The 120,515-nt window shown below is 41.3% G+C and overlaps 6 protein-coding genes across 10 annotated transcripts; 5 read left to right on the top strand and 1 right to left on the bottom strand.

The window, feature by feature from the left end:
• The first annotated feature begins 20,963 nt into the window (after positions 1-20,963).
• Positions 20,964-28,322, top strand: LOC122862417 (delta-like protein 4). Its single transcript, XM_044167900.1, has 11 exons — positions 20,964-21,425; positions 21,525-21,776; positions 22,210-22,267; positions 22,771-23,034; positions 23,888-23,948; positions 24,379-24,509; positions 24,619-24,788; positions 25,052-25,271; positions 25,380-26,121; positions 26,622-26,730; positions 26,880-28,322. The coding sequence occupies exons 1-11, from the start codon at positions 21,372-21,374 to the stop codon at positions 26,883-26,885; spliced, it is 2,067 nt and encodes a 688-aa protein (XP_044023835.1). The 5' UTR covers positions 20,964-21,371; the 3' UTR covers positions 26,886-28,322.
• Positions 28,323-29,324: 1,002 nt separating this feature from the next.
• On the top strand, positions 29,325-31,423 carry LOC122862421 (glutathione-specific gamma-glutamylcyclotransferase 1-like). The gene is made up of 3 exons (XM_044167908.1): positions 29,325-29,757; positions 29,961-29,996; positions 30,537-31,423. The coding sequence occupies exons 1-3, from the start codon at positions 29,491-29,493 to the stop codon at positions 30,954-30,956; spliced, it is 723 nt and encodes a 240-aa protein (XP_044023843.1). The 5' UTR covers positions 29,325-29,490; the 3' UTR covers positions 30,957-31,423.
• A 13,859-nt stretch (positions 31,424-45,282) lies between these two features.
• Positions 45,283-46,565, top strand: LOC122862420 (rho-related GTP-binding protein RhoV-like). The gene is made up of 3 exons (XM_044167907.1): positions 45,283-45,592; positions 45,671-45,729; positions 45,811-46,565. Exons 1-3 carry the CDS (start codon positions 45,427-45,429, stop codon positions 46,258-46,260), a joined length of 675 nt encoding a protein of 224 aa, XP_044023842.1. The 5' UTR covers positions 45,283-45,426; the 3' UTR covers positions 46,261-46,565.
• Positions 46,566-47,588: 1,023 nt separating this feature from the next.
• Positions 47,589-57,589, top strand: LOC122862416 (zinc finger FYVE domain-containing protein 1-like). Its single transcript, XM_044167898.1, has 11 exons — positions 47,589-49,055; positions 49,180-49,684; positions 50,765-50,979; positions 51,264-51,370; positions 51,484-51,592; positions 51,725-51,822; positions 52,024-52,141; positions 52,286-52,456; positions 52,649-52,829; positions 52,943-53,056; positions 55,302-57,589. Exons 1-11 carry the CDS (start codon positions 48,546-48,548, stop codon positions 55,532-55,534), a joined length of 2,361 nt encoding a protein of 786 aa, XP_044023833.1. The 5' UTR covers positions 47,589-48,545; the 3' UTR covers positions 55,535-57,589.
• A 472-nt stretch (positions 57,590-58,061) lies between these two features.
• On the top strand, positions 58,062-75,149 carry LOC122862419 (zinc finger protein DPF3-like). 2 transcript variants are annotated; one of them, XM_044167906.1, is made up of 11 exons: positions 58,062-58,210; positions 64,007-64,167; positions 64,900-65,007; positions 67,155-67,282; positions 67,885-67,980; positions 68,256-68,316; positions 69,063-69,104; positions 69,659-69,799; positions 71,285-71,398; positions 71,552-72,336; positions 73,143-75,149. In XM_044167906.1, exons 1-10 carry the CDS (start codon positions 58,179-58,181, stop codon positions 71,725-71,727), a joined length of 1,059 nt encoding a protein of 352 aa, XP_044023841.1. In that variant the 5' UTR covers positions 58,062-58,178; the 3' UTR covers positions 71,728-72,336; positions 73,143-75,149. The 2 variants fall into 2 exon arrangements, with proteins under 2 accessions (XP_044023841.1, XP_044023840.1); XM_044167905.1 differs by having other exon boundaries at positions 64,007-64,197.
• Positions 75,150-76,510: 1,361 nt separating this feature from the next.
• LOC122862418 (regulator of G-protein signaling 6-like) lies at positions 76,511-118,737 on the bottom strand. Of its 4 annotated transcripts, XM_044167901.1 has the most exons (18): positions 93,963-94,252; positions 91,968-92,051; positions 90,260-90,397; positions 90,013-90,112; positions 89,271-89,321; positions 89,053-89,159; positions 87,697-87,748; positions 87,164-87,228; positions 85,515-85,591; positions 84,627-84,708; positions 84,192-84,266; positions 83,258-83,359; positions 82,942-83,114; positions 82,530-82,655; positions 81,379-81,565; positions 80,506-80,595; positions 78,989-79,048; positions 76,511-78,697 (listed from the first exon to the last, which is right to left on the bottom strand). In XM_044167901.1, exons 1-18 carry the CDS (start codon positions 94,128-94,130, stop codon positions 78,647-78,649), a joined length of 1,788 nt encoding a protein of 595 aa, XP_044023836.1. In that variant the 5' UTR covers positions 94,131-94,252; the 3' UTR covers positions 76,511-78,646. The 4 variants fall into 4 exon arrangements, with proteins under 4 accessions (XP_044023836.1, XP_044023839.1, XP_044023837.1 ...); XM_044167904.1 differs by lacking the exons at positions 90,260-90,397; positions 91,968-92,051; positions 93,963-94,252 and adding exons at positions 115,719-115,814; positions 118,401-118,737; XM_044167902.1 differs by lacking the exon at positions 90,260-90,397 and having other exon boundaries at positions 93,963-94,250.
• Between the last annotated feature and the right edge of the window lie 1,778 nt (positions 118,738-120,515).

Here is a 120,515-nt window from a genome sequence, read left to right as displayed (position 1 = left end):
ATAATTAATAGGCTTCTGTTAATTATTAAGAATGGAGGGATAATTTACCAAAACCACTCCCTTTAAATGGCCTCTTGTTAGAATTGTCATGTTAGCTGTTTTGCACTTCTAAGCACGTCATTAAAATTCAATGTTGAGTTTGCTGACTAAGTGCACATTCAGATCACGGTGCATTTCTCAGTTAATGCTGAACACAGCTTGCACCTGTCTGTAATTAGATTGTTTGTGAGCTTTTTAAATTTGTACTCATGATTGAGTCCCACCACATAGACATTTTATATAGCTGATTACTAGCCTCATTTAATCTGGGAGTTGTTTTAGCCTTAGGTGGCAGACTTGGCCAGAGGCGACTTATTCGATTGGCTTGTTGAAAAAACAAGCCATCTGTTGGTCTTACCTATGTAATGCAGTACAAAGAAACATATTGATTGGCAGTATTCAGCAGTTCACAACTGTGGCACAACAAATTAGACATGTCAACAAAATAATCTCAATTTCATTATTCATGTAACCACATGTAATCCCTTTGTATTCATGGGCTGGGAGGAGTTTTAGGAGTATTATCAGATATCAGGTTCCACTATGACACTGAACTATATTCCAGCAGCCAACCTTCCATCTGTTAGGAAAAACCTATTGTTGAATCCTGCTCAACCCCCCTCCACCATCACCACCACCTCTCCCTCTTTCTTCCTCTCACATTACAAAATGACCCTCTTTTGCTCTCCCCTGGTCATATTCAACGGGAGAATGAATATTTAACGTGAGAAAGGCTGACCTGTCTAGATGGCCTCTCAAGTACACAGCAAAAATGAGAACAAAACACAACATCAATATTTCAGCCAGCCTTACTAACGGTATGTATGTATCCCTGCCGTCAGGAACCCCAACTCAGGAAGACCCCTCAATATACACACGTTCATTCAAACACCTGCATGCACAGATGCAGGCACACAATATGCATCTTTATGAACTGCTGCGCCATGTTTACTCAGGCAGCATGGAGCATCGGGACCTTAAGGGCCTCTCCAAAGGAACCAGCCATATTGTGACCTTCAGCTGGGACAGAAGAGCTCAGACAGAGGATGAGTGACAGATGAGGGTGCAGATGAGAATGTGTTTGATGCAGAGAAAGTGGGCCTGAGGAATGTCAGTCCTCAGCTGGTCTGAGTGCATGCATAAGTACACTAATGAACACTTGCTTTTTAGCCATGCCAGCAGCTTAGCTCTATGGATGGCAATGTTGGTTGGTTGGTTGACCCACCACTTTGATCCAGACTAAAATATTTCAACAACCATTCGATGGGTTGCCATGAAATTTTATACAGACATTCATGTTCCCCAGAGGATGAATCCTAAAGACTATGGTGATCCCTTGACTTTTCCTCTAGAGCCATCATTTGCCCAATAGTTTGGTTTTTAACAAGATACCCGCAAAACTACGACATTCCCTTCAGCCTCAGCTGTACTTTGTATTTAGTGCTAATTAGCAAATGTTAGCATACTAACACACTAAACTAAGATGGTGAACCGGGTAAATATTACCTGCTAAATGTCAGCATGGTAGCATTGTCAGTGTGAGCATGTTAGCATGCTGATGTTAGCATTTAGCTCAAAGCACTGCTGTGCCTAAGTACAGCCTCACAAAGCTGCTAGCATAGCTGTAGACTCTTATTCTTAAGTGCATGTCTGAGAAAGGGCAGAAAAAAATAGATGTGGTATAGTAGTTTTACATCTTTAAATATAGAGTGTAACAGCGAGAGATGCCCTTCAGATCCCCCCACCCCCTTTGACCCTACGTTTTAACCATCAGTACGACAGAAGATTTCTATGTTTTGCAGAAGAAGAATCTTGCATATTTATTTCTTGCAACAAATAAGAATGTAACTTTGACAGTGACCAGAAGTGATACTAAATGAAGAGCCGTTTGGGAGCTGAAAGAACTGGCTCTCGGAAAGGAGCGGAACCATAACATTCAGCTCCCTTCATAGAGAAGTAATTCCCATCACTAGTATGGATAGGCAAAAGCATGAGAGCAGAAAGATTGTGTGAAACCTATTCTGAAACTCGCAGGAAACTTTGTCATATGATAGTCCATTCCCTCTCCTGTTAATATGTACAGTAAGGCTAGAAAAGACCTGGAAGGAGGGAGAGAAATTTGGATGGCATGCAAAAAAAGGTCCAATGCTGAATTCGAAAAAGTTTGTCCTTCAACCATAAGCTTAGCTCAGGGGGAGAGGCCTGTTGCACAGCAGGATTTAACCACAGAAAGTCTTCATCACATCAGAAGAGCAGCTGAATGCTTCTGAGCAATTTGGCCGTCACTTAACCAACCACAGAGTAACTGGCCGGGCCACAGTCCCCGGGGCTCAGTGACTGCACTCATTCACAGGAGATAATGACAAAACAAGCGGGATGTTAACGATTTGTGCAACGCACATGGACATGTGTCAGTGGCAAGCATGCAAATTAATGATGCAAGCCCTCCATCAAGGTTGTAATGTTCAGAAATAATGCTTTTTTATTTTGATAAAATGAGGGTATGTACAATTGTTACAACTCTGGACAAAAAGTTTCCATGTAGCTGTGTCTAATCTAATAATCTAATGCAACAGCATCAAGCAAAAACTGTCCTCGAGATCTTGTTGCATTGTTGGCTTTGGGAGATTTTCAGGCTTTGTTTGACTGAGAAAGGCCACTGTGTGTCAAAGGAAAAGGTGTTTATTCACCAGAAATTCTGGTGATTCGTTATTATAATATTGGCAACCCCCTCAGCTACAAATGTCTTTGATTAAAAAGATAGGAGATTAGCTTTTGGCAAGTTTGTCATAATTAAAGCCTGCATTGTTTAAGGAGTGTGTGCGTGCACGCACAGATGAGGGGGTAGTTGTAGCCACAGGGAGGGCCTGGAAGAAGAAGGGGTGGAGGGGGATCCCTGTGGCTGGCTGAATTAGTGCCCGCTGGTTTGGCCTGGCAGCTGCTCTCTGAGCCTGGCACGCTGACAGCCTGGCACTGTGACACTGTGTTGTCAGGGCCAACCAGCAGACAGTTAGGGAGGCGGTAACGCCAGGCCCACCAAACACAAACTCCTTCACCATAGCAGGCTTTGTCTGCCAACCAGCTTGCCAGCTTGATATTGCTATAACAAGTAACGCAAGTATATGTTACTTGTTATAGCAATATCATTGGATTAGTATGAGATTAAGTTGGGTAATTAAAAAGGGTGAATTACATTCACGTCATCAGGGAAAATGTAAATGCCATCCTGAGCCTGTTATGACATTTAGCCATAATGAAAAACGTGACTATGGTTTTTTTAAGCAGCGTTTGGTTCCAAAACAGTCAGGTGTCACATTCACTGTGCTGTGCCTTGTCGCGTGATTGGCTGAAGTTAAGACCATGTCTGTGTGATTCACTTAAGTGAAATTAAATTAAATTTAAACTGCTTTGTCAAGAGTGCTCCACAAAAGCCCTAAATGGTAAATTAAATGTGATATACAAAGCAATGCCATCTGTTTTTACACCTACTTGTTACTGCAGCAAGATAAAAACCACCTTGTCAACAATGTACATTTCATAGATTTACAGAACTCTAAGCCTGATATGATGATGGAGGAAATTCTTTGATGCCTTTTCAATCACAAAACGAAAATTCATGTGAAACATAATTTAATATGAATACTGTGCTTTCATAGGAACGCAAACTCGACTTTTGGCACATTTTACTGTGTATTGTATAACTATCTTAAATCTAAGGCGGCATGATTGTGAAAACAGAGATAATTAAATAACTAGCCATTTCAGACAGTCATTTTTAGTGCCATATATCCAGCTATTTCATCACCATTGTAGTGACATAATGAAACTGTCATTGTGTATCTGCTGCAGGCTGCTAAAGGTGTTTATTGTGTCTTTGACCACCCTTGTGTAGAGGGTGTCACTGGTGGGATTTGGGGAGATTCTGGGCCTGGGTGGGCCTGCCAGGGCCGGCTGTGCCTGTCTTGGCCCAGATGCAGCGGCTTCTGTCCAGGCATGGCACTGGGATATCTGTGGGGCCCAAGCACACCAGCTGCTATCTCCGTGTCACAGACAGCTGTATGTGAATATTCATACAAAGTGCAGATTAATGTGTGCTTGTTTGGCCCCACATGGTGGGCTGTCGAACAGGCCAAAGTGTGAAACTGCCCAAAGAAGTCATAGGTGTAAAAGCACTACATCTACTGCAGCGTGAATGGAAAACTCCCACAATCCCTGAATCTCTGCCTGAGACAGAGGGACAGGATAGAGGGGAGCAACGTGCAGTGAGTCCCATAAAAAACATGGATCAGGGATAAACTTAACAATGAGTTGTTTACCAAAAATAGATTTTAGCTGTTGTGGTATGCTGCCTCATTAACTGTGTTTATATTTTGGCCCTTTCATGTCTGGCTGTGGGAGGACCGGAGAGCAGCTGCCCAACTTTTCTGCCAGTGGCTACTCCTGTGGCTGAAATGCCTCAGGTCGCACTCCTTTGGTTGATGCCATTCATCTCACGCCAGTAGGAGACGAACAGAAAAGACTCACACTTTCACATTCAAAGCAATGGCTACCTTCCACAGCCGTGGCTTGATCAACCTTGGCCTTCTTTGAGATGTGTTTTGCAGGGAGTTTTGGTGGGTGTTTGGTCAAATAATCTGCTGGCGACGGCAATAGAATCTGTGAATGTGTATTAGTGTGTTTTGAGACTGAAATTCTATAAAATGAGCAGATGGTCTTTACTTCCCTGCCTGAATAAGTGGAGTGAACCAGTGGGCACACAGAGGGAGATTTGTGGGTAAACTGTTTTACCTCCCCTTTCTTTGTGTTGTAATGGGGAAGGCAAAATGGTTGCTAACTGATGACGGACAATGGCTCAGCCCTAATGAGAGCAAAGTGTTTTTGTGCTGCTGGTATAATGAGGATGAAGTGGGGCAGCTAATTATTGCAACCGTCTGAAGATATCAGAGCCAGACAAGCCTATATTTTATTTCCACGATAATACGATACAATTGGTGTCATTGTCCAGTATTTTCTAATTGACCAAAATTGTGCATTCAAATGATGTTGAAAATGTGTTTTTGAATCAGAACACCAGATGTAAGATTTTTGAACCACATGTGTGAGGGCAGATGTGCTTGTTAAACAAACTACAGTGAGCAGTCTACTGTATGTTAATCCATCACAGGATAGTAAAACCATAAGGTGACAGGGTGTATAGTTTATTTGTTCAGGCAGGTGTGCTACAGCCTTTATCTGCTGCCCAGCCTCTCGCTGACCCTGAGAACCTGTTAGTCCGACACAATACCACAATACCTTACTGGTAAGGATCTTCTCGGAAGCCATATTTGTCTGATGGGTGTCTTGGTAATTTATGGAGGAAATGGTGTGTGGGTGTTCCTTTCACATTCTACCCAGTGTTCTCCACTTCCCTATCTGTCAAGTGTCTTAAATTCTTAGTACACTCAATTAACAAACATGCTTTCAAATAAACCACCATTTTACTTTGCCAAAGATCTCTGCCAGTCATAGATCATTTCAATGCGTTGTCCAGAAAAACTTTATTTTGTTTTCAATCTGTGATGTATTACATCATTCCACTGTAATCGCTCTGTAATGATCTCTGCTAACGAGCTGGGTTTTGCTTCCAGGACATTGACTATTGGTTGATTATAGAGTGGGTTATATCCTTGGATAAACAGTATGCGCTCCCCTCATCAACAACAAGCTAGCAGTGATTGCTGTACCAATGCCCAGGCAGAATCCAACTGAATGGTAGTGATTGACCTTGCAGAGTGGGTGCAACACATAAACAGCTCAATTATAAACAAAAGGGGCCATCTAACTGAGCTTGTTGGAGATTCTAACACATGTAGAGTCATGTGAGACACTGACTTTGTATGACAACAAAGCAAAATAACATTTTATACAGCATGATAATCTTGAATTTATTTTTACTAACTTTAATGACTACAAATACTTACAGTGTGTCTGCACATGATGAACCTGCAAAAACTGTCACCTCCCCATTGAAATGTGCCAGTAGATGTGTCATTTTTCACTGTGTGAAAACAGCCTTCTATGACGTTGGTGTAAGAGCATGGGACAATTTAGCAGGGCGGTGAAAATTTAAATTATAGGACAAGTTAACTTCCTCCATGAGAAGTTAGGGCTTTCTAGACTCTAGAGGTCACTTTTTTCATTCTCCCTTACACAGAAAAAAACTTTATATTGTGTAAATAAAGATAAGAGCCACATGCTATTTCATCTTTTGAAATTTATGGTTGCAGAATGTGGGTGTAACAGAGCTCACAGAGCCCTAAAAGGAGACATTTTTGCAGAGGCTTACAGTTTCCCATCAAGTCTGTGCCTTTGCTCTCTGTGGCAGCAGGGCCAGAGCACTTTTCCGTCATTATGAGGGCTCCAGAGGAAAAAGAGAAGCAAAATGGTTTCCAGGTTTTACTTTAATCTGAAGAGGGAGGGGTGACAGGAGGTGGGGGCTCGGTCGCAGGTAGAGACACAGGACTGTGGGAAACCAGCACACAGTAGTTGTGGGTCACAGTGACATGACATGATATATAAAAACAAGCTTTTCCCTGCACATATACACACAGCAATCACACAAGCACACATTTACTGTATTTTGGACTCACTGAACATATTTCATTACTAAGATTATCAGTCGTACATCAGTCTATAAAGCATTATTCTCAGGTTGTCAACCACAGGCAGCCATTAGAACAATGAGCATTGTGATGTCTGACAGTAACAAACCCCTGCAATTCTATGAGTTACACCGGGGGATGACACCCATGTGGGGGGGGAAGTGGGTGTAGATTAGGAAGGGAAATGACACAATTTCCAACTTTAATTGTGTAACAGACAAAACGACAGCAGGGGTCCTGAGTTTCAATAAGTTTCATGTCAGCTGGTTTTAATGGAAACGTGACATCATTCAATTTGTTGTTTCCAAAGTGCTTTTTTCTTTTCTCAGGTCTTTAACTTTTCGGTGTTTTCGTGCTAACCAATAAAGATAAATGTATGTCACAGATGTCCCATAGTTAAGATAATGATCACATCAAATGAAGCAGGTTTGTATTTAACAATCTACGTAGAAACTTCAATTCAGCATACTCAGCAGGCAAGGTGGGTCCAGCAGGATTCCCACATTATCCGCTGTCCAGAGGAGAGCCTTATTGTCTGAGGAGGAGCCACAATGTCTACAGAGGGTCCCATTCTCCTTTGTGCCCTGATAGGTTTACCAGCAGCACCATGGGATAAGGAGTCACTCTCTCCCATATAGGACAAACAGGAACCTGCCTGAATGTGGCCCAGATGCTTATCTGTTTCTCCCACGACTACTGTCTGTGCTTTGGAAATTAAATGCCACTAATGCTATTTTGACAGTCCTTTTAGTCAGACTCTTTAACTCAAAGGGGAAACACCTAGCCTGGCTCTTTTCAAAGGTATCAAAATCTGGCTAACAGCACCTCTCAGCTCACTAATTAACACATTATATATCTCGCTCGTTTAAACCCTACAAAGATTACAGACCCAGGCCAGCTGTTTCCCCGTTTCCAATCTTTGTGCTAAGCTAAGCGGCTGCTGGCTCTAGCTATTTATTTACCATAGACATGAGAGTGATATCAATCTCCTTATCTAACTCAGCAAGAAAGCAAAACTCTAATCTTTGTAGTGTTTAAACAAACACCATATAACGTATTGATTGGTGAATGTTAGAGGTGCTTGTAGGCAAATTCTGTTACCTTATAATATACAGCTAGAGCCAACAGCCGGTTAGCTTAGCTTAGCACAAAGACTGAAAATGGGGAAACGGCTAGCCTGCTGGCTCTGCACTTAAATTGTTTTATGGGTTAAACAAAGATGATATAACATGTTGGTTATAGTTAGTGAGCTTCAGAGGTGCTGGAAGGGGGATTTGGTTACCTTTGGACAGAGCTAGGCTAACTGTTTCCTACTGGTTCCAGTCTTTGTGATAAGTTAAGCTAACAGGTTGCTGGCTGTAACGTTAGCTTCATACTTACCGTACAGGCATGAGAGTTGTATCGATCTCATTTAACTCTTTGCAAGAAAGCGTATAAGCGTATTTCCCAAAATGTTGAGCTATTGTTTTAAATTGAGAACAATCAAAATGTCAATGCTTCACCCTGTTCACTGCTCTGTGCTCGGTGTGTGTGAGTAGCTCAGACCCGACCGATCGCCACACTTCGTTTTAGCGCTGTACCAGCGCTGGAGATACATGCATAACACAGACAGAGAGCAGAGGAGAGAGATGGAGACAGCGATGCAACCTGCTTGCTACGTTTTTATAGAGTCCCGACCTCACAGCCTGCGCGCTGATATTGGCTGGGGTACACACCACTGCCCAGAAACATCCCAAACACAGCATTAAGAAACTATGAAAATTCAGGCAGATTGCCGGGTCTCTGCAGGTACAGACACCGCCACACACTTCTAGTGGGTCATAAGTGATGATTGAGAGGGATTATTTTTGTGTGAGTCTATACATTGTTTTTTTTTACGAAAATCTTACTTAATCTGCCTTTAATATATATTTAATATTATGTTCTCTATCTAGATTTTAGGTTTCGCCTGCAGTACTTCTGATATCTGGCCAGATCTGAGGCTTACAAAACATCCACCTCACACACTTGGGATGTCCAAAGAGCTCTGAGCCAAACTAGCAGTCCTGTTCCATTTGAGTCTCTCCAACAGACACACCTGCAGCAAAAGAGTGAAAGAGACCCAACAAATGTTCTTTGGGCTTCCAGTGTTATCCAGCATCACACAAAACATCACCAGCTTTAATGTTGTCATCCTGCCATGAATCTTCCCTTGCTGAATACTTGGTGCCATGGTAACAGTTTTTTAAGGAGATTGATGATGGGACAAAATAGGCCTAGCAGGAGGGAACAGAGGGTGACCATCTTCTGCCATCAAAACCAACAAGGGACATTCCAGCTTTAACAGTAAGAGTTGGGTTTGTCTGGACTATCCCCGTACACTATGGAGAAAAATATGGGGACTTAGCCAACTTGCAGACCAATATCACCCTTTTTGGTTATTGTTTTATGGCATTTTTTGCTTTTACTTGACAGAAGAGAGTTGAGGTTAGATGGTATGTGTTGACCACTAGCCAAACAGAACAAGCCTCTCCAAGATTTAATAAAATTAAGAGAAGTTACAAATAAATGCTGCCAAGAAAAATAACATTGAAGCTGAAGTAGATTAGAAAAGAGCTCTGGATCCAAAATACAGTGTGTCAATTGTTCTGGTGATGAGCTTCAATTTGTGTTTTTCATGTCCCTAAGGATTCATTTTTGCTGATAAGGAAATCCATAGATGCAGAGCTAAACAAATGCACAGTCATTCCAAATGAGGCATGCAATATTTGTTCCTGTACTAAATTGGAAGCACTCCTGTGATACATTGTGACATAATTTAAAGCAAACATGCTTAGCTTTGCATAAACAATCAAAGCCAGAGAACAATCCACTCTCCTATAAGGGAGGAACTTCCTTCTGATTTCCCCCACACTTGCAGGAATATTGTTATTTTACGGTGGGGGAAGTTGTTTTCGTACTGAATCGCAGTCATTTTTCACACTCCTGATGACTGCCAGGGTCCCTTTTCCCTTGCCTTGCAACATTTCCTTATCAAAGCAATTTTGTAAAATGGTTACTTATTTGGCTTTATATCAAAAGCTGTGCGAGGTTCTGCACTGTATCTCAAGGTTGTGTGCTTAACTTAGTTGGTTCCCAGCATAGTTCAGCCTGGCATGAGGTAGCAGGGAGCAAACCCAGCTGCAAACAGGGCCTCATGTGTGACCTGCCCCCGCTGTGGTGGGGGTTTCCCATGTCACAGCTAAGGGCATGCTGATGTTGTAGGCATACTTTACAGCATGTTTTTATTCTTGCTCCTCTGACAAGCTTCTTGACTCTTCAGAGACCTTTAATTCCTGGTCCCACTCTGCTCACTGTCAATCTCTGCCTCCCCGGGGGTCATTCCTATCCATGGGAACATTGGTTGTGACAGTAGGATTCCCGGAGGGGATGGTACAGAGTAGATCTTGACAGAAATTGACGGCGAGGCCAGAAAGGCATAGTTTCGTAGTTCAAAAATTCTCTGCTGCAGCCAAACTGAGGCGGTTTGAGGTTACAGGGTGGCATTTCGCCTGTGACTCCCTGTATGGACAGGCCACGTGCTCTTTCCTGGAGACCGAGGGAGTAGAAGGATGTCTTACCTCTCCCTGGAATAGGTCACTGCTGTGGGATCTTGATGATATAGGTGAGAGCATGAAGACTGATTAAGGGCCAGGATGTGCGTGAGACATCCTCTGATGTTCAGGAATTCCCTCATTAAAGAGGGTCACGTTGATGGTCAATGGGAATCAGCTTGCAGAATAAACAGGGGTGGTTCCTCCAGCAATTTCAAATAAACACACTACACACCATTGAGTCAACATGGAAGTGGTCGTCAGAAATATGAACATTTCTTAAATGTAGCATTTCCTTTGTAATAGGCATAAGGTAAAAATGTGCGTAGTTCTCTTCACATTACAGGGTAAAATACCAATTTGTCCATTTGCTTGAAGTAAATGTATAATGTTAGTCCATATACTGTAGTCCATCCATACATATAACAACTTCTCAATGCAGCTTATAAAGCATATAAAGTGATAAATATGGAAATGCCATGGACCTGAAATAGCATCAAGCCTTCTGAATAAAGTGTAAAATTAGAAAATGTCTTCCAGTTAGCCGATAGTTAAGCGTTCTGGATAATGTGTTTTTTTAAATCGACTGAATTGCAGCAATTAGAGAGACCAATAACATATCTGTTCAGTGTATGGTTCAGTGCTGTGGCCACATCACAGCCCTGATCTGATTTTGTTGTTGTTTTTTTCACTTTACTGCTAATGCCCCCCCGTCTCATGTCTGACAAATCGTTTCTAGCTAATTTACGATGGTCAAACTTTGGGAGAACAATACCCTGTGGACGTAAAACGGCGCAAGCTCTACCACATGTTCCAGAGAGGAGCGAGGTGCTCGCAGGAAACACTTGCTGAGATAACAAGATAGTAAGGAAAGCACGGCCACTGAAAGGCCATGCAGAGGACTGACGAGAGGAGGAGGACGGACTGACTATGGGGGAAAATGTCCATCGAGAGGTGTTCGCTTTAGGCTGACCACTTAAACTGAGCATCACGTGCAAATATTGTATACATGTACTCAATCTGTTCTGCATGTATCTTTTATTTATAAGAATGTTCTGTTGTTATAGCCTGTTAAGCTTTGGTAGAACACATTGCTTTACTGAGTCATAACTCAGCTGATTGAGACATGAAATGATGAATATTGTCCTTGCTTCAATGACTCACTTGGCTGACCATCAAAGTCTGTGACGTCAGACCAGCCAAAGCCTTGCCAGGACAAATAGATCTCCACCAACATGATGGGGTAACTAGGGTACGACCCCTGCAACCAAGCAGGGAGCCACTGCCAAATGGGTGCATGTATACACACTCTCTGTCTCTGTCTCCCACGCACACACACACACAATGCTCAGCCCTGCCTCCTGGTGAGAATAAACATTTGATAAAACAGTTTAGATGTTCATCTGCAGAGGTTGATTATATGTATTTATCCCAGATAATCATTTCTGGATCTCATGTGCACTATAATTACAGACAGCACCTGTGCCTGGCCCACCTGCAGTCATTACCACGCATGCCAAGCAGCAATTTCGCCATAATTATATCAACAGGGGGGAAAAAGGAAACATTCAACAGCAGTACAACTCAATAACTTTACTATTAAAAATGCTGCTGCGTTTTCATCATGAGAGGAAAAGTACTGTCTCAATAGGATTTCTGGAATAATGAACTACCAGAAAACAGAACTACCCTGCATGAAAACATTTAAAAACCCTGACCCCCCCCCCCCCAAGGCAGATCAGTGTTTAAATCTTGCCAGCTGGGTTAGGGTTGAGCAATACAGGTGACATGGAGGACAGCAGGATCAAGGTTATCAGTCAGGCTAATTGATGAGCCTACTTGTTTCCACTGAGCCCAAGTATAGGCATGAGGAGGAAAAGGAAAGCAGTCTTCAAGGCTGCCATGTTTGTGTTGTGAGGACAGAGGCGAGAGGTCGAGCAGAGCTTAGAATTTTTAGCTTATTAAACAGATCCCTCTGTTTGCAAGTGAGCTCCAGGGTGGTGAAGGGTATGTTTCTCCTCTATACAGTCATTCTGGTGGGAAAGAAGAAACAGGGAAGTGGCAAGCCCTCTTAAGATCAATGAATGTGGTGGAAAAAGGAGTGGCCCAGGGCAGCCAATAGTGGCTGGGCCACAGGGAGCTGTAGGGAGATAACGTAAACAAGGAAACCACCTGATGTGAGCGGGGTCAGATAAATGCTCAGCCCTCCGCACAGGCAGGTGCTTCCTGAGTCCTGCTCTCCCAATCAGTTGAGGCTCGCTGCCCTCCTCACTTGCTTTCCTCATTCTTTTTCTGTTTTCTCAATCTGCTGCAAAAGGTTTTCCTAAAAGTATAATTCATAGCATGATAGCAAGGTTTAAGATCAACCCACAATCACTGCCTGTTTTCTTCACACTATAGTCAAAAGCAAACATTTGGGGACAGTTAAAAGCAGAGTGTATCGAGATTCACTGAAGTGATGATTATCATACAGGCAGTAAAGATAAGACTTGCTGTTTGTCACTAGGAGAGTAGACAGTACGTAATGGTGAGCATGTTTTGCAGGGGTCTGTGTCTGCAGATAAAGGACCTCCACCTTTGAAAGGGACAGTCAGGTGAATACTGGAGATTGCAGAGACAATCTCTGTGTTTCCAGCTATAGATACACAACCTGCATGGACTGAGAATACCTCAAATCCAACCTCACCTCTCCTACTGCTCTTTTTCCTTCTCTTTCTTTCTTTTTCGCTTTGCTGGTTGGTCTGGGATTGTTTTGTGCTGTCCAATGAGGAAGGAAGTCGGTGTGAGAAAGTGCCTGTTTTTTTGGGACCAACAGGAATTGGCCTCATCACAAGCGGTTCCTTTTTTTGCCGCTGGAACAATGCACTGGCGTCACACCCCTCGATTGGACCTCGGCATTTCACATGGAAAAATGTTCCCAGAATTCCGCTCCCAGGCTCGGGGTAAGGCCGAGGATGGGGTGAGGGTGAGAGGGCGGGAGGTGGAGGGCGGAGGGTAACGGCTGTTAGCGCAGCGCTTGACACAAAGTGACCAGTGGACACTTGTCACTACCACAAGCAGGGAAAGTAAAGTACCACTTCCTAAATTTGGCATATCAACAAAAGCAAATAAAAATCTTCAAATCTTTATACTTTCAATGCAAGCCTTGAAAGTAGCAGAGTCATTACTGAAGGCCTCATATAACAAACTCTTCATGGTCCATCACGCACACTGCAGTATCAAATTCTAGCTTTAGCTTCTCAGGCTTTAGCTTCTCAAGCTTTAGCATTGAGCCAGCGTCTGACCACACAGATGAAAGGTTCAGTATGGTGTGACAGGTCAGCTGAATGCTCCACAAAATTAGACCAAAAATGAACAAACAATTTTTTGCTAGTGATACTTTTGCAAGTTCGATACGTACTGGGTCTGCACGGGTATGTATGCCTCCAGGAAATAGCCATATGTCCATACTATGCATATCTGACATGATAAAATCTCTAGCCTTCAGCCTACTCAGCTTTTATATGTTGCCAAACTATCTGCCAGCCATACACAACCTTAGATAGTGTTACAAACTCAATCGAGCAACTATTCCGGTTGCGTGTGGACTCGCTGCTGCAGTTTGGTTGATAGTTAGACAACTCTTAGTGAATAATTGTTTTGCATATTGATTAAAATACTTATTGTCTCCAGGAACATACATAGGAGTTGGTAGACTTTTGTTTATTTACTGCAAACATAATACACACGTAGCATCAACACAATTATCACGGTAAGTAAAGTAAAACACTTCCATGAAGATGATCAAAAAGATGTTAACATGAAATATGTTATCATCTTTTTGTAGCCTACAACTTTTGGGAGGATAATGAAACATATTACTTTACTTCGACACAATACCTGCATATCATGTTAGTGTGCCCTGCACTCTGTGACCTGACAGGTCAAACCCCGAAATACTCAATACACTTAGTGGTCCAGACCCGGGTATAGTGAGGCAACATAACACTCAAACCTTCTGGCAGCGTTTGTAATTACCATGAGAGGGTACACACTGCTGCTCCCTCAGAGCCTTATCAGCTCCAACATATTATACAGAGTTTGAGCATGTTATGGCATAAAAAATATCTTTTACATTGTGGAAAATAATGTCAAATTTATGTAAATTACGTAAAGTTACGGTAAAATGTTATTTGGGAGAAGAGGCTTAAATTAATTAATTTCTGAAAATATGTTCATTTATATTACCTCCCACAACAATTAATTAATAATTAGAGTAGCATCAACTTGGAAGTCACTGCTGAGACTGATACATCTGGATTCAATTTTTAGGTTAAGTCATATTTTTAAATAAGCTGTAATATTGTCCAATGTCCAATTGTTACCCAATTATTAACCATTTTCCCCTGTAGATGGAAAAATTAACAATATGAAACATTTTTGTTATTGTAAAACATTACTTTGAATTGACGTATCCATGTATAGACTTAAAAACACGCACAATATAAGATGGTGTGCATCACAGTATTGCACTGCACTGATTTTTTTTGCTCTGGTCCTACAGCATAGGGCTGCAAGATAAACAAATTACCCCTGCAAAAATGTGCAAGGTCTGCACTTGTAATATCAATGGCATTCATCACCCTGGCTAATAAATCATCATGGAGTGTATGAGAACACAAACTCTGAGCAGAAAGATTAATTTGCATGGTACAGTTAACTTTTCCTAAATCCATTAGAAGGACTCCAGCTTTGAGAGAAAACATCAGAAATCCATATGTGTCCATCTAGGAGCGGCATAAAGGGCATCGCTATGTCAGTATGCCATTAGATGGCGATGAGGAATCACTCCTGTTACACATTCGTTTTCCACAGTTTTTTCCTCATAAGGAAGAAATTGACTGTTTAAAAATGTATGCATTTTTGAAATGAGGGGATATTAAAAGTATGACATCTATCCTATGAGTATGGTCTGGAGAGCACAGAGTTCTTGAGAGATGTCAAATATTGGACAGAGAAATGAAAATTGCCTATGAGAGCCAAGTCAGTGGGGTAAGAACTGGAGCAGCTTGGGACTCACAGGGTCAAGTTGGAACAACACTCCACGGCCATTAGGCCTGGCAGCGAGGGAGCTCCTCCTGGGCTACAGGGCCGACTTCAGAAATTAGGCTGTATTCATCACTGTAAACATGAAGCCCTTCTACACAATCTCATCAGTGAAGATCCAACCTCAATGGGCCTTTACTAGACAAACAGGCTGCACCCAGACTCCTCACCAACAGGCTCCCACTGAGAGAATTAATCAAACAACATCCAGTCAGCTCCTGTTGTCTCAGTGCGAGGCTGGGTACAGAGGCCTTAATGATGTCAAACATGGCGTGAAGCCCACTCGCTAGTTGGCCACAGGAACACCAACTGGCCGTGGAAAAGTATACATCTTCCATCTCTGCGGTACACCGTTGTTAATATCACGGCCAGGCCTTAAGTTGACTTGGACAACAATCACTCTACACAAAAGGATTTGCATCTGCTGTTTGTCCTACAGAGTGGAGATGGGTTTGTGTGTATGTACACAGTTAGCAGTTATGAGGTCAACTACAGTTCAGCTAGCTAAATGGAATCCAAACAAAAGGTCACATTTCACTCTCACGACTGCAGAAAGCTCCTGATGACTCTTGGAAGGACAAAGAAAAGGCCTCACACGGGCACAGAAAATGACACAAGTGGGTTTCTTGAGAGCCTGCGCACTCTCTTAGCCTCTCACCTTCAAAGACACACATCCTCATTCATTACCCTAAAACATAACACTCCCACGAACAACACCGGCAGAACAAATTCCCAAGATTCTCTGTTCGTGAAATCGGAAGCAAAGGTAGGAAACTGCTCGTGCATAGACCAAATGGGAAAAGGACAAAATAGGAATTTCAAATCGTCAAAGGAAAAAACATCGGACCCACCAAAAATACTTCTAGATCCGTCTATATAAATAAACAATAATATAGTACAGTGTACTGTAGAGGTCATGGGCCCCTGGTCAGGAAGTGGAGGAAGAGAAGCAGATTAGAGATCATTAAGTCTCTGGATAATTAAACCAGAATCACAGGCTCTTATCACACCACATCATAGCATCTAACAGCGTGGCATGCCAAGGTGAAATTACTAGATGCTAATCATGCTGATGGTGTTCAGTGATTACGCTGAATTTCCCCTATGGTGACATTGAGGCCAAAATCCTTGCAACTTTGAAGCTTAATATTGGCTATTACTTTGATGAAAATTTCCCCTAATTCACAAAGCCAGGCAACTTCAATAAAAGACAATTAATAGGAGCTATTTAAAAGTCTGCCTGTGGCGCATCTGTGATGCCAAAACCACTCGAGGACACAGAGACCCCACTGTGCAGCACATAAAGGGAATGCACCTGTTCACACCTCATACTAACAGGTAGATTAGTGTGTGAATTGCGGGGCAGCGAGGGCCTGAGGGTTCATAGTCTCTGGCTGGTCGACCTGATTGGCTAACTGGTGCGGTTTTAACAGCCCTCTTCACACCAGCACGCTCTTCCCTCTCCTCCATTTATCTCTTTCCTTTTCCTGCTGTGAGGTTTTTTCTTGCGTAAAGCAGTGATGCTTTGACTCTGGCGAGGGAGGATTTCCTCAAGGCTACAGTAGCTTCTTCCACTCACACACACAATTAGCTTTGCACTGGTAATCACTCAAGAACTGCTTGGACACAAAAACATGTTTGGCTTTCATGTGCTATGCGCCTGGGAGTGTCCTTCACATATTTACTTTCTGTTCAAGTGCAGCACAAACAGCAACAAGAGGGGGACAATGACAGAAAGACACTATAAAACTGAAATGCTTCTGCTAAAATGTAGCAGGATGTGACATCATTCGGTTAGAGTGAATGATGTCATGACGCTACCATCCTACAGACGTCTTTTCAAAAGCTTTACTCAGATCTATTGACACCTATTTGCATCACAACATGGTGTCAGTGACCAAAGTGTGTTGCTGGTTGCATTGTGAGGGTAGAGGAGTGCTGACGTGGCTGTGTTTTGTCAACAGCATAGCAAGAGGGCAGCTGGAAAGTTCCACAACAGAGCAGGGCTCTTATTTGACAGGCAACCATTAACGTCAGGATCTCCAAATTCAAGTCTAATGTCAGCTGAAGGTTTGATGGTTTAAACTGAGTGGAAACAGACATCCATAAGAGTTTTTACACTAGGTAATTTATGACATGTGTTTAAAAGCTTGCAAACGCAGACGTCGATCAGAAATCACTTTTAGGTCCGAAAGTGACACATTTAATAATATTAATTTAATATTATTATATGCCTCATATCCTATATTTCAGAACACAGAAATCCTTGTGATTCTAATCAGAGGGCTATTTCAAAGCTGACAACAGACATAAAGTCATGTTTTCTACTTAACTGCAGGAAATTCAACACTTAATTCTTGGCTTAAGCACATCAATGTTTTTCTAGAAATTCTCTTTACACCCTGAACCCCCACACCCACACACATATTTCAACAATTTGGGAATTTGCTGAAACAAATATCCCCCCCAAAAAACTATGTAGAGACAGCACTATATGTGTATCTGAAGTGTTAATAGCATGCTTCTGTGAGAGAAGGAAACCACCCTTTGCCTTTCTAATTGCAGCAGCAGGTGATTTCTTCTCGAGGGCGACATGCTTAGATGCCTCAGATCCATTGGCAGCAAAAGCCCCATTGATTGGCTGGACAGATTGGGGCATAGAGATCAAATGTGCTGTAAAGAAGTGTTAAAGTGCTGTGCATTAAACAGGGTGGATTTCTGGACTAAAATGAGCCATCTGTTAGCACTGTAGCTAATTTCCTATTGCACTTGCCCAGATTGTTGGTGCCATTGGAACTGTGGCCAGAGCAGGTCCATGCAGCCCAGTGAAGCTAGGGAGCAGATAAAGAGGAGAAAGTGGTCTTCTCAGTCTGAGTGCATCTAAGGAGACGCACTATATATATAAAAAAAATGCTAACTCATAATCACACAGCACAATGTTTTCATACATAGGACTGTATGTCTCTGTCAGGTGACTTTTCACTCATGTCATCAGGTTCACTGTTTTAATCACTGTCCAGTGCAAATGCCACGAGTACAATGTAATTTAAGAAGGTCTTTGATCCCTGCCATATTGATGAGGGACACAATAATCTTCATATGTTTTGGAAATAAATAGTATAAAAGTAAAGTATCAACAGTATGTTGGTGTGACTGTTAGCCACTTTGTTGAGTTAATGTGTTTTGAGTCAATCGCTTACATTTGAAAAAGCCCAAAGTCAGGGATTGAAAAGAGCTGAAATAGTACATCTCTGATTAGATTAAATTATTAGTATTTCAAGTAATGACATTTCAAACATCTTGTTCAAATCTATAACTTATGAACAATGTTGAGAAGGCGAACTTCCCTCAGAACAAACATTAGTCTGCCAAAGAACCAAACAATTACATCAGTCAGTTTCTCATAAAGAGCAACTTGCCTAATAAGTCCGAGTCCAGAGCTACTTTCATACCTCTTCTTGATCAAAATGTTATTTTTAGGGTTTGGATGGCAGCTGAAAAGCCGTAGAACAATCAGAAGTCAGCTTTACAAAACACTGTCACAAAGAAAAATGATGTCCTAGACAAGGCTGAGATGGAACTGTGGTGGGCCGATGTCTGTTTCCAAGACTTTGTTTATTCTAGAGCAACACAGCAGAAAAGTGCCTGCTAGATTGTAGTTTGCATTGGCCAAGAATAAATATCCCATACAGCTAAAATGTCCTATTATTCCAGGCCAGGCTTTCTATCTATTTATATACATGAAAATAAAATAAAAAGATAAAATCAGAAGATTAATAGATAAATATTAAGAAAGCCTGGTGGGTGCATCACCAGAAAGGCACTTCTCCATATCTGATCCAAGCCCATGTTTTCCTTCATGGTGCACCAAGAAGGTCCAATCCAAGCATCACTGCTTGTTTAGCACAGTCCAAAGCTTTACACAGAATTGTAACCTGAGCTACAGTTGGGAAACCTTAACCATGGTCCATCAAATATTAAAGTGAATGGATGTTTTGACATGTATGAAGGGAGGGCAGGAACACCATTACACTGTATACTTCTCTCTACAAAAGTGATTGATTGGGCTCTAGAGTCCATGGCAGCCATATAAACTAGTGAGATGCCTCATAGATAAGTGAATTAAAGTCATTTTTTCTACACAAAACAGAACAGGACGACAGGATTAAAGCACTGTACAGGACTGCATTGATCCTCCACAGGATCTGTGTGATTCAGTCAATGGTGGGAACGCCAAATGCTTCAATACAGCAGAGCTGTGAGATGTCCGGGCCTCTTAGTCACACTGCTCCAGACTCAATAGTCCATTGTCTCTGCCCTAAAGTGGAACCTCAAACCTATAAGTCAAAGGTGGGGGCTTAGAGATGAAGTCATCTCGGTAGGAGCGCTGTTCTGTCAGACACCTTCATGGCCAGGGAACAGTTCCTAAATCCTGTTCCCTCACTGTAAATCCTCCCAGACACGTTGAACTGCTGCAGGGGTGATAAAGGTAACAATGCCTGTGCCCAGCATGAGTTTACACGAGATAAAAATGCATATGGCATTTGAATTTATTTGTTTAGCAACCTTTATATACTGTTTTGAGTTCATTTTTCTTTTCCGTCTTGGAACAATCATACAAACACTTGAAAGCAGCAGAAAGTTTTTTCATCTGGCTCTAGTGGATGTTAGTTCAACAAACATTGTTATGCTACATGCAGGATACAATCTCGACTTTCATTTATACAAATTTGCTTTCAATTGAGGGCATTATGAGTTATGATGTTAAATAAAGTGCCTGAGCAGCTGGGTGCTTTGCACTTGTTATGGTCTTTGCACTTGTTATGGTCTTTTTTATTAAACATAATAAACAAAAACTTAAGTAATATGTATGGTCTCTCTTCCTTTCCTTCTATATGCAATATGTGTCTGTCTCTCTATCGTCAAATAAGCTTTCCAAATGATACCTATCCAATTAAAAAAACAAAACAATAAAGTCTGTTTAGGGCATGTGGAACCGATATGTAAATATTTCCCAATACACACAATTACATTAATATTCATTTCAAACCTGTACAGTAAGTCGTGGGCGTCAGATTTTTGTAAAACGCGACTGATTTATGAGTGAGACAATGTGTTTGCAATAAGAATCCATTATCATACAGCTGTGGAGTTATCTCCCGCTCCCTCCTCTCTATCTCAAATAAACACAAGAAACAAGAGAGAAGGCTGCGAGGTCACAAGCGTAAAAGGCGCCCGGGGCGTCCAGGCGCATAAAGACGCACAAATAATCAGTGATCCCCGAAGAAAAATGACTGGTTTTCTTATTACTTGTTGTTGTTACTGAGTCTCTGGTAGCCCACAGTAACATTACTGACCTTGTCGACCTACTGGTTTTACAATATATTATTATACCTTAATTTGGTTTTTGCAATATACTGTATTTAGGTTTAAGGGATGAAAAATCTGCATACAAAGCGCAGAAAAGTGCATTTTTTTCTGGATCAGTAGAGGCAAAAACAATCTCCTCCAAAATTATAAATGATGATGATGTCCCATGCAAAAAGAAGGTGGAGAGGAGAGTGGGCGGTGTTTAGTGACTGGCAGTGTCTGTAATGAATAATACACTGCGGTATATAAACTGGGAGGGACGTCAAACATCCTTCACTGGGACTCACTATGCGCTGATGCTCCGCCACATGCTCGCATCACTGTTGGCAACACAAGCCTCGCATCAGCACAGCAAACTCAAACAACATCTGACCGGCACGATGGATGGGCAACATAAAGACCGCAGGCAGACTCACTTGTGGATATTGACGTTACTGATATTTGTCTAACCTCTAGCATTGGATAAGTCGGTCTTTTCCAACTTCTTCTTCTGGATACGGGTTGTGGAGCTGGATCTTGTCCTACGGGCTTTGGAAGAAGGATTATATTTATTCTGATTACCTTATTTGTCATCATTCCGTTTTCGCCATCACCACTTGGAATAGGAGCGTTTTGTTGGAGGACAAACTGATTTTTTAAGGATACGCACATCAAACTCTAAAGAATGGCCGTTTGGTTCACCTCTATCCTCGCAATAGTTATACCATTATTTACTCAGGTAGCGTGTTTTTTTTTAATATTTGCAAATTGGGAAATAATTATTTTTAGAAAGAAATGTTGCATTATTTTGTTGTGCTCACTTTTTGTATCCTTTTAGGTTCTGGGATCAGGTGTATTCGAGATAGATCTCCATTACTTTCAGAATACTAAAGGTTTGCTGGCAAATGGACTTGGTTGCAGCATGACTGGCTGCAGGACTTATTTCAGGGTTTGTTTGAAGAACTTCCAGAAGGTGGTGTCTCCTGGAGACTGTATATTTGGCAAAGTCACCACACCTGTTCTGGGCACTGACTCCTTCAGCATCCAGCAGGACGCCAGGCTGCGTCTGCCGCTCAACTGCACCTGGCCGGTAAGAACACCTGTCCTGCCGTGCGGACTAATGGCTTCAGACACGTTTATGCTGAAACCAACCAAATATGTACACACCAAATGCAATATGATTTTCGCGTGATTTAGTAATAAATTGAAGAGATAAAAAAAAAATCACATTTCCTCCCGGCAGTGAATTTTTAAATGCCATGGAAATGTGTTTTTTTAATGTCAACCTGTGTTGTCCACACTGTGCGTAACGTATGAAAGCATTCATTCTCATATATTTTCATCTTGGGATCATTTCTAGTGAATTAAAGTGAAATGTAACTAGTTGATAATGTTGGAACCTTTTTCAGGACCACTACATCAGCATTTCAGTGAAACAAATTTAAATACAGTAGCAAAGTAAATATGCTTTTTATATATTTTCAGGTTTTTGATGACATTTATTTTCTAATTTGTCTCCACAGGGTGCTTTCTCGTTAGTTATTGAAGCCTGGCATTCTCCTGCAGCGGACCTACCTGGAGGTGAGGAGACGTACACTGCCTGTCCACCACTAGAGGGAGACATGCCATGTGTAGCCCAGATGACTTATTACCTGTCACACATTTCATCAATAACCCTCACTCAACGTGCTAGCAAATGCATCTGGCATTTTCAGCGTCAAGGATCCGTGTTTGTTAGGATGCCTTATGAGTCACAGGACAATTCTTTCCAATCAAATCTCTCCAACACAATTGCACTTCCCTTGTTTTATTTTTGGCATGCATGGGAAAGTGTGCAGGCTTAAGTGAGAACACGAAGCCTTGCCAAAAATCCCATGACAGCCTTTTCCTGGATTTTACACCTTTTTTGTAAGGTCCTTCATAACAGGGGAATAATAGCCACATGTGAAAGGAAGGGGACATTTCAGTATACAGATTGTGTATTGTCACGCAAATCACTAAAGGAATACTTGTTAGATTTATGAACTGATACTTACTAAATGTTTCTGCTTTTAATTCATCTTTATATGTTTTGTTCTTCACAGACACCACCAACCCTGAATTCCTGATTAGTTATTTTGCCATCCAAAGACAGTTGGGAATAGGGCATGAGTGGTCCCATGATGTGCAGAACGGGACGCAGACGGAGCTAAGGTACTCATACCGGTTCATCTGCAATGAAAATTACTACGGGGACACTTGTTCCAAAATATGCACTCCGAGAGACGACCATTTTGGCCACTACACCTGCAAGCCTGACGGGCAAATAGCCTGTCTACCGGGATGGAAGGGAGAATACTGCCAAGAACGTAAGCAAGAGTAAAGACACCATATGGACACTTTCCTTTGTTTGTGATAAAAGGTCACAAGGTAGATTTTAGGCGAGGATAACCTACACATTGCTCCAAAGGGAGTTGGCCTAAAAGTCTACAGAACATAAAATGAAGTTAGACATTGTGTTGCTTAAAGCCACTTGTATAAAGGAACAAAACACTTTTTTGGGTACCTTTTTATTCTTCCGCGAAGCAATGTTCTTAAATGTTGAGCTAAATACACTGCAAAGTGACATAATGTACATTTCAGAATAAATAATGAGTTTTGTTTAGAGCTTTAATGTCTAAATCACCAGTCACATGTGTGTTTTCGGATGTGCGGCAGCCAAACACAGTGGGAGAGAGGAGTTGTTAAGGTGAAATATGAAGACAGAGAGCCCACTTGGTGCACTTTCTCTCTGGGCGCGTGCGGTTGTAATCCAGGGCGGTGGTCGCCGAGCAGCGCGCGCCGGGGTTAATCGCGGCATTATCGCCCGCCACGCGCCACTAAATTGCGGGCTCTATTGTTGAAGCGGTGTAGGGCAGCAGCTGCAAACGGGGCTAGAACTGCCCACCGATAACAATGGGGCAGCTGTCCTGCTTTTTTGAGAACAAGCATCTGCTTCGCTCTAACCAGCCGTTTAACACTATAAAACCATGCGAAATCAATGCCACATGCAGCACAGAGCAGGCGAAAATTATGTTTTCCATTGAAATGATCAGGTATTGCGTTTATTGTGCGATGAAAACATTTAAAAGTGATTAAAGAACCCTTATTAACAGCTTGTTATAAATGCACAATTAAAAACCTTGAGTTTTAAATTTCCCTGTTTTGTGTTTTTTTTTACAGCAATCTGTCTTGAAGGGTGCAGTGAAAGGAATGGAAACTGCACATTACCTGGAGAGTGCAAGTGAGTGTTCACTCACTTTACGTTTATTGTCTGTTCATAATTATCTAATTAAATGTAAATTTTTTTCATTGGCATCAGGGGATCCACAAACTGCTGAAATACAATGATAAACATTTACAATGAACACAAAAACAACACCTTCATTAAGAGCAGATAACCCATTAAATAATCTATTAGTATCTAATTATATATCAAAAAGGTAACAACACTGAATTTGATTTCAGGGTGTATTTCTTTGTCTTTCTGTTTTAAATCATCTCTAGGAGAATTTAAGCTATGACATAGTGGATAAAAAAGGATACAGTGTGTGAATAATGTATTTTTTTCATTAGGTTTTCTCTTTGTCATGAGTGTGCTAAAGAGGCAATGTCAGAGAGCAGAACATGAGTGTTAATTTGTGTGTGAGTGAAACAATTTTATGTGTGAACAGATGCAGAGAGGGCTGGCAGGGACTCTTCTGTGATGTGTGTAAACTCCATCCATCCTGTAAACATGGTACCTGCAAAGAGCGGTGGGACTGCATCTGCAAGGAAGGCTGGGGAGGCATCTATTGTGACCAAGGTGCATAACTACTGCTTTTTCTAAACTTCAAGGAGAAAAGCAAAATATGGAAATTGAATGAAATGTTAGTACTGTAGATAAAAGAATGTTTCCACCCATTTGTTTACAGATCTGAACTACTGCACCCACCACAAACCCTGCAGAAACGGGGCCACATGTATGAACACAGGCCAGGGCAGCTACACCTGCACCTGCCTGCCGGGCTTCACCGGGGTTAACTGTGACTTGGAGGTCAGGGAGTGTGACAGCCAGCCCTGTCGCAACGGAGGCCACTGCCTGGTGAGTCCGGAAGCCTCTCTCTCTCCTTTCCCACAACACAGGCTTTCCTGTTTTTGTTTTTGCCTCAGTCTATCTGCTAGTCCAGGAGGATGCTATCGATTGTCCAGTCAGTAGATGACCCAGTTCACAGAGTGTGGACTGTAAATAGAATTCAAACTAAGTATAATGGGGTTCGTTGGGGCAGTCGTGAACAGGATATGATAAAAAAAAAAACATCTGACAGGGAGCTTTTTGATAAAATTCATATCTTTTTTTCCCTGCAGGACTCTGAAAATGGCTATAAGTGTGTGTGCCCACAGGGGTTTGAAGGGACACACTGTGAACACAGGATGCTGACCTGCGTGGATACGCCCTGCTTTCATGGTGGCAAGTGCAGAGAGAGGGACAATGGGCACAGTTACATATGCGAGTGTCCAGCAGGCTACACTGGGCTTAACTGTGAGAGGAAAGTGGATAAATGTACCTCACTGCAATGTGCCAATGGTAATATGTTATTCTCTCTACATCAAAAATAATTCTTTCCTTTCTGTATATCCGTGTTAGAAATAATCTGAAACACGAGGATCTATAATGCTGTTTTGTTTTGCATAGGTGGACATTGTGTGAGCCACGGTAACCTCCGACTGTGCAGCTGTCGCTCAGGCTTCACAGGTCTGCGCTGTGAGGTCAACATCAACGAGTGTGCCAACAACCCCTGCACAAACGGCTCCACCTGCATAGACCGCATCAATGACTACACCTGCACCTGCCCCCCAGGGTACACAGGCCGCCACTGTGACAAGCCAACAGACCGCTGCGCCTCTCAGCCCTGCCTGAACGGTGGCACCTGCACCACTGGAGAAAAAGGCCAGCCTACCTGCGTCTGCCCTGCCCATCACAGCGGCCCCCAGTGCCAGTCCAACGATGTGCCTTCACCCGACACCCCCAGCTCCAAAATAGGCTGGGAGTCCAATGACAAGTTGAGCTTGGCAGCCATCAGCTTGGGAGTAGGCCTGGTGGCTGTTCTGGTGCTTTTCTGCATGGTAGTGGTGGTAGTACGTCACGTCAAGAAGCAGAGAAACAAGGAGCAGGACTCAGAGACCATGAACAACCTCTCCAAGGCTGACTTTCAGAAAGAGAACCTCATCTCTACTCTAGAGCTCAAGAACAACAATAAAAAGATCGATTTGGAGGTGGACTGTCCCAGGGAAAAGTCTAATCACAAACACATCAACCACTACCACCTGGACTATAAATCCTCCATGGGGTACAAAGATGAACTGTCCCTTTTGGACAAAGATGAAAACTGTGAAAAGACAATAAAAGACAAAAAGCATTTGAGTAGAATGTACAGGTAAGTGCATGAAAGGGTTGAAAGAGATGCTGTGTTATGGTTATGTTTTTGTCACTGTGTAGCATTGCAGGTGTTGTCGTCATTTTTTTTTTTTTTTTAAATAATCAGGATGAGAATGTCAGGAGCATTACAATCAGCTGTGCCCTTTACGATCCCCATCCCACCCTTCCTTGTGTGACAGTACATAGTAATATATAACTAAAAAAATAAAATAAAAATCAATTAAAAATAATAATGATAATAATAAAATAAACAAAAATAAAAATAAATTACAATTATAATAACTATATATATTTATATACACACACATAAAAATAATGATATTAAAATAAATACATTGAAAATACAAGTAGCATGAAGTCCATGGGCAGCGATTATGGGAGGGATAACTTGTCATAATTTTTTTACCAGAAAGATTTGAATATGTTGATTGGAATATCAGGTCATTGACAATTTTTTCTTGTGCTCAATAACTGACATGACGTATCTTCACTCCACAGTGAAAGGCCAGAGTGTAGAATATCAACAATATGTTCTTCCAGAGATTCAATGTACCAGTCTGTCTTTGTAATAGCAGAGGAGAAAAACGAATGCATCATTGCAACTGAGGTAAGCTATTTTTCATGATTAACCTATTTTCTTGTTTCTTTAGAGCACAACCTTTATTATTAACCAGAAATAGCATTTTATTTTGTTATTTCAGATGTTACATTTACTGCTGAAGTAGTCATTGAGCTTTTTTTATCTCTCTTTTTCAGGTATAATAAATATAAGATATTATTCACTGTCAACATTTCTTGTGGACTGTTTACAAGTGTGGAGAGACTGGGATTTATTTAAATGTAAGTTGCTGCTCTTGAAAACTTGATAACTGGATGGAGCCGGTGTGCTTCGAATTCATTAGAACTGAAGCTACTAATCTTTGTGAGAATGTAAAGAATGTAAAGACTGAAAAGACTGCGGGAAATAATGAGCAAATCTGACTTGTGGATGCGCCTTCGATATTTTCGTCTCAAAGCCCTTGTCTGCTCTGTCCAAGTTCATCCGAGGGCTTCAGGCCAAGATGTTTATGCCTGCGTGTTGATTAGAAGAAGAGGACTGCCTTGATGTACTCCTCCCCACCTTCTTGCTGTAATCAGCAATCAACAAATCAACTTACTGCTAACAAGCCACTGGATGGAGCCAGCCTTTTCCATTTTTTGTGGCCTGTAATGTGCTATGCAAACAAAAATCAGCATTGTGCTAAATCAAAAAGGGACAAAAACTACTAAAAACGGTTCATTTTTGAAGGATGTTTAGGGTTATCAGTTTTGTAAATCAAATCCTTTTTTAAAAATAAAGAATGTATACTGCATAGATCACAAAGCCTTATATATGTGTTTAAGAAAAACATTGTGCCCCGCCTTATCTTGGATTCCTTTGCACAGCAAAATGGAGGTAACATAAAAAGATCAAAAGATGCAATATGCTGTAGCTCCATGCAGGGAAACTCATGATAAGGCCTTGTTTTACCTTATGCAAGATCACCCTTGAATAAAGACAAAGAAATACATGAAGTGACTATCATACCAAGGGAGCCTTCAAAGGAAATTACTGAACCAATAATGTTATGTTGTAAGATTAGTATTTCATTAGTAATTTAAGAATATGAAGCACTGATCTTTCTCTTTCTCTGTTTCATAAGATTATTTTGTATATACTGTATATTTATATGTTGAGATTAGAAGTATGAATTGTACATCTGTTTTTAAGTTGATGCCCAGAAAAGGTGAATTTATTTTTAAAGTGTCGTTGGTGTTTTATTTTACTATTTTTTTGTTATAAAAAAGAAACGATGAATACATATCTGGTACACTGTTTGTTTGTTGGTCTTCAATGGTTGAGTGTACATGTGGTCAAACAGAGATCCTAATTTAAATGTTGGAATCATCTAGAAACTCTATGTGCGTCAGCTGGTGTGGAAGTGGCTTCATTGTCTATAGATACAGTCATATATTTGGCCTGGTAGCATTTCTAATGATTCCATGTCTATGTCCATGACATCTGTGTCAGTGTGATGTGAAATCAATGTGCTAGCAATCATTCAGTGGGCAGTGTTGTAATTGGCAGCAATGTACGGAATTACTCAAACAAAAAGATATATATTTAAAAAAAAACATCTGTATGTGAAAATAAAAAATCCTTGTGGTATTTCTACAGTACCTAACTGCTTCTCTGAACTGCTGCTGTATCTTTAGATGTGATAGCACTGAGTAACTGAGACTCTAAGGAACAAAGCACTAGAGATATGATCTCTGATGATAAGTTATCTCTTACGGCTCTGGCTGTAAGCTGAAAGGGAGAGAGGGTGGAGTGACATGTGAGGCACAAACTTGACATGTGCTTGTGTATGTGTCAACAAGAAAATCTGCATATGCCCTTTCACCACTGGAGCGTGAGCACAGCTGCCCATGAGGTAGAGGACCATAGCAACCCAGCAGACACCAACAAGTTACACTGTCACTTTGAACATCCTGCCTTTTATTCACCTGAACTCCTGCAGCTCATATTAAAGCATCAGTTTAAAAGTCTCAAGAATGGAGCGATTTATTTTTCGGCCGCTTGGGGGCAGTAAGCTTTGTGTGAGGAAAAGAGTTTCTCAAGCAGTCATTCATACCTGATCGGCCTGCCTAGGCAGACCTCAGCAGAACACAGACACTTAATGAGCTTAAGAGAGCACAGATATAACAGTCCCAGCTATTTATATAGGTAATGTGATTACCTGCTGGACTGTCACTGACTGTTTGACACTCAAGGGTACAAGAGGTGCTCCCACATTTTGAAAAAAGGGATAAAATGGTAGTAAAAATGCAGGTTAATATGCGTTTGACCTTGATGTGATCAATCAAAAATGTTGTGAAAAGAAAAATGAGAGTTCTGTGAAAGAAAGAAAGAATGTTGTATATTTTTGTTATCAGACCTTCAGTTTAGTGAACGCACATTCAATTTATCATTTCAAACTGTAACGTACTGTTACATTTTCTTGTAACTTCAGCAGCAGTAAGGAGAATTGTGTGTTTTCCCAACGTCCACTGGTTAACGCTGGTGTGAGGTGCTACTATTAAAATGGCCCTGATTGGTTTATCAGTTAGCTAAGCCCGCCCCTGCTGCGATTCAATTGGCCGAGAGCTCTCTCTGACGTGCTCAGAACAACAAATACACGTGTTTGCACACTAAGATACAGAAGAGAAACGGACAGTAGCCGAGGTGTTTTTGATGGCATTGGTCAGAATAATATAATTCACGCGACGTTTCTTCCTACAAGACTGTGATTTGAAAGATTATTTCTACCTTCAGCGCTTCATAGTTGTGACAGCCGGGTGTGTTGGAATGTACAGGACAATAGAAACAGGAGAGCGGCTACTTGACAGAAGTAGCGACATAAACCACCATGTCTCGTTTGTAGAACACAGCCAAGCGATTACAATGAAGCCTCAGGACATTATCAAAGAAAAGAGCAGCTTGTGGATATTTGGATATGGCTCCTTAGTGTGGAAACCGGATTTTGCTTACAAGAGGTGCAAAGTCGGCTGTATTAAGGGATACAAAAGGCGCTTCTGGCATGGAGATGATTTTTATCGAGGGGACAAGGAAAAGGTGAGATTTGTAGCAACACTTGCCTCTAACACATTCATTTCCAATTATATTGCTCTCCAAGTGATTCAAATATTTCCTGATGACTTTATGGCTTATTTGTTCATTTTTCTGTTTATTATGTATTATTTCTAAGTATAAGGCTTGTTGTTGTGTGATGTGCTGAGTGGCCATGTCCTCACTGTGTGTGTCCTTGCTCTCCACAGCCAGGCAGAGTGGTCACACTAGTGGAGGATCCGGAGGTAAGTGTCCTTGTTTTGGAAGCTCCCATTCTGTTTGGATACTGTATACAGCACGCAGTAGTGAATTGACTTTCCATATTCCTGCCATTAGGTACCATTCCACCAAGTGGGAAATATTATTTTAACCCTATTGCTGCTGTTCACCTGTAGAGCCAGTTTTCAAATGTGCCATTTTACAAAAGCTAAACACCCACAAAGAAGACCTTGCCTGCCTCATGGTCTTATACAATATTTGTCCAAACTGTTACATCCAGTGAAGCTGTAGGTCATGACAACATTTATATCAAGCTAAAAGGGTAGCCTACTATAACTAAGACTAATAGGTCCAGGCCCTATAAATTCACCCATGAGACTGTCACTATCTCATTTTTCTTTTTTTCAACTGTGAATGTTCACTAAATAAAGATCAAACTCGCCTCAGGTATTGGCAGAATACTCTAATTAAGTTTTTTTATATGTTGTACTTGACATGTTCTACCATTAACATTCAGTCAAACTGTGCTAACTACTGTATCTCCCCTCTGCTTGTTTTCCCTGCAGGCTTGCACATGGGGAGTGGCCTATGAGGTGACTGATTCCCAGATTGAAGAGTCCCTTCAGTACCTGAACATGAGAGAAGTTGTGTTGGGGGGTTACATAACAGAGATGGTGGAGTTCATCCCTAAGGAGAAGGGCCAGGCTCCTCTGTTGGCCCTCGTCTACATCGCAACTTCCAACAACCCCATCTACCTCGGCCCGGCCTCAGACAAGGAGATTGCCGCCCAGATTGCCGTCTGCAGGGGCAACACAGGCCATAATATTGAATACCTGGTCCGCCTGGCAGAGTTCATGAGGCTCTACTGTCCCGAGGTAGAGGATGAGCACCTCTTCTCCATCGAGGCGGCTGTTCTGAAAACATTCCATGACTGTGGAGGGATCAAACCTCCAGACCAAAAATCCCTACTGCTGGGAGCTACATAAAATATAAGGCACTCCACATCAAAACAGTGTTAATGTATTTATGCTGGGTGAAAGGGAAATCCTGCTACACGTGTTTAAGTGTATTCGGTGCTTGAAAGAGGAAAACCTGATTTGGTGCCAAGCAAAATATAACAGTGGTTACATTTTTAGTGGCTAACTATTTTTTAGGTTGCAACATAACCTGAGAGAGTTGTCTCATGTTCCTCAGCGCTCTGCTTTTGACCTGCTCACTTGACATTTTTCCACTGTGAAGACAGAGAATTTAAAATATGTAGGTTATAAACACGTTACTGTGTACTGTATACAAATTCCAGAAGCATGTTTTGCTTTTAAAAAGTTCACAGCAAGAGATGACTTCTCTTTTTGAATACATAATGTCTTACACCTTTGTTGTAAAAGGGGTCTCAGAAGCAATTGTACTCTCTGTTCATTTTTAAAATGTATTTTAATAAAAACACTGAAATCTGTATGAAGTAAATGGTGTTTAAGATGTGTTGTTTTCCCTGATGCTCAAGTGCTGTGAGTTTGCACAAGTCTCATACATGTTTATGTATCGCATACAGACCCCCTTGCCTCATGCTGCCACATCACGTGGCCGAGGAATGCTGTAGGCTCTGGCTTCCAGAAAATGCTGACTTTTCCTCCAAGAGCTGTTAACTGCACAGGCCAAGCAGCTTTTAGATTTTCTAAATAATTGTTTGTTCTGGATGTTCTCAGAGCTGCTCTGTGGTGCTCTTGAGACAGGATTTAATGGAAATAATACATGTGGCAACCAGCAGGCTTTAAAAACAGTGAGCCAATAGAGGGCACTAGGGCACCGCTCTTCTTGAGCTCTCGAGCCACAAAAAAAAACATAAATAAAATACTAATTATAAATTAAGCAAATTGTCTATATTTGTGTGTTTGAATTATGGAATATATCCAGTAATATGTGTAAAACATGACAGAAAATCATCTGCGAAACATATATGCTTTTTCTGCACGTCCCCTCTGCCTGTCTGCATGTCTCAGCGGCTCTGGGGCGATGGAGAAATCGCCCACAGGAGGCGGGTCTGTGTAGCAGTTTAGCCAAAGATATGAACGTTTGACATAAAATTTTGCCAATCTGCGTCCTCAAATCTAATCTGAAAGGGGCGATTATTTTATCGCCCCAAGTGATGGTCAGGACCTCTACAGGCATCATTTTAACATACGACAATGGCGAGCACGATCACTAACTTACTACTCAAAGACCCAACCCTAACTCGGTAAAATCTCTTCCAAGATCCGTTTAAGAGGAGAACATTAGCGGAGAAACTACAGGAGAAAGACTTGGGCCCAGATGAACCTGACCTCCAATCAGCCAGCAGGCTAGCGAGAAAAGGAAGCATGCGAGGCTTGTCTCGTAGCTGGTGCACCAGAATGGCCTGGCTAGCTGGATGCAGTCATGCTAATTGATTATTTTGCTTTCTGTGCTTACTTTTTTAAACAACGGGGACAGATCCATGTGTGAGATGTCAACTGATACAAGTTTGTTTATGTTATTATTTTGGGTATTTCCTTCTGTTAACTGTTTTGTATTGGTTATCTGGGAATTTTTTTTAGTATAATTCAATTTAATTCACTTGTGAGAGAGTTTTGAAGCAGAAGTTTGCTGGAGTTTACTATCTCTACCCCTCAGAGTACTTGACTCCATGCTTATGTCCATTCAAGTGTCTGAATAGCAACTTAACATCACTAACTGCACTTCATGTTTACTTATCCTGATCTTTACCTCCCTATTGGTTTCCGCAACAAAACAAGGTCCATGGGGGCATCTCAAGAAATAAACATTTTCTATTACATGTTTTATATTATGCTGAATTCGCCTGAGTGGGTGACCAAAATAAAATGTGGTGATACGTTTGTCAAGGCGTTCCTACTTTATTTTATGTTGGAATAAAATAATTGTTAAATATTGAACTGCAAAGTAATAATTCCTTTCTGATACCTTCAATTGTTTGCATTAAATCATAGTGGAATGCTGAAATTGATTGGATGTTGCACAGCCCTACCTATAAAATTTTCCACCAGCCACTACTGGTCACCCTCTTAAACTCTGCCGAGCGCAGTGGTGGGTCCATCTTTTAAAATTCCTGTTGTGCAGCCAAGCAAACACATAAAACTTTACTTTAAAATCCAGTTTATCTCCCAGTGTTCCCAAAGGAAACAAGTATGTCAGGGTGAATTACATGGAAATGCATATGAAGTGATGCACAAACATCTAGAATATTTCATTAAATGTTATGGTTTAAAGCCATCCATTCAAATATTTAAATATTTCACTCAGTGGAAAAAAACCTCAGGGGACATTTAAAGGAAAAAACAAGCATAAATCATGCACTGCTTGTTCAGTGTGATACCCAGTGGTGCTGGTCTTTGTAGAAATCTGTGTATTAGAGTGCACACAGTCTATAGAGGAAACCACACACCATGGAAGATGGCCTGCTGCTACAGTTTAGACATATAGGGGCTTAGCTGGGAGGTGCAGATAGGGTTTCTTTCCCTGTCTGAGCTTTGATCACGTTACCATATGTGCACATGCCACATGTCAGACAGAAAAAAGTAGTTTCATCCATGGGTAAACAAGCCCACATTTTAAGCTGCACGTTTCTGTGTAACACTGCTCTACTTTCCTAGAACTCAGCCCCCTAGGTCAAATGTTTGAGCTGTGAGACAGTGCACAGGAACATACAGTTCAGCAAGAGCTCACAGGACAGGACACATAATGTAGAAAGACATGAACAGAAAGTCTCCTGATATGACAGGCCATGATAACCTGTCATTACTTTACTAAAGCCATTTGACCAGTGGTTGTCCTTTTACAGGAAAGAATGATACAGCTGATATATGGAAGAACTGTTTGTGGCTCCTGCTGTTGCTAAATGACCACTGAAAAACAGCTTACTACTCAGACCAAAGCACACCAGGTTCGCTGTGCTCTCTGAGACACAGTGTTTTGTTTTCAATTAAACGGATGAGATCACCCGGAGAGACTGACAGACAACGATGAGTCAACAATACAAATGTGGTACACACAACAAGTTTAGGTACATGTTGTGCACAACAAAAATATCTGATTACTCAGGGGAATTGTTGTACTCTTTGCCTCCCAGTCCAAACCCTACATTTAATTTGTTCTCTCCATTCATTTGTTTTTGTTTCTGTTCCTGAATCACCAGTAAAGGTATTTACTATTCTTTATACCAACAATACCAAAGCTCATCCTCGCAATCCATACATCTTTAAAACAACGAGGTACAAAGACACATATTCAACTATATTCAGTGTCAAAACTCCAATGTCAGCACTTCCCAAAGTATGAAGAAAACCACAGCTGCAAAAATACATCTGCCACTCTATAAAGGCTGTTATAATGTGTCTATGAAGGCTGAAATAAGCATTTATTTATCTATTTGCAATGAAAGCTCAATGCTGCATTAGAGCATTATGATTTACAACTCACTCCAGCACCTCTCATTAGAGATATAACAATAAAGATACGTCAATCAATAAATGCCCCTTACCACACTGTTAGGGCTCCTTGGAGAGGTGTAGAGGGAATATGAAACCCTTGGGTCACCAAGTTAGAGGCTACTTACTCACAAAGAGAGGTGCAAAACATGTCCATATGTCTGACTTTGTGTATTCTTTGAGCATCCGCAGTGAATATACTATCAAACCACATAAAATATCATATAAAAAGTGTGTTCTATTGACATAAAATTAAAATTCACAATACATATACATGGATACACTGTGCTCCCTATGCACTTTGAGCCCCTAATCAATATTATTACTCTTCCTGAGTTCACAGGCTTTCCAGGACAGGATGTCAGTCATTATCTTCTGAACAGAAGGAACACACACAATAACGCAAAGTGGGGATAGAGGTCAAGTCCTAAGGATGTGCGTTTGGCCTATCACTACCCTGAACAGTGGTCACACATCCACAAAAACATTATTCCTACTGATTCATTTTGGAGCCTCCACCTGCATGCTAATGTGTACCTAGTCCGAACCCTGACCCTTGACCTTGGCTTGGTCAGTGCAGGGCTGAAGGTCACCCTGGAAGTGTGTTAAAGAGAAACTGATTGGGCCACTAATGGAGTCCATCCGCTTTAGAGCCCTAGCCCTCTTATACTGGGAGGTCAGCGCTGTCTGCTGAGGGTCACCTCACCCCTCTCAGGGCTCCTGCCGGTGGACATGAGTGCTGTGTGGTAATGGAGGCCACTTCACCACAAGAGGAAGGCCGTCCATTAAAAAGGCACAAGAAAAGGTTAATGATTTGGCAGTAAACCACATGCCTTCTTTCAACCCTCTAGCCATCAACAAAATAGAAACTGAAATTAATGTTCCATGTGTTATATATTTTACTGAAAGAGAAGCTTTCTGATTGCCTAGATCAAAAGACTACATCTGGTCTGTTGCTTGGGCGTGAGCTGCTGCTCATCTTGTTTCATGACGCAGTGGAGAAAGAACACAGTTCAGACTCATCCATCATTGTGCAATGATAAACACCGTACTTTAATCCATTCATCATCGCCAGCGGTTGATGTAAAAATGGTTTCTTCTCATCCAAACAGAACATGACCCACGCCAACTGGATCTTTTAATCCAATCTGTTTGGAGCAGGACTGGGGACTGAACCAGGCTTGACAAAATTAAAGCCCCAGCCAGAGAGCTGCCTCCTACTTCATTAGCCTGCTCTATCCCTGAGGAATGGCACTTTTGCTGCTCTTAATTTCATTTCCCTAATCTCTTTTATACTTAAACCCACCACAGATGCCTGCGCCTGGCTGAGGGGTGTCAGGCCCAGAGGGGAAATGGCTCAGTGAACTTTTCATCTGTTTTAACTTGAAACACAAGTATTTTGAAATAGAACACATTCTATGTTGTATTATATGTTGTATAAACATGAACTGAGTCCTTGTTGCCCTGATGAAAATTATTAATAGCTAAGTCAAAAGTCATATTGTACATATTCTTTATTATTGTCTTATATATGTCTACTATCTTATTGTCAATTTTATATTTTAAATGTATGGTTCTTAACCTGCAGTACTTGCTTTATATTTCTTGTATTTCTACTATTGTTTTGCACCAAAATAATAAGTAAATTCCTTGTATGTGTAAACCTACTGCAATACCTGCAATAAAGCTGATTCTGATTCATTCTTATTGTATTATAACAAGACTGTACAGCCACACAAACGCCACTGTAAGGCTGTACTTCTAACATCAGCATGCTAACATGTTCACAGTGACAATGCTGACAATGCTTTAGCAGGTATAATGTATACCATCTTCGTGTTTCGCCATCTTAGTTGTGATAGCATGCTAACATTTGCTAATTAGCAATAAACAATCCATCCCATAGTTGTCTAGACATTTCACTCTGAACCAAAAATGTCAACCTGTTCAGTCATCAGGATACATCTTCTGAAAACCACTACGTGTCATTTTTACAATTTGGTTTTTGTACAGATTAAACAAACAAGTGTGTGAGTCCAACTCAGTAAAGCAATGCAAACCTCTTTCACTTCAGCAGATGGCTCAGCCTGAGCATCTACAGGTGCAAAGGTCTGAGTGTTCAGTGTAGACTTGCTTCACTTTGGCAGCATGCATATCAGCTGTAGTTATCACAAGTTGTGAAGCCAAATAAACCTCTTGTGGTGTTAACTTTGTGAAGGCAGAACAATCAGGTGAAGCAGGTGGGTTTTTTTATTGCCATCCAGTACCAAGTGCAGTGCCTGTTTTTTCCCTCCAGCAACTTTTTTAAGTTCTATTTTTTTTATTCTTCATCTTCTAAGTCAGTTTTTTCTTTTACAGATATAAATCAGCCAAAACAGTAACACATATCCTAGCTGAACAGCCACATTTGGAGGAGGGAACGACGGTAAGAGACACTGAGGGTGTTGATGCAGTGTGTAGTAATCACACTGTGCAGAGAGGGACAGGTGCTTGTTTTTGTAAAAACAACACACAGTGTTTGCATAGCAGCCTGTGGCACAGAATGATTGGGCAACTCAACAAAGATGTCTTCAACATATGCTCTGCTTACTGATGTCAACACATGCCAAAAATACAATGATTGCACAATATTTCCCCCGAAGGGATACTAGACACTAGAACTAGTTTCAGACATAAGCAGCTGCTAAATGTAGACAGTGAAAGCAAGGGAACACCCTAGGACGTCAAGAAACTTGGTGTGGTCTAAATCTTCATTTAAAGGTGTAAATACCGTACATGCCACAAAATTTCCCTGACATTTGAAAGATTGTCTAAGACAATTAATTAATTTCACTCAAAGATTACTGTAATCTGTGAAAAAGGGGAAAATGGAAATGGATCTGTGTCTTGGTGGTGTAAGGCCTTCAGTGGAAGTAATACATATGAGGGATAAGGCTCCAGCACCCTCTGTTGGCAGACACAAGCTATATTTGAACAACAAGCACAACTTAGAAGTTAAAGTTTGATATGTGTAACCAAACTTTATGTAATGTTATAAAACATCATACTTGGGCACTCCAGAAGGTATATCTGACTGACATCATGCTTTATGATACATGCTATGTCAATATTCTCTTTACTTTAAATAAACCAACTTGGTGTGGCGTATCCAACCCTGCAGGGACCTTCAAATAGTAACAACAAGACCTTGTGAAATATGAATGCTTGTTGGACTTTCTTACCTACTGCTTTGGACTTTGACGTTTGCCTTCAAAGATGGCCCTGACATTATGCCCTCTGTCAGCTCTCAGGTACTCTGACTCACTTTCTTAGCCTGAATCAAAAGGCCCTGGGGGTTTCCTGCCATTTTTCTCTGGAGTGTTTCTCTCAAAGAACAGGAAAGGCAGCTCTGTTTCCCACACACTCACAGAGGTTCGATATCAATGCCATTTTACAGTGTGACCACTACAGCACACAATCAAGCAGCTGCAAAGTCATTGTGAGAGTCTCAGAGGCTTTGTGCTGCATTATCACACTAAAGTAATGATGCTGGTTTGTATTTTTTAGAGGGAATAGTGCCAAGCCAATTGTATAATCTATGAATTAACAATCTCATCAAGATAACTATGAAGGCGCTCTTGCTCTAAAGTGTTGACCAACATAAACGGGTACACAACACTTTTTTGAATGTTTCCTTTTCAGTCTGAGTTAAATGTGTGTAATGGCAAGTAATGATGCTTTGTGTTTTTTTGGAAAGTTTTATGCCTTTGATCCTGTTCTCATGTTAATCAGCCAATTGCCGCAGAGTTTCCTGTTTAAATAGATTCTAATCGGGCTCTGCAAGAACATATGCTGCTGTGTGGACTGATGTGGAGCCAATTGAAACTAAAATAAGAAGAAAACACAGATGCTTCAAAGGCCAAAGGGTGAGACCCCTGGTGATATTGTTATCAGTTCTCTGTGATGCATTGGATCAAACAGTCAGACGTTGAGGGACTGATGTGGATTTGGATTTGTATGTGGAATCATCAGAACTTGAATAACTTCTAAAGGAAATGTCTTTAGTTAACGTCTCATAATTTTCATGCAGCTAGCCTTTCATTTAAACTTTAACCATTCCCTCGATTGTAACAGAACAGGCAATAAAACAAATGGAAAAAGAAAATCTGTACCGTCACACCTGACCCACTTTTTCACTTGATCTAAATTTAGGTGTGTAATGACAGCACAGCAGTCAACATTACAGTCATCAGCTACATGTGATAATGGAAAAAGGTAAAGATGCATTTGAGTTCATAATGTCATAGACAACATGATGAATTGTGGAAATGATTACAGATATGCACAGACACGTACGTGCAGGACCGAAACCAGGTGACACAGCAATCGTATGTTGAAATCGACACTGTGGTTCCCCAGATTGGTGTCACACCTAGAGAGAAATACAGTTTATTTATAATTAATATAATTTCTTTGCAGAAATGACAGCTTTTGTTTGTTTGTTAACATTTTTTATAGTTTGTTAACTATTATTATTCAACTTTTGTTAAAGGAAAGCTTCGACATTTTGAGAAATAAGCTTTCTTCCTGAGTTAGATGAAACCTTTGACGCTACTTTCATATCTGTACAGTAAATATGAAGGTACCACAAGTAGCTGGTATGCTTCGCTTAGCACAGAGAGTGGAAACAGGCGGGAACAGCTAGCCTGGCAAAAAATCCACGTACCAGCACCTCTAAAGCTCACTAATTAGACACTTATATCCATTTGTTTAATAACAAAGAACAGTCTGGCACATAACCCTCCGGTAAAAGCACACTGCTGGCGGTTGCTTCATATTTACTGTACAGATAAGAGAGGGTCAATCTTTTCATCTAACTCTCGGCAAGAAAGCAAATAAGGGTTTCCAAAAATGTCAAACTATTCATTAAACATTAGCTATAAGGTGACATTATCAGACTGAATTGCCATTTTGTTTCACTTTAGTCATTATTATTAGTCATTGAATCGCTGAACAAATCGGTGATGTGACTACTAAAGGTGTAATTGTAAGGTTGACATCCAATGGGACTGCAAACCCAATTCTACATGGGACTATACCATATGCTGCTACGTGCCTTTTAAAGCCACTGAAAATGTGGTAAAATGTAATATTCATTACTGAATGTACAACAAGTTGAAGTTAGAGGGGAAAAAAATCCCTCTCAATTATTATATATTAAGAGTTTAACACTCAAAAACTCATCAGGCCTGTGTGGGTGTGGTTTGATCAGATTTGATTGACAGTGTCCTGGCAACATATGCAAACTAACCCATAACACAATTTGTCATCACATTTTGATGACAAATTGTGTTGCTTAATTCTGATTGTTGCACCTTTTCCAAACTCACCCCACCCTCTTCAAACAGTGAGAAGAGCACAAATAAAACAACACATACAGAAATTTCTCATGTGAAATAACCAAAACTATTCAAACTCATTTAAAAAAAATTTTCCCATTGCATGTAGTGAGAAGCTGATGGAGAAAATACATTTTCAGTGCCTTTAAATGTGAGTTAAATCAATCCATTTGTTAATATAAAAGCATGTCCCTATGATCACAGTCCCCAAGCAGATCAACTGAAGGATACTTGTTTGACTGTTTTGGAGCAGGGCTACCGTATATCCCACAGGGCACAGAGGACAGACCCCCTGTGATGCTCTGTGGAGGGTAAAGTGGGATTAGTCCGCAGCTCCTGGACCCCTGCCAGGGTTTAATGGAGCAGAAGTAACTAAATTGATGGGGATGCTTGCTGGCCAACAAAAGCACAAAACACTTAAGCTTTACTTAAAAACTGGGACATGCTGACTTACCCTAAGCTGGTTCAGATACAAATGATACTATACTGGCTATAATATTAATTCAGATTAACTGCAAATGCACCGATCCAACAAAAAAGCCACCGCATGTACATATCCTGATTCACACGATTACATTGTACTCACAGACATAGTTTATGCTTTCCTGCAATAACTGGCTACAAGTCAAAATTGTGAACAACAGGGGTCAGCTAAGTGGTAGGGTAAGGGGTGGGGGAGATCCACAGAGGTCTGAATTCCCATGAATCAGTTGGTGCAGTGACCATTAGGTGCTAGAATTCGAGTCAACCTGGGAAAGGGGCTGTATCCTGTTGCTAATAAACTGGAGCGATAAGTTATGACTCTCATGGAGCAGAAACCTCTGCTCTATGGGCAATATGACAAAGTTATGCATTTTTAGCTCTAGACTGAAATAGCTCAACAACTACTAGATGGATTGCTATGAAATCTGATACAGATATGCAATGTCCTCAGAGGATGAATCCTACTGACTTTGGTGATCCTCTCACTTTTCCTCTAGCACCACCATTAAGCTCACATTGTGGTCTTGAAAAAGTCTCAACAGTCATCGGTTGTTGGTAGTTTTTCATTACATTTGGTACACACATTCATCTCACCTCAGGATGAATTAACTCATCTAGCGCCATCAGTGAGCAAAACTGTATATTTGTATACTTTGGTTTATAACTAAATACCTGCAAAACTATGACATTTCTGTCAGCTTCAGCTATACTTTGTGTTTAGTGCTATTTAGCAAATATTAATATGCTAACATAGTAAACATTATACCTGCTTTGTTATTATGAGTATGTTAGCATGCTAACATTAGCATTTACTACTACTACTGCCTCACAGAGCCTCTAGTGTGGCTGTAGACTGTGTAATTGTTCTACAAGTGTCTAAAGTGTGAAACTTACTTTGGTTAGTTGCCCGTTTAATGTGGAGTAATATTTAGTGGCAGAACATGCAAAAATGTGGTTTTGTGGTTCCTAGAGTCTCCAAAAGTAGAATGGGAACCAGAGCCTTCAGTTATCAAGTTTCTCTCCTGTGGAATCAGGTCCCAGTTTGGGTTTGGGAGGCAGACACCATCTCCACATTTAAGAGTAGGCTTAAGACTTTCCTCTTTGATCAAGTTCATAGTTAGGGCTGGCTTGGGTTAGTCTTGAACCATCCCTTAGTTATGCTGCTATAGGCCTAGACTGCTGGGAGACTTCCCATGATGCACTGAGCCCCTCTCTCCTCCTCTTCTTCTCCATCTGTATGCATTCTTATTCCATTAATGCATATTTCTAACTCTACATCTTCTCTCTCCCATAGCTTTGTGCTTTGTCGTCTCTCTCCTCTCTCCATCTGTCGCTTTCAGCAGGTATTTCTGCCTCCGGAGCTGCAGAGTCTGGATCTATGATTGCAGGCCTCCTACTGCCGCCACTGTTGCCAAGTGCTTGCTCATGGTGGCATTTGTTGGGTCTCTGTAAATAATATTATAAAGAGTACGGCCTAGACCTGCTCTATAGAAAAAGTGCAATGAGATAACTTCTGTTGTGAACTGGCGCTATATAAATAAATTTAAAAAATCATCAAGTCATCAATAAACACAAAACAAGTAATCCACCATAGTCTATGTTTTGTGTCAAATTCAAGCACAAGCAGGTCATACCTTTGACAGTGGGCTGCAAATGGTATCAGATAATGTTAAATATATGTATAGCATGTGACAGTGTGTCCAAGTCGTGATCTTAAAGTCACACCTAGGAACTAAAGAAGGAGAGGGAAAGGGTTTCCATTATGTGAGGTCTCGGTGTGATAGAAGCACCCATCCTGCTCTAATCCTCACCACTTAAGAGCCTAGGCAACATCTACTTAAAGAGACATTATGCAGGAAATGTTATGCAAATGGCTTGTTTATCACTTCATCTTTGTGTCAGCCACTTGTTTTGCACCCTGTCTACAGTGTGCCATGTTGATCTCTGGCTTAGGGAGGAGCATAATCTTTTAACACCTATCTGGCAGATTTCTCTATTGTTGTCAGATTTGATATATAACATGGAACTTGAGTCAGTTATTGTGTTTACTTATTAAACAACCAGAGCAATAGTTCAGGGAGAGATGAGGGGTATTTGAGTTTACATTTGCATAAATTCACAGGAATCAGGCAGTTAACACGAGTGGAATGAATTTTGAAGTGTGCTGTGTGTATATTGGGGCTCTCCCTAAGCTGCACACATTGAGAGACCCTTACTAAGCAGATTACCTCTATAAATCTGTGTCAGGATACATTTCTGCATGTCTAGTCATGCAAAGAGAGAGAGAGCATGAGAATGCAGACACAAAACATGTTTATAGTATCAGATATGCATCCCTATCTCTAGGCACTGAGCCACAGTTAAAGTCATCAGCGCACTGCTGACATCTGCTGCACAAGTCAAGGTACATGCAAACACATTTGCACGTAGTTACACAGTGCCTGTATTTGTATTTGTAGCATTGAAGAACAGCTTGCTGGTTGATCTGTGATGACAGAAGTGGCTGTTACGGGAAAAAGAATCTTTGGATGTAGAGATATTTAAAGACTGTTTCCTGTGTTTGACATTTACCTTGGATTAAGGAACAGCATTGTGACTCACAGCTGCCAGAGGTGTAGCATGGGAGCCGAACTGGCAACGTGATGTGTGTCGGGGGGAGAGGGGGGTGGGCCAGATGTTGTCCTCCTACCATGGGGAATAAACTCTATCACTCACACCGCAGGTGGTGGGAAAAAGGGCGAGAGAAAGGGAGAAGAGAACGAGTGACTGAGAAACAACGGCAAACAGGAAGCAGAGACCTTATAACACAATGCTCGCAGAGTTTCCTGCAGGCTCAGACAGATAAGGAACAACACTTTGTTTAAAGCAGTATTTTCAAGCCCAAACGTTTCCCGATCTCTAAAACCACATCTTAAGTTTGAAAACGAAAAGTGAATCTCTCAGCCCTGACACCTCAAAACTGTGTAACTGCAGTGGTGAGTTTAATAAAAGCAAAATACAGTAAGACAATGTCTAATTATTATTATAACCGTTGGTATTATTACCATTATGACAATGTAGGCCTACTTCATAAGGTCAGGGGCCAGACACAATAATTGCTTTGTGATGATGATCTCAAGGCTTGATCATAAGCATCATCACCTGCACCTTACTTATCTTCATAAAAACCAATCAGAAATCCTACAGCTGTGCACCAAAAGCAGTTCCAATGTAAAAGCAGTACAAGGCGAAGTGTTGGTATTTTGGTCAAAACTGTGCCTTTTGATGTTGCGCTAAGAAGAGGCATCCAAGGATCGGGTTTTTCTTCACCACAACATCATTAAATAGATAGTTTAGTGATTTCATCTGTAAACACAAATCAAATGCATGATGGAAATTTGGAGCAAATTCAGAACAAGTTCAGTGTGATTACAGTAAGAATGTCAGTAAAGCAGTCTGTACTGAGCTACAGATTAACAGGGTTAATGCCTGTATATGATGTTCACAACTTTTTTTAGACTGTATTGACATGTGACTGGCTGAGAAAGAACAATTAATCCACATTTAAACTCCAGTCTAACAAGCCCTTCTGTGCATAGTGTGCTGTACTAGTCATTGCACCGGAGCATTAACCAGTATTACGTATTATTATTATCATTGGTGGTGGTAGTAGTAGTAGTAGTTTTGCAGTGTAATCTGTAAGGGAATGTTTATCATAGTGGCATTGTGAGGATTTTATTTTCAGTAAATAAAGCATATTATTTGTGTGTATTTATGAACCCAGTCACCCTGAAAAAGACAGGATGAAACATGGCACATGGAGTTTCTGCTATAAACTGCAGCTGGTGACAGTCTAACAATACGCCCTCAGCTGTGCCCTTTGCCCTTTTACATGGGAAAATAAAGCTGCCTTTGAGTGCCTTCAAAAGAAATTTAATTTAGAGTTTATAGAAAACAAATGAACAGTATAGCAAGGTAACAACCAAGTCTGGGAAAATTAAAAATGTCTGTGATACCAAAATTACTGGGGTATGAAAGCTGCGCTGACAATTCATGAAATGGATTATGAATTGAAAAACAGATCTTTAGGCTAAACACCCCTGTCCCGCTTGAAAACCAAAATTACTGAAGCCACTGCACATAATACGTATAAACATTCATCATCATGTGTCTGACTAACCATGAATACTCGGCAACTAACACCAGCTTGGAAGTCGAAACGTACAAGAAGAAATTGAAAGCAGCATCTGGATAAAGCGCCAAGGTGCACGCCAACATGCAAAAGCCGATGCTGGAGCAACACCCCCCTCTATGAACCAATAATGGTGTTACACCCAATTTTGAGAAAATACTTTTAGTGAACGACAGAAACAGAGAAACGCAGAAGCAAATACAGAACATTTTCTAACATAACAAAGTAGCCTGAAAATAACGTTTTCCAACCCCCTAAAAAGACAAATCCATTATATTACTGAGATATTATTACACAAGATACGCTTTTAAAGACTATTTTTCTTTACAATAGTTCAATCTCCTGTTACAGGAGTTGTCTGCTGGAGTCTAAAAAGGTTATAGGGTAGATAGCACGATACATGATTTTAAATGCAAGTGTATAACGTTTATGGTAGATGGTGCATTTGAATGCATCAACTGAAAATCTAATTATCAGTTCTTACACAACATATCTTAAGAGCCGCATTTCAGAAAAGAGTATTACCTGAATTAAAAAAAAAAAATCTCCTATTTACAAATTCAAAAGGCCTTAGACGTCGTAAGTGTTGCCCGACTACGTTAATTATCGTACTTTCTCGTGATGCTGCATTAATGATTTAAAGTATATTCCTTGTTACTGTACCGTCTTTATCATGAAGCATTCAGGTCAAATCAGCAGATCTTTAACACTGGTTAGGCCGGTCTTGGTGGGAGTGACTATGTTAATCTGCATCAAACGGAAACAGACAAAGTGTTGGGGCATCACCCATCTGATTGGGTGCCGTTGTTCTTTCAAATCGAGGTGTCCTCCTGCCTTTACTGGCCACCAACGGGCCCCCGGGGGAGAAGATATCTTTTACAGTAATGCTGCACTCCTGCATGGACTTTGAAGCTGCTGGGATAATGGAGTAATAATCTGAGGAAAGATGGCACAGGCCTGTCAGAGACATGACAAACCCAACAGACTGAGGGAAGAACTGAGCTGCATGCTGGTTGGTGATGGAGCTGTGGGGAAGACGAGCATGATCATCAGTTACATCTTCAATGGATACAACAGCGAGTACAGACAAACAGCTTTTGATGTATTCACCGGTGAGTGAAGGTTATTTTTTAAAGGTTAATGGCTGCTTGACTCAACAATATAAATGTTTATTTCTACTTTACTTCCAGGTTTGGTTCATGTTAATGGAATTCCAACTCGTATCAAACTGATAGATACTGCTGGACAGGTAGATATTCCACACCACTTTATGATTTCTTTAATTAGTTAGTCCCTTCCTCCTCATCTCTCATTATATTTGGTCTGACAGGAGGAGTTTGGCCATCTCCGCTCTCTGTGCTATGCCCATGTGGACGTCTTCATCCTCTGCTTCAGCCTGGTCAGCCCCATCTCTTTTGACAACATCACCTCCAAATGGATCCCACAGATCCGTGCTGGCAACCCGACTTCTCCCATCGTTCTGGTTGGGACTCAGTCAGACCTTCGCCACAATGCAGACATCCTTATTCATCTGGACCAGCGGAGCACCAAACCGGTGCACTTGAGCCAGGCCAGAAGGCTGGCACACAGGATCAGAGCTCATGACTACGTCGAGTGTTCAGCTCTGACACAACACAACCTCAAAGATGTGTTTGACTGTGCTGTGTTCGCTGCCATCAAGCACAAGCACACTGGCACAAAATCTAAAAAGCTCAGCCCGCTCAAACGCTTAAAGACTTTTTGTGATTGCGGATGGAGGAAAATCTTCCGATTCATCTGATGTGGAATCAAAGAGTGGATTGAATGTACTCAGCCTGGTGGACACGGCCCGTTTGGGGATTTTTAGGACAAATTCTGCATTTTTATCAAAACATTTCTCTGCAGAATGTGGATTATGCACTAAAACAACATGATTTAAGATCATTGAAAACATGCATTGATATCCATCCCGTAAGACATATGACAATTTTAATTGTGAATTAATTATTCTAATTCATTGTATTAAGAAGGCTACATATTCTGCTCTTTTTATTTTGCCCTTCCTTGTTTTGATATTTGTGTGTGTGTGTGTGTTAACGTTTTGTAATAAATGCACTACAGTGTAACACATTTAATTGCCAGTTGTGTTTTCTTTGAATCAATATTTTAAGAATTGCTTTAATGAATAAATCTGAAAAAATACAGTCTGTAGATCCTACAGTGGAAGGTACTGTCAGTGAAGAAATGGAGGGAAAACACAAAGTGCCATTTGGGACAAATGGTCGCCTGCTGATGCTTTGAAGTGCTACTTTACAAGACAAAAGCCATTTAAATCCTTCCTCTGTTGGAAAGCTTATACTGAGGCATGTTTCCAACAATTACTTTTAAAACACCCACCCACGTGGAATTTTCTGTGGTAAAATAATGATCAAAGATATATTCTTAATTGCAAAAAAAGTTGCCCAAAATGATTGTGATACTAAAAGTAACTATTACAAAAGATTCATTCAAATCTATTGTGACATTTGGAGCAATTTGTTATATACAAACTCAGACCAAGATCTTATTATTTTACATTGTCTGTATCCTATTCATTTGTATGCCTCGGAAGAGCAACAAAAAAAAAAAAACAACAACACAAAAATACACTAAGCTCCTATAGATAACATGCATTATCTGCAAAGCAATCTTAAATATGTGGTTGTCCTTCTTTCTTTCATTGTGTACTAATTTGTGGTATTTGACTTCTGGGTAGCAAAAGTTCAAGAGGATAAACTGGTTTAAGTTCCTAGCCTGCCTATAGGGAAGACTGGGTGTGAAATATGTACCACTTCCCCTCCTTCAAAAATGATTTACATGCAAGACACCCTAAACCCTGCAGCTCTGCAGCCAGCAGTTAGGCTATAGAATTAGATGTTATAGCAATGATCGTTTAAAGGTTACATTTTTTGAGTTAAACAGCAAAAAAGCTGGATTTTGTGAGGACATGAAAACATTTTGGAAGCTGCAAAGAAACTGTCGACTCAGCTCGGGCGCCTCACAGCTAGTCTGTATTATAGAACTACGTTTCCCATCATGCAACCGCACTTTTACCCTCCTCTGACCCTGTGACTGAAAATAATCTGATCAGCTGATCTGACCTGGCAACAAAATAACGTAGCTAGAGAAATCTGCCAGGGAGGGGGCTGAAGAACAAAACAATGACAGTGCTCGGAAGGATCCAAATACACTAACAATTTTTAAAGACTTTTTAAACGGAATTGCGCGGATTTCCCTCCCGTTTTAAAGTAAAAGAGTTTGCGGAAATCCAAGCTTTTAACATCGACTGGCTGTTGTTTTTGTTGATATGTTGTTAGAGCTCAGTTGACAGACAGGAGGCTAGCTGCTTGTTAGGACGGGCTATGAACTGTAAGGACTCGTTGGCCCGATAATCACTGTTTTTCTCTGGAAAAAGTTGAACTGTCCGTCGAAACCAACTAAGCTAGCTGTAAGCTACGCGCTGCTGCTTTGTTGCCAAATTATTTACCGAGTTTGCCAACGAGCTATTGAGGGTCAGTTTGCTAGCTAGCCTGTTGTTAGCATCAACATTTGCACATTCATCTTTTCAGGGAGAGTTCATTGTCTCGGTCGGTACAAGCTACTTGCATATGTTTCTGTATTATATTAGTTTTCTTCGCTAATATGTGATATATTTTATGTAATGCAGTTAGCAAGTGCTAACTTTAATATACGAACAAGCTAACTGTAAGTGGTAAAAATATATCAGGTGTTACTCAAGGAGACGGCTGTTTCTGCTTTATTGCCTCACTCTTAGTTGCACTAAATTACACCATTAAAACCGTTTTAAGTGTTTAAAATTCATGCTAATTTGATAGATTGTATTATTGTTGAGACTTAGTTGTTACAGTCAGTGAATCACCAGCCTTGTTACCATGCAGCTGTTTTAAGTTGATTTAGTCATTGCATTTGGTCATTTCAGTTGTCAGTATTACCACATGTTGTACATTTTTCATTAGCTGCTATTGGAAATTGTTGGTGCTGTTCCACAAAGCACTGCTCCGTATTCAGTTTACCTTGTAAGAAACGATGAGTGGGCATGGCTCATCTTCAGAAAAGGGAGTCAATACTAGCCTAATATGTCAAGAGAGTTATGCTTGTGGTGGCTCTGAGGAGGCTGCATTTGAGTGTGATGAATGCAAAAGCTTGCAGTGTGTGCATTGTGAGCTCGAGCTCCACAATCAGGAGCGTCTGAAGAACCATGAGCGGGTTCAGATAGGTCCTGGTCATGTCCCGTACTGTGACAGCTGTAAAGGAGGTAATGGAGACAACGCCAAACGCTATAGATCTGTGGTCCGCTGCCAGAACTGCAAAGTTAACTTGTGCCAAGACTGTCAGAAACGCACCCACAGTGGAGGCAACAAGAAGAAACACCAGCTCACATCTTATCCTCCACCACCCAAACCTGCAGAGGTCAACTCTGTCCAGACAACTGTCCCCCCTGCTGTCCAAATAGCCGATGAGATCAAATCTCAGAGAGCAAAACTTCTGGAGAAGGTTTCCAGTTTTCTCTTGGTTGATGAGAATGAGGAAATGCAGGTTAGTTGTCCAAAAGTGACACTTATCATTGAATCAAAATACCTAAAAGTCTAAAATCTTTGCTTAGACCGTACAGTTTGCTGTTTGAATACCATTAAACTTGTAAACTCTTGTTTCTCCCAAGGTAAAAGATGAAACTTCATTTGTACAGAGCCTTAGCTGCGAGCCTGACCAGCTGCTGAAGGTGGTGTCCATCTTTGGGAACACAGGAGAGGGCAAATCTCACACCCTGAACCACACATTCCTCATGGGCAGAGAAGTGTTCAAGACTTCTCCCACACAAGAGTCCTGTACGGTGGGTGTGTGGGCGGCATTTGACCCCATCCGTAAAGTAGTGGTCATCGATACAGAGGGGCTGCTTGGAAACAGTTCCAAACAGGGCCAGAGAACCCGTCTCTTGCTCAAAGTTCTCGCCATCTCCGACCTCATCATTTACCGCACCCATGCTGACCGTCTCCATGATGACCTATTCAAGTTCCTTGGGGACGCCTCGGATGCGTACTTGAAGCATTTCACCAAGGAACTGAAGGCTACAACGGCCCGCTGTGGCCTGGATGTCCCACTGTCCACCTTGGGCCCTGCGGTGGTCATCTTCCACGAAACAGTCCACACTAAGTTGCTTGGTTCAGGTAAAATCTCAAGACTTCTGTTACTCCCAAGTCCCTCTAGTAATGGCTGGAGTGTAATTACTTCACCTGTTACACATTTATTAGACAAGTCAAAGCTTGAAATAGAATTTTACTTAAAAACTTCCATTAGAACAGTACATTGTGACTGTATCACCATGACTGTAGGTCTGCATTACTGGAAGGGACGAAAGGCGGTGCCTTTAAAGTAAACTAAGGGTTAGGTACTGCAATTTATTACAGGTTTAGCAAATGTTAGCCTACAGTGTTTCTCTTTATTTGTTCTACATCACCAGAGGTAGGAATCTGCATTCCAGTTTGTAAAATGTGTAAATACTACTTTGTGGACACTGCTGTGCATACTATGTAGTGAAGTCAAAAATACCACACACTTATAGTCATAGTCACACTTGAAAGACAAGCTGCAACGCATACTTGACATTGTTGTCAACCAGTTTCCAATGCATGCAATTCACTATGATTTAAATGTGTTTTCCGTGCACATACAAGCTATTTGCTTTGGTTAGGTAAGCCCCCATAGTGAGCATCATGCCTGCTTTTACCGTTGTCAGATTTCCGTTATCGCAGCTGTTGTAAATTCAGGTATCTTTATTAAGCCTGTGCTCCATTGCAATGCAGCAATAAAATAATTCAAGGAAGTAGAAGACCTGATATTAACTGTGGAGCATTACATCACTCAAGTAAGTTGCAAGTCTCCACAAGTTGTTTTTCACATTATACAGAAATGTATAAAAAGTAATCACTGCTTATGAGGAAGAAAAAACACATTCAAAACGTGGTTGGCCTTGTTAGTTAAGTTCACATGATTTGTAGTAAATGTTTTAAAGCATGAAGGAACAGCCTTCAAGACTGAGCTACATGTGTTTGCTCATAGCTTTATTAATTGTGTGCTTTTTTGGACTGATGGCTGATGCTGCAACATTCTTTACACTTATAATATTCATACACATATTTCATGAACACAGCATTTTCCTCTCACATATCATAATGGATACAATGAAGCACAGTAATTTAAGAATTGTGTTGTATCTGATGCACCTCTCCACCTGTGTCTTGTTTTAGATAAGTCATCTGAGTCAGTAGATCGGCTGCTGTCTGAGCGCTTCAAGAAGCTTTCCCGTTTCCCAGAGGCCTTCAGCTCTGTCCAGTACTGGGGCACGCAGACTCTCAGCCCCCCTACTGACTTCCGTGGCCTGCAGAATAAACTGGAGCAGCTCCTGGATAACAACGCCACCCGTTCCCCACGTACCCCTATGGTCATCTTCAAAGCTCTGCAGGTAGGGCTGTATAAAGTCAGCCAGCTTCCAACCTGCTACAGATCAGCTTGTTTGTTGCTGTAAAGCCAGCATTGAACTGAACTGATTAGCTGTTTCACTGGTTCCTGGATTCAGGAAGCTGATGTTACTTAAACCAGCACAGCTCAAGTTTTAAGCTTAGAAGTTTCATGTTACTGTTTGTAAAATGTACGTATTCTGTTTCTGTGAAATATCACTGTATGAAGAGGAGGTGCAACACTTTGTTTTGTCTAGCTAATTTCCACCCATCCTTGATTTTCCTACAGGCATTGAGTGAGCGCTTTAATGGGGAAATTGCAGGGGAGCTTGTAGCCCACAGCTGCTTCTTTCCTGATGAGTACTTCACCTGCTCCAGCCTGTGCCTCAGTTGTGGGTCAGTACCCTCCTGCCTTTAAAAAAATAAAATAAATGTAACCATTATATTCTCTCCTTCAATCACTCTCTTTTCAGATTGTTAAACATTCTGACATAATACTTTTATCCCAGATCTGGCTGCAAGAACAGCATGAACCACTTAGGAGAAGGAATGTGCCATGAGGCAAAGCATCGTTGTCGTTATTCTACTCAGTATGATAATCGCATTTACACCTGTAAGGTAAGCATGGTAGCTCACCTGAATCACTTAGATAGAACTGAGCTTTCTCTTTATACCACTGACTTTGCAATTACACTTGTTCCATGACTGATGAGTCTAAAGTTAAAGTCATTGTGTGGTGCATCACTTTAGGCTTGCTATGAAGGAGGAAAGGAAGTGATTGTTGTCCCTAAGACCTCAGCTTCCTCAGACTCTCCATGGCTGGGCCTCGCCAAATACGCCTGGTCTGGGTGAGTTGCAGCTGAATGGCTGGCAGGCTTATTTGACCTTTTACGGAGGCAAATTTTAGCACTACTGTTCTAGACTCTGGCCTAAAATCACATTTTCCTATTTACGTTAACCTACATGTTCCAAATAATACCTCAGATATAAATGTATTTATATTTTCGCAGAGACTGGGTTGTACATTTATGTATCTACTGTATGTTCAGGTACGTTATTGAATGTCCCAACTGTGGAGTGATCTATCGGAGCCGTCAATACTGGTATGGGAACCAGGACCCTGTGGATACGGTTGTCCGCACTGAGATCCAGCATGTATGGCCAGGGGTGAGAGAACAAGCCATTTAATTTATTTATCTGATGTAGATTGTGTTTCCATAACATAATATCTGTAATCATACAGGGCTAGAATTATGTCTATAGGTAACCATTTATCTACTTATGTTGTAAAAACCTGTCTGTTTTTTGCAGTCGGGTGGCTTTTTAAAGGATAATAGCAATGCAGCGCAGCGTCTCCTGGATGGAGTCAACCTAGTGGCCCAGTCTGTGTCAGAGCTCAGTGTCAAGCCTGCAAAGGCCGTCACCTCTTGGCTGACAGATCAGATCGCCCCAGCCTACTGGAAACCCAACTCCATCATCTTGGTGAGTGACACACACAGCCCCACCCTCTGCCTCCCGCCGCCAAGAGCCAAGTCAACACTTTCGTATCCAGTGGGATGTTTACTGCATGCTGTGCCTATTACACAATCTGTTTGCAGGTCACAAGATAAAACTCGCTTGCGTCCTCTCCCCTTTAGCTCATCTTCTGTTGTTATTGTTTTTCTCTTGTACAAGGTGTGCCATAAGTGTCACACAGTCTTCCAGGACAATGACACCAAACATCACTGCCGTGCCTGTGGGGAAGGCTTCTGCGACGGCTGCTCTTCCAAAGCTGCGCCCGTCCCCGAAAGAGGCTGGGGTCTTGCCCCTGTCAGAGTCTGTGACGTCTGCTTCGAGCAGAGAGCTTCATACGCAGGTACACACACTTCTAATAATGTCAAATGTTCCCTGTTTTTCCTGTTTGTGTGTTACACAGCCGTTTAACATTTGGGTGAGCTCGGCTTAAGCAAAGATGTTTTCTTTATGCAGAGCTGCTTGAGGCAGAGCTCGAGGAGGAAGAAGGTGGAACCCTCGCCAGGAAGGTTGGAGAAGTAGTGACCAACACCATAGGAGTTGTGGTCACTGCTATTGACATCCCACTTGGTGAGTGTTGCCCGAAACTAAACCTAAAGAGGATTGTTATGTAACAGGAATAAATGACCTAGTAAATGTGAGTGAATAGATACAATGCCCTCTGGTGGCAGAGGCGTAATGTGCTTATTTACAGTAAGAAACAATAGTAGTGCGACCTTGTTTGTCGTTTGAACTCTTAAAGATGTTATGCAGGAGTCTCCTGCAAAGCCTCCCTTATAAGGAATATGGGATGCCCTAATGGCCTAGTTGTAACAGAGCCTGTACAATTACCAAAAGCTCACAGGTCTCTGCTCACTCGCAGTAGATCATGCAAATGTCATTGATCAAGGAAACAACTGATCTTTCAAATGAAAAATAGTGTAAATCCAAAACAGGGGCGATTGATTGCCAACCTGCTTAGTGTTTTCTACTGCTTCAACATGTATTATAGCAAGATGTGTGATTGAAATTATGTTTCATTAAGCAGATCTTCAAATACTATATATATTTGTCTGTAACTCGTTACTCTTGCCAACAAAAAATGTTGACTACAAATAGACTACAAAATGAAAATCCTCCTACACACACACACACACACACACACACACACACTGGCTTACAGAACCTAAAACTGCCTTTGACAATCTTTGAGAGCTTCCATGTAGAAGTGCTCTGCTCCCTAGTGTTTAACATAAACTTTCAGTTCTAATATGTTGTTCTATATGTTGTTTAATCGTAGTGCAAAGATGAGATGGATGACTAGTCAGCCTGTTTACTCATTTATTTAGATGAAACTTCCTGCTGTAAACACACCTTTGCTGTATATGTGTTTAAGAGTCAATGGAATAAATGTTTTGAGGTTGCTTGACTTGACATACGTAAAGCTTTCTTGTAGACTGTGCAGTACACTGGATGAGTCACTTCCACATTCTCTGCACTAACGTCTAGAATGCACTTTGGTCCAGTGTGTTATGCGAAAAACATTTTTATAACAGACAGTATGACGCATTTCTGTCAAGATAATCCAAATGTGTTTTAGATTGAGAAAACGGGCTCTGCTGCATGGGAAGAGCTTGCAAAGTGTTAATTAATAAATGCTGTATTCACTCAAATACACACCACAAATCAAATTTGTTTAATTCAAAGCATAAGTTCTATTATTTTATTTTTATTTATATATATTAGGCATCTACATAAGCTTACTGTAGACCTATATTTACAGGTAAAGGGCAAAGATAAATATGTTTTTCATAACCTGATATCCTGCTGAAAACTTCTCCATATCCATCACCACTCCAAAAATACCCCAGAGCAGGGCCTGCTCCAATCACAACAAAATTAGCCTATTTATTTCCAAATCCAAATCTTGTTTCCATGTTTCCATGGATACCCCAACCAAGACAGCTAAGGACTTCCTTTTACTTGACGTTACGGTGCACTTTAAACAGTAGTCAGGACAAATAAGCATGGATAAAGTAAAGCAATGGTAACTGAGAATTGAAAGTGTTTTGGTATCAACAGTAGAGGTAGAAGTTACTGATGGAAGTCTAGTATTTTAAATATAGAGAGTGAATGCAAATAAATGTAGCTACTGCAGCATGAAACAGTAGTTACTCAGCAGGGATGGGAGGTATAATGGACGTGGCTCATAGAGCTAAATTAAAGCAATATCTCAACATTTTGGGAAATACACATTTTTGGAGGGGGTTATGTGCTGGACTATTTCTTGGCTGGATGCAGTTGCCAGGCAACCAGCGGACACTCTGGGAAGTCTTTGCTCCCTACCAAGAAAAATTCCAGGACATAACCCCCATAAAACCACAACTTGCCAATTTTACACTTCGGTTTTTGTACAGATTAAACAAACAAGAGTTAACATGCTAATTAGTGAGCTTCAAATGTGCTAGTTGGCAGAATTTGTACCCTTTCAACAGGGACAGATCCTGTTTTCAGCAGGATATCAGGTTATCGAAAACATATTCATCTATGCCCTTTACCAGTAAATATATTGTAGGTCTACAGTATCCTTTGGACAGAGCCAGGCTAGCAGTTTGCCTCTGTTTCCAGTTTTTATGCTAAGCTAACCTAACAGACATGTGAGTGTCATCAATCTTCTCAGTAAGAAAGCGAATAAGTGTGTTTCCCAAAATATCAAACAGTTCCTTTAAATGTCTGCACTGTAATGTTTAAAGTAACTTAAAGTGACTACTGTGTGTAGTAAAATGTAAAAGACTTAACCGTTGCTGTGTGTATTTATGTTATGTGCTCCCTGTAGGTCTTGTAAAAGACGCAGCCCGTCCTGCCTACTGGGTGCCTGACCAGGACATCCTGTCCTGCCACAACTGCCAGCGCGAGTTCACTGCCAAGCTGTCCAAGCACCACTGCCGCGCCTGTGGCCAAGGAGTGTGTGACGACTGCTCCCCAGAGCGTCGGCCAGTTCCATCGCGGGGCTGGGACCACCCTGTGCGCGTGTGCACCAGCTGCAACCAGAAACCTGGAGAACTTTAACAGGGGATGGCCTTCCTTCCTCGGAGCACCAGAGAGAACCACTCACTCACTCAGCTCGCAGTCTGTCACTGCTTTACCTCTGTTACTCTGGTTCTGTCTTGTATCTGTGGAAAGGAAGTTTTTAGGCATATATATATACATATATGACATTTAGCAGATTTGGGATTTTAGAGTTCCTGTGGCCTTTGTAGAACAGCCAGAACACATGAATTACTTACATGTGAAACCTGCATTTCCACTCTGATTATTCACAGTGAATATTTTGATTCTTATTGACACAAATCCCTGAATTTACGTTAAATAAGGCTGTTGAGCTATTTTTCTACTATCAGAAAATATAAAAAAAAAAGTATAATTTAAAGGATATTAGTTAGCTGAGAACCCTGTGGGGTTGGTGTGATTAGTTTCCAGCAATTCTTATTATTGAGCATTGTTTCTCTGATGTCGTACATGTAATGGCGAGGAGATATTTTATATCCGTTCAGTCATAACTGCAGGTTCCATTGCATGCTGTATTGCAACATTTTAGTTTTTGCACTAAGCCTTTTTCAGCTGTTATAGGCTGTTGCTTACCATGGCCAAAATCCAGATATCCAGATGATCAAGTGGTCTGTCCCAAACTGAGCTGAAGTCTGCTACAGTAGGTCTAGATTATGGATATCTGGTGTGCCCAAAATCATTCAGGTCACTGTGTCTGTGCTGGTATAATGTTTATATTTTATCATGTAATTTGTGGTTGTATGAAGACATAGAATTATGTTTAGAGGAGTGTACATTTGAAATGTTGAAAAATATTTATGTATTGAAGATAAAAAAAAATACTTATTAGCACTCTGGCATGCATGACAGTCTGAGAAATCCATGGCCTTTTACTTGTTCAGAGAATGGTCTCTGAATAAACCTCACTATCTATTTTACCAAGCGGCATTTTAGCGTACACGCGTTATAAAATTTATGTATTACGTGTTCAAGTTTGTTTTCTTGACACCTTGATTTTTAATTGTTTTCTAAATATTTAAAGTTGCTACCTGCTTGGTTGTATGGATATTGTTTTGCAGAACTGAAGAATATCTGAATTTGTCTTCAAACCAGTTTTGTAAATTACAATCACACCTCCAGGTCTGAGAGGATAAGGACTCCTGCCAAAGGTCAACACATTTTTGTTCTGTTTTAGCTCTTCACAGCTTCTTGTTCCGTTAATTTACATCCGTTATTGAAAGTATTGTGTATTTTCTTTTTCTGGTTTTTGTTTGACATTAGTTACTGTATGGATATTTATATACTTTTTAGTGCCTGTATGTGAACCACCCTTTCTCCCCATATTGTTTTTGTCTTTATTTTTTATTTTTTGTCTTTCAGCATTACACATAAAAATTGATGCTCAAATGTGGCAATGATGATTGAACCATATTTAGTGACTGAGAGCTTTAACTTGTCTTGCATTACTAGTTTTCAATTATTGAGTAGTGAGACCATTACATCTGGATGTCATATAAAGCACAAGGTGATGCCTTTAACACATATGTTTGTATTTTGTTGTTAAAAATGAGAGAGAAAAAAAGGGTCTTTGTCATTTGTAACCTTGTAGATAAAGTTAACTCTCCCTTTGCTCCTAACGTGGAACTTTCAGTTCTGATGTCTGATGAGAAGATGCTGTTTCTGCTTTGTCTCAAAATAGATTAATCTGTCTGAATGTTGCATCACACACACACACCCTCCTCTGAGATGCTAATATTGCACAGTATAGAATAAGAAACACATCATGGCAGATTACTTGTACTAGAGTTCATTCCCATGCAAATCTGTCCAGTCTGTTGCTTCAGATATCCTATGTGGTGTTTGAGAGATGCATTTTGTGATGTCCAGTTTTTTCGATTAGGTTGAGTACTATCGTCAACACTTCTCACCTACACACTACAAACCAAGCAGGAATGATTGATACATTTAAAACTGTTGGAAACTAACTTGAAGTGATGATATGTGGATACTTGCTAAACTGGTCGAAGATTTGCATAAGATTAAAGTTGCATCAGCTCCTGTCTGTCAAAAACATAATCTTGAATCGCCTCCATGTCTTCAGCTTGTGTGTGTGTGTGTGTGGGTGTGTGGGTGTCTGTGTGTGTCTGTATTTGTGTGTTTAAATCTCCCTGTGTCAAACCACTTACTGTACTGTATGTGGGAGGAGTAGATCGTGTGTGTGCCTGTGTATTATGAGCCTTGCTTCCATTCCTCTCCAACACTGCAGCTTCAGATAAAGTGAGGGGAAATTATTTGCTTGGTGCTTATTGATGATGATGAATGATTTATAATTATTTTAATAAATAATTGAACCCAAGCTTCCATGTTGATATTATGTGCCATTTGCACTGCATGGTCTTAGTACGCCAGGAAGAAATTGCACTTGATATGTATCCAAGCTCCAGTAAGGGTCTCTTTAAAAGCGCTGTTATTCAGTTGTGTACAATATAAATACAAGGGAAAACCCTTTAAAATAATTTTGACAGTTTACCCCATAAAGCCACGCCCCATCCGCGTATGCTGCAGATGTATTGGTCCACGAATTCACCCCGAGCTCTGATTGGTCAATTCCCATAGGTTTCCCTCAGAACTGCAAGACGCCGATATTGCGTTACATTGAAGCAAAATGGCGGCTGTCATTCAGAATCCACTAAAAGCGTAAGTAATTTAGACATTTAGGAAATTGCGAATAATTACTTTGTTGCCAACTTGTACGTTAAAACTGGCTGTTCTTGCATGTGATTTCCAGCCGTGTGCATATGACAGGTTAAGCTGTCCAAATTCATTTTGTGTACTTCTTGCATGGCAAAGTAGCCTCGCTCGTATAGTTCTTTTATTCCACAAGGTTTTAACATTTATTCTTAAACATGTGCGTAAGGCTGCGTGACATTTTGACTGCACTAGAAGAGCTTCTCCTCCACACGGTTATGCATTCAACACAAGAGAGTGTCGTCTTTCCTGGGCTATACATTTATTTGAAAACTGTCGACAACGTGCCTTTGCGCCGCTCCGAATAATTAAAAGCCGATTTTCTTCGTGCTCCGTTGGGCACAGCAGCGGAATATAATCTGACATTCCGAAAGTCGTTTATAGTTGGTGTGAATTGTCGACATGTCAACTTTGGCTCCTCCGAGCGCAGACGTGGTCAGGACCCGGTAAAGCAAGGGAGGAGGCATTTTGTATTTGCATGCTTGCTGGCGAAATCGACAAAAGTGACAGCAATTTGAGTCCGCCGTTGGAAATAGATTGTCACTCTGAGCTTAAATAGCCTGTGCAATAGTCATTTTTGTCCATCAACTTCAAATAAATGCTCCACCTTATTCCTTTGTTCTTCTGTATTGTTTCACCAATTCCACTGGTTAACATATTACTGTAAGTTAGACACAATACGCATCCTGCATCTTGTCGTTTTGTATTTAAACAAGATAGTAATTTGGCTTTTCTTGACACGCACGTTCAGTTGGACGTGACAGAAGCGTCCAGCCTGTATTGATGGGTTATCACCATCATGGCTCTTTGGGACTGTGGAGGTAGAGCAGGCACTCCACTGTGCCTTTAAGTGGAGGAGTGCTGGAGATTAGCTTGGTCCAGGATCCTGGGCCCATCTGTCAGAGAGATGCTCCGACAGAGAGGAAGTGTTGGGCACAAGCAGGAGAACCATCTGCTCCTCCATAGAGGTACCCTGGCACCTCCGTGGACTGTAAGCACAAGGGGTGGACCACACAACACCTTGTGCATCACACACTGTTGCCATTGTTATTGTGACATTGTTACTACACCTATGAAAGGATGCAGAATCATGTTTTTGACACCTGAATGTTCACTTCAAACTGTTTTCTTTTGTTTTGCATTGAACATTGATATTTTCTGCTGAAAACTGTGCATGTGTCCAGTTCGGAGACAAGCAAGCTATAATAATTTAACAGTTTAATGGGACTGAATGCAGAAGTCATAGATCCTGTCAAAGTGGCCTTTAGCAAGACAACTCCCGACATGCACACTCATTGCATGATGCTCTGGATGGTGGCCAAATGCAAAATTTCTGTTGAATCTGTATTTTTACAGTAGTCGAATAAGTGTGCTTGCACTTTTCATGCAATGCCCTTAGTCCCACAGGGAATTGCCCAATACAATCAGCCACCTGAACAGCTCAGTGAAGCACTGATGTTAAAGTGTTTAATGTAAATGTTAAATGAACAATACTTCCTTGTAGCTCCTTCTATTCTCTCACCTATCACCTATCTGTGTTTTTCATAAGGGCAGGATTATTATTGGAAAGTACATTTCATTATTACCTTTTGTTGGACTATTTCCCTCTCTTGTGTCCCAACAAGCTTCAGTGTGTGTCTACTGTCAAGCTGCTGTTTCATCTCAGAGAAGTTTTAGCATTCAGATGTGGAATGTCTCCTTGCTATAAACTGTGCTTAATGAAGTGTTTCAATGTGCTATAATTAGCTTCTGTCTTGGGTTTCTGACTTCATTTCACACGTTTGTCAGATTATAATTAGTCACACTTGACACTAATTGGATGTCGCTCTCGTGGACCAGTTTGACCTCTTTTTTTTGTATTAAGATGATTCACTTTAGGGAAATGAAACACTGGTTTGACTTTGTTGTAGAGATGTGGCAGATGAAGCAGCAGCGTGCAAGCCTGTGCACGTCTGTGTGAGGTCTGTCCTTCCTCTGAGCATGAGAGGACAGTAATCTCCAGAATCTGCTGATTAAAATGGGGTCTGGAATATTTGATTAATAAAGAAGCGCATAAAGCTGCTCATTAAAATTTTAGCCACAGCTGGAGTTGGGTCGGACACATCTTCCAGCCACAGCTCTCCTGACATTACATCGGTGAGATCCTTCCCCATTCGTCAGCTACCTTGTCATTGGTGTTGAGTAGACTCTGAGTGAGTCAGGCCTGCTGTTTATTGGCACTGCAGTGTGGAGGTGTATGGTCTGGTTTTACTCCTGCCCTTACCCTGACTGTGTTGTTCTGATTGGTGTAATCAGAGGTTGTTGTCAGGATGCAGTAACTGTGTAGGCCCTCCTACTCCTCCCCCTCTCTTATGTGGTAGCTCTAGCTTCCTGTGAAGGAGCAGTGCACCTGCACATTTGAGAAACCTCCTGAGCAGAGCTGAAGAGACTGAAGTTGTGTTTAGATAAGATATTTTTTACTCATTTATTTTTCACGTAAGTCAGATCTCTTGAGTGCTGGACCATTTTGGAGTAGATGCTGGAGTTTTGTCATGACTGCAGACTGCTTTGGCTCTGTGAGCTGCTCTCCTGCAAACTATAGTCAGATATGCAAAATTGAGTGTTGACACATGCTCACATTACGGACGTAGCCATGTGACACGGCGAACCGTTAACAGGAACACGCTGATAGCAGAGGCCCAACTGGCCACAAGATTGGCTTTTGTTCCTCGCCCTCATGCACACACTCACCTTCTCTACTCAACTGGAAGATATTGAGGATGTGTAGCACATACCTCTGAGGCATCTTTTTAAGCCCTGAAACGCACAAGTGTTTCTAGTTCAGTTTGATTCCACACAATTTTGCCATTTTTAGGCAGAGCTAGACGTTGACCGAGTACAATGTGGGTCTTATTTTTGTAGTTTCATTTTTCAGTGAAACTACAAACTACTTTGTTTCAGTACTACATATGCAACCAGTGAGGACGGTTTGAAAGTAGACATTGTTTTGTTTTTAAGGGGTCAAGCCAAAAAGGCTGGAAACCACTGATCTAAACAACTTTATTTGGATGTAAAACTGAAAGTGAGCACACTTGAAATATTGGTAATAATCCCTCATTGTACAGGAAACTGTGTGTGCAAGTACGATAGGTCAGTGTGAACCAGGAAGCTGCTCTGTAAACTGTGACAGATGTTTACAACAGCCTTTGCCTTTGTTTTCTCTTCCAAATAAATAAGGGTTGGTTTAAAATCTCTATGATCATTAGATTGCTCATGTTTTTTGCCCCATCTGACTAATTTTTAGTGATGTTGCTCAATTCCCAATTCTCGGCAATGACTTTGGTGAGTGCAAAGATAGTAATGATGGCCAAAACTATAAAATAAGACCCAAGTTGTAATAAACTGGAATTATTGCTAAACTGCTTCAGTGTCTTCGATTTCAAAGGACAGTGGAAAAACAGAAACGTGCCTCAGACCAGACAGGAGGGGAAAAGTTGTGAGTGCTGACATAGGGGTGGTGTGAGTGTGTGTGTGTGTGTGTGTGTGTGTGTGTGTGTCAGTGTGACTCTCTCTCCCTTCCCTCCTGTGTCGTTGGTGGTGTGGGTCTTGTCACTCATTACAAGTGTCAGAACAATCTCTCACCTAAGCCAGTGCACCTGCTGCTCGGGGCAGCGGGGTTCCTGATGGAGAGCATGTCGTTGCACAAACAGCCAGCACGCACCAGAAGACTTTCACCACTTATTTGTTCTCTCTCACTCCCCTCCACGTTTCACCTGAGACGAATCGGCATCCTCTCTTGGTTTGTTCAACTCGGGTAATCACAGGGGTTTCTTGGCACTCCACGGTGCGTACCCTTTGAGCACTCACTTGTAGCTGACTTCAGGGAGCATTTACAGCTGGCCTGATTTTAGTAAACTGATATGTCACACTGCGTCCTATCAGAGCTGTGTATTGATATCAAGGAATGGCAGCGAAGCAAACAGGCTAGTTTGGCGGGGATTTACTGTTGGAAACGATACACTGGGCTCACATATGGTATAGATCTGAGAAATGCTATTTATGCATATTATTACAATGTTTATCTTTTAAAAGAAATCCATCAAGCTACTGGTGAAGATGTCAAACCTCTTTGTGGCCGATCTGTTTTGAGTATATCCTTGTGTGATTCCTCTAAAAATCCCATATTAAAGGGTGAGAAAATGCTGGTACAAGTCAGAAGTTGGTGTTTTCTTGGCTTTGTATGCATTAAGAAACACTGTATGCCATCTTTACAAGGAAGAGAGTAGTAGTGATATGATTAACTACAATGAAGCCGCTATCTTTTTATGATTTAACACCAGGAAGGAAAGTCCCATAGTTATTAATCATGATCTGCTTGTTAGCTTTTAACCTTCTCTCTCACCGTCATGCCTTTTGAACCCCCCCTGTCTTGTTGTTTTTATTTTTATCCTCCCCTCATCTTTCTCTTTCTCACCCCCCACCCCCTGCACTTGCTCTATACCTGTGACTGTTTACTCTTCTCAGTCACGCTGACACGAAGTCTCTCTTTCCGAGAAGCCTCACACACACACGCTTTGTCTGAAATGGGCTTTGTGCTGGATAGCATTCCTAACATGGCTGTTCATCTGCTGGATGTCGTCTCATCAAGGGGTAGGGGTAAATTCGGAGAGAAGGAGGGAGAGCAGGATCTGGAAGACGCTGACAAATCAGGCTCCCACCTCCTCCACCTCTAGTTTAAGATTCCAGGCTCGCAGCCCACAGCTCATTAGTTTCACTTCAAAATGGCCGTCTTCCTAATGTTGTAATTGAGAACACGTGGAGGAACTTCATTATGCGGATGTGGAAATGTTCATACTAGAAGAACCAGTAGCTATTATTTGCCCTGTTGAACCTGTGATATAACAGCAGACTGTGGAAATCATGTACAAAGTACCTTGCCATGATTTCAGAGTTTCAGCATTTACCTCCATCTTTGATATAGTCAAATTAGAACCTGCCCTTGTGCTAGGCACTCTGCTGAGATTAATTAAGTAGGGTAATTACCATACCAAGCGTGTGGCAGCGAGCTTGAATGTGAAATATCCTCCCCCATTTCACTCTGAATATTAACATTGAAACCCTGAGGGACTGCCAAAATCTCAGTGGCACTAAGAAAAGTGGAACTAAAGTGTGAGAGTCTTAGCTGCTTGCTGATCGGAGGACTGACTTCATATTAGACCCCAGATTCTATGTTGTTGTGATAATCTAACTAAGTCACCGCCACCGTAGCTCACAGCCTATCTAGAATCAGATCAGACAAAGAGCCCACAGAGGTAATAATATGTTTAACTTCAGGAGTGGGAGCAGCAGCGTCGTTGCAGTGTTGTAACTGGGTTGCATTGTTTGTTTGTTTTTTTTTCTTTCCACAAATTCTTCCCAATGGCAAGCTGGAAGAGGAGAGAGAAGCTCAGCTGTCAGTTTGATACTTAGATTGAACAGTACTGTTAAGTTTGAGCAGACGTTAACAGCATTATGTGGGCTGAGGAGAGTGCATACAAATCTTGTAGCTGCTTCAGCTTACTGATTTAATGATCTGTAGCTAGCAAAGCAACAGGCTATTATCAAGGCATTCATACATGATGAAAAGGGTAATCTCCATATCAGAGAGTCTGCAAATATGATCACATTGTGGTTATTCTTCAAACCAGCCGCCACATCAGTGACTCGGCTGTGTCAACTACATCATCCAGTGTCACTGACCTCTGCTGCTGACATTACACCCCGCAGGTTGGGCGACCAGTTCTATAAGGATGCTATTGAGCAGTGCCGCAGCTACAATGCCCGTCTGTGTGCTGAACGCAGCGTCCGCCTGCCATTCCTGGACTCACAAACCGGCGTGGCCCAGAACAACTGCTACATCTGGATGGAACGACACCACCGCAGCCCCGGTGGGCAACCACACACAAGCACACATGCATGTAAAAATTCTGTCTGCGTCTACATTATCTAGAGCTATTAACTAGAGTTGTAATTAGCCAACAAAACTGTTAATTGCTTTTTTTTTTTTTGCTTAATTGATCAATCACTTAGTTAATAAATTGTCAGAAAATAGTTAAAAATGCCCCTCACAATTTTAACACAGCCCAAGGTGACATCTTTAAACTGCTTATTTTGTTCAACCAACAGTTCAAACCCAAAATATATCCAGTTTAAAATGATATAAAACAAAGAAAAGCAGCGAGAAGCTGGAATAGTAAGTATTTAGCATTTTTAGCCACGTGGCTCAAGGGATGGCAATGTTGGTCGGTCTCTCAGTCAGTTGGTAATTTATGGTTTGCCATGAAATTTGGTACATACATTCATTTTTGAGCATTTAGCTCAAAGCACTGTTGTGCCTAAGTACAGCCTCACAAAGCTGCTAGCATGGCTGTAGACTCCTAGTCCTGTTGCTCTATCAGTTACTTAAAACAATGAATCGATTATGAGAATTGTTGCTGTCAATCAACTAATCATTTCAGAGCTACTCATTCATTTTTTGAGTGGCCTCAATGCATTAATCTCAGTAATGCCTAAGAATTAAAATTGTGTAAATCTCAATACATAAAAGATTCTATAACTTTTTTTACTATCAATGTGTTTCAGCTGAAACTGTCTTGTTGGCTACAACTGTTATTGTACAGGGGTGGGAGCCGGGCAGATGTACACATACCCTGCCCGCTGCTGGAGAAAGAAGAGACGGCTGCACAATGCCACGGATCCCCGCCTGGGCATCTACGGTCTCCAGCTCGGTAAGATACCCACCCAAGCTGTCGGTCATTTTTCAGAGGATGAAATGTGGTTGTGTTCACCCCAGCTGGTAAACTTGTTTTGTGAGAAGTAGAACATGTAATTAGATTTACCGCTGCTGGGAGTAGCGAGACAGACTTCGGTCACTGAAGACAGTATTTAATAAATGTTGTGGAATGGTGTTCGGCCTTCTCTGGCTGCCACTTGAAATAGCTCACTCAACACATTTACCCTCTCCTCTGTTTTCTCCCTCTATCTTATTTTCTCTTTACCACCTCCCTTGTTGATTGGTTTTGGCTTTCTCTGTGGCAACTCTTTGATCTCTCCCCATAGTCTGCCATGCAGTCTGTGTGTGTTTTGTAGCCAGTCTCTCTGAGCTCAAGTAACTGGTCCATTCTGTGCCCAAGGCTTGCACACCCACAGGGATATTACGCTACCCTCAGGAATGGACATAACAAAAGAGAGAGAATTTCACACAGAAACATTGTTACGTCTTTCACTTTCTAGTAGTTTCTGTAAAAGGCTGTGAGAAATCTATTGTGTTCTGATAGAAATCTCCATGATCCTGATGCTTTAGTTCAAATTTAATTTCTGCATTACATGGTGGAAGGACAGATGTTTGGGAAGTTGAAAAAGTAAGAGAGGGAGAGGGCCTGAAAGAGAAAGCAAGATGGAGTGATATCATTTGAACCAAGCCTTTGTTTCCCAAACACATCCCATTGTAGCCTATTGTTTTCCACTGAGCTCACGCTCGCTAAGACCCCGCCACCGCCACCCTGCTGTCCCTTCCCTTCTCCAGCAACAGTGGATTGTATGTGCTGTCTGCGAGTACCCAGCGGAGGGGAAACATACCCTGATTTAACCTGGCGTCTCTTATACGGAGCACATTGTGCAGCTGGCCAGAGGTGGCCAGCACAGGGCAGCAGCCAGAGTCTGTCTCGCTGCCTCGGCAGGCTGTCTAACTGATGGTGTGCTAGAGACTGGGGCTGCATGCAGAATCGGCTCCCTGCTGCAGGCTGCTGCCGGCTCTATTTTTAGCCCCCCAGCTCCCATGGGTTGGGAGGGAGGGGAGGGTGGGGGGATCTGTCTCGTCGCGGAGAGTTGAAAGTCAACGTGTGCAGACACAATGGTGAGGGGCTGCCGCCGCATGGTGGAGGGGCCCATTTCAGAGGAGCGTGTTTTATCTGCTTCTCACGCCTACCTCCTATATCTGACTCTTACCTATGCAGTCTTCTGTTGCTTCAGCACTTCATGTTTAATATTCTGCAAAAGTCTTTCTAGTGGGTGCAGCGGTTGATGAAGGACTCATAGAAAGCTGGAGTCAGGGGGCTTTGAAGTGCATCCTCTTTCCAAACATCCACAAAGCAACTGGATGACCATGAAGCTGTGTGTAGAAGATATTGTGTAAATAAGATTTGCAGTTCCGACTGACTGTCAAAGCTTTTGTTTGTTCTGCTTTGTCTTCTCAACCTGCTTGCCTCCTACACTGTTTGTTTAGATCTTCAGCTCACTTTAGGAGGAGATATCTGCATGATGTGTTCAGGTTAAAGTGATAAGCCACTTAACTACCTTGTACCTTAGAGATTCCTGTGGACAAAGTCAGCATAATGTCTGCATTGTGCAGCATTATTGAGAACTCACCAATGACAATGCATTGTCTTTCAGAAAGAAAACATGTAAATTTTTTTCAATAATATAGTGCTGTGAAAATAGTTGTGATGACACATTCTGTTGCAAAAAAAAGATGACAGCCGCTATAGCGAACAACTGCTCCAGCAATTTGCCACACGCTTTTATTAGGTCTAGTGTGAGTGGAAGAGAAGAGACATAATGGAAATGGTGCTGATAGAAAGCTGCTCACAGAGGTCAGAGATTGTAGCACTGATGGTTCTCATCACAATTACAGTTTTTGATGGTGATGCAGGCGGAAAAACAGCACATGCTAGAGGACTGTAACATACTTCAGCTCATTCATTAGCAATATACAGTTTCCAGTGCTTCAATTATATACCTGTGGAAATATTTTTGTTTTGTTTTGTTTTTTTACCTGTTTTGTTTTGTTTGCATGCCCTTAAAGTATAAACACCAAGCTGCTATTTTGATGATTCATCACGTGTTGCCTGTTTTTTTTTTTTTTTTCTTTGTGCAGACGGCGGCCTCATGTCCAAGGACACCTTGCCCACCCAGAGCACCACGCTGGAGGCTCTGCTACGAGGAGAGGGTCTAGACAAGAGGAACAACTCTAAGAATGACGAGGAGAGCCTGCTGGAGATCCAGGTGAGTTCAGTCAGAAGGGGTGTGTGTGTGTGTTGCTTTGTTTAAGAGCGTCAGCCAAATGTTTAAAATGTAAATGTTCAGCGATATCACTCAAACGATTCAGGGCACTGGCACTGAGTGAAGTGGTGCACCCCAACTGGTTGTCAAGGCAACTTGCCAAGTTTTTCCAACTGACCTGCAGGGTTTGTTAGCTGACTGCTGGCATTTTGGACAAAAACATTGCTGATCTCTTGTTGAAAGTCAAAAGCCACATCTCTACATCACACATTGCACCAAATATACATGTGGACACATGTAAGGAAGGACATACAGGAAGAGAGGGCTTGGAGCATAATTGATCATCCCTAAATTCATGCTCCTGGTTCTAAACAAATTACTGCAATAAAGAAAGTGTCTCCAGTCCTTTAGTACCTGTATGATCTGTAAGCATTTCAACATGAAATAGACATTTATACAAAAACAGAACACATACTACATCTGTGAAACACAGCCAGATTTTTCTTTCCTCTCTGTTGTTGCTGCTCAGTGTTTTTTCACTAAGCTGGTACCTAAATCAGAGCTGAGTATTGAAATGGTCTTTCCTTTCTCACTTTCTGTCTCAGAGGGTTTTGGAGGCAGACGCAGCAGAAGACGCTTTCAATGATGATGATGACTACGAGGTGGACACTCCCAAGAGGAGACATCGGGGAAAAGGAAGAGTAAGTGACCATATGGACACCAGTTGTCATGTACTCAAGTATACTCTAAGTTGCACAGCACTCGGGGCTACACTAGAAGTTTAAGAAGAATTGCTCTATCAGCCAGTTTCTTTATAAAACGTAGAGTAAACATTAGCTTGATCACATTAAACTCTGTGAATGGATTTGCATAGGTAGTGGCTGTATTATACATGCTGCAGCTTGTGTGCATGTTGGAAGGCTGTGGGCGCAGATTTTATTGCAGCTAGTTAAAGCATCTGGATGTTTTTCCTCAGGGCCGGGGTTCAGGCCGCAGGAGGACAGATGTGGACGACGACAAGCCATACGTCTGTGACAGTAAGTAGTGATGAATTCTGAAATATGAGGTTTGTTTTAGTGTCACATCCGTTTAATTGGTGCTGAGTTTGCAATATGGCCATTTCTGTATAATATGCTGATTTCTCTGGCATTTATTGAGCCTTTTTCAAGAGTCTTGATCTACTCTTAATTTTGTACAATTTGCCTTGTCAAAATATCACAATATATATTTTGTACTTTTCTCCATATTACTGTGCAAACATTGTGTACATCTAATTCCTTTATGTATCTCAGACCTTATTTATTTATTTATTTATTTATTTTTATTTAATATTTTATTATTTATTTAGGACCTTTATGTCCTTCTCCACTCTCACTAAATTCACTTCCTTTAAAAATAAATGAAGATCTGTATTTAAGCATTTTTGCTCATTTTTGCTCAGCCTATTAAAAGGCCCATAGTCTGACTTGCTTTATACTGCATATGTGTAGAATATCCACAGATCAAGAAGTTATTCCAGAAATATCATCAGGGCTTCTGTTGTCAGAAAGTCAACGCACTGTAACTCAATCACCAACACAGTGGTTTTGAGATGCAACCACAGGATGAAACTACTGTGAACTAGTGTCATTGTAGCCTCAGTTATTCCTGTACATGCAAGTTGCATGTGGAAAGTCCAGGAAGAGGGTATTAGATTTTACTTTGTTGTGACTCTTCTTAAAAGACACATACTCACTCTGTTTTCTCTCTCCCTCCTCTTTGCTTTGTCTCGTCTCTGTTTCAGACAGATACAAACAAAAGCAGAACTCAAAATCTTCGACCTCAGGTACCTTGATCTGTTGACTCTCTTTGACAGTAGTTTTTCAGGATATTTGATAAAAAAAAATTTGATAGATTGTTGAATGGTTGTCACAAGTTTCTCAAGCTGAAAAGTGCCCTCTGTGCTGTGAAACTGAGACATGGTCATTATGTGTTTTATTTGACTTAATGTTGTAATCAGATCCTAAAGTACTAACTTTTTTCCCTTTTTTAAAGTCAGAAGTAGCATAGGTAGTTTGTTTGTTTTCTATGATTTGAGTTTATCATTCTACTCTTTGATTTCTCTGCTCATTCAAAAACTGCCTGTAGCTATTTTTAGTTATGTTGCTTTGTAACTTACGGGCATTGCCAGATCACCAGACAGTGAGTGGGCGTTACACTCTTTGCTTTGTGAAGGTCTCATTACATTCAAAGCATATTGAGGCCTTTGTTCATTTATTAGTTATCAGAAAAGGGGGAAAAATTCTGCATTTAGAAATGGTGTGTTGCCAGCATTATTTTTTAGATACTGAAATGCAACCAGTCATAGTAGCAGGACTGAACGTCTGCCCTCTGTTGCAGTCTGTGCGAAACGTTACAGGAACCGTACGGGACTAAGCTACCACTACACCCATTCCCACCTGGCAGAGGAGAACAGAGCTGGAGAGAGAAGCTCGGTGGCGTCCAGATCCCCCTCTGCACAACAGACTGACAGACACAAACGTAAGAAGTCCAACTGCTGCACATCTAATATATCATAATGTTCAGTTTCCTCAAACAAACCACTTACCATTACATGCTATATGTATGTCTGTCCAGTTAGATTGCGCCACTTCAGTGCTGTGCTGACTGTGTTTGTATTGGGAAAAATGACATATACAATATCTTTGTCATATTTTAAGTCTGACTTATTCTTTGATTAGATTTTGGGTTTTTTTTTTTAAATCATACTTTTACATTTTTTAAAGGTTTTTAAATTTTTTTGACATTTTGCCTTTAATAGGTAGGTCACAGTATAGATGAGGATGCAAAAGCTGCACACTCGTAACTCCAATGTATTTATTTTAACTTTAAAAAGATATAAACATCACCTGACTCAGTGACACTTATACAAACTCTGACAGGCACAGTTACAAATCAAAGCGATCAACTTGAGGCCAATCCAAGGAAGGCCTGACACCAAAAACATGTCCACATAATTAAGAAGTCAACAAGCACAAACCAGAAGAATACAGTACAAAAGTTAACTAGAATCTACACAAATCATGCTTCACTTCAACATTAAAGGTCAAATAAAGGAAATTAAATTGATTCTAAATATAGTTTAATACCTATACAATGACTGTATATGGTATGTGTCGATGGGCGATATTGCCAAAATCTTCTATCACGGTATATGTAGTTATATATAACGCTAACGGTATATATCACGATATAGTAATTGTTCTGTGAATTCAATTGAGAAATGATTTAAAATAACCATACCGTACCGTGCTTCATCACATTTGATTATTTTCCGCTTTTATTTGGAACTTCCATACAAACAAAAACAACTCCTCTGTACTGTATTGACAATTTCACTCTCTGCCTCTGTTTTCTTGTCACTCTCTTCTCTCTCTCTGCTGCAGTTAGCATACCAGTTAGCATACAAGCTTAGAGGTGCATTACCACCACCAACTGTCGCTCTCACATCACGTGAGAACGTGGTAAGCGGTCCTGCTGCCCAAATCACGTTATCTTGCGAGGCAGCTGGATTTGCAAGATCACGCGAGAATCCAGTCCTGACTTGCTACATAGCCTTCCCCGAATATATAGACACATTAAGGATAACTTCCGCAGTGGAAACGGTATTGCCAAATCTCTACCGGTGGACACATTTCTACCGTCACACAGCATATACTGTCATATCGCCCAATCCTACTTCTTAGCCACAAAGCCAGCCAGGCCAACCAGACACCAGGTGCCCTCATAATTTTATTTCAACATCTTATATGGCTGATGGGATTAAGAAACCAATTGAGTTTCTTTGTTAAATGAAAAAAATGAGAGCATTTTGTTTGCAGAAAGCACAAAGTTTATACTGAGCAAACTAAGGTACAATAGGTGCAATACAAAAGTATTGTATTGAAAAAGTTTGACCTGCCCAGCCTTCCTCAGGGTAAAATCAACTGTTCCTAAAACTTATTTTGGGGGGGAATTTCTTTGTAGGTCCAAAGGGTCCAGGTGGGACAAGCATTCCCAACAACTACTGTAATAAATGCCAGGGCTCAAACAAAAAAACGGGTAAATCGGGTTCTCCCTACGCAGCTTGCCGATGCAAAAGTGAGTATATCATATACAACATTCATACAATGCACAACTTTTCTGTCCAAACTGATACCTCAAAGTATGTGAATGGGCACCTATAACTCTATGGTGCTCTCGCTTGTTATCCATCGCCTGTGCACTGACTCCGTTCCTCCTGTCCTGTGCCAGCTGACTGCGGAGAAGAGAAGGAAGATGGGACTTTTACTGGAGCAGATGAGCTGTTCGGCACCACCTCAGAGAGCGACACTTCCACCTTCCACGGCTTTGAGGATGACGAGCTGGAAGAGCCCGCCACAAACAGCAACGGAATATCCAACCGACACAGAGAGAGAGAACCTTTTTAGATTTAAAGAGACAATTTTTTTTTTTATATGGATTAACCTCTGGCAAAAATCTGCTGCTTCTTTTTCAATGTTTTTTGTTTGCAGAAAGCACAAAGTGATCATTTCAGGACAGAAATGCAAGTGGTATTTTATCTACTGAACATTGTTGAATAATTTATGAACACATTTTTTATATATAAATATATATATTAACTTTGAAGGCAATGAACAACTGTCAGTGTTTCTTGACAAGTGACTTGGTTTCCATGCAAAACAGAAGATGTTTTTGGAGTGTTTTTTTTTCCCCACTCACTGGAGCAGAAGGAGCAAAAACGTTACGAACAAAAAACACTGGAGAAATTTGAACAATTGAGAAATTTAAAGGCATAAATGATACAGTATATGTGGGAGATGGTTGAATGTCATTGCAGACCCATACTTGAGCTACTGGATGTTTTGAATCAGTAGTCGCTGTGACTATGAAGGTCTCTTCTGCTCTAACTCTGGATTAAACTTGTATTAAAATGAAGGAACCAATGAAAGGACTGCCATAGGCCACTGGAAATGTTTGGAGATGAAGAAGCCTATAAATATAGTTTTTACAGATATAGGGGACTAAATAAATGAAAGGTAAGCAACAGGGTTTTTTTCTCATTTAGAAATATAAGAAATTCTGCAGATGGTTGAAGAATTGAACATTCACACTACTAATGAGTTATACTGGGTTACAAAACCAGGTTGCTGGAATAGTGTTAGTGATGGAAGCGTAAATTTGATTAGGACTAAATACATTGTTGTATTTTTATGTATAGTCAGATGGATTCAGTGTAATTTGGCTTTGCAAATGAAACTCACTCAATCTCTCGTGTTTTTAAGATTCACAAATCATAGTAACGAGAACAGAAATCAAACATTATTCTAGTTTTTAGCCACACTAGCGGCTCTAGGGATGACAATGTCTGTCAGTCAGTCGGTCAGTCCACCACCTTGGGGACCATGAATGTCGTACAAAATCTTATCCATCCTGTAGTTGTTGAAAATAATCTGGACTACAGAATGAATTCTAATGACTACGGTGACTTTTCCTCTAGCGCCACCAGCAGGTCACCATTTCAATTTGTCCAGTATTGGTTTATGACCAAAATAGCTGCAAAACTAATGACATTCCTTTTAGCCTCAGCAGTACTTTGTTTAGTGCAGCTAATTAGCAATTGTTAGCATGCTAACATGCTAAACTAAGATGGTGAACATGGTAAACATTATACTTGCTAAACTTCAGCATGTTAGCATTGTTATCATTGTAATCTGAGCATGTTAGCATGCTGACGTTAGCATTTAGCTCAAAGCACCTCTGTGCCGAAGTACAGCCTGGCAGAACCGCTAGCATGGCTTTAGACTCTTGTTCTAACTCATGTTGTCTGTGTTACACACTGTAGGAGCAATCAGCACATTGGCATGTGGCCCAGCAGTCGGGGTGACCAGTGAAGAAGAGGATTTAACTCTTAAAAACTAATGAGCCTTCATGTCCCTCCTGATTTGGGCCTAAAATAACGGACTGAAATGGATGATAGACATCCACCACTTCTACAGGCCATGTGGCTTAATTGAAGCAACTGCTCCCTTGATGATATGTATCGATCCCTTCTGAACATTTGAAATGTGAGCAGATCCAGCTTCATGTCATCCTTTCTGCACTGTGCTGGAGCTCCACTGAACTATGGGAACACTAAAGGCCAGGCCTTTGGACTGTTTGTGCCCAACGGGTGCATTTGGGGCCCCTCGTGACCCAGCCTGCCCACTCCTGCTCTGTGACTGTGTGTCTGCTGTGTGATCCGATGTGACACTAAGACGTCATTATCCTCATCACTGTGCCAGCCTGCCGCTCTGCACTGGAAACCAGCTCTTGACAGCCATGACCCTCCAACCTGATTGGACCAGTGACCCCCTGATCCCCAGCCATAGAGATGGTGCTCAAATCCACCACTATTACATGCAGACCTCTGGACTACTGTATTAATACTCTGACATGGACACAAAGATTTTATCTTTCTGCTTCTGTCCCTCTGTCTGTTTTTGCTCTCTATTTCCTGGGCCTCTCTGACTCGAACACGTCGCAGTAATTTAGTAATTATTTTGCATCTTTTCTCCGTTGTATAATATTTCTATGTTTTGAACTCTTTAAAGTTTGATTAGTATGACTTCTTGGGTTTGTTCAGACTGTATTGATACCTCTGTCCTGATCAGGTGCACAATAGCCACAACTACTCAGGCATATTTCATTTCCTCTGCTGTTGATTGTTCAGCCACTCAGCCCTGATTCATGTGATTGTATTCAGTTGGCAAGGAGGGACAATAACGCCACATAAGGATCCCATTATAATCAATTCCCAGGAGGGCTTTGGGATGCTGCAGTCTCATGCTATAGGAAAACATCGCAATAACAAGCTTCAACTCTGTCTGGTCTCTGCTGATTTTACCTGGTGTCCCACTCGCCAAGCAAAACCTCTCCACATTCTATTTGAAATCTACACTCTGAGTAGATGGTGACAACAGTGAGAATCATCTCTGATGCATTTGAAAACAATGTTGTTAGAGAGACATAACTCTGCTCAGATCCACATACTTAGTGAGAAGTGAAAACTGTAAATCCAAGTTATCTGTGGCATTTCTGTTGAGTGCTTTAGATGGCCTAATTGCTTTATGACATTTGGAAGGTGCTTGAAGATCTGTATAAAAAAAAGCCTTTTAGGTCCATAGGTTGCACATACTGTGTAAGAGGTCTGTGTGATAATTCAGTATCACTGCAATGTAATAACAGCCGCTCCGTTTTTGAAGCTAACCATTAATCTTGTGTCTGTTATGACTTGCTTAAGTGCTTGTGCATTCAAACCCTATTTCTTCACTTCCCTCAGGGACCCTCCCCACAGCAGTTTATCTCCGCAGGACAAAGAATGGATCTGAGACTTCTCAATTATCTTGTCTTCTCTTGTGTCAGTTATGTGGTGTTTCCACAGTAAAAATGGGTCGTTGTGTCTTTTATCTTCCAAAGTCATGCCAGTAAGTGAAAGCATGTGTCATAAATCATTACCTGCTTAATGTTACCTACCGTATATGAACAGGCCTAGTGTGAAAACAAAAGGAGAAGCTCCTAAATGCAAAAGTCAGTGATGTCTGCTTCAAGTTATGTGTCACCAATCATTGAATACCCTGTATACCTCGTCAAAGACACAGCAATAGGCCCTGGTACTCTCTTGTCAAGCCTGCCGGGGGTGGAGAGGGAGGATCGGGGGTGGAAACGGAGCCAAGAGGAGATGAAATGGACATGACCAGGCGTTTGTTTCATCTTCAGCTGTAAATACAAGTGTGGAGAGAATGAAGAAGTCTTTGTTTGTTAAACTATTTTTATTGTTCTGAAAAAATAAAGAAAAAAAATAAAGAATTAATGGAATGTTCGGTGCTGTTTTTCGGAGACAGACCACTGATCATTTTTGAAAAGGCCGCTGATAAGCAGAAGAATCCTAGACTGGATCAATAAGTTTGAGTGACCCTCAGACTCTGAGCAGACGAAGAGGGAAAAAATAGCACTTGAGTTTGTGAGAGCAGTGGTGGCGCTGGACTCTAAATTGGAACAAAACAACAAAAAGAGGCTCCAGCACAGAGAGCTTTTATTGATCGGTAGGTGCTGCTTGAGAAATCACAAGTAACTCGCTAGAAGTCACATATGAGCAATAGAGTCTGCCTGCACAGAGGGATATTTACTATTAGCAGTATATGGGCTCTGAATGTTAACCGCAGGTATAAAGTAGATAGGTTTGGAGTCTTAAAAATGATTGAAGGTTATGAGTGTTATGAGAGCAGGTTTCGCATGGAACTTATTAAATGTGTCAAATCACTTCATCACAGAGTGGCAGTATAATAGCATTTAAACAAGAGCAATAAATGTGATCACTGGATTAGACACACGTACTTAGAATATAGAAACGTATAAAGGCCAACAACTTCATAATGACACTAGCTATCAAGCACTATCTTCACTAATAGGAGAAATTAAATCTTAAAATACATTAGCAAGCAAGATACAATTTTAGGCAAACATATGGTAATCTGTCAATTTTACATTTAATATACCTCACATAATCTATTTCATAGTCTATTAGTATCTACTGGGACAGCATGTTTTCTGGAGAATTTAAAGGGGCACTCCAGCGATTTAGTATTGCACTTCCATAACGTTAGGACACTCACAAGAGATAGATTTAAAAACGGATGATCAAAATTGAAGCAGCAGATGCCAAGATATCCTGACTTTTAGTCCCAGTAGGAGTCATATCTCCCCATGCTGCCAGTTTTTAACGCAGGCTTTCTGTTAATGTGTAAAATTTTACTTTGTTAAACACTTTGGTTTATGACCAGATACCTGCAAAAGTTGGTGACAACTTTAATTAGCAAATGTTAGCATGCTAACACACTGAACTAAGATGAACACAGTAAACATTATGCCTGCTAAATGTCACCATGTTTGCATTGTCATTGTGAGCATGTTAGCATGCTCACATTAGCACTTAGCTCATACATACACAGAACAGAAAAAGTGTGAATAAAAACAAGATAGTGTTTTGTGACATTTTCACATACCGTAATATATCTGCAGCCTTGTATTGTGATACACCTGAAAAAGGTCAGCACTAGTGTGCATCAGCACCTGATAAAGACCACAAATCTCAGCCGAAACACAGGAAACACTCTGGACTTCTTTTGTTTCATGACGCAGAACAGCAAACACCGACAAAAGAGTGGCACAGAAACAGGTCCAGAGTTTTTATTATTTGGTACCCATGAATAGATAACAGGTGCTTGAGTCTTTTGGAGTGCCAGTAGTTATCTTGCTGATTGAGAAACTAAAAGCACAAAATGCCCTGAATATGTTACATGCATAGTAATGTGCCCATATCATAATAAAGTGTGCTTTTGGATAATGAAATTTAGCCAATTTACACCTACAATGCACCCTGTACATAGTGTCATTGTTTGTGCTGAGAAAACATTTGGTACATCGACTCGAGTTAAGCATCGCTCTACCCTATAATTGAGATTATTGGTTTATGATAATGTTATTTAATTAATACGACCTATACAGTGCATTGCAACGACTAATAGAAAATAATAGATGACTGACTCATTCAGCAGTGTCACTATAGCAGTCAATAGCCTCATGGGGGAGTTGTGACACTAAAATCTCCTCAGTCCAAGCACTTTCAGTCTGTAGCGCACAGAGGCCTTAATGTTCAGTGTGCAGCAGCCATGACGGGTCAAATATTGTTCCCAGTTGCATTTCAGGACTTTGATGTTTGATCACTGAGGAGTGCTGCTCCCGTCTGTGTGCTGTCTTTGGAAAGTCAAACCATCTTCTCCGAATTTAACACTCCATTATGGTCCAATAACATGCACCATTTCCCCCGTAGTCATTAAAACACGTGACGATTATTAGGTGGAAAGTCACGGCATACATTTTGCCAAACAAAAGAGGGCAGGTTTTACTGTTGACAAAACAAAAGATGATATATTCATGCAGTAAAAAAACAAACAAAAAAACCAAACAAACGTTCCCATACTGGGCTGCAGGCCTTGAAATAAATCCATGATCGTAGAACAACTAGTTTTGACATGTCCTTCGATATGATGCAAACACAGTTTAATACAGTCTTGTGTTGCTGGTCCTGTGGTTTAACCACCACTAGATGGACCCATGGCACTGGAAATTTAAAAAAAACTACACTATAGTAGGACTCCAAAGGCATGTGGATGCACACCAGAACTCTGACTAAAGTAAATACCTCAAATCACTGATTCACACAACCATATTGGCCATGTTTGTGTTGAAGCTTCTCAGTTATTCAAGCTTTTGGAATTGACTAATTTGACCATGCAGCCTGAACATTTTGGAACTTGAAGCCTGGAAGTTGTGAAAGCAGTGAACCAATTTGCCAACTGGATTAAATTCATCTCATTACAAAATCACTGTTGTAACGAAACATTAATCCTCAACGAAGGCATCTGGATGACACATGCAGCAGTTTAGTGTAAATGCTACATTAAGCCCTTATGCCAGATTTTGGAATGTAATGAAGCATGACATTGTCATTCAATGTAACTTATGGAAAAACCAACTTTGTATTTTTAACTACTGCCAAAACTATGTTCACTATTTAACTGACATGTCATGTGCTTAATAAGGAACAGATATAGAAATTTCAAGGATATAAAAAGAATTTGGATATATTTTTAAAAAAAAACCAAAAAAAAAAAACCAGTGGTCTCACGCTTTATTTATTGCTGGCTGCCTTGTGAGTACAGAGACATATGCAAAAATGTCTGTGTTGATGTGCCTCTTTGACCTTGTATTTAAGCAAGTATGTCTGAGTTAGGACTGGCCCCAGCTGTTTTAGGACAACTAAACCAGTAAATTCACTGTAAATATGGTAGCAAATAGCTTTTAAATGTAGTTTTTAAATAAAAGAATGTTGTTATAATACCAGATATGTGCTTTAATACCCAATAAACATGTATATAAAACAAAATGAACACAATATAAACTGATCGGCATAGTCAACAAAAAGGCCTAATGACCAGTTTGCCGACCAAGTGATGAAAAGAGGGCAGCCCTAGTCTGAATGTGCTTATACTGTGTGCTGCATGCCATGTGGTGTGTTGGCTGAGGTTCCCCTTGTCAGCATAATCTTTTCCTCAGTGGTTCTGTTTGGGGTGTTCACCCCCAGCAGGCCCAGTGTTGCACTACCAGTATGGCAGCAGTCCTCGGAGCAGTGTCTGAGAGCCTCCACAGCAGCCCTGTCCAGCCCAGCTCCACTGTCTGTGCCCCAGCCCCTGTGTGACGGTCACCGCTCCAACAGGGTCTGGCTGTGCCCCTCCAGCACAGGCTGTGTCAGGATGACTGCATCAGGCCTGTCAGGCGCTTTCCCGTCAATGACTTACCCTAGAAGGTCAATTAAAACAAAAACCACATTACTAGACTGAGATGCTGAAAGTACTTTGTTAATCACGCAAAATCTCTACAACATGGTGCTTTTTAAAAAAAAAAAAATCAAATAAATCTGAAATGCTTGGTTGCAACCGTTCATGTGACTAGCATGTTATCTTATTTACAAATACACATCCTATAAAGAGCCATAATAGAGTGTAATATGGTTATAATTGCAAAAGCCACTGATAGTAAGCCAGCCAGTGTGGTTTGTGATATGAACAGCCCCAGCTCCAAATGACTTACCACACTGCGGGTGAACTTCTCCAAGGAGGTGCGGCGGCCCTGTTCAGTGTCTGCTGGCTGCTGTTTTGGGAGGGGGAAGCAGGGTGAGTGTTTGGGTCGGGTACAGGTGTTGACGGGGGTGATGTAGTTAGTGAGGAAAAAGGGATAAGCATTGCAAAAATGAGGGCCGAAGACAATGTGGGAGTTGCATTTTTTGGAAATGGCGTGGGGTCAGTGACAGGCCAGCAGAAGGAGCAGTGTCCAAACAGGAAAGGGCAGAAAGGCTAGCATGAACACAGGCAGCTGTGATTTGCTGGAAAGCTCCATATTACACAATACAGCTAAATGACAGTTTGTTTAGCTGTGCAAGTCTTAAATATGGACACCAACAACAACAAAATCATCACTGCTACAACACTAGGATATATTAGGCGGCATCTGTCAACCACTTAAATAGCAACATAGATATGACAAAGTATATATGTTGTAATCTCTATCCACAGCATGACTGTTCCTCTTTTATACAGCAGTTTGTCTGTGTTTGGCATATGATGTCATGTTTTTCGAGACTGTTCACTTGACATTTTACATAATTTAGCAGTTTCCTTGCACCTGCATCTCGAGCACAGTTGTTTTACCTTTTTGGGGCTCTGTTAGTATCTCTTAACAGTATCAAATTGTTGATTGCCAGACTTTAAGAGCTGCCAAATGACATTAAAATGATCCATCATTGTAGCATGTAAGTGTGATCAGATCACCTTCAAGTACAAGTCATTAACATTGAGTTGTTTGAATTACTTTGCCCATGTATATTCTAAAAACACATCACTAACTGGTGGTGGAAGAAGTAGAAGCAGCAATAACAGTGTAGAAATACTGTTACAAGTAAAAGTCATGCTTTCAAATCTTTTTCATGCTTTCAGAAGTATCAGCATCAAAATATGCTTAAAAGTACCAAAAAAGGTCAAAGTACTCATTATGCAGAATGGTCGATTTCAGAATATATATTATTGGATTATAATCATTAATGCATTACTGTGTAAGCATCACTAATGTTGCAATTGGGACTGATTTTAACTACATCACATACAGTATACTGTCAGGTATACTAATCTAACTAATCATTTTTCGTAGTTGATTATATTTTGAATCTGCAGAGTAACTAGTTACTAAAGCTGTCAAATTAATGTAGTGGAGTGAAAAGTAGTAATTTAATTAAACACTCCCAAGCCAATAGGTGCTTTAAAAAAAAAAAAAAAAAAAAAAAAAAAAAAAAAAAAAAAAAAGTGCCGCGTGCCAAAGACCTATCGCTTAGCACTTGTTGCATTTGCGCAATTAAAATAGGGCCATATACACACACACTAGCTACCTAATTACTGACTACATAAATACAATAGATATGAAACTGGAATGTGTTTTAAATTGAAAAAAAAAAAAAAAGAAAAAAAAAAGATTCAAACCAATATGAGAATTGCAGTAAGAGTGACAAACTTTTGTAAAAGGAAGAGGTGACATAGGGGTCAGTGAGTGTAGCTCACCTTCTTTCTGGCTAACAGGAGGTCTTGGTAGATGTTGGATCGCAAAAAGCGTGCATAGCTGTCACTTTTCATTAGCTTGAATATGTGCTCCTGCAACAGAAAGAAAAACTGTTGAGTGTGTTGGCCTGGAAGAAAAGGAAAAATAAAAAGAATTTAAGGAGGTCTGATTATGGTAATGCTCTGCATGCGTGATTCGGAGGGGGCAATGCATGAACTGCAGAGTCCTGTGAGACAGAGCTGAGTAATGTCCTGCTGCCAGTGAGAGGCATTCCACGTCACACATCACCTACCCACTCTGAACCAGAGGAATCCACGGTGAACCGACCGAACAACCTATTCACGGCATTACTCGCCTCATTAGGCTCTGGCACAAACACACTCCTTCATTCTTCTTCTCTCCTTTCTCTATTCCTCCCTGCCGTCTCATTCAATCACTTGTGTAACATGAGTGGGGTTGAAGGGTTCAGTGTTTGTGTGCAAGTGGATGGGAGAGGAAATAAATGGCTGTAGTGTGTGTGTTGTAAACAGGGATGTAGTGGAGGGCAAATCCATCTGAACTCAGTGAAAAGACCTTTTTAAAATAGAGCCTACAGGCTTTTAAGGAAAGTACTGTTAAATTATGGAGGTAAGGAGGGGGTGTTTTAATGAAAAAAAATATATACATTGTTATTTTGTCACGGTTTTCTCTATGAAGGCTACAGTTTCTGCACCTTTTATTTACCACTAAAAGCACTTTATGTAGCACTATAGAGGTATTGGTTGTATAGATGTGTACAGATGCACGTGTGTTGGCGCTGTATGTGTCTGGTGTTCAGACTTGTGCGAGTGAGTATAGTCATGTGAATTCATCCATGAGGATGAAACACAGTCCACCTGAGCGTCCTCATAGCTGTATCGTCCGGGGTCTTTGAGGTTCTGGCTGGTGCGCTCGTAGCTGTGTGAGTCCAGGTTGATTGAGCTCGGTGCTCCCTCGGCCAGAAACTCCTGCCAGATCTCCTGTGCCCTGGAGGGCACTTCCTGGAGTGGCCGTCGCTTCAGATCCTGCACTGCTAACCAGAACCTACAGCAGCATCATATTTAATCAATAACTTCCCCAAAATATAAAGATACAAAAGAGTGTACAAAAAAAATAAAAATAAAATGTTGTTACATTCATTATTAGCATATATGCTGATGATGCCATTTAATATGATTAATGAATTCATTTGAATGTTGAACTGATGAGCATAGGTTTTATATGTAAAATCCTAATCAGCAAAATAACTATAGATGTCACAACTGTGGGCTAAAAGTACATTATTCCCTGTGAAATGTAGAAGAGTAGAAGTATAAAGTATAGTATTGATGCCCCAAAATCTAATAAGATCAACTCTATTTGTATTGCCTAGTTATTGTATCCACAGCAACTGCATCATTATGTGAAAATATCCCACACACCATGCCGTACTGTAGTGGGACAAAAATCTTTAAACCCACCAGAACTACATTTTTGGCCACTTGGGGCTGCAGAAAGCTGTAAACAGAACACGGACATATTCTCACCTATAGCTAACAGTTGCATATTTACACATTCAGCAGAGCAACATTAGCATTCATTTTGAGTCGTGTTTACCCGATGAACGCAAGTCCACTCTCCTTTTAGCTCTGTTTTGCTCTCTACTAACTCCTGAGGGAAATGTCTCTTTAGCTGCTAAATGCTCTATGTTGACCAGCTAGCAGCTAACTATGTCTGTCTGCCATTTGATGCTGGGCAGGTAGTGTACAGTGGGTTTTTAGAGCTTTCTTGCTCAGAACAGCTGGCTCTAGAAGTGAGAAATGACAGTGAACCAAAACAAAAAAAGTTGCGAGCCAGAAAAGCAAAACAACTTCGTAAAGCTGGGGGGAACTGCAGAGTCTAGCGATAATTCTCTGTGGGTTCATCACTACTAGTGACCCATTTCATTTACAAGTATCATGTGATCTATCGTGCATATAAAAATATTGATTATAGCCGCTTTAAGAAGGCATGAGGTAAAATGACTCACCGCAGGTTCTCTGAACTGAACTCTGACTCCAGGAACTTCAAGAACTGGTCACGTCCTGCTGGATCTTTTAGCGCCTCCTCCAGAGAGAAGCTCCATTTCTTCACACGCTGCTGGCTGGGGTCACGACTGCTCAGAATTAAACAGATTAGAAAAGAATAAAATGAAATGGGATAGAATAGAGTGGTTTATAGTTTAAAAATCATTGTGTCAGAACACAGTCAACCTTTGGGAATGCCAGCATTAGTTCTCATTTGAGATGATACAAACAGACAGATCCCTCCTAATTCAGGACATCAAAAGTTCATCAGCACCGAGACCTCTATGCTCCACCTGACCTCAGCGTTGGTTTAAAGCATTATCAACCCCTGGTGAACTCTCAGCCCGCATCCCAACATGGCCCCTCCAGCCTCACCTTGCCTCCAAGTCCCAGAAGGAAGGGTCATCACTGATCCAGGGGTTGGAGGGCTCTGTGGCCGACACAAAGGGGTCATATTCCATGAACTGCTCCGTATAGCTCATCAGACTGTCGGCCACTTTGGAAACCTTCATACAGTGTCTGTCCAGCTGGATGTTCAAGAAGGTAATCTGATGGAGAGGGAGACAGAGTAATGAGGATGCTAAATAAGGTAACAGCCCATCAGTCTACGTCCCCGACTGTCGTTATGATGGATGAGTGAGGCAGAGTGATGCTAATGACCTATGGAGAAGACTGTCACACCATGAGTTACCTCCTTCTGAACGTCCTCTTTGGTGGGCTTCCTGGTCTGCTGGGAGCTGATGTGGATGGGACTCGGCTGGCTCTGGCCATCATCTGGTACCCCATAGACCGACTGGAGAAGATGAAAGGGGAGACGTGTTCAATCTTGTTTTGTTTTTATGCCATTGGGTTTTGATAAACCTTGACAGACCAATATTGCAGTTTGATAAATGTCAGGTAATAGTTGTGGGACCAGGGCCATAGTTCCCTCTGAAGATATCAAGTCACGGTCTCAGTATTGTGTCTGGGAATTTGGGGTTTTAATAACATGAAGAGGACAAATTACATTTGGTGGGGTTTGAATTCTTTAGACTAAATACCTTTAGTTTGTTAGTGTGTAAAAGTAATCCAAGCTAATTGCACAATAAATTTGTAAAAATTAGTATTTGTTTTAAAATGTGTTTTTATAGATTTTGTAAAATATTCTTAACAAAAAATGTTTACAAATACCATTGTCATTTTATATTTTTTAGTTTTAAGTAATAGTTTATAAAAACTATTATTTATTAAAATATTTGCAAATACACATTTTGATTTGTCATTTTGTAATAAAAGGAAAATTGAAAATAAACAAATTATATATTTTATAAAGATTTTATAACTAAACAAAATTACATACATTTGTTATTTTGGAAGTTTTTGAAAGAAAAATAATAATTTCCCCCCCTCCAGAATTATATCCTAGCACTGTAGAAAAGGCTTTGAAGCATTTAAGATACAATTTACAGAAAGTGTAATTGAGCAGTTAAATGAATATTTTTTTTATTTTATTTTAAATGATAGATTTTTTTTGACTAGCCACTGAAAACTAAGTTGGCTTTGCTAAAAACCAGCGTTGAGATGATAATATTAACGTTTACAAAGCTAAACTCATGTATCACGCCAGCATTGTCTCCTCTACTCACTTTTTTTACCCTGTGTGGGTTCCTCTCTCTTCGGCACTTGCGGATGTCCATCTCTGTGGTGTTGACACAGCCTGGCTGTGGGAGGCGGCAGGAGACAGTGTGTGTTTCTGGGTCAGATAACAGTGTTTCTCCAGCATGTATAGTCTGCGCCTGTCCTCACACAATACAATGCTGTTTTCTCTATTCAGCAATGCCACCCTCACAAGGTTCATATGCAAAGTGACTGGCACTAAATCTGATTCTGCTACCAACAACAAAACAAGGTTCTCAGCTGAACAGTGTGTGGACCTGAATGTGCTGTTTTCAGGATTTAAGTGCTAAAATTGTCTACCTACATAACAGTCCTTTTCTTTCTTCCTTTGTTCATTTCATTGTTTACACTGTTGCAGCATCTGACCCTCCTTTCCTTTTTTCATGACTTTGGCACTAACTCACCACTGGCCGATGGACGTCCCAGAATGCCCTCTCCTGGCTATCCAGGATCTTCCTCTCTGCCTTGTCCTTCTTCCTATCGATCCTGTGAATAGAGGAAACAGGCCACTCTTATTTCAGAGGTGTGTGTGTGTGCTCTATATATCAGGTCATACACTCTCACAAACAGCCACACACATGCTAATACCACTGACAGGCCAAACTGGGAGAGCAAAAAGCTGAAGAGTGTGGGTCTTAACCTGTCTGCTCGCCTCACTAAGCGATGCCTGGTTTTGCCGCTGGTAGGGCCGAGCTCTTACATAACTGACATTTACTGATCCTCCCTTAGGCCCCTTGGTATTGTTTACTCCCCAGATGTAAGAAGACTTTCCATATCACCACCACTTGTACAAAACTGCGTTAAAAAAAACAAACAAAAAAAAAAAAACCATAGCATGACTGAAGATTTTTATAGATGAGGGGAAGGTTCTTTCCTCACTGAATGACGAGATATATTAGTGCTGTGTTTACACATGCAGGCCACCAGATGGAGGTCTTATTAAGAGATAGAAGTTAGGGAGAATTGTGTGTGTTTAATTCCATAGGGGAATACTTGCTGTATTTAATGCATGTAAACCTCCAGTCAAAGCGGGGCATAAAAACAGAGCATTGTTAATGAGAAAAGCATTGGCCCAACAGACACTGCACACTGAAGCATTTTCTCTTCTATGGGGAAATAACACTCAAATCATACATGTAACCACAGGTTAGTGGTTAGTATGAAAGTATAATCCTGATTTCATCAACATCTCTCTATCCCCATAGTTCTTATACTGTAAGTGAGTCACGTTACAACGACACTGACATCTAGAGGTGACATGTTCTGACTCATGTGTACATGCGCGTACTCACTTGACTTGAGCCTCAGCTTGCATGAAGATAAATTCCCACTTCCTGGCGAATGCCCTCTGCAGCCGGGCGAGGTTCTCCTGGAGGAACCAATCAGGCACGGCATTAGGGGAGGACGGTTATTTGAATTTAAGGCCGTTAGATGATTTGGATTACCATTGCTGAGATGAGACGACCTCTCACCAACGCATTACTGAGCAAGTTACTGAAGTGCTGCTACCACACAGTATATCGAGTTTCGAGGCCACTGTTTTTGTATACACTATTATTGAATTAATGTGTAGTGTAATAACTATTCGCTGTATTCTTAAAAGGAATAGTTCAACATTTTGGGAGAGTTAAATGAGAAGATTGACACCACTTTCATGTCTGTACGGTAAATATGCTACTGCAAAAAGCTGGTTAGCTTAGCATAAAGATTGGAAACAGGGGGAAACAGCTAAACCTGACTGTATCCAAAAAAGTGTAAAAATGACACATTGTCGTTTCATGAGGGGTTATGTGCCAGCGATTTATTGGCCAGGCCCAGTAACTTCCCGGAGTCTTGACATTTGACTGGTTTTTGTACATATTAAACAAAAAAAAAAAAAAAAAAAAAAAAAAAGGTGCTGCTAGACACATCTGTCATGCTAACCAGCTGCAGCCACCAGATTTTTAGCTTAGCGTGACAGACATGAGTGGTATCAATCTTCTCATCTAACTCTCCGCAAGAAGGCGAACAAATGCCTTTCCCAAAATGTCAAACTATTCCTTTAAATATTTTTACCAGGTACAATATGGATTTTTGAAATTATAAAATACGGTTTACATTGCTAAAATTTCATTTTCACTATTATCAAACACAACAGACATATGTTCATTCCAGTGTTGCCCTTTTATACATCATCTGATGTGAGGCCAGCAGGGGATGATTAACAAAAAGGTTACAAATACCATGAACCCATGAGCACATTGAGTGCAACATCGCATGATACATTTAGCTTTATTAAAAATAAAAGCTTTACAAGCTCTTTAAAAGCTCCATAGTGTGTACATATCAAAGCTACATGCTAAATTGTGTGTTCTTAACACAACCAAAACAAGCATCTGTCAAATTTACAGTACATGACCTCGTTACATAGAGAAACAAAATTCTGAGTACCAACTAGCAGGCATTTTGAGAGCAATGAGACCTGGAAGTATAAAGTGACCTGAATTGGAGAGAAAGGAAGTCTACTGGACAACAGTTGCAGAGTAATTTAGAATATTAAAATGCAGTGCATTGCTTATTGTATAACAGCAAGAGATCAGCACTGCAGTAATGCCCCTCTTAAGACAATTGATCTGCTGATGCAAAGTAGGCCTATACATACTTTTTTGTGATGTGATTATCTATATTTTTTGGGGCCAGTAAATGACTGCATTGTATTCTGCTAAATGGTGTTCCTGAAAAAGAAAAATGACTTGACAGATTTGTACAAAAGTCTGTAATTTGATGATGGCTTTTTGCTGGGAAGAATGAATCTTGGCATTTCAAGGCCTGAGAGGACACTGTTTCAGCTCTTTTGTGAAAGAAAACAGGAAATTCTGTCATCATATTATGGTCCATGCACAATGCTAGCATTGAACTGAGTGCTTCCTGGCAATCGCTAAACCAAAATGACAGTACTTACAGCCTCATAGTCAGCTAGCTCAAGCCTGGCCTTATTCTGCATGGTGCGCTTGCACAGGTAAATGGCTGGAGGGGGAAAGAGAGAGAGAGAGAGAGAGACATGAGACAAAATAAAAAAGGAATATCTCCAATGGATGGTGCTTTTTTTTTTTTTTTTTTTTTTTTTTAAACTGAGGTCTCAGCTGTGTGAACCAACGCTAATGAATGGAGCAGGCAGGCGATGTGTTGTCTTCTGAAATAACAAGCCTCGAGTAAATGCCATGCAGAGAGCCGGAGATGTTCTCATATCAGTGACTGTCCTTTTATTTTGTTGGTGCTAATCTTGTCCCACAGGATTCTCTGTAGTGGGGCTGCCTCAGGGCCAGATACATTACAGGGAACGGCCCTGTGCATCAATACTCAGTGAGCGTCAACAAGAGATCAACAGTATGAGTTGTGTTTCAGCTCTGGGGGAAGAGAGACAGCCGAAGGCATTAGCTAGATCTTACTGGTTTGGAGAAAGAGGCAAAAATTGAGAGACAGTGTGTGACTCACCATAGTCTGTGTTCTCAGGCTCCCAACAGTTTGAAGGCCAGAAGTATGGAGACTGATGAAAACAGAAGGGAATGAAACAGATTGTTTATTTACTCATAATCAACATTACAATCTTTTCTAGATAAACAATAATCTCCAATATGGATGTTGGACTCTCATTTCTCCCACCACCTACGCTCCCTCTGCACTTCCACGCAAAGTCAAAAGACTTTGATGATGATCCTCAACGGCCGTGTGCTGCACATAACTATCTGGGGAGCAATGGTAGCCATATTCTCTCTATCCATATTTAATTGTCTACTGCAAATGATATTACACATTCAAAGTTCATTCCCAAGTCCATTAATAATGGATCGCTCACATCTATCATGTATTCTTAATAACGGGGCAGAATTAGAAGTTGGTGGTACTCAACCACATATTTCATTTCCACTATTACTCATAACAGTAATTAGCCTAAGAGCAAAAGGCTGACAGTAATGTACAAAAAAGGTTAACATGCTCTCATTCAGCATTATAAATTGTCATTTCAACTCAGAAGTTGATCTATAAGGCTTCACCGCTGCATGCACAAATCTGCAAATTTGTGACAAACAGAAGACAGTTGTCATTAAATCTGGGTCTTCTACCAGAATAGTATCTATTTATAGGCCAGCAAACAAACATCCTCCTGTCACTAATCCTTACAGCACAGCTATGGGGACTGGCCAATACATTTCAAATGCACTGTGGGCTCTTTAGATGTTCCGATGACATGGGCCTGTTGCATCACGACAGAGGGAATATTTTTAGCCCCCGCTGAATGAGCAATATGACACACGCTGCCCTCACTGCGCAGGCACAATAATGGCTTTTAATCTTGAGCAACAGAGGTGAAGGTAAATGCATTCAGAGGCAGATTGAGGGGGAGGAGCAGGCTTGTGACAGTAAAAAAGTGCAGAGCCAGCGTGCAGCTAGCTCAGTGCTTCCCATAGGGTAGCCTGCCGGATTAAGATGCTAATGGCCCAGTCACAGAAATGAGTCATTGCAGAGCTGTCAGAGGGACCTGTCAAACTTCACATACATACATAACATTACATACATCTCTATATAATTAAAAAAAAACAAAAAAAAACCACCTCTGACAAGCTGCACGGCTGGCCTGTAAGCCCTGTTCTGCATCCTACTCTGACTCAGCATCCAACAGGGATATACAGTATCGACCTTGGTGGTAATAGAGTAATAGGCTTAGCAAGGATTGCACTCATTAGCATGACGCAATAAACATATCCCTCTGATAAACTACCATCTTATTATTCTATATTCAAAAGGCCTCCTAACACATAAAGGACTCTCCCATGGTGGAGCTTTCTGTACCTGAAAGCGATAAAGGGTTCCGTCATCTTTAAGTGTCAGGACGTGGTCAGAGATGGGGAATATGTAACCATGGGCAGCAACCAGACTCCCAAGGTGGATGGCTTCAGCTGTTGACATGAGAAGGCACACAGAAAGGAGGGCATGATTTGAAATTGCCTTCCTCTTCAATTGAGCTCTATTGTGCAGACATGTAATGACAGATTGCTCAGTGGGCATACCTGGATCCTCAATGGAAAGGTTTTTCATCAGCCACTGAACGATGTCCGCCCCTGGTATTCAGAGAAGGACATTGTTAGAAGTGGTGTCACAACTGCAATAGTTTCCACAAAAGATGCAATCCACAAAAAACAAATGAGCTTTGGAGACAGTCTTTGTGATTCATCTGTGGGTCAAAGCTGAGTAGGTGTCTAAATATAACTGTTAAAGAGGCTTGCAGTCCTTTCTCTCTGTGCTCCTGGACAGCACAATATTTGGCGCGTTTTTTGTGCTTGGCAGAGGCTGCTGAGAGATGGTGAGGCCATCGTGCCTGGGGGACCCATGTGAAGGAGTGACTCAAAACAACCTCGGAGAGCGGGAGCAACCTCCTCGTCCTATACTGGTGACTCATTTCACACACAAACACATGAAAGAGTACAGTGCATAGACATGGAGGGACACAGACAGAAATGAAAAAAGTAGCATTTCTGCGGTGTGACAAGGGCAGCGTCACACCACAGGAAGCTTCCTCAGTGGCTTATTGACAAAGACATCATCTGCCTCCAAACGTAGTAGCAGAAATTTAAATGAGCCCAAAAGGTCATATTTGCTTTACTGATTCTAACTGGTACATTTTCTCTAAGTCCACTCACTGGGTTAGACAAAAACATACACAAAATTATCAGCACAGCAATGCAAAAGGACAAATCACATGCAGCCATGTTCAGTAAACAGACATGTACACACACACACACACACACTAACCTGATACTACACTGGGGATCTTTGAGAGGAAGCTTTTGACAGTCCGGATGGCCACACCTCCTGCTTTCTCATCTTGTATTCGTGTAACGATGTCTTCGATCTGTGGGGAAGCCAGAGAGAGATTTAAAAAAAGTTAAAAAAGGTTCAAATAAAAAATTAAAAAAAACAAACACATTTGTCGTCTAATGCACAGTTTAAGGACCCAAATGCAAAACATGAGGAAGCGATATGTGGAGGAGGTAGCAACCTTATTTATTATAAACTGCAAGCAAGCACTGGGGAATGTGAGCTCTTCCAGAGCGGCGAGGCTCCGTGGATGGAGACAGGGAGTGTAGGTGGTGGCTCGGTCAAAACCAGGGAGTAAGTCCAAACAAAGCAAACAAATCTGACAGCGAGCAGGCAAAAATACACAAGTCCATAGTACAGGCAAGGTACAAGGAACAAAGAATCAAATACAAAGAACTCACGGTAAGAATTGCCGGGATGCTGGACACGGGAACAAAGCACAACGAAAAATGCACATGACCAGAACAACGACCCAACAATGAACAAATGAAAAGACCTGGACTAAATACACTAAGGAAAAGGGAGACAACGGGACACAGGTGCAAACAATCAAGGTGGGGCCAATACTCAAAACTGGAGGGAAAACAAACAAGGACAGGAAATAAAACCACAAGACACACGAGGAAAGGAGCACACTACAAAATATAACAGAAATGACAAAACCTCAAACTATAACAATTTTCTACAGCAGCCATTTGAAATGGTTCTAACAACATAACTGGGATTATTGTGCATATGTGTTTTGTTCTTTTTTCTGGACATAAAATTCCTCACAGTGACAGAAAAAAACATCCAATGCAAGGACTAATTTTCATTTATTACAGGAGCTATTTAACGTTAAAAATTAGATTCAGGATTGAGTTAAATCAACTGATATCATATCACTTAATAAAGTTGCTCTGACAAACATGTTAGCTAACAGTTGCTTATTTACACACCAGCAGACACGAAGAAACATTAGCATTCATTCATGGAGTTGAGTTTCTGGCCCCCTGGCGATTGTAAGTCAAATATTCACTCCACTTTTAGCTCTGTTTTTGGTCTCTACCAACACCTATGGGAAATATCTGGCTCTTTAGTGGCTAAATGCTCCACTATGTTCACCAGCTAGTTGTTCTTTGTCCATCTGGTGCTGGTCAAGAACTTTAGAGTGGGTATATCAGAGCTTTTTCAATGCAAACAGCTGCCTGCCGTGTCTGTAATCAAGGTTGAGAGTGAATCCAAACAGAAAAATCATGGCTGTAAAACCAAAACAATGTGCTTAGAGATGCTGAAATGCTCCATAGAGCTGAGGGGTGATGTCGGGTGATAATATCTGTTGGTTTGTTACTACGAGTGAGCCCTATCACATTACACTTAGTGATCTTATCCATTGTTAACATAAAAACATTGATTAAATTCAGGTTAGGTTTAGTTAAAGTCACTGATGTGTTCAATTTTTATTTGACTCTTTCACATTATTCATTATTTTTGTTCATGGGAAAATGAGACAACGCAAGAGAAAATTCTATATACGTTGCTTTTAGGCCATTTATCTCGTCTGCATTATCTGTTATAGCATCTTTTTTGATACTACCACTGAGGGGCATCAAAACTACATTTTAAAATCCTACAGATAGCAGCATTGAGGGTAATCCAAATCCACACTCGTGAAGATCAGGGTTGAAGTCAAACAGTTAAATTTAAACATATCTGGTTTTGATAGTGATATAAAGTGACACCCTGTGAAATGGACTCTATAAAGCTCACACCATAAAGATAGAATGGGCTTGGGTCAAAGGTTCAATAGATTGAATAGTTTACTGAACACATTTGCATGGTAATATACTGTAGCTGTATTGAAAAAGGCTGTCACAGCTATTCTCCAGAGGAAAAGATAAGCATCACACCTTGGACACAGCCAGAGCCCCAAACACATCACACATCAGCAGCTTAAAATTAGGCCCAGCACGGCACAGCTTGCCACTCAGCCACTACACAGGGGAGAGCACATACAGTAAACAAGAGAACATCCAGTCACTCTAGGTCGTTGACACGCACATGAACATACAGAAATCAAAATGTAACACACAAACATGAAGAATCGTGTAATTTATTTTTAAAATTTGATGTTTGGTCAAGTCCCTGAACAGGTTGTTTATGAGCATAAGTAGTCAGGTCCCGTATTGATATGCTCTGTTGCCTGATGGATTCTCACCAGAAATCAATCTACAGCAAAAAGATCCTGATTTTGCACACTTAGCTGTATTATTAGCAGCCAACTATATGCAATAAAGTAGCTGCTAAGGTCACTGCGCTGGCTATTGTTTATGGCTCCCTGAGCATCTGTCTGGTAAGTAAGCACACTCAGATCCCCGCACACATACACACTCACATGCATATGCACACAAGCACACACACTGCTACAGTATGACAGAGCTGATTAGGTGAATTTTGAGGGTTGAACTCATGGGTTCGACACACTCTGAATTTAAAGAAGCTTTTTCTGTCTTCTGTCATCCAAAGTAGGCTATAGCGTGTTGTCTCCTTAGCCCACCACATTCACAGTTGACTTCAAGTCACGATCACAGACACAGCGTTAAACTGTCGCTGTGCTCTAGTTCAGGCCATTCCAGCATACTTCCTCTCTCCCTCTTTCTTTCCTTCTTCCACTGTTCATTCATCATTTAACACAGCATATCTGTGAGTGAACTCCCACCACTATGGTGGGCAGACAGGCTCTAAAACATTGAATAAAGTTAAAGTATGCTTATGACATTGTACTTGTTTTCAGTTTTTAAGCCATGCTAGGCTGTAGGAATGGTAATCTCGAAATATCTCAGCTATTGGATGGTTAGCCATTACATTTGGTACAGAAATTCATGTCCCCCTCAGGACATAACCCCATCTAGCGCCACCATTAGGTCAAAATTTCAACTTGTCCCGCACTTTGGTTAATGACCAAATACCTGCTAAAGGAGCCTAATGACATTCCCATCAGGTTCAGCTGTACTTGTACTTGTTAGCATGCAGCTCAAAAAAGCACTGTGCCTAAGTACAGCCTCAAAGAGCTGCTAGCGTGGCTGTACACTTGTTGGCAATTACACTTGATCACTCAGATATTTGTCTGTTATCTGATGTGCATTGATTTGTATATGTACAATATATATATATAAAAAATTCTCAGGTTTTAATGGGCCAATACATACAATATTGTGGATTTATTTATATTTTGGCCATCCAATTGGGGTTCAGATTCCCAAGCCTGTGTTTCAAATGTTTTTTTTTTTTTACCTCATAGATATAATCTGTGTCCTTAAATCATTGCACTTCTTAATTCTGCAACATTTTGTAGCCTTAATGTGATTGTCCACCCAAAATCCACAATATTTTTTGTAAATGTGGAAAGTAGGGTAAAGTGAGAACAGTGGAGCGGAGAATGCAGCATGCCATTGCACATTTACTCAACCTCCATTACAATCAAAAGGTAATCATCCTCCCTGGCAAAGCATTAAATGGATGATTCATATATGTGTGCCATAAATCTACAACAAAACACCCAGATGTATATGGATTTAATAACACTCATAATGCAGAGCAGAGAGGAGGGAGAGCGCTGCGTGGCAAGACAATTACCAATCTCTCCCCATAAGCTTGAGAGAGTGTCTTGGCATGAATTATTGAACATCCACTATTATGGAGAATTACTGCCTCAACTCTTGTTGATAAATCTTACAGGCTGGGACAGGAGAGAGCTGCATCTACCCCCTGTGTTGTGAACACAGCCTTTGGTATTTTAGGCCTGCTTTCGCCTACATGTGAGCATTAACAGTTTTATACGAGCACAATCAGGGGCACAACAGATTAACACTGACACATCACAAATTTTTCCTTTTAAGACAAACCTTCCACGCAAAACAGGGCAAAAGCTTTGAAATCAGCTCTGTTCGATCCAGCTCTGAAGGGCTCCCCAAATCCCCTGAGACACAGCAACATGGAAAGGATGAAGTCCTTTTGTTCTCATATAATAATGGACCTTGGACTGGGTATAGCAGTGTAGAAAGAAGACTCATTATCTCCCTATAGGATGACAGCAGACAAGGAGTACTTGGCACAGCTACAGAAAGTGCTGATCATATCTCCTGGATGTACAGGCTAATGGTGTTTGCAGCTTGGTGTGAAGGGTGTTTGAGAGCTGAAAATTGCTGCTAGCATGCGATAACAGCACTTTGCCCCTCGCCACCGAGCTCTATAAATGATTATCAGGAGAACACTTGTGTATCTTGCCACCGTATGTTTGCATTTGCTGCACACGTGTGTGGAAATTTTTACCAATACATGGCGTGTGTTTGTTTGTGTGTAGGTGTGAGTGTGTGTTGTCATTTGTCCATCTTATCGTTTACGGCTCTGAGGGCAGCACTAGCACCCTGTATGGCCTCTGCATGTGAGGGAGCAGCTAGAGTTGAAGTACGACAATAGCAACAGCTAAGGCCACCAGTTAATAAAAAGCATTTACTCCACATTAATGTCAGGAGAGGCCTGTACGATCTAATGTCTGAAACAAGATGTCACTACTTCCTGTAACATGGTTTTGTAATTAGGACTTAATGAAGTGAAATAAAACCATCTAAATGAGAGCGTCATTGACATAAATAACCATGAAGTAAATGCGATGATAGGCAGGCTGTAAGTATGGAGCGATTCACTTCTACTAATTGAAACATTGTGCCCTTTTTCCAAAAATGGCCAGAGATGTAACTATTAAAAGCTATCTCAGTCTTCAGAAATGAGGCAGCTTCTGCTAAAAGATGTATCAGGCGGTAATAGCGCCATTAATGATTCAGCAGACATCAGCGGGCTCAGGCATACTTGTCACTGTTGAAAGACATTCAGGTCTGTGAGGAGAAAAAGGACGTCCAGGTGATGGCCAAAAAGATACATTTCTGGCCTGGAGATAATCATGACGTGTAGCTGAGAGCTGCATGAAGATGAAATAGTGATGAGACTTTGAAAGTTTAAGTTTGCCAAGTCATTCTCAAACACCTAAAGCAACTTATGCTTCTTCTAGTGTGTAAATACATCCCAGGGTTCATTTGTGTTTAAAATGTACTCATGACATATATTAGCTTGTCATTACAACAGAAAAACCTGCATTTACTCTAATGATCTCTGAAAATCCTACTCCATAATCAAAGAATAGAACATAACCATTTTAAATGTATTAGGCTTTATTAGGATTATATTATGCATAATGCCATTATAAATTAGAGCAGCTGGCTGGATTTTACTGCTCAGTGGAAATACAGCAGCAGCATGACATAATGTTCCTAGTATGACAGAAGAAGGCCTGCGCTCCCTTCTTCCTCTGTTTGTTTTAATCTGGAGAGAAAAATAATAGCCCCTAGTATTAAGAGATGATTTTAAATAAGTCAAATACCAGTGATATTTCAGATATCTAAGTCAAGACCACATTTGTCTCCACAATGACCATGGATGCATCCTGGTCATCCAAGTGTTTACACTAAAGGAATTTAAACAAATGCACTGTAAGTATGCAAAAATGATAATGCCTTAAATTTGCTTCAATATCTGTTGTGCCATAATGTGGAAACACCTCATTCAGAGAGCCTGTGTCGCATGTGGTGTAATAGTATGTGGACCCAAATGCAGAATATCAGGAAGCAGGATGAGGATGAGGTAGCCAGATGACAGGCAGACAGTTCAACAAACAGGCAAAAGGCAGATAGGTTACCGGCTGGCAGTGGTGGAAGCAGGGAAGTGAGTCCAAGGTGGCAAAACAGTTCAATAGGGAGCAGGCAAGATACAAAATCCAGAATCCAGCCAAGATCCAAGGGAGACAAAGAATCAAATACAGAACTCACGGTAAGAATGCAGGGGAACTGGGCACAGGAACCAGGTACAACAAAAAGTGCACCAAAACAGCAACACACAAACAAATGTCAGGAACATCCACAAGATAGGAACAAAACTCAAGACAGGGCGCAACACCATGCAGTTACAACAATGATCCAACACTGAACAAAGACAGAGACCCGGAAAAATACCCTTGGGGGAGGTGAAACAATGAGACACAGGTGCAAACAATTAAGGAAGGGCCAACAATCAAAACTGCAGGGAAAGCAAACAAAGACAGGAAGTAAAACCACAAGACACACAAGAGAAGGAACACACTACAAAATAAAACAGGAAGTGACAAAACCTTAAACTACCACAGCCTTGTGGAGAAGCCTCCATCTCCTCAAGCAGCTGACTGTCAGTGGCTGGAGGCAGCACTATACTTTGTGCTTCAAATCCTGGACTTTATGTGTTTGTGTTCATGTGTTTTTGGCTTGGAAAAACAGCAGCCTTTGCCTTACAGTATGTCTGTTGTTTGGCCTTCTAATTTGCCTTAGGTCAGTTGCTGGGTCAATTAGCTTAGGCCTGAACTGTTTTGCTTTGCCCTCCATCATATGTACTGCTTTATATACTTTTATTAAATCCCTTGCCTTAAAGCACTACTAAATTGCACACTTTCTTTTGGTATTGTTTGATTTTACTGACTGCTGCAGGGTGTTGGAGCCTTAAAATTTAACTCTGTTCCTTCACAGCGAGTGACTGTGGCTGTACTGAGCCCCCGCTGGCTCATAGAACATTAGCCTTCCGAATGTGTGCTTCCATCCGAGTGTGTGTTGTCATAAGCACTGTCTTTCACAGTACTTATGTTTCCAGACACTTGTGGGCTAGTAGGACACCACTAGCATAGTGACCTCCCTTGGCAGTCTGTAGCCTTCCTTTTCATCTCATGTGTACTTATTGTTCATTATATCTTTTGATGTTTTGAAAGTATTTGCGTTTTTGCAAATGTATTCTTAGACAGCAAATTGGAACAGATTTTTTTTTTGAAAATAGTTTTTTATATATTGACAATTTATTTTTCTAAAAAGAACTACACATTTTCGTCTTCTTTGCTAAAACAGCGCATTCCCATTATTCAGCTGGTCTCACATGAAGGAAGTAAGGAAAATAGAGTGTAAAAACTCACCAATTTCTCCTTTTAATTCTTCCTTGAAACAATCATTAAAAGGGCACACCATTTGACTTTGCATGTGCTGAAACACTGTTCCATAGCTCTTCAACAGACAACAAAAAACAGCTGCTATTTGTACTTGATGAAGTCCTTGTCATTGCTAATGTAATCCCGTCGAGGCCTAATAAAAATTTCTCCTCATTCACTTTCACCCCCATTTATAAAAGGATGCAAGCTACATTAATGCTAATATATTGTAGTTTATGTCTTCAAGCCGCTTCACTCTGTACAATGAAGTTCACAATGTGCACAATTTATAATGTAATGACACTAAATAATTACATCTGTATTCATTGCACACAATCTGTCCTCTATAACTTGTTGGATGATGTATTATGAAGTTACTTCTCCAAAGTACACAACCTGTCACACAATACTTTTTTGAGTGCCATTTTGACCTCTGCGCCATACTGGGTGCATAATTAAGTGAGCTCCAGCTGGTGTGCGGTGCCCTGGGGAATGAGGTGAGAATAAAGCTTGCTGGAGAGAGAAGTCTTCACTCTCCCATCTCTCCTCCCCACTGCCACCACCATCCAACTCTCTTAGCATGCCAAGTCATGATGAGGGAGCTGTGAGAGCTTCTCTGCTGGATCTGACACACCGGGCAGAGACACTGACAGCCGCACAAGGAGCAACACAGCAGACTGGAAAAGCCCTGCCAAGCAAAGTGGTTATGGTTGGAAACTTATACTGCTTTGGAGACGTGTGAATGAATCACATTTGCACACACTCGATCACACACTGACACATACCCATTGTCATGGCCCACAGTCATGTGTACAGCATGTGCGTATGAACACTGTGCACAAACAGTTGCTTGAAAGCTCTTGGCGATTTTCATCAAATCACCTGCTACTTCTAATATTTCATTTCAGTGAGGCATCAACTATGTCCTAACGGTTCTGAAAGAGACATATTCACTGATCCATTTCTTCTCCAAATTGCCATCTCCACAGGAAAGCCCTGCAGGGAAAGGCTTTTCTTTTCTGCAATAAACAACTGTTTTCCCATCAGACCCATGATCTAAAAAAAAAAAGCCTTACACTCCACTGAAGCCATTTTACCTTTCATATGTAATCCCCATAATCATTAGTGGCGATGAATGGTAAATGCACTACAGTTAATTGTTTGAACATGGAGAAAAGGCATCCTATTCACTCAAATCTGGGCTGTCTGGGTTACATCATTTTGAAAAAAGCCTGCTGATGGTTGTATGCGTGCTAGAGCACATCCTTGTATTGTTCTGCTAAATGGCTTCTTCTGGTTTTCTCAAGGATGAGGCAACACGTTAAGAGCATTAGGAAGCAATCTGTGTTTCCTGTCAGTAAACATGTAAACAATCCATTGTAGCAATTAAGATCTATTCCGTGAACAAGGCCCTGCAATTAAGTCCCAGTCTTCCATCACAGTCTTTCCTCAAGTCAGGTGTGGCCCTGTGGATTCATGTGTAATTTAATCACATACCAGGCATTAGCAGTCTCTTTAGCTCAAGTAGCCACAACTTAATAGAGACCCTGACAAAGAGGCCCAGAGGTACGGGACTGTATGAACAGTCCAATTAGCTGCTGCTTGGTTGCCCACAAAGCTCGATGCTCCTCAGGGAAACACACTCCAGGTCCAGAAGTGTCCAACTGTAGTGCTGGGCCTCACTTTGAACCAGACCCATGTATTGGGACATAGAGTGTTGATGAGGACGTTTGTCACTTGTTTGGGCCAGTTGAGGATCTCTTATGGAAACTGACGTGGGTGCGATGTGGAGATTTCAGAGATGGGATGGGTGTGTGTGTGTGTGTCAGTTTAGATCCTCCATCTCCATGGCAACACAGTGGCAAGAGGAGCTAAGCAATTAAAAGTTTGTCAAGTTCGGCTCCAGCATGGGCAGGAAGCCAGCTTGACTAAATTACAATTACAGATCGAGCTCTTTGGACGAGGGGGATAATCTTGTTGTCAGTGCTTTCTGACTCTCTCTCTCTCTTTTTTTAAAGACGAATTAATAAGCTCACTTTATGCTCCTCCAAATCAAAAGGAGATACTTTAAATCAAAGCTTTGGAGTTGGCAAAATTTTTGTGAGCAAAATGCAGATGGACATAGCCAGGAGAGTATAAGCCTAGACCACAAACCACAGTGACTCATCAGGTCACCTTTCTGTTGATGAGACTCAAGGAGGATAGAAAAAGATCATGTCTCCTCTTGTAAATGTCTGTTGTTAGATACTTTATGGGTTGCTAAGGGCTTGAGTGCAGGGAAAACAGGAGTCTGCTGCCCCTCTGAATAGATAGTCCACTCCAAAACAAAGTGCCCTGTGCAGATACAGGAGCTACCTTTGAAAGAGCCACACATTCGCCTGGTTGCTTTTATAGGCCGGTTTTACTCTGCTGTCGTGTATTCTCATAACTATGCTGCTTTTATTACATGACAAAAATGAACCGCAGCTACTACGAACCACAAAAGGTCATTTGCTCCGGAGAGAGAGACTCGCATTACCTGCAGTTCACTCCTCTGCAAGATTCGCCTTAGAGATCGTTTACTGACAGCAATTTACATGCAGGGAGGCTACTTTCACTGCAAACGCCTCTCACACCACCTGCATTTTGAGTGCCTGTGGGACTCTGTAAAGGTTCAGATCCTAATAAGGTTCAGTATCCCTACAGCCACTAGTCTGTAATTAGGTAAGAAAAGCAAAGGAAGGCTATTTACATGGGGGATAATGAAAAAACAACAGAGGGAGAGGTGGGATGCAACAGCTCGGTGTGGAGAAAGCTAACAGATTGTACCAGACGAAAAGCATCTGCTGCTATCTGCCTGATTGTCAGTTTCAAAGTTCTTTCCAGAGAGGGTTTTCTATCATTTATCAGCTTTTTCTTTTTTTTTTCACCCAGTCACTGCTGTCTTCTAGCCTCTCTCTCAGTCACTGGAGAAATCTGCATCTCGCCTCTAAGTCACAGCGTGTTCAATGTTATGCAAGACAGAGGTAAGCTGCTAAAATGTAAAAGTGGAAATCAACAGTGGTGTGACAGTGACGGGTGAGAGGCTGGATAACACTGTGCTATTTTGAGCATGCGGGTGAGGATGCTCACCGTTCAGAGCCCCTATGGGAGGACTCAGACTGGGCACAATTCTCTCTGCTGCGGCCAATTCAGGAGCTTGGTGGCTCATGGAAGCTACTCTTACACACTGTTGCTGTCTGTGTGAAAGAGGAGATACTGAATTTAAGTTCAGTTTGAATCTTTTCCGCTTTCTTGATCGATATGTCTTCATTCCAGCTTCCTATCTGGGGCACTGCACCAGCTAATCATGTAATAATATCTGCAGGAGATTGGTTTGAGGTGGTAAAACCTCAGGACCATCTGTCTATCTTTGATGTTGGCATCGTCCCCTGACACGCTACTCCTGCCGGTCCCATTCCTTAAGGCCTGGTGGTAATTGGGTTACAGAGAGAGAGGAGGCGTCATCAAGCCCAGGTCTGCCTCGTCCCTCACTGGGCCCACAAGCCTGTTCTTGATGTCTGACACACAGGAGACAAACTCTCTCATCACAGAGTTTACTTTTCTCCGAGGAGAGGAGAGGACAGGACAGGAGAGGCCTGTGGGTGCCATGATGAAGGATTTGGGCTTAGAAGTCGACAACATCACTCCTTCCTTTCAGTATTTACACCAGATTCTATATAATACTTCTATGTAGTACTTGCCAATACACAGTCAAAACTAGTCATTCCTGTTGCACTCTAATCAATGTGTCCAGCCAGCATCTAAGGTGGTTAATTGAGATGACAAGATGTGTTCTCTAGTAACAGTAAAATGCAAGTGGTGGCCAGGTCTGGCCTCTCCCAACTGTGCTCAGCTTCATCCATTACAACACACACTGATGGTTCTTTAGCCTGTCATTAGTAAATTGTTGAATGGGTATGAGTGTGTAGCATGTTGGGAGACTTCACAGCCAAATGATGCATCACATCTTAATCAGCTTGGCTGAGTTTTGATTTAAAGGAATATTTTCTTTTCTTTTGCTTTCTATCTTTTTTTTATGTCATCTTTCTGCAACACCATCTGCTCCTAATTCCTTCTCTCTCTCTCTCTCTGGGAGACGGTATGTTTCAATCCTCTGCACATTTTATACCTCAGCTCAAAATCATACTGTTTCTCAGCTCTGTTCCTCTTGTGCCCCTATGCTCACATGCAATCAGTGAGTAAGAGAGGCCCTTGACCTTTCAAGATGCATGGATTTCCTGTCATAGCTACTGGTATAAGAGAAGATTTTTTTTTATAGCTCTGCTGTGTATCATTAAGCTCCATCTCTTTTCCACCGTGGTACGCCTGTAACTCACACACTGCTGTTACTGCAGACCTGACGTCCCTATTACCCCGCTAGTGTGAGAATGCTGACGGGCTTTAGGGGCAAGGAGTGCTACTGTGACAACAGAAGGACTAAGTGAAAAGGGCTGTTATGAAAGAGAGAGGAGGCGTAGTGGAGCACAGGGGGGAAATGTGCCTCTGAACCCTCACAGATCTTCAGAAATTCACACAAGCCAGCGAGCGCCACATTCACCAGCAGTTCTGTGTGTAATACCGAGCAGCGTTAGGATTTTTCTCTTAGAGCACCTTTTCAAGTCTGGTGAGGCGCTATGAAAACAACTCTGTTCTCACTGGGTGACAGATTTCCAATGCAGGCAATAAAGCCTTGTTACTTCTAACTCGCAGGTACTGGTAATGAAATTCGGGCAGCTGGGCTGACATGTGGAGGGGAAATCTCATCTCGCAGTGCCACGGGGCAGCAGGCAGCGCCACACACCTGCAATGTGCTTTGCTGCCCTCAGCCCCTGTCGGGATGACTCCTCTTCATGATAGGGGCCTGCAGAGGATATGTCAGCAGCGCTGGCCTTTGTCACGCTGTCATCCTCTCCCTCACACGCCAATCGTCCAATTATCATCCTCTAATCATCTTTTAATGAAAGCGAATGAGGCCTGAGGTGGCCCGGGGAAGCTCCTACGATTGTATCACAGGATAACAGGATGTGTTACAGTGCTGCATTACCTTATAGGCTGATTGACTGACTGAATGCTAGAATCAATAGATAGTCAAGCGTGAGCGCTACAGTAGGTGTTTTATGGCATCAAATCCTTACTCAGTGCTGACTGATTATCTACAGTGCCAACAGACCACCTTCAGTGCTAGCTAATGCATTGCTGGGCCAACCAAATTTGCTCATAAATCTTTTATTCTTTCAACTCAGGGGAGCCAAAAATGAACCATCTATTATGTCTGCAAAGCTAGAATATGCAACCTAACCATCACACCCCCTTGAATTATTGAATAAGCTTCCTAGAAAGGGACTAGCCATGCTTTGTGATCTAATATCCTCTCAACATATTTCAAAGTGAAGTGAAGTGTCCTTTTCTGTTTTCATCCCCAGCTGTATGCTATCTGTGCGTGACAGCTGGCTGTAATTTAGCAAGGCGATCTGCTCAGCCACCTGCTTTAGGACTTTGCACATCAGAATTGTCTAGTTATTTCCTCCACAACGGCAACTACTAAAGCACTTCTCTGACCAGGGCTTAGGATATTCCTATCATAACCGATGCATAAAATATTATACAGAAAGAATAACTAAAAAAAACAGAGAGAAGGGAAAAATATTGGATTCTGAGAACCCAGATATCACTGTCTAGCAGAGAAGGTTGCAAATTGTCCTCTAAAATCTAAAAAGTTTTTTTGGAAGGCAGGACACTGATGACCTTGTATTATTGAGATAAAACTCTGCAAAGCCTTAGACATTAATTACAAAAGGGCATGACCTGTTTTATACATAGATTTAGCATCTGCTAATGCGCCTTCTTCCTTGTAATGCAAGTGCATTTATAATTAATGGATCCTGACCTGCAAAAAGCTCATGATGAGAACTAAAACCTTTTTGAATATGTCGTTTAGCTTTGTTAACAGAGTGACATGCTTTTTCCATTGAGGCTGAATGTCATACTTTAGCTCAAAAAGATCATAGTTTCACTAACAGCATTATTTGGCAAGAAGAAAGGATTTAGTTTATCACAGTGTGACCCTGTGAAATGGACACAATCACATGTGAATATCAATGTGACATGAGCACATATAGACAGTTTAATAGGATGGCCCCTTGTGAGAATGTACACACATAACCAGTGTTGGGAAGTAATGTGATTACTATTTTCAGTAAATTCAGTTCTTTTTTAAACATTACAGATAATTCCAGTGACGCTCTGTTACTTTGACATTTTGGAGGGTTGACTTATTTGCTGTCTTACCGGTTGATTCGATTTCATCTCAGTGAACTCAGTGGACAGACTGGTCCAGGACGTGTTAGCTTGGCACATAGGCTGCAGGTCGGGGGACTCAGCTAGCCTCCAGTAGAAACCTACCAGTAACTCCCAAGTTGTCTTATTTACATGTTGTATCTTCTTAGCTGGCAGGCTAGCCACTGAAGGCCTTAGTATACTTCAAGCAAAGTAGTTCATATGACATGTTGTTCGACCATATCTAAAAGGGAAAATCTTCTGAATGTCCACACTTGAAGGCAGGGAGCCTCCTCTTAGCTGGATCCCACTGCCTCCCTGATCTGTCTTCAAAAAGTTTGTGTTGATTTTTGCACATCTTTGTCGCAATTAATCATACAAATGTGGATAATGGTACATATTTTCAGACATCTGTCCTCAAAGGCATTCATGGTGCACTGCGGTGCACACACCAGGCAGTATTTTGACTATATTTGCACATTTACGTTCACACCTCCGCACACCTCACCAATCGCTGTGTAAAGTAAGTGTGATTGTCCGATTCAGATTGTCTGTTTCGGAAAGTAACTACAATTTTCAGACACAGCCCCCTTGTCGTTAGCTGTTAGATCTGACAAACACTTCATTTGAAGCATATGAGGCCTTCAGCCTACATTCAGTAATCACCTGGATTTGTTAAGAGTTGGATGGCCGTTGATGGTCAGTAAATACCTCAAAAACTGTAGCCTGGCTGCTTTTTAACAATGGCTTTTTATGTGGGAGTAGAGGCTTTCCAGTTAATGGAAGGCACCTTTGCTGAAGCTGGGCTGAGTAACAGAAAGTAATCTAACAAGTAATGTATCTCCAACTCTCTTACTTTGGATACTGAGCAATTGGTAAATTGATATAATTACTTTTTCATCGAGTAATAAACCTAAGGCTTCTATGAGAGACATTCTTACTGTCCCATTGGAAACTGATTATTTGTCAGCCATGTAGCCTCTGGAGTAGGACTGAGGCTGGCAGTCAGGGTGATGATCCCAGGAGAACATGAATTTCACACTCAAACCAACAGCAAATGAGCACTACTTCATTCATTAACTTTTCACTGCAATATTTTGGGCTGACCCCTAAAAGTCAAAGATTCGAGTCATCAGTAGAGAAGACCCCGAGTCGACTCGCATTTTGTCCGTTGAATCACTGCACTTCCTTTTTAGCTGCGTCACTGTTCAAAGAGCAATGCAGAAGCAAGGGTAGTGCGACTCAGGTCTGTACTACTTTTGAACCAGACGCCGGTACAACCTCCACTACTGCCGTCCAGTACGATTAACTCCTCAGCTGACAGCGCTGTCAACAGCCTGGCAGGCGAGACGCTCTGTGATATGCTAGGATTTTACAACTAAACTATGATGTAGACGCAAACTTTTACTTTCTCTGACTGTGTGGAAATCTGATGTTTTCGCATCACAGATGATGAACAAAGGCATTCAAACATGGGTGTAACAGTAAAACACAAGACTAATGTAGGCTGATATAGGAGTTGAATGTGGGGGGCGGCTGCTCTGCAGGTGTACTGAACTGACACTAACTGAGCAGGGGAGCGAATAATATATTTCTCATATTTGTGGGTAAGGTGTATTGAAAGGAATGCATCAGTAATAATGATGAGTGTCTATAGATAACATAAAGCATGAACCAATGAACCACAAGCACATGACAAATTAATTTACTGAAGACGATGCACCGCTTTGACTCTGAGTCAACTCTGAAAATCCTTATTCGGGGACAGCAATATTCCAACCTACAGCCTTACTGTGGAAAAAATCACACATTTATGAATGTGCATATGCTCCTTGCTGTGGCTCCAAAGCGTGGGAATAACCATGTTAGCCTCTTCTCGTGTTACCACCCTATTGCAGCATCGTCACTGCCTCTCTCTCTGGCCTGAGCCTGATCGATTCTGATGACAATTACAAGCTTAAAAGCTCCGGCACTCCCTTCCTACTGTCTTTTCCATTAATGAAGACCAATTTCCATTTAAAGCAAATGCAGTGGTGTCAAATTCAAATCTGGATGTATTGGCGTGTCTAAATAAATTAGGCTCATGTTGCCTGACATGTGGAAGTAGTTGAGAGGGAAGGTGGAATTAATAAAGGTTTCTCGCTCTGGTAGAAGATGTAGGAAACTTGAACACGTGAAATCTGAACATACTGTATTAATGCAAAACAAACTTGTAACCATGTAAACTTCTAATAGAACTTGCCCTTAGACCAAAATGTAGGAGCAGGTTCAGCCTTCACTAAGCCAAGCTCAAAAAGACCAAAGTTCAGGTTTGGCATTTTCCCTTGCTAAGGTTTTTCCTCTCACTCAGTTTGATGAAAGTAATCACGGCTTTGTTATGGATGTGGCCTTTGCCTTGTTATGGATTTGGCCGCTGCCATATGAGTTATTGACAGAGCGATTGGAGTGGAAATGGGATTCGACAAACAGCAAGGTCTCCCACAAGGGCATTTCTATTATTTTCAAGCTGAAGAGGGAAAAAGAAGACAATCCGCCACTGATTATCTAACTCACTCACATAATGTGAAATAGTACAGCCTCCCTACTGTCACAAATTCAGTTTGAAATCTCCTGCGTAACGGAGGATAACAAATGGGTTGTTTAGACCTTTATGACTGTGGCTAGTACTAAACCGGACAAACACACAAGGACATTTCAGTCATTTGTCCAGTTAATTTTTAAAGGTTGGGAAGTGACAGTGTACAGCTAAACTGAGAAATCCCAAGAGGCAAAGTTACAGAGTCAGGGTGGTCTGAACTGAACTAAGGTTGGGGATGTGGTTTGGGGGGTTGCAGGTCCATGCTGAGGAGGGAGGCCAAGTGGTCTGGTCTCTCCTCTGAGAGCTGTTTAGTCAGACTAGCTGGCCGTGGTGATTAACATTTGGGGCCTGGGTGACTCATCCCTGCTTCAGCCTAAACCCAGAGACAATAACAGAGAGTCACACCACTCCAGCAACAGACACTCCATCATTACCTGTGGTTCAACAGTGCACAGATGTCACTATGTCCCTCTCTGTCTTTCGCTTGTCTGAGTCAGACCTGCTATTCCAAGGGGAACTCATTTCTATCAATAAACCTATCAGATGTGCCTGTAAACAATACAGATGGTGCCCCAATTACAGTACATTTGTACGTTTGCCTAAAGTCTTGTTGATCAGCATATTTCATTTACAAACTTCATTGTGTGACAAGCTGTACTCTGCTGTATTATGCTCTTTGTCTTTGTCAGAGGTAATTAAAAGCCATTTGAATGCCATGCGAGAATGAGTGAGACTAGATTCTTCTGATATTTTTCATTCTCTGAGAACCTCTTTTAGTTTCTGAGCAGAGAAAGAGCAGTCTAATGAGGCATTCAGAGATTAAAATATGAAATATCTTGTAATCGGGCAAGTAGCGCGCAGCTTTTTTTTTTTCATCAGAGAACCATACTTCATCAGCTCTATTCAGCATATTGAAGACATTCTCATCACCGGATGGTCTGCCAACTCAAGGATAAAATGTACCACCAACAAAAGAAAAACTGTCAGCAGTGACAAAATACTCCCTTTCTATGATCAGTAGTGAGTGAAAATGGGACAAGGGGAGGCGAGGAGCATTTCTAGACAAGATCCCCAGAGGTTTGAACAAGTCGGAGTTAAAGTTGCAGCCGAAATTGAAGCAGGAAGAAGCCGGAAGTTGGAAAAGAGGAAGCAGTAGTGAGATTCCAGCGGCAGGATCAGATAATAATATGAACAAAATGGCACTGCAGTAAGATGCAGACATGTAACTGAAAAGTGTTTCTAATACTCAACATTTAAAGAGAAAAACTGTTGCTGCGTTTATAGATTTCCATCATGTGTCTGATTCAATCACCACAGTCAGAAACTTTTCACTCTATAAATGTGGGAACTCCACACTGAGGATCATTGTGTCTGATCATATGATTATTGCCTCTAAATGTTCCTTTAAAGTTGTTATTTTGCAGGACAAGTTAACCATCTGCTCCTGCATCCTTAATGCGCAATCAACTATTAAATTTTCATCTGCTGAATTGAGCAAAAGCAGACTTACGGCTCATTCTGCACATACACTGCACGCACAAATGATTTGGTTAGCCACTTTAATGAACTATGCCCATCAGCCTTGGATGCTACTGCACCCTTGAAAACTAGATCAGTTCACAAAGTTAATCCATCTCCATGGCTTAATGACGCAACACCGGCCATAAAAAGAGGGGACAGAAAAGCTTAATGCAATTACAAACTAAACCTTCTGTAAATATATTTTTTTATATTATGAAAGGCATGTATTAAAAAGGGGTTGAAGATGCATAAATGACATCTTTAATCAAAAATCACAACTCCAGGGCCAGCTGATATACCAACCGGTTACACTTTTCAGAATATTCCCTAAGAAAATTAAAAGTTATTGGTATTCTTTACTAGGAAGCTGTAAAATATAAAAACTTGTTCCTGGAAAGTATTAATTTTTTTTGGCTGTTTGCTATACTGGGTGTTAATTTTGACAATTTTGACAACTTAAAGTAGTTATTAATGTTAAATGTTTTTGAACCGCTACACACCACAAGGACAGAGGTTCTTAAAGCGGCTATAATCAGTATTTTTATATTTACATGACTACTTGTATGTGAAATAGTGTTAAACCCAGAGAGAATTATCCCCTGACTGTGTGTGTTTCCCCCATCTCTACATAGCTTTGTAGCATCTTTTAACTCATTCCTTGCGGTAGAGACCAAACCAGAGCTAAAAGGAGAGTGAATACTGGACGTACATTTACCAGGTGGTCAGAAACACGACTCTAAACGTATGATAATGTTCCTCCGTATCTGCTGGATGTGTAATTAGGCAACTGTTTGCTAACAAGTTCACCATAACAACTTTATAAGGTGAATATGTCAGTGTTGACATATATATATTTATTTATATAGTGGTGGCGGCCACCTTGAGCCTCCAGAACAGCTTCAGTGCTCCTTGCCAAGTCTGTGAAACTCTACTGAAGGGATGAACACCATTCCTCCACAAGATATTCCCTCATTTATATATGCAACCTGTATTTAATCAGGTAGTATCATTGAGATCAAGATCTCTTTTGCAGAAAAACAAACATAGCCAGACATAGCAAAAGGAAATATAGCATCAGAGACAGCCACAGACAACACTAAATAGATTTGAAGATGAAAGCTTATATCATTTGGTGTTATGGCGAGGATGGTGGAGAGCACTGTTTTACACGTTGGTCCAAAATCTTCCATAGGTGGAAGATTTTGGGCTGGGTTGCGATCTGGGGACTGTAAAGGCTGTAGCATTTTATTCACATCATTTTCATACTCACCAAACCACTCAATGAGTCATGGTGCACGGAAGCATCTGCATTTGATGTGTTTCTCCACTCGTTTATTCAGGTTTTTCCTTTAATTTGTCCCCCGTCTGTATACATACACACATATTGACAGATTGTTTTCACTGCCTGCAAGTGGCCAATCATTCAAAGATATGAATTTCCTCCTTTTAGATGCAGCATCTTTCTCAGTCCTGTTAATTTCAAGCTGTACAGCAGTATCCAGCACAGTTGATGATGTAATTTTAATTGACTGCCTTGTGGACTTTTGGGCTTAATCCTACTTTTTAAATAGAATCTATTCAGCAAATGCCACCTGTCGGGAGTACTACATGTCTTAGTATTGTTTTCTCCATGTTCTCTCTTGGTAACATCATTCCCTATCCAAGCATGGCTCAGTCTGGCTAACTCAATACATTGCTGAATATTTAGTTCTATATGAGCTCAACCTGAGGTCCTCTGGCTGTGTCTCAGGCTAGACGTATGAGGTGTATGTAGTTTTGCAGCATGGCTCCTTGAATTTGGAGGGCTTTTACTATTACTTTCTTCTTCAGCCTTATTACTATCTTCTTTCAACTTTTGTTTAATGTTTCCTATTGTTATCTTTGCTTTAATCTCTTTAAATCTCTTTAGTCTTCTTGTATTATTCCCTACTGGCGGGAACTTTGTACACTCTTCAGTGCAGTGTAGGTACATAATTATTGTCATTGTTACTGTGAATGCATTTGTTTGAAAAAATGTGACCAAACCACGTGGGACTGTAATAGCTTGTTCTCTTTTTACATCCTATTTTTTTTACTAATTCAGTGTGTCAGCACTACCGCAGGGCTACACTTTGCCCAGCGAGTCACTGCTGTCAAACTTGTCAGTGTCACCCCAAGGCACCAAGGACCAGCAGCTTTTAACACAGAGCCGGTTCCAATAACCCATTAGTTTTTACCGTACATGATGACACAAGAGTTTATTCTTTAGCAACATCATCAACAACAGTTTAATTGGCCAATAGTTTCCTCGTTGATGCTATTACACATCAACCCCAAGACAGTTAATGGAAATTTTATCTGATGTGGAAATCCTCTTCAAGTCAATTGCTGTATGCTTTATATATCTAGCATTTTTATATCATCTGCTCTGTAGGAGTGCAGTAAGCTCCATTAATGTCCTGCAGAGATGTTGAGGTTATTCAGAGTACAGTAGGAGGTATTTAAGGCATAATCCATCTCTAGTGGGATTCCAAGCAGCCTGCGAGAAGTGGGAGGCTCAGGGGGGGTTGGAGGGCATTTAGAAGTGGGACACAGTGTCAGACGAGCCCCCCACCCACCTACCACCAAGCTCCCCATTAACATCACCTTATGTATGCATATGCAGCTTTACGCTTCAGTCTCAATGCAAAGCACAGAAACACTGGCTGCATTATTAAATGTGCTCCTTTAAGAGCACACTGTCAGCAATGTGCAAACAGGGAGGGAGACCAGGAGAGGCTTTGGCACAGGAAGGACTTTCCTCACTGGAGAAAAGCCTTTTATTTCAGTCACAGTGATTCTCTATGGATGAGGTGAATAATCATGTCAACACAGTGCTCAGGCTGCCAAAACACTGTGAATTATTATCCAATTATGATTTGTTTTTCAGTGGACTTCCAGGATTTTCATGTGTTGGTCCTTCTGCTTAACTGGAAAGAAGAGATAGGCCAACACGCAGGAGTTGGTTATATAAGAGATAGAGCTTTACACTGTTACTGTTGTTTTATCTTATTGACCCAACTAGGAAAGCAACCCACACTGGCACTTAGCATACAGGCAGGCACACAGGCTTCAGCGTGACCCTGACAGTTCAGCCCATACCAGCGCGTCAGATAAAGGCTTCCGTGGTGGAAGTGGAGACGTTGTTAAAATGGTCATACATGATAAAGCACTGGGAGAACTCGTCCCCACAGCTGCAGAAGTGATATCCAGAACATTCGGCCAGACTGTGCTATCTTAAGTGCACACAGGAATGGCGAGTAGTCGCCCATAGACACCTCGGATGGAGGTCAGTCTTACAAGAGGAGAGATATGCCCTTCATGGACCACTTCAGAGAGAGAAGAGAGTGTGACTCATGAGCCCAACAGCAGAAAGACAGGCAGGCAAGCTTCCTTCTGACCAGCAGAACTAGAGCGACTCAGTCCTCTAGGCCCTTCAAACCCAACCAGCTGTCAGTCCCTGCTGTGGTAAGTGAATAGACCATGTGGGAAACTGCCATTTAGAGTAATTTCATCTTCTCCTGCCACTCAAGGGAGATCCAATGACTGTCCGGTAGTGTGATTGTTGTAATTTTCAACATATTTCACTTTCTCCATATCATCCACACTGTAGAAGTGGAGTGAACTCCCTCTGTGTCCTGTCTCCAAATACTCCTAAACCCAACCAGCTGACAGTGACTGATGTGGATGGTGTGGGAGGTTAAAGTTGACTGTAATTTCAGGCGATGTTGGATTTAACATCTATCCAATTTGAAGGAGCGACACAGATGTGATAACTTATGCTAGTTACCCCACTGCACTGGCTACAGGAGCAAACTTCCACTAGCATGTATCACACTTTTCAGTGTTCATGCAAATGAAAATTCAAAGACTTGTCGATCTGACTTAGAAATATTGTGTTTTGTTAAGGTATTACAAACCATCTTTTCTTTACATCCATTGTTCCACCACCCTTTAGTCTCCCCACCCCTTCACATTTAGAAGCACATTAATGGATAAAAATACCAAGTGATGTAAAGTGAATAAAAGAATGGGGAGGTATGACGTCTCAGAGGACCAGATATTTCTCCAAAGATGGAATGCCTGAAATGAGCTTCAATTATTAATTAGCAAGAAGCAGAAGAAAGGCTGAAAAGGAATGGAGGGGGGAGAAAAAGAAAAGAAAAAGAAAAGGTAGTAAAAAATAACAAGACTTCAGCCATGCTAGCAGCTCTGTGAGGCGTTTTTTAGCTACAGCGGTGCTTTGAACTAAATGCTATTATCAGCATGCTAACATGCTCATAGTGACCATGTTATAACATGCTAATGTTGAGAAGGTGACATTTTCCACGGTCACCATAGTTTAGCGTGTTAGCATGCTAACATTTGATAGTTTTCAAGGAATCAATCAAGATCATTTATTTGTCATTTTACAACGGGAACAGTGCGGAACAGTGCAGATGATAATTTGTAAAGTAAATAATAAAAGGGACATGAAGAAGCATGTCCAGCAGCACATCTATGCTAAAAGAAAAGTAGAAAGATAAAAGTCTGTAATCAAAACCGGCCTTAGGGCAACCTAAACAGGAGATATCACCTCTGCCACAGTCAGAGGATCACCAAAAGTCAGCAGGATTCATCCTTTGATGACCATTACTGTCTGTATAAAATTTCATGACAATCCATCCCTGAGACATTTCAGTATGGAAGTGGTGGACTGACCAACCCACCCCAGAACCATGCCGTTAGCTAAAACGGGGATTTTCTGTGCTGATTTATCTTACAGATGGAGCTTTTAGAGCACCTCAATTTTGCATCTTGTAGTGTACTGAGCTAGAAAATAACACAGTTGCAATTCTCAACCTAACTGTGCTCTGTGCTAATAAAGTGCTAAAGCACACACCCAAAGGCCACTGGCACCAAGTAGTGCCTTTGAACTTCCTGGCATGGCTCATTACTAATATTTACCCACTAATGGCTCCTAAAACTCATCTGGATGAAAGTTTTGTGTGGTTATACGACACATACTATGGCTATAATACCCGCCTCCAGGTATGAGTTGATTGCCAAGAATTATCCAATCAAACACTTAATGACCTGAATAAAAGGAAGAGGGGATGCAACACTTAAGTTTAGTCCCTCAAGCAACAATTAACTGTGTGTGTCAAAAACCAGGCAATCATCACAGCAACAGTCTTGGCCCCCAAGTCACAGAGGGGAAAAGGGGAAACACACACACACACACACACACGCGCGCGCACTTAGGGACGTGACATGTTCGCTATTAATAGTTTGTGAGCTTTACCCCATCAGAGCAGTGAAGTGGCCTCTCTCCTCAGCTTAACTGCATTTCCCAGCACAGTAGTGCTTCTCATCATGGTTTGAGTTTCTTTTTCGTGTGTCTCTTAGTGCCAGTTCTATTCATCTACCCACCATGCTCTGTCTGCTAAGCATGCCAAACATAGCAAGGAAGAACACAACAACAGGAACGGGTAGTGTGCATTAAAGCAGCTGGAAGCTTGTGTGTGAGTTCCTGTGTGTGTGTGTGTGTGTGTGTGTGTGTGTGTGTGTGTGTGTGTGTGTGTGTGTGTGTGTTTGTGCATTTACAGTATGTGTGCAACCTACTTCTGTTAGACCAAATTTTATCAACAAGTTCTCGAGGCAATAAGACGTCCTGCAGTTATTGGATTGTTTCACTTCCTCTTTTTGTGGGAGGAGAGAGACAAAGCAAGATAGCACTGCAGCACCTACACTGCATGGTAACCTTCTCCCCTCCTGAGCACTCAGCCTCTCTAATGGCTAAATACATCACATCACATTTTTGTCTAACTGCCTACACAGTTTACTTAATAGTTTTGCAACATATATAGCAATATAAGTAAGGGTATTTCAACCCTTACCTTCTATACATTTCACAAAGGTGCTGCCCACACTTTGAAATATTTTTATCTCTTTACGAGGACTACACTAGCTTTGCTCCTTGCAGTAAGATACTGTTGTCTTCCAGCTGACAGGGGCTCAGGCCTTTGGGATGAAGCTGCAAGTGTTTTCCCAAGCGGCTGAGCATATTGGTGACCATCTGCCTCTCTGCAAGCAGTGCCTTCACACTGCGCCAGGCTACCCACCCACAGTCCAGAGGCCATGGGCACTCTGCCCTCAAAGACCCAGCACCTCTCCATCGTTTGGCCTCTTTGACATCTTCAGCTAGTGAGTGGTGGACTGAGGTGAAATATAAGAATAAAAGAAACATCATTGAAAGGTCAGGTACTACATTAGGACCATATACTATAAGACAAATATTTGGTCTCAAATTATTATTTCTTTGTATGTGAAAAAAATACTTTTGCTTATCCAGCTACATAGCATCCTTAAAAGCTTCAAATCAAAAATGCCAATTTTCAAAGCAGGAAGGGCGGAAAAATCCCGTCACTCTCGGAATCATCTGTCTGTTGTCACTGCGTATGACTAAAACATGAAATGATGAATATTCCCTCAGGCAGCATCCTGACAAGCTAAAACTAGCCTCCTAAATGCGTTGCCTCCAGGCATGTGTAGCTTTACGTAACTCTGCTGTGAAATCCATGAAGATACCCAGTGTTGCAACTACAGTATGTTCTCTCTGCAGCGTGACAGTTTCTTAGAATACATGGATATGGATAATGACAATACTGAATAAACAATGAATGCGTTCCCATGTAGAATACACAAAACACACCCACATACAGTAAAAATATTTTTGACAGCTATGTAACACCTGTCATGAAATCCAGGCTTCAGGGGGGGAAGCCATGTGTCTCAAGACAGTCATAGTTCTGATTTGATTATTGATTATCATTCCTGGATTCCTGACAGAGACTCTAAGAGACTGGAAATGCCCACTGAGTATTTACAGCACACAAGTGAATTGTTGCTGGCAATGCACTTCCACTACCCCTTATGTTGCCAACTGCTGCCATGGGACACTCGGCATAGCACACAATCCTAGTAGCATCATTATCAAGTAGCGTGAGAGAGTACAAAGGAGGTCCTGACAGTTTTTCCAGGTGAGCTGCAGACCGAAGGTGTTTATTACAAAGATGGAAGTTGTCACCAAGCCCTGAACTCTGCAGTGACACATAGTTAACAATACGCCTAAAAGAGAAATCTTTGGGGAGGCTTAGTGGTAGAGCGGGTCGTCCACCAATCGGAAGGTTGGCGGTTCGATCCCGGCACACATGTCAAAGTGTCCTTGGGCAAGACACTGAACCCCAAATTGCTCCTGAGCCTTTGGTGTGTGTGAATGAGTTAGTTTTGGCACCTGCCATCAGTGTATGAATGGGGTGAATATGATATGTAGTGTGAAGTACTTTGAGTAGTCGGAAAGACTAGAAAGCGCTATACAAGTACAGTCCATTTACCACTAACACAGCCGCTGTCAACAATCATTTCACATCCTATCTTGCTCCCATCCCTCCACTAATCTGTTTACCTCTCTATATAAACGGACAATCATTAGGATGAAACAACAGATTTGGGACAGTGGGACAGGATCTGTCTACTCCGTCCTGCTTATAGCATACTTTTTTACAGTAACCAAGACAGCAGGCTTGGTGGTAGCAGTGGATCCCTGGGTTTAAGATCAAAAGAAGCTTTTTTTTTTTTTTAAAGTGGGCCTGTCACAGCACTGGCAGAGAAATAACAAGCTATTCGCCGGTTGAGGAGGAACAACCACCCCCTCATTGGCCGTTCCCAATCCCAGCCCTGGAGAATCAGCTACTTCCTCCCAGCCGAACATCCACGTAATTAGCCACCAATACTGCTCATACTCTCCAATCAAACAGCAGCTATTGAAAGTGAGGCGCCATGGGGACGAGGCAATTACCCTTGACACTAAAAGGACCTCTCACTGCCAAAACCCTCACTGATGGGATTGAGAGCTTATTAAAACACTGGAGGGCTGAAGTTTGCCAGACTAGTGTTGGTACAGTGGTAGGAAGAGGGTCCTGAAGGGAGAGAAGGACTGAGAGAGTAAGAGATAGAGTTGAGCTTGTTTCAAGATGGTTGAAAGAGAGGCTTCCTGACGCCTGAGTTTGACAGTGAAACCAGTATGTGGTAGATCCACACTGACACGGACCAGTGGGCTTTCAGGAGCCTGTCTACGGGTCATTGCCTCTCATCGAATGTTTCTCCCTTCATATAGGCCATACTGTAGCACACACATAGATTCAGCCTTACCTTCCTGTAGACAATCATATTGGGGGAGTCCTCCTCTGGATCAGTGGTGCCCACGCCTCCCTGGTCTCTGGACCCCTCTGCCATTTTCCCTCAGTCCTGTCGAAGAAACAGATGAACCACATCAACACAGCACACAAAATGACGATTTGATAAACATCGGTCAGTATTTCTATTTCCCCTGGGAACCAACATTCCTCCAGTTTTTATCGTCGTGACATTCAGCTGCCAAACTGTATATGCTGCTGTCTCAGAAAGGAGACGCCTGTCACAGCAGGGACAGATAAGGGAGCTCAGGTAGGCTGATGTAAGATGAATATTAACTAAGCTACAAAGTCAAATCATGAGCATACTGCAGTGATTCCCAACCAGGGGTACTTGTGAGGTACTGCTGCAGCTACCAGGGGCTATATGAAAGATTGTGGAGTTGCTCAACTAATTTGAAAAAATAGAGATTATGATTTGAATAAAAAAAATACATACGCATTTTAAATTAACTGTAACATCTCCACCCCTGCAAATGAGTGTGAAAACTTGTTATCATGAGCAGAGAGGTAAACATTAGTAGTAATGAATAAACAGTTTAAAAAGCTAGCGTTAGCTAAAAGTAATGGATAAACAGTTGAAATAGAGATAAAAGTCAGGAAGAAATGTTTAATATAGTTACCTAAAAGTAACAGATAAATACATAGCTAGTTGAAATAGCTAAACTAAAATGGTTGAAATAGATATCTAAAAGTAATGGATAAATGGTTGAAACTAGTATTCCAAATGCAAACTTGACAACATAACTGTTTCAATGGCATTAAAAAATTATTGCAACAATATCCACTTTTATGTAATTGATAGTGTTAAATGATACCGTTAAATAACGTTAAAAATCAACTCAAAGGAATACATTTGGAACGTGTCGGATGCTGTCGATGAAGGGGTACTTATTTTCTTACAGTCATGCTGCCAATAATTATGTTTACAGCACAGGTGTGTGTCTCCAACACATAGTCAGTTTGGCTGTGAGGTTGATGAGTCATGCGTTCTTAACAGAAAACTGATGTTCATAATGAATGAACCCTCACTGAATTTAACTGTGGTCCATGCTAGCCACTATGTTTGTTGTTTTTTTGCTAAGCGTAAGTAAGTGTTGCCTGCAATAGTATGATTGTTACCTCTGATCTGCATCACCCCCCCCCCAGCCTTCATTCTTTGAGAGCTGCTGTTAAGGGATTTATTTACAACCTCTACACAGTCCCCATCACTTTCTCTCGGCTGTCTCCCCTCTCCCTCCCTCCCTCTCACTCTCTCAGGAGAATTAATTTTGCTTAACTAAGGATTTCCATAACCTATGCTGACGACTGGGCTTCAACGAGCCTCCTTAGCCCTGTCTACCCTTTACCATTGAAGACTCCCGTGTGTGTTAAATGGGTTAAAGCATTTGTTAGTCCTTTCATCGCGCGGAGGAAAGAGGGGCAAGGGGGTGGATTACACAGTTCGACACATTCATAATTTTTGGTACTTATAAAACACAAAGTGCAAGAGGATAAAGCTGCCAGAGAAAAAAAATAATCACCCAGCTCACTGGGCCTCACTTTTCACTGTAACAGCTAGGATACAGACAGCATTTCATGTCAGGCACACATGAGCAGGCACAAGATGAAACCTTCATACATTAACTGAATTAGTAACACTGCATCTTGCCAAGGGCCAGCCGCTGGCAAGGGATTTGAAGTAGTTGAATTATGTAATTGTAGCTGTGCAATGTTACAAGTTTGAACAATTGCACATAATGGCTCTGGTGGAGAGAGGGGAAAATTGAAATTGTTGAAATTCAGCGTGCCACTGACTTGCACGACAGTAGACATGCAAGGTGGCTTAGTTCACTTTAGTTAAACACTTTAATCTATTACACCATGGAGCATGGTGATAAGAATAAGTAATCATCCGCTCTCGCCGTAGTGTTTGTTATTAACAACAGAAGTGCAGAGTGCCGCACTCCCCATTGGCTAGCACGTCTGTGCTCTTTTTAGAGTCAGAGCACATTAGACAGCTAATCTCTGCGTCGGCCTCAAGGGCCGTATAGAAAGACAGGCAGTATGGATTGCATAGCACCTGCTTAAAGAAAACAATAGTGTACCAGTAGGTCCCCTGTGGACAGGAAGCTGTAATTCTAGAGAATAACTTCCCCTCAATCAAGCTGCTCAAGCATGCAAATCACTCCACTAAGGGCCCGTCCAAGATGTTAATTGAAAGCTTGTGTCAAAGTGAAACAGATGGAATATGGACACTGACAGTTGCTGAAAGACAGCCAGAGAGCACCAACATACCCTCATGTACAATACATGTGTGTGTCTCTTCACATGCACAACCTCAAATCCAAGCACACAGCAAACACCAATTTATGAGGAGACAAACACTAAAAGGACTTTACACACACACACATATTCACAGGGCAGAGCCCCCTGCAATGGCTCGAATAAACAAGCCAATAGACGCCCAGTCAACTGAAACAAACTGAATAAACTGGAGTTCACACACAAACATGCACAAAACAAGCATTGCTCCAGATACACCCAGAACCACATTGTGACTGTTAGTCCCAAAGCCCTGTTCAGTCTCAGCAGGCGAGCAGCCGAGTGCAATGCAACATCTGTGACACCTGACAGTTGCCATTACTGAAGCATTCATTACCTTAGAAACAAAATAATGCCTGGTCCACTCTGCTCCCCCGGTTGGCTCCCCCTTAGCAACAAGCAGCAGGCAGGTTCATGGTATAATTGGCAGAGGGGGAGAGAAGGGGATGAAGAAGACTGGGTGATGAAAGCAGTGAAGCAGAGAGAGAGAGAGAGAGAGAAGCTGGCTGGTCACTGCAGTATTCCTCTATTCATCCTCCTCCTCTTCTTCTCTCTTCACCAGTCCTGCCTTGCCCCGGCAGTTCAGGAGATCCTCACATGTGTGCACCTCGTTCATCCCCCCTCTCCCTCTGTCTGCATGTGCTCGAGTCTGAGCGAGAGCGAAAGAGAGTGTGTGAGAGAGAGAGAGAGAGAGAGAGAGAGGAGGCAGGCAGGAGATGCTTTGCAATAGAGAGGGGCAGATCAAGTTGGAAAAGTGGGAGGCATGAAGGAATTAGAGAGAATATAAAGAGGAAAATAGGGGAGGGAGAAGAAAGACAGAGAGAGAAAGAGAGAGAGAGAGAGAGAGAGAGAGAGAGAGAGAGAGAGAGAGAGAGAGAGAGAGAGAGAGAGAGAGCAGTGGATGCACAGGGAAGAGAAAAGGAGGACAGAGGGATGCATACTGCAGCAGCGCCCACCAATGCTGAAAATGAGAAACATTTCATTAGGAGGATATTGAAATGCTAACATAAAAACAAGTTACTGTTACTAAGCACACACAGATGCCGGCTATAAATATATATTCCAGACTCTTTGAGCAAGCAACCTCAGAGATAATGCTTTTCAATTACTATTCAAAGCTTATGTGTGAGAGGCTATGATCCAAAGTTAGACACATTTCCACAACTTATATTTGTTTTTCTGAAGCTTTTTTTATTTCCTGGCATTACTATGAATTCCATTTTTTGTGCGTGAGGATGACAAACATGGTCTCTGTTTCTGTCTCCAGCTACTCCACTCTCGCATGTCTTCTCCTCCTTCCCTCTCTCTCCAAGGAAACTCTGGAATCATTCAAGCTTAAATGGCAACCCGAATGCATGAACCTTTTTTTCCTGCAATAAATGAGATCCCAAAAGCCTCCAAGGAAAATACTCCAGAAATACATGGCATGGCCAATTTGTGAATACATGCATGGAGAGTGAACACACACAGACACACACACATACAGATGTTTGTGTTGACAGAACCAGTTCACCAGTTATCAAAGAGCTATCTTGCTTGCTTTTTTTCACTGTGTGTTCATCTCTCGTTCAGCTGCGTGTTGTTATCCAATCAAAGGTCCTGTAAAGCCCCTTTCGTTGCTTTTGAAAATATTTGAGGCACTTCAACTATCCAGACACAGAAAATACATTGAATGAAAAGGTTTTTATCAAGCGAAATGGATGAAAAGCTCACTTCTCATTATTAAAAGTACAATGTGTTCAGGAGTTTTCTTCAGGCGCAAGCAGATGAAAAGAAAACTCAAAACTGCTGTTCTCAGTAAATGTGGTAACCAAGGGAAACCGAGGTCACACACCCGCATGTGAAACCATTCCTCGGCCCACGGTGCTTACCCCACACATTTCTCTAATACTTTTCAGCAGGTAAAGAGCAGGGCTGTATATCATATCTCCCTCCCATCCCCCACAGAGCTCTGCAACTCACAACTACACATCCACTTCTCTGCACATCTACCATATAGCAATATAACATAACCACCCATCCCATAGATTACAACAAACCACACACATGACCTACACTGCAGTGACTGCGATCAGCATATCTTCCTGTCCCATGAGCTGCTCCGGCATTAAGGAGTGCCATCATTAACAAGGTGACAGACAGACAGACAGACAGACAGACAGGCAGGCAGGCAGGGACTTCTCTAATCTGCTTTAAGGGGGCCAACCCTGCTATAATCTGCATTAATGCTAAATTATTGAACAGCCTGTTCATAGCCACACCTCTGCCAGACAGCAACACTACTGGCCACACACATGACACCACAGAGATCCTGCTTGCATGTAAAGTAATTGAAGGGGTGTGTTGTGTATTAATTACCTGAACAAATACATACAGTGTGGCTGATGTTGCGTCTAAACATGTGGAGATGCAGTGGAGACATTCATTATTTAAAGAAATAATTTAAAGGATA

This window comes from Siniperca chuatsi, linkage group LG15 (assembly GCF_020085105.1).
Source record: "Siniperca chuatsi isolate FFG_IHB_CAS linkage group LG15, ASM2008510v1, whole genome shotgun sequence".
Lineage (NCBI taxonomy): Eukaryota > Metazoa > Chordata > Actinopteri > Centrarchiformes > Sinipercidae > Siniperca > Siniperca chuatsi.
Note: the sequence above shows the minus strand (reverse complement) of the source record. Positions and strands in the feature narration are given on the sequence as shown.

Bases quoted from the DNA above. Each gene is read 5' to 3' on its own strand.
- LOC122862417 (XM_044167900.1), top strand. From the start codon at position 21,372: ATGGCCGTTTGGTTCACCTCTATCCTCGCAATAGTTATACCATTATTT. The intron at 22,268-22,770 runs GTGAGGAGACGT...TGTTCTTCACAG, and splicing joins TGCAGCGGACCTACCTGGAG to ACACCACCAACCCTGAATTC. The intron at 25,272-25,379 runs GTAATATGTTAT...TGTTTTGCATAG, and splicing joins CTCACTGCAATGTGCCAATG to GTGGACATTGTGTGAGCCAC.
- LOC122862421 (XM_044167908.1), top strand. From the start codon at position 29,491: ATGTACAGGACAATAGAAACAGGAGAGCGGCTACTTGACAGAAGTAGC. The intron at 29,758-29,960 runs GTGAGATTTGTA...TGCTCTCCACAG, and splicing joins ATCGAGGGGACAAGGAAAAG to CCAGGCAGAGTGGTCACACT. The intron at 29,997-30,536 runs GTAAGTGTCCTT...TTTTCCCTGCAG, and splicing joins CACTAGTGGAGGATCCGGAG to GCTTGCACATGGGGAGTGGC.
- LOC122862420 (XM_044167907.1), top strand. From the start codon at position 45,427: ATGGCACAGGCCTGTCAGAGACATGACAAACCCAACAGACTGAGGGAA. The intron at 45,593-45,670 runs GTGAGTGAAGGT...CTTTACTTCCAG, and splicing joins AGCTTTTGATGTATTCACCG to GTTTGGTTCATGTTAATGGA. The intron at 45,730-45,810 runs GTAGATATTCCA...TTGGTCTGACAG, and splicing joins TGATAGATACTGCTGGACAG to GAGGAGTTTGGCCATCTCCG.
- LOC122862416 (XM_044167898.1), top strand. From the start codon at position 48,546: ATGAGTGGGCATGGCTCATCTTCAGAAAAGGGAGTCAATACTAGCCTA. The intron at 51,371-51,483 runs GTCAGTACCCTC...CTTTTATCCCAG, and splicing joins AGCCTGTGCCTCAGTTGTGG to ATCTGGCTGCAAGAACAGCA. The intron at 51,593-51,724 runs GTAAGCATGGTA...GCATCACTTTAG, and splicing joins ATCGCATTTACACCTGTAAG to GCTTGCTATGAAGGAGGAAA.
- LOC122862419 (XM_044167905.1), top strand. From the start codon at position 58,179: ATGGCGGCTGTCATTCAGAATCCACTAAAAGC. The intron at 68,317-69,062 runs GTAAGTAGTGAT...TCTCTGTTTCAG, and splicing joins CAAGCCATACGTCTGTGACA to ACAGATACAAACAAAAGCAG. The intron at 69,105-69,658 runs GTACCTTGATCT...CCTCTGTTGCAG, and splicing joins CTCAAAATCTTCGACCTCAG to TCTGTGCGAAACGTTACAGG.
- LOC122862418 (XM_044167901.1), bottom strand. From the start codon at position 94,130: ATGAGTCTTCTTTCTACACTGCTATACCCAGTCCAAGGTCCATTATTA. The intron at 83,360-84,191 runs GTGAGTAGAGGA...CATCTTCTCCAG, and splicing joins ACCCACACAGGGTAAAAAAA to TCGGTCTATGGGGTACCAGA. The intron at 78,698-78,988 runs GTAAGTCATTTG...TTGACCTTCTAG, and splicing joins AGAAGTTCACCCGCAGTGTG to GGTAAGTCATTGACGGGAAA.